The sequence below is a fragment of the Strigops habroptila genome, chromosome 6 (genome assembly GCF_004027225.2).
Source record: "Strigops habroptila isolate Jane chromosome 6, bStrHab1.2.pri, whole genome shotgun sequence".
Taxonomy (NCBI): domain Eukaryota; kingdom Metazoa; phylum Chordata; class Aves; order Psittaciformes; family Psittacidae; genus Strigops; species Strigops habroptila.
Window position 1 is genome coordinate 45,974,900 of NC_044282.2, and position 144,179 is coordinate 46,119,078.

A 144,179-nucleotide genomic window follows, 5' to 3' on the forward strand; every position below is an offset into this window, starting at 1 on the left:
TTGAGCCAGTAGATCATCTGCAGGAAAGTGAAGGAAAGGTGATGGGAATTTAAGAATAGCAAATGACAGCACTAATAAAGGAAACACTTTTTACTCACAAGCAGATTTTGTTTCCCATTAAAATTTGTGAACAGGATGAAGCTAGTTCTACTACCCCTTTTCCAAGGGAAAAAAAATAAATAAAGAAGTCAACATGAGGACAAGACTGTCGTGCTACATTAGCAGTTCTGCAGGCCAATGGAATTGAGTGAAGTTCCTCTTTAAGCCTTCCACAGCCAACATGCGGTTGGTAGATGTTGAAATTTGAGTATGACAGCAGTGGCAACACTAAACTGCCCATGAAAGAAAGAGGACAGACTGGCTGAAGGCAGCGTGAGGCCAAAAAGCTGTAGAGGACCTTTTGGTGAGTCTAGACCCACCAAAGGAATGCTGATACCAACTGGTGTTATGATGGAGGAGCTCCTTCTCTAGCAATGGCTGCCCTGCCACTGAGGAATTGAGGAATATGGGAATTGGCAGCTTAGTCCCGGTCTTTCCTGGTCTTACTATGAAGGGTGGCCATCTGCCCCACCAATGTGTCAGCTCATGGAGATGCAAATTTTCCTGCTTTTAAGGCTAACCCTATATTCAACTTGGTGCAGTAGCTTTGCTTGAGGTGCTTTAGGCAGTACTGGAGACCAAGAATTAAAGAATCTTCCTGTATTTTCTGTTCATGAATCTGAAGTCATAAGGCTCCCTAACCTGGAGTGCTCTGCAGTGCAAACCTTTTTAAACTTAGGAGAACTTCTGTCTGTCTCTGAGGAAGATGAAGCACAGTTACACAAGCTCAGCTTTCCCCGTTTCACGAGTCACACCGGTTTTGATCAGAAGAACTGAAGCCACTGAGCCGACACACATTAAAAGGGGTCGTTAGGTGCTAGATGTGCTCAAACCAGCTACCAGCCTGGGCTCCCGCCGGGTTGCGTAATGTCCCTGAGGAGAAGAGAAGCGGGTCTCAGGCAAAAAGGGTGTGGGGATCGGGGAATGCGGGGTGACGCGCCGGGAGAACGAAAACATCGATTCCGGACCAAGTTTCCCTTCTGCGAGAAAGGAAAACGAAACCGATTGCTTCCCCACGCGCCAGAACAGCGGGGTGGGGCAGGAGGGGAAGGGGCAGCCGCTTCTTAAGCGCAGAGCGACTGACGCTTCGCTGCAGCTTGCGAGCCGAGCCGAGCCGAGCCGAGCCAAAGCAAGCCTGGTCGAGTCAAGTCGAACCGAGCCCAGGCGCGTACAAGAGAAGCACAGCGAATCCCGCCGAGCGGAGCGGAGCGGAGCCGAGCCATGCAGCTGGGCGTGCTGTGCCGCCTGCCGCTGGCGGTGGCGCGGGCGGTGCTGGCGGCGCTGCGCGGACCGCTGTGCGCGCTGTGCTGGAACCTGGCACCCCTCTCTCGGCCCCTCTCCCTGCCCCTGGCCGGCTGGCGGCGGGTCTCGGCCATCAGCCCTGTCTCCTCGGCGGGACCCCGGCGGGAACGGGACGACCACGACGACGCGTCCCCGACGCCCACCAGCGTCAATTACCACTTCACCCGGCAGTGCAACTACAAGTGCGGCTTCTGCTTCCACACGGCCAAGACCTCCTTCGTGCTGCCTCTGGAGGAGGCCAAGCGGGGGCTGGCGATGCTCAAGGAGGCAGGTGAGTTCGGCAGGGTGATGCGCGGCAGGCCCAAATGGCGTCAAAAAAGTTATCCCGGGGTGTGTCCCCCTTCATATCGCTGCGGTCAGGCACAGACAGCGAGTAGAAGGAATGAGCAACAGGCAGGCTGAGGTCCACAGCATCTTTCTTTGGTCCTTTTCTAGGAATGGAGAAAATAAACTTCTCAGGAGGAGAACCGTTTCTTCAGGACAGAGGTGAATTTGTAGGCAAACTGGTCCAGTTTTGCAAACAGGACTTGAAGCTACCAAGCGTCAGCATTGTCAGCAACGGCAGCCTGATTAGGGAACGGTGGTTCAAGAAGTACGGTAAGGAAAAACTGCTGTGCAGAGAAGCACTGACAGGGTTTGGGAGCTCCTTGGGGCAGCCTCACCAAAAGATGGGTTTTGATGCAAGTGGGAGATGGTTTAGTAGTGGTTCATTTATCGTAAATGCAAACCAAACGTAAATACTGGTGAAATATTGTTAAAATATGCATTTTCAACACAGACAGTTTGTACTATTGCCTCTTTGGTGTAACAGTATAATAAAATAATAGCTCAGACTGTCTCCATAGCTGAGGACACGAACACATACACACACAAAATGTGTTTTGGTGCTGCTGCTGTGAGTTTTGTGGTTCATGTGGTGACTCCACATAATTGTATTTTCAGGCACTTTGTGACACATTGCAGGGAAGTGAAAGTGGGCAGAGTCCTGACAGCTTCTAACTGAGGGACTGAATATTAATCAATTTTTAAAACTTGTTTTCAGGTGACTATTTAGACATTCTGGCAATTTCATGTGATAGTTTTGACGAGAATGTCAATGTTTTAATTGGCCGTGGTCAAGGAAAGAAGAACCACGTCGAAAATCTGCATAAGCTGAGACAATGGTGCCGAGAATATGCTGTTGCTTTCAAAATAAATTCTGTGATCAACAGATTTAATGTTGAGGAAGATATGAATGAGCAGATCAAGGCACTCAACCCCGTGCGCTGGAAGGTAAGAAAGTAGCATATACCATGGGTTTCATGTTCAGAGAAAAGTAATTATGAAGTCCTGGAGTTGTCTGAACCTCTAATGACCTCAGGCAGATCTCCAGTTCCAGCTTGGTCTACTGTTAGCAGGCTTCTCTGTATTACATGATGTTGAGACAGGTTCTGTCTCTTTCTGCAGTTAAATGGAGCCCAGTATGTCAAGAATCTTTTTTGTTGTGATTTTATACTGGAAATTACTATTTCAGTCTATGTAGATCTAGGGGGTTTTATGATATTAAAAATAAGATAGAAGGATTTAACATTTGAAAATGTGTCATGGTGCAGAGAAAACGAGGAAAAGTGTACAATGATACATTAGAGTTAATATATCATTAGCAATATATAAGTGTACATTAGACATCAATGTTCTTTTATAGAGTGTTAGTGGTTAGCGTGCATATATTATTACTCGTCCATAACTGGGATGAGTGGCTGATACCCCAGAGTGCTGTGCAGTCATTTAGAAGGACCTAGACAGGCTGGAGAGATGGGCAGAGAAGAACTGTACATGAAATATTGTTCCTACTAAAGGAGTGTAAGGAAAATATGACAGACATCGTAATATTTTATCAAGCTTCATGGTCTACTTTCTTACTGGGGTTACAGGGCACATTGATGGCAAAGGCACCTTTTTTCCCCCCAAAGTCTATTCTGAATTCCTCTTTGAGGACTTGACCTTTAGAAGGAGGCTGTTAAGTAGACAAACTGTTATATTTTGTTTCTGGGGAGTCATCCCTATCTTTCCTATGACCATCTGAAGCTAGTTAAACTTACAGTCACCAATCAGGTTAAAATCTTTAAGAATACAGATTGACTCGATAGTCTGCACTGTACATAGTACTTACTGGCATTTATAGCCATACAATTTGAGGTTCAATCAGGAGTTTATTTGAGCTTTGATTATCTGTGCCCTTATTAAGGCCAGAGCACTTAATATTTCTGTGGAAACCTGATCAGGAACCATGACTGTATAATTACATTTGGAACCATGTAATGCCAATTTGTTACAAACAAATCTGCACTGTGCCCTTTGTGTAGCATTCACTTAGCACAGTTTCTGAGAGTGTGGCTCCACTGACAGAAAAATTAAAGACATTGCTACTGAGACAACTGAAGGTTTTTCTGATGATGACAGTCTCTTATCCTCAAGGCAAGTGGAAACAAAATCTTAACCAGGTGCCTTCTGTCTTCAGGTATTCCAGTGCCTGCTCATTGAAGGGGAGAACAGTGGTGAGGATGCCCTGAGAGAAGCAGAGAGATTTGTAATCAGTGATGAAGAATTTGAACAATTCCTGGATCGCCACAAAGATGTCTCTTGTTTGGTACCTGAATCTAATCAGAAGGTAAAATTGAAACTGTCCTTTTGTAACTTTATTTTCAAATAAAGTTGGAAAGATGGAAAGGAACTAGAAGCTTTCATGGCAGTTAACGCCTTCCCCATTAGTATTAGCTTCAAAGAGGCACAGTCCAACTTTGTCAGCAACTGGATTTGTTATGGTGGAAGCCAAGGTTTTTCATTTTCTTTAAGGATTTTTATTGAGTACAAAGTCATTAATAGAGGAGTAAAACCTCATTGATCTCAGTCCTGTGGAAATTAGTGGGAGTCCTCTCACAGTGTCATGCGGGCCTCTGCTCAGTGAGATAGATGTATGCACTGAAACTCGAGAAACTGAGTTTTCCACAGCTCAGAGGTGAACTCTAAACAGTACTTAAGCCCTTTGGAATTGAACAATTCTTCCCCACCAGGGTAGCGTAAATGCACTTTATATTTTAAGCATAGTTTCCTAATAGAGATTCACCATGATGTTATGCTATGACAGTGTCGCTGACCTGCACGAACTAAGATATCCCAGTCAGCATTATTATTGGGTACTGAGGAACAAGAGCTAGTATTTTTTCCTGGTACATCTTACCAGGTACTCCCTCTCACAATAAAGTCACATTTTAACATTGTCTGTATGAATGCCTTTGGACTACACTTTCAGGCTCTTTGTTCACAAGAAGGCTCCTGTTGCTACTATAGAGCCCAGCAGTTAATTTGATGAGCTGCCTTCCAGTTTACATTAGCTGCAGTAAAGGACTTCAATGCCTAAGGGTGGAACTCTTGACATTTTGTAAGATGACCCTATAGCATGAGAAGAGCTAAAGCGCACTGTTAAGAAAGTTTATGAGCTGAGTGAGGAATTACTAAGTTGAACCAAGCTCAGGAATTCTTATATCTCCCATTGAGAGGTGAGAGATGTTCCTTTTCCTCTCCAAGGATTAAGATTCTCCATTTACTGTTTACTTCTTAATGTATGGAGAGCTCAAGTGAGGAGACTGGGTAAGACATAGAGGTGGGACTGTGCAGTCTAGCACTTAAGGCATTTTGTGAGGTGGGAGATTACCTTTGTCTGGCTGGATAATAATTAAACACCCCAGCTTAGATGGTCATGTTATTTGTTTGGAAAATGACGTAATCATTCCAGTGTGCAAAACAGTGTAAGTTCTGCTGGTATAGAAGTTAGTAGAGAAGTTGGATATTATTTAAAACACTTTTATGCAGTTGGGCACCCATATTTCAATTAGACACTTGAGAGGTAATATTCCAAGAATTACTGGTTTATTCATGAATTAGATCATGCTAGTAATCCTGTAGTTTATTTCTATAAATTTGATCCAAGCTCAGTGAAATAGTGGTAAGACACTACCTGTTTTGAATGATTAGTTGTTTGTATTGTCCTTAATGTATCACGAGAATGGAATTTTGGTTTGTATATTAATTATTTTTTCCTTTTGGTCTATTACAGATGAGAGATTCATACCTCATTCTGGATGAATATGTAAGTTTTTGTTTGATACTTGGTATTTGTATGCTAATATAGAATCATAGAATCATAGAATAGTAAGGGTTGGAAAGGACCTTAAGATCATATAGTTCAAACCCCCCTGCCATGGGCAGGGACACATCGCACTAAACCATGTGGTCCAAGGCTCTGTCCAGCCTGGCCTTGAACACCGCCAGGGATGGAGCATCCACAACCTCCCTGGGCAACCCATTCCAGTGCTTCACCACCCTCACTGTAAAGAACTTCTTCCTTATATCTAATCCAAACTTCCCCTGTTTAAGTTTGAACCCATTACCCCTTGTCCTACCACTACAGTCCCTAAGGAAGAGTCCCTCCCCAGCATCCTTGTAGACCCCCTTCAGATACTGGAAGGCTGCTATGAGGTCTCCACGCAGCCTTCTCTTCTCCAGGCTGAACAGCCCCAGCTCTCTCAGCCTGTCTTCATACGGGAGGTGCTCCAGCCCTCTTATCATCCTCGTGGCCCTCCTCTGGACTCGCTCCAACAGCTCCATGTCCTTTTTATGTTGAGGACACCAGAACTGTATGCAGTACTCCAAGTGAGGTTTCATGAGAGCAGAGTAGAGGGGCAGGATCACCTCCTTTGACCTGCTGGTCACGCTTCTTTTGATGCAGCCCAGGATACGGTTGGCTTTCTGGGCTGCAAGCGCACACTGCCGGCTCATGTATATCTATATGACAGTGATAACCAAATCAATTTACTGTGCATTCTGTAACTTACCATGCAGTACAAGGAATAGATATAATTTCTTCCCATCGAACATATTAAGAACTTTAATATAAGTATGACCTAAGGAGAAATTGCCATCAGGTTTATATATAATCATTGCATCACAAACCTGAAAGTGTAGATGTCTATCTTTGCAGGACATCTTTGCTGTTTTTCTTTAATTTAAAAATACAGAACTTGTCCTGAAAGTTAAGTTTCAAAGAGCCTACTTAGTTTACGTATAACTGAAGAGGAAACTTTTAATCTTTAGGAATTATGCTATGGCTTTATTCCTGCTGAGATGTGTTGATGTGTCTAACCACAAGCTTCTGAGCTTTCTAAGGACTAAGTGAAACTGTTCATGCACTTATGTAGGCTTTTGTGGGATTAAAGAACAATTTGTTTAATTCTGTAGAAAAAATTAAGCTTTTATAAACTGACTTTCTAATGTCTTATCTACTGATGTTCCAGATGCGTTTTCTAAACTGTAGAAATGGACGGAAAGAGCCTTCCAAGTCTATTCTAGATGTTGGTGTAGAAGCAGCTATAAAATTCAGTGGATTTGATGAGAAGATGTTCCTAAAAAGAGGAGGAAAGTATGTGTGGAGTAAAACAGACATGAAACTGGACTGGTAATTCAATATACTGAATTAGGGCAGGTGCATTATGTAAAGAAAATGAGTGTGTGTATATATGTGCATATATGTATGTATCTAATGATTTTAGCTATGCTAGGTGTATTGCACATGTTGCATACACAGTATAGTTCTGTATGTGAATGTGCTAAATATTTTAGAATGTAGACTATGTTCTTATCTATTGTTTGAGCATTACCAAGTCCCTTCAGAGCTTTCATATAAACAGATCTCTGAAATCAACTTTCTAGTCCATTGTATGAAGGACTTAAGGGCAAACCATTAACATAATGTCACACAGGAAACAATTTTAACATAATACATAAGTATGCATGCCAGAAAACAAACTAAAACACACCTCAATGTCTAATTCATTACAAACAGCTTTAAGAATGAATAGGTGGAATTTATTAACAGGGAACGTATTCTACTTCCTTCATATGAAAAGATGAATTGGTGTTCCTCACTAGATCACAAGAGGGCCAGCTGGCAGGCCTTTGGAAATCGCCCTCGTTCTTGGTTTTCTGGCAATTGTTACGGCTTTATAATTACAGTTTTCCAAATTTAATTAGTTCCCCGTCCCCCAGCTCCGTATGAAGGGCATGGGGATAAGCATTGCACAGAGCAGAAGTGAGCTGACACTACTCATTCATTCTGTGCGTTGCACTCAACGCCTGGACTGTCTCATAAGTTCAAATGTTTGCAGCAGTTGGGAGCCAGCATGCATTAAATATACCACGTAGAGAAAAATACATCTTCTTTAATTTTTCTGATAGTGCTAATTCATTTTTTTCAGAGGTTTTTGAGAGAAATGTTTTGCATTCACCTAAATGTAGGGGAATGCGCTTAAGTAGGAGCTGCGACTTCTGAATGAAGGAAGGTGCATCTCTCAATACACTGTGAACATTTTTCCATTTATAATTCCTTCGGTTTCTATTTTTACTATCCTAACTAAATATACTGTCTCAGTGGTGCTCTTTTGTCTCTTTGTATTTTGCATTTTGCAATCACAACACTTCCTAAGCACTTACAGTTCAGTATTTTTTTTCTTGCATTAATACTAAGTGACATTTAAAATGTGGCCCACATACATTAACCCCACAGTCTTTTGGCAGCTATTTCACTGACCTCAGTTGGAGTTCTGCCTGAGTAGCAACTATGGGCAGCGCAAATTTATGTTACTGGGGTTTGACTTCCTCTGCGTTCCCATTGTTCAAATGTTAAATCCAGCCTCTTTCTCAGCATCTACACTGCATGATAGAAAAGCAGCATTTTCCTTTGCTACTGGCTTAGTCCCAGCATGGGGAAAGATTTCGTGCATCATTATACCAGTAAATCCACCAGCTTGCTACTTCTGCAAAAAATGCCAGCTGTATCACAGCACACAGATGCAAGGCACACAAACTCCCATTCAGATCCAGAAATCCTGCCATTCTTTGCTTTGCATTTTACTCTGTAAATGGCTATTCTTTTGGTGCAAGAGATCCTCTGTGCCTACAGAGGAAGCTGCAAGGTAAACAAACTGGAGCTGAAAATGTGATAATCCAGTAAATAATGTAAAGACATTGAAGATGGCTTTTATCAGGAGGTTCTAAGTCCTTATCTTCTTAAAATCTTAAGGATTTTACATTGCCTCTTGTTACCGTACATAATTAAGATAAAGTTGCTGCTCTGTGTGATACTCTTTTCCAAACGAAATGCCAGTCGTGTACATTGGAAATGAAGAACTTGACATAACACATTTTGACAGACAATCACGGTAGTTAATGAATAGCTATCGGTATTTTTTTTATATACAAAATTAATTTTTGTGTAACATCTCAAAAATGTTTTTGGCTACAGCTTGGTTAACCTAATTTATTTTTTTTTTTTTAAATCTATAAACACAGTTCACATTGGACCAAAAATGGACTTCAGGCTTTCAGTCTGCAGTTAGGCCTAACTTTCAGCATAGGTCTAGAAAAATAAAACTGAATTCAGTACGACTACTCCCAGGCTTAGAGATTACATGTACATTGTGACCCTGAAGAGTCAGGATTTGAATTTAAGTCCTGTAAACACAGATACGCTTAATTGTATTTTCATGTGTAATCTCATGGTACTGCAGCCAAGCACTTGCTAAAGATGCTGAAGTGGGAAGGAACTTTCACTGTATTTTACTAACATTATACAGCTGTTCATTTGTAAAATTTGTTAAGAATGACTGTTTGGGAGAATGACTTCAGTTACAATTATGAATGTACCTTAGGTAATGATTAAAACTGTCATTTAAGATGCATTTTAAGATGCCCTTGTTTTCAGTATGAAATATATTTCAATATGTCACAAATGATGGAATTTTTAAATGATGGTGTCACATAATTAGTGCTAAATATTTCACATGTTGCACATTTCAATAAATGTATCTATTTTCTTAAGTTTGTCCGTATTATTATTATTATAATATAACCCAGAACCATGCTAGCAGAATGTGTGACTGCATGTACAAGACAGCTGTAATTCTGGGTGCAGTCTGTAGTTAGCATAGGGGGCTGCTTGCACGGTGCCAAGGGCATGTAGGCCGAAAGGGAGAGCAATAGTGGTGATTCTCCTTGTGATGAGCAGCATTTGTTACAAGCTTGAGTGGACTGGGCTGTGCTGGGAGATGGTTAAAACACCTTGTGCTGTTCAGATGACAGGCGTTACAAAAGACACAACTATCCATAAATATCTGAAGAGAAAAATAGATGATCTTCTGCTATGGCAAATAAGAGAGAAAGGCTAGTCAGTTTAGCGGAGCAGACATTCAAGCTCATCAGTCTCCAGGCTGCAGTATCAACTCTAGTAGTAGGCAACTTGAAATTGAGCTTTTCACGGTAATTGGTTGTGTGTGATGGGAGGCTTAGCTTTTTATTCCTCCTTGCTTTGCCATCTTTTTCCCTGGGTCTTGTAGTGGAGCGGAGGTATGCAGGAGCAGAGCTGCAGTCAGATGTTCTATGCCTTCCGTGACCCCCCGACCTCCACAAGGTGCTCACGGGAGGCTGCTGTGTGCTGTCACCCCTGCGACAGGTCGGGCAAGGGCGTAAACCAACCAGACAGGTCCTTACTCATCTCCCCAGGCCGGGGTTCTTCCTTTTGTGTCACAGTGTGTTACAGAAGTAAGCCGGTCGTTACTCCATACATCAACCAACAACGGGAAAGCAGCTGGTTCTGCTGAGCACTGCTTGCAAAACAGCCATGCCCATCACGGTTTCCTTACGTTTCCCCCTTCCTTTCCCTACCAGTGAGGCAAACCCTTCTCCTCTCCTTTGTACAGTCAGTCTCTCATTGTTTCTCTCCCGCTGCTGAAAGACCTGCTGGGCCGGGGGGCGTCACACTAGGGCAACCCGAGATGCGAGTCCTTGGAATAAATCCAAACAACACGAGAAAACCGGCGGCGCGGCGCGGCTCGGCACGCCCAGGGAGACCGCTGCTGCTCGGAACACTCAGAGAACACGCCTGGCGCTGCCAAGCGGGAAATCCCGGGATCCCCGTGCCCGCCGGGCCGGGAAGCGCCGCCCGCCGCCGCCGCCGCCGCCGCCGCCGCCGCCGCCGCCAGGGGGTGCCGCAGTGCCTGGAGCGGCGGAGCGGGGCGGCCGCTTCAAAGCGGGCGGCGGCGGCGCGGCGGTTAATGGCGCCCGCCCAGCTGCGGGCGCGCCCGCCCCCGCCCGCCCTCACCACACCCCCTGCGCCCCCTCTGCAGAAAAGCCCGGGAGTGGCGCCCGCCGCGCACACTGCGGCCCCGCGGCGGGGGCACACCATGCGTGGGGCGGCGGGATAGCGCGGGGCGTCGCGCACCTTCCGCGGGCCGCCCCGCGCCGGCTGGGGCTGCAGCCGCAGGGTAAGGCGACCTGGGCAATGAGCGGGCGGTGAGGGGGAGCCGGGCGTGGCGGGAGGGCTGCGGCCGGGAGGTGGGGGCACCTCCGCCCGCCCCGCTGAGCCCCGGGGGGTGGCGGTGTCCCCGCAGCGGCAGTGGAGCAGCCGAATCCCCTTACGTAAAGGGCTCTGCCTGCCGCTTGCCGCACAGACGCCCGTCGGCGGGCTGCGGGCCTCCCCCGAGGGGTGCTGTGAGGGCAGAAACAGCGCGGTTCCCGCTCTGCCGTGCCCCTTTGCCGGCGAGGTGGCGCTTCCATGTGGGGCGGGGGTGCCGGTTTTGGTAGCGATACCTGGGCGGGAGCGGTGCTGCCGGCGGTGCGGCTTGCAGCGGGTGTTGCTGGGCACGCAGTGAAAGCGGTCGCTTGGGCTCGCGTGTTTTCTGCGCTGGGATTGCCATAAATGAGCTAAAGCCTCGTCAGACGGTCCAGTGCCTTGGAATGCAATAGCCGCGCTTGGAGGGGGTGAAGATAAAGGAGTGTGTGGATTGACATCTACAGTCGCTGTGCTCAGACACAAGTGAAGTGTGCAGTTTGAGGATAAACTGGTTCGCTTTGGTTGCAGGGGTGGAAAAAGTAGGAGTAGGACGCGTTTAGGGTTTTTTGTTGGTTTTTTTTTTTTTTTTATGCTTGTATTTTTTCTTCCTTCACTGCACTGAAGAGATGCTACCGTTTACTTTTTTGATGTGTTGGAAAAAAGCATATGTATGATAATAAGGTGGTTCCCCTACTCCCTGTATCTCCAGTGTCCTTTTAAACCAAGGGTATCTTGTCCCTGAAAAATCGAGCCCTAGGATCTCCTTGTTTTTGTTGCTTCTATAGAGCTGGAGTAGGGAATGTCAATGGGGCAGGCTGGTGGAATAAGACAGAAGCCATTTGAGTTTCCACTCTGTCCTTGGAAATACTGTCATTTCTGCCCTGGAACATTATTCTGTGTTCTACAATAAGCGTGAATAATGATTTATATAGAGATCCATTTGTTTATATTGTTCCCCGTGTAGCCAAAAAACTGTTTGCATTGTGAAATGGATTGCTTCATTTTACATCAGCTTATCGGTGCTGACCCAGGAGCAGCCACAGCTGAAGTCAGTGTTCTTGGGCAGAGTACTACTGGAGAGATTACGTTGGTACTGTAAACTCCTGGTTGCTGGCCTTTTGTTTGCTTGTGCGTGGTCCTCTTGCAGACATGAGATGTAGAGAAGGGATGGGGGGGTAGAAGGGGCTATGGATATGTGCTGTGCTGAGGGGCAGGTTTGTGCGTTTAAAGCAGCTGTTCAGTTTATGCTTAGATGGGACTTTTCAGTGTGGGAGAATTTAAATTGCTGCATCCTGGTAATGCCAGGGCAAAATTACCTGACTTGAAGTTCATTAAATACCTGACTGAAGCAAGATCAAGTGAGAAAAGAGTGATGGTCATGGTGAAATCTCAGTGTTTGCTTAGGAGCTACTTGAAAAAGACAGGATTTCCCCTGGTCCCAATGAAGTTTTATTCCTCTACCCCTCTTTTCATTGGCCATCGTGTCTCATTACCCTCTTGTGCCAGTCTGTCTATTATAAGGGGGAGAAACCATCTGTGACTGAAAGAGTAGTACAATGACGGATGTTTCAATCTGATAAAACTACTCTGAATGTGCCATGCTTTAGATAAAACAAAGGGTTGATTTCCCCTCCTTTCCAAATCGCCCTTGTTCCTATTCTGGGAGCTGCTAGATCAGATCACGTGTTTTTCATCTGCAAACAGTTATTGTGTATTTTTGCTCTTGAAGCACAGTTGTATAAATTACCTTCACTTAAAACCTGGACTTTGCATATTTCAGTATTTTAAGGCAATAATTTCTGTAATAATAATAAAAAAACAACCTATATATTTGCTTAACTGCTTTTGTTTCTAACTTTTTTCAGTACTACATTCCAAGTCTCTGTCATGCTTTCTGTGGTTTTTTTTTTTTTTTTTATAACTTCTTACAACTTTCCTTTCAGTTAAGCCAACAGACAAGGCTACTGTCTTAACCATGAGTTTTGGCTGCAGTGCCACACTGGTGGTATGAATGGCTTCAGTGTATCTGCTGTATTTACAAGAATGCTCTCATAGGCTGGCAGAAGACTGTTGTTTGCCCTCCTGGTTCTGATTCAGGGTAAAATAACAACTCTGATCGTCCCACAGCTTGGTCTGTGGACATAGACCCTTTCCCTCCTAGAGACCTGATGTAGCAGGGGAATTGGAACCTGTTATATTTACCACCATGTTTCCTGTGGAGTAGTATTAATAGTTGGGCAGTTGAGTTAGCAGTTTATGGTTTGATTAGGAGATTTGCTTTTCAGTGTATTCCTATTTGTATCTTGAGTTACAAAAAGGAAATGGAAAACAATAAAAAAACAGCCTACCACTCAGTTTGAATGGTTTGGCAGTTCTGCTGTGTCTAACTTAGATCAGCTGTTCTTTTTATAAGACAGGATCCTTTTCTATTTTGCTTTGCAGAAATGAGCTCGTAATATTAATTTTCCCATGACCTTTTGAAGGAGATCAGACAAAAAGATCATAATGATAATTTCTATTTTTCACTTCTCATAGCTGGGAGGAGCTGTTGAAAATACATTTGTTCCTTTGGCTGCCTGCTGCAAAGTGATGGGGTTGATTTTTCTATTTCATAATCAGATCAGAAGTGCTTACAGTTCTGTGTATGCAGGCAGTGAATACTGAAGCTGGCAGTGCTAGTACGAAATGGGTTTTCAAAGAGCTTGATTGTTTGCTGATGGTGCCATTTATGGTGGTGACACCAGCGGTGTCCCTTCTTAGAGGCTGAAGGAAAACGAGGAACAGAGAAAGTGAACCAATGTGTCTGGTAGTTTTATTTACTGTGAAGGAAGTATTCTCATCAGACGATTCTAGTCTTGGAAAGATGATGTTATTTCCCTCTTGTAGCATTGTTTTCATCTTTTTATTCAAAGAATAGCAAGTGAGTGGTGGCTATTGCATTACAGTACTTTGCTGTTATCCTCCAGGTATCACTACGGCAGTTCACAACTACATCCTGTTCGTTTAATAGAAATGACTTATGATCGAAGAAATGGACTTAAGTTTATTTAATATAAGCTTTTCTACTGTGTGATAGCCAAAGGATCATCTGAAATACTTGCAAGTAAAGGTGAGTCTTGCCAGGTTGTATGAAAAATAACAGATGCTAACTTTCTAAGTTAAACTAAGTTTCCAGCATAACTTATTTTTTACTACATACAAATGCTCAACTTGGTTTGCACTGGTCACTGCTTTGCTTGTGAACAGCAAGGTTCCAAAGCTTTGGAGTCTTTATACTCTTGCACTTGGAAATTTTACTGTCTGTTTTGTTTCTGGAGTATTGGGGTTATTTCCTGTTATCGTAAAACTCCACTCAGAACTACAGTCTGTGAAAACTATCACTGTCGTTCTTGGAAGAAGTTCTGGCTGACCTGCCTTCATCCCAGCTCCAGCCTCTAGTAAATAGATCATATGCAGCATAAGAATTGGGTAATAGCTGCAACTGTCGTACACATCCAGCCCTTGTGGAGGACTCCTATAGTAAGTTAGTGAGGAATATGAAGATGAACTTAGGAAAATATATTAAGGCAACAATCTATTATTGGCCCACCGTAATCTGTTACATGATCAGCTTCTGCCTATGCTTATTATTATGCTATTGCTGTTTACCAGACATTCTGATTCATTTTTATTGCCAGTTAGGATCCATACAGAGGAGACCATGTGTGGATTTCTTCATCTTGCAGATATTAATCTCCTTTATGTGTAGTTATATATATGTGTATATATATTAAACATATTTTATATATAATATTTTCTAGTTTATATATTTCATATATATATTAAAAATATCTTTTTACCCTCGAATTTCTCTGTAAGCAATGTCTGCTGGGGGCAGATGCAGCAGAATTGTCAAAAGTGATCACATGCTGTCCCACCCATACTGGCTTTCCTGAAGCACTTGTTATTATGACTTCTAGTGTCTGTCTTTTCTCAGCACATTGCCCTTGAGCATCCTTTCCAGGTTTGGGTATGTTGATAATGAAGCTTTAATTTTGTCAAGCAGTGCAGACTCTGAGGAGCCTCCTGCTGTTTCAGGTAGTTTGTATTCACAAGCTCTGGCAGACCTGTGCAGCCTGTTCCTGGTAAGGTGGCAGAAGTTTCGAGGAAGCCAGGTTATCACTGATCATAGAGTCGCAGAATGGTTTGGGTTGGGAAAGATCTTCAAAGATCATCTAGTCCAACCCCCCTGCCATGGACAAGGACATCTTTCAGTAGATCAGGTTTTTCTCAAAGCCCCATCCAACCTGACCTTGAGCACTTCCAGTAGCAGAGGGGTTGGAATAGATGATCTTTAAAGGTCCCCTTCCAAACCATTCTGGTGAATTCCCAACTGTTTTCAGTCAGGGCTGTCTGCCCACAGTGGCTATGCAGGGTAGCTGCGTAAGGGTGGTGTTGGTGAGCAGAACCTGCTTCCTGCCCAAATACCTCTTTGTTGGGGCTTTAGACAATGTTTGTGTCCTCTTAGGAGGAAAATGCGTGTTGTTTAACTCTGATTTTCTTTCTGTTGCTACTCTATACCTGTATTAAGAAATACATCCATCCAGATGGAATGAGGGCAATGCTCTGTGACTTGTGTGGTCAGGCTTATGTCTTCAGTGCAGTCTTGTAATAGTGCAAATTCAAGCTATCAGCAGTCAGTGTATATATATTTTTAGCTTGTTTTTCTGAGAAAATAGATTCTGTGCAGCTTGCTGTGAATGTCTGCCTTTTGCTCTTAGAAACTTTTAAAACTCTTGACCAATTCCAGTTGCATTTGTGAGTGGGGTAGAAGCTTATTCCAGTAAACCTACAAGTTTTCTGGCAGCAGGCAGCCTAGGCAGATGGAAAGATGCCTGCTGAAGGAGAGATTGCAGTCTGAAGTTTTCCTACAACTTTTACACACATTCCTAGGAAACTGGATTTTACTGGCTCTGTTGCTTATGAATCAGCTTATATTGTATTCTTATTTTTTGACCCTGTTTCAAATTCATAGAATCATAGAATCGTAAGGGTTGGAAAGGACCTTTAGATCATCTAGTTCCAACCCCCCTGCCATGGGCAGGGACACCTTGCCCTAAACCACGTGGCTCAAGGCTCTGTCCAACCTGGCCTTGAACACCGCCAGGGATGGAGCATCCACAACCTCCCTGGGCAACCCATTCCAGTGCTTCACCACCCTCACTGTAAAGAACTTCTTCCTTATATCTAGTCTAAACTTCCCCTGTTTAAGTTTGAAGCCATTACCCCTTGTCCTACCACTACAGTCCCTAAGGAAGAGTCCTTCCCCAGCATCCTTATAGACCCCCTTCAGATACTGGAAGGCTGCTGTGAGGTCTCCACGCAGCCTTCTCTTCTCCAGGCTGAACAGCCCCAGCTCTCTCAGCCTGTCTTCATATGGGAGGTGCTCCAGCCCTCTTATCCTCATGGCCCTCCTCTGGACTCGCTCCAACAGCTCCATGTCCTTTTTGTGTTGAGGACACCAGAACTGTATGCAGTACTCCAAGTGAGGTTTCACAAGAGCAGAGTAGAGAGGCAGGATCACCTCCTTCGACCTGCTGGTCACACTTCTTTTGATGCAGCCCAGGATACGGTTGGCTTTCTGGGCTGCAAGCGCACACTGAAGCCGGCTCATGTTAAGCTTCTCGTCAACCAGCACCCCCAAGTCCTTCTCTGCAGGGCTGCTCTGAATCTCTTCTCTGCCCAGCCTGTAGCAGTGCCTGGGATTGCCCCTACCCAGGTGTAGGACCTCACAAGTGTGTCAAGGTCCCTCTGGATGGCATCCCTTCCCTCCAGCGTATCAACCGAACCGCACAGCTTGGTGTCGTCTGCAAACTTGCTGAGGGCGCACTCAATCCCACTGTCCACGTCGCCGACAAAGATGTTGAACAGGACCGGTCCCAACACCGATCCCTGAGGGACACCACTCGTTACAGGTTTCCAACTGGACATCGAGCCATTTACCACAACTCTTTGCATGCGGCCGTCGAGCCAGTTTTTTATCCACCGAGTGGTCCATCTATCAAATTGATGTCTCTCCAATTTAGAGTCAAGGATGTTGTGCGGGACAGTGTCGAACGCTTTGCACAAGTCCAGGTAGATGACATCAACTGCTCTGCTGCTGTCCATCAGTTCCGTGGCTCCATCATAGAAGGCCACCAAACTGGTCAGGCAGGATTTCCCCTTAGTGAAGCCATGTTGGCTGTCACCAACCACCTCCTTGTTTTTCATGTGCCTTAGCATGTTTTCCAGGAGAAACTGTTCCAAGATTTTGCCAGGCACAGAGGTGAGGCTGACTGGTCTGTAGTTTCCCAGGTCTTCCACCTTCCCCTTCTTGAAAATGGGGGTTATATTGCCTTTCTTCCAGTCATCGGGAACTTCACCTGACTGCCAGGATTTTTCGAATATGATGGACAGTGGCTTAGCAACTTCATTCGCCAGCTCTTTCAGGACCCGTGGATGGATTTCATCAGGTCCCATGGACTTGTGCACATTCAGGTTCTTAAGATGGTCTCGAACCTGATCCTCTCCTACAGTGGGCCTAAGGTCTTCATTCTCACAGTCCCTGCATTTGCTTTCCAAGACTTGGGTTGTGTGGTCAGAGCATTTGCTGGTGAAGACTGAGGCAAAGAAGTCATTAAGAACCTCAGCCTTCTCCAAATCCATGGTAGCCAGTTCTCCTGATAGCTTGTGGAGAGGGCCTACATTGTCCCTAGTCTGTCTTTTATTTGCTACGTATCTATAGAATCCTTTCCTGTTATCTTTTACATCCCTTGCCAAACTTAATTCTAGCTGGGCCTTATCTTTCCTAACCTGGTCCCTAGCTTCTCGGGCAATGCTCCTATCTTCTTCCCAGGCCGCCTGTCCTTGCTTCCACCTTCTATAAGCTTCTTTTTTCCCTCTAAGTTTCCTCAGCAGCTCCTTGTCCATCCATGGAGGTCTCCTGGCCCTCCTGCTGCACTTTCTTCTAGTCGGGATGCAACACTCTTGAGCACGTAGCAGGTTATCCTTGAATACTGACCAGCAGTCTTGGGCCCCCCTGCCCTCTAGGACTGTATCCCATGAAACCTTACTAAGGAGGTTCCTGAAGAGGCCAAAGTCTGCTTTCTTGAAGTCCAGGGCAGTGAGCTTGCTGCACGCTCTTCTCACCGTCCTGAGGATCTCAAACTCAACCATCTCGTGATCACTAGAGCCAAGGCTGCCCTGGAGCATCACATTTCCAACCAGTCCGTCCCTGTTGGTGGGCACAAGGTCCAGCATGGCACCTCTCCTTGTCGGCTCCTCTACTGCTTGAAAGAGGAAGTTGTCTTCCACACAATCGAGGAACCTCCTGGATTGCTCGTGCCGGGCCGTACCATCCCTCCAACAGATGTCAGGATAGTTGAAGTCCCCCATGAGGACCAGGGCCTGCGAGCGTGAGGCTGCTCCTATCTGTCTATAGAGCACTTCATCCACAGAGTCCTCTTGATCAGGCGGCCTGTAACAGATCCCCACCGTAACGTCCCCCGTTGCTGTTTTCCCTTTGATCCTGACCCACAAACACTCTGTTACCTCATCACCTGTCCCCAGACAGAGTTCCATACTCTCTAGCCTATCACTGACATAGATAGCAACACCCCCTCCCCATCTGCCTGGCCTGTCTTTTGTAAACAGCCTGTAACCTTCCATTCCGACACTCCAGTCACAGGAGCCATCCCACCATGTTTCTGTGATACCAGTGACATCATATTCCCGTAGCCTTGCACACATCTCTAATTCCTCTTGCTTGCTCCCCATACTACGGGCGTTTGTATAGAGGCACTTTAGCCGAGCTCCAAATGCAGCCGACTCTATGGCTGGGGCAGCTGGAACATCTCTACATCACTCCAAGCACTTATTACAGGTGCTGGCAACTGACCAGGAATGTTGGGATGGATCAGTGCTCCCCTCCCCCAACACATCTAGTTTAAAGCTTTCCTGGCCAGCCTGGCAAGCCTCCTACCAAATTAGACTGTTACTTCCTCTTTGGCTATTTTTGTAAAAAAATTTGAATATGTAGGAAGAGCAAGTGTTTAATCTTCAGCTTTAAATAGCTTTGTAATACTGCAGAAAGTGCATGATGAGAAAGGAAGGGCTCATTGGATTTTTAAATGTTATATTCTGATACTATTCTTCATACAGCATTTGAATGAAAATAAGAATTTCCTTTTGTTAAAATTATTTTAACTTTTTTTTTCTCTATTTTGTTTTCTAATAGCAATTCTTTAGACTCCCAGAAACTTTTAGGGTTCTTTTAGTTGTCTTGTATAAAGGTTGTTCCCCAATGGAGTATATGACTTCATAGGGCTTAAACTGAAGCAATTCTGCCTTACTTTCATATTTTTCCTCTGTATTTGTTTTACATAAGCATACACTGTGACCCTTTCAGTTAGCTGATCACTTTTGCGCAGTGATATGTTGAATGCATCTTGCGGTGTTCTGTTTGTTTCTTCATGCTGATTTGATTAATATTGTTCTATCATCTTTCTTCATGCTTAATATATATCTTGTCATGTGTTTGGAGCCTAGAGGAAAAAATAACTACACCTACTTTAGATTAATTATGCATTACTTCTACCTTTGTGTACTGTCCATTCTTACTTTTGTGGAAAAAATGCTGACCATGTGTACACATTGAAGATATGTGTAAGATGTGTTAGATTTGTAGAGAGGTGGCCCATATTTAAATAAAAAAACAAAACAAAACAAATAAGCAACCCCCCCTATTTGAAGCTTTCGATATTTTTCCTGATGCTCTTTGTACTTCTGATATACATCGACATCTTGGATTTTTGAAAAGTTCACAGTTGACATTTCTCTCTACTTTAAATTACTAGGTTATGCTTGTGTCAATTATTGTTTGCTAGTTGTGTGTGTAGCAAAGATATAGTGACAACATCCACTAGGTTTCACTAACTGTAGCTGGAAAGCTGGAATAACCATGGTCATGGCTGTAGAAGGCATGTGCCAGCTCTCAGCAGCTATTGGTGCCTGTTGCATCTTGAGGTTTGGTTTCAGCTGATCCTCAGGACCAGCTGGGCTCTGGCTTGCTCTTAAGACTGAGCTGAGGTCATAGCCTTTGTGCCTTGGGTAAGCTGCAGTTAAACCAGTCCAGGCAACTCTTCCTGTTAGTCACTGAGAGATGAAATCTGTAAAGGCTGTGAAGCACAACATGGTGATGAACTTTGTAGTTGCCACATGTGTTGATGCCAACCAGTTCCTAAGGGTGCAGTGTGTGTTATCTCATTTGCAGCTCTGGAGGCAGTTAAAGCCTTAAGTTCATGGATTTTCATCCATTCATACACACCTGCAGAGTATAAGCTTTTTCTCAAGGCTCCAAGCTAGTTTGCCTTTCTTTATCTTGTGATGTGACAGTCCCCAGCCCTGGGAAAGGTTATGTTAGGAGCATTTGTACTATACGAGGCTTGTGCTAACCTCTCTTGCGGACCCTGGCACCTGTCCATGCTGTTGTTGGCTCAGTATGTCGGTTCAGCTGTGCCCTGTACTTTGCATCTGTGTGGCTCCGAGAGCACCATTCTCACTGTGAGTTAATCCTCCTCTCCGCTGCAGTTTCTTACCTCTGCTTGCCTGAGCAAACGCTGCTGGACCTTGGCTTGCATTGAATCGCTGCCCTCCTTGCGCATCAGCTGTGGTGGTGTTCAGAATAGGTAACCTTTCATATTTACCTCCTTTCTTCCATGATGTGATGTTCCACTGGAGCAGCAGCATCAGCCACATGCTTTGTGTGGATTTATGTCTGAAAATTCTCAAGTCTTTTACCAGTGACACTGAAGGTGAAATGTATAGTTCTTGCTTGTTTTACTGTCCCCTTTGCATCAGCAAAGAGACATTAGGAGGGTGATACCCCACTTCTCTCTTGTTCCAGGTTGACATTGCCTTTGAAAAAAAATCTCACTTTAGAGGGAGCAGCAATGTAGTTCTAACTTCAGTTCACATTAGATACTGAGCTTGAAATCAAGTTATGCAAATCCTTAAGCGACTCATAAATCCAGAGAGTGTGATAGTCTTTTTAGCAAACTGTCAGTTAGAGCTAAATATTTTCAGCAGTCACTTCACATTTCCATTAGCTCCTTAAACAGCTGAAGATCACAGATTTGAATGAAATATAATGTTTATGGCTGTATTCCCCACCTTTCAATGTAGACTACTGCTATGAAACTTTATTGTAGTGACATTATAGTAAATGTGTTTTCAAGGGCTGCTCTTCCTTGGGAAAATCACCCTTTTGTTTTCTCTTGTCTAAAAGGGCTGCATGGGTTTTTTTGGGTTTCTTTGCTATGGTTTTGTTTTTTCCTTCACAATTCTACTGTACTGGTCTCCAGGCCTCTGCTTGTTACTTTCATTAGTGAGAACTGTTGCTTTTGGATGGAATGATACAACATGGCTGCCAGTATAGAGAAGAGTCAAACCATCATGTCCCCTCATTGTGCTAATAATAGCAATGTACCATTTTTCTGGCAGGCAGCACTGCTGCTAGTAGTAACTTCAGGAGGGATCGCTGGAAGGGCAGTAGGGTCATTCAGGATCTTGGTTTTTAACTCTCACATTAGTATCTTTTCTCATACAGCCTAATTTCTCACCCCTTGAGGCTGAAATGTTCTTTTCATTGAAATAACTGTGTATTTCTCACTGTGATGTCAACTAATTTGGGTCTTGAGCTGTGGAAGAAAGATGAAGATGGTGCTATTTTTTGGAAGACAACAAAACCCCCTCACAATCCACCCCCACACCCCCCTTCAAAAAAAAACCCACCCCAAAACTAGTCTTTGTGCTACCTTGGACAGAGTGTTACTAAAATTACAACTTGGAGAGTGACAGGGTAAAACAATCCATGGAAAGGCACATCAGGATGTCCTATCAAAGTTACCTCAACTAACATGAAAATCCACTTGTCTTCTCAATACCAAGGGGGCTTTCATGTCACCCTGTTTCATGTTTCCCTGAACATGGGTGATATGGGAATTGGACAGCCCTTCTGGTTATTGCGGTTTTGAAGAATTCATAGTATCTGCAGTTTGATATGAAAGAGGAGAAATCATTTAAAAAAAAAAAGGGGGGGGGGAATCTTTACGGTTAAAGAAATTTAAGGGAAATAGTCTTAAATGAAAGACGGTAGAAATCTGTCAGGTTATGGTAAGGTCTATATCTTTTCTAGTTTAGAGACTTCTGATAAATGCTTTATGAACTTTGGCTTTTGTTTCTTTAATGTTTCTTTAAGCTGAGAAGTTGTTAATTGGGGGCGTGTGTGTCTAAAGCAAACAAAGAAAATGACCTTTAAGTCAAGTACAGCTTTATTGCTTTAGAAACAGCAACAGCAGCCCTAACTTTACCCTGTGTAACTGCCTGCATTACGGCAAGGCCTGTGTAAAACTGCTAGCAAGTCAGAAAGACCCATTCCTTCACCCAGGCTGCTCACCTTTTGGGAGGGGAAGGGGAAAACCAGCACAGAGTAAGGTGGGGGGAGTGTCACTGTTTGTCTGAGGGACCAGAGCAGCTTGAAGAACATACTGATAACTACATGAAGCTAAAAGTGAACAGCCTGCTTCTAAACAGGTATTTGGAGATAATGATTGGGAAGACAGGATTTGTCTGTGCTTTTGAAAGTTACTGAAAGGCTGTAGGAGGTATCTAACCATCAGCAAGTAGGTCTTTGAAGAAGCGTGTGGGAAATGCTCTTTATGGACGCTGTAGACCTGAGCTTAGGTGTTTCATGTTAGTCAGTCTTTGTGTCCACTGTCCAAATGTTCCAGTGCTTGAGTGGGAAAAAATCAGAGGTTCCTCACTGAGATCCCTCTCAGACATTCATCAGAGCTTTGATTATTTTCATTCAGTGAAAATATGTAGAACTTGGTACTCAAAAATGGTAAATGCTGTAACATGACAATAAGAAATAATTTGAAAGACTTGTGTTTGTATTTGGTATAGACATCTTATTTTTGAATACATACATCAGATATAAGCACATATTGCTTTGATGCATTTATAAAAGCTCAAGAGGGCTTCATGATAACAGTCTCTTGTGTCGCATCATTATATAGTTACAGAGTCTAAGTGCCAAATTGACTTTCTCTTTAATTGAGGTGGTTCCTGCCATTTAAAACTAATATATATCTACAATGATGGGAAATCTGCAGGGATCAGAAAAAAATTTCTGATTTGCCTGAGAACTTTTTTTCTGAATATACAATTCTCATTTCTCTAAAATAACTATTACTTTTCATAATAATAGAAAAAACCCTCCAGTTTCTTTTTTTTTTTTTTTTCTTCCTACTCAGCAGTGATTCAGTACACTGAAACAAGAAAATTATGATATTTTGAAATAGGGATACTTTGTATAAATCATTTCCAAAAATACATGCTGCTTTTGAATGTTGACATTTCTTATGATTTTAACAGTAGAGTAATATAATGAATCTGCAAAGAAAACAAGATGAGTTCCTCGGAAAAGGATAATATAAATATAGTGGTTTTCCTGTAATGCTGTATGCTTTGGAAGATGTCGTCTATTCTGGTGAAGTACCACATATAAAAAACATGCAAATGCAAAGAGAGTGACTTCAGGGCAATCTGTCCCAAAATGAACCAGAGCATTGGGCATCTGATGGTACATCTTAAAAGTGTATGAACTCTTAGTGTGTAAAGACTTGGTGTGTCTGTAGCTGACTGTAATTGAGTGAGCAGTACTGTATGGTGGGAAAGATGTGAGTTATTTCAGAACCTTATTAGAGGATTGTCTAGTGTTAGCCGTGGAGGCAGCCATGCTGAATGGGGGCCTTTGACTACTGTGGTGGTACGAATTACAGCATTGCATGCCATGATTTAAATAAATACACAGAGAAGGGGCTGCGTGCCCTCCATACAGAGCTGTATTTTTCCTCTAGACGGTTCTTGTTCAGATCATTCCCACCTTTTACATGTTATCCCTATATTCTGTGTGTGTTGGGGAGTGTTGGTTGGCTGGCTTGGTTTTGAAGCTACATTGGAAACTTGAGGCAGAAAACTGAAGATAACTCACATATTTTAATGCCCTTTTCTATCAAAGGACCATAGTCCACTCTTAACACATACAACACCTTTGGTAAATGTGCTGATACAACACAAGACACAGGAAGACCATTCACAGTCACTGTACAGCTCTTATCCAACAGGCATAGGGAGAGTACTCCCACAAAGACAGAGGAATATAGGGAGTGTATGCTTTGGGATAATGCCATTATATCAATTTCTTTTTGCCTCCTATTTTGCTTTTGTTTTGGCTGTGTAGCTGATCAAACCATTGCCAAATCTGTCTATCTGGCTGTAAACTACACAAAATGCAGTTGTAACTCGGCCATCCTGTGTACCTCTGTCTCATGTTCTGTGGACATCTTGTGGCCTGAAAGGAGTTGCCCTGTGTGTTTCTCTTTGCCTGGTGAGTCTCTTGTGTGCTCAAGTTTCAAAGGCAAATGGAGGCTCTTTGGGACTGCAGGAATGTGAATCTAGAGCATTTAAAATTAAAATTTCCTTAATAAAGAGAAAAAACTTGAATAAACCAAACAACAACAAAAAACCCCACCAAAACCACACCCAAAACAGACAAACACAACTGCACAAAAACCAACAACAAAATGAAATCTACTGCCTTTTCTCCAGTGAAATACTTTGTATGTTTCGAAGTATCTGAGATGAGCAGCAACTTCTCTGGTCCCTTTGTGATTGACTGTCAGAATGAGGTTGGGTTAAACCTGTGTGGAATTCTAGGTCGTGCTGAACCTGCCATTGGACTCCTGTTTAATTTCTCTAGTACCTCAAGTGAGCAGTAGCTTTAAATACTTGCAAATGGAGGAATGGGTTTATGTTCTCATACATGTCTGAGGAATGGGTAGAAATTTTCCAAAATTCAGACTTGCACCACTTGGCACTTCTATCCAAATCATAATCAAATTATTTTGATATTTCTCCTTAAACTAGACTAGCTAGCCATCGTTTTTCCCTATGCAGTATTAAGACTATTCAAAGTAGTGTGATGTGCCTACATCTCCCTTTTTATAAGAATCGTACAATATTGTGTCAACTTTACTGCATTTGAAGATCATCTGGAAGGATTACAAAACCTTCTCTAGTAAGATAAACATGAAATGCTGATTTCATTATGCTAACAGTAGATTTTAAATGTTTGTTCTTCATTGGAGGGAAAAATAAATATAGGGAAGACATTTTCCATTCCAACTTTTTAATGAGCAGTGTGTGTGTATGGGGAGCTTCCTTCTCATGAAAGCTTAATTGCGCATGCTTTTCTATTGCAGTATTATAGTAAACCTGGTAGTTAAACCCAAGTTAAGACCATCTCTTCTTACAAATCCAAAATGACAAGGCTTCTTCTGCAAGTGCATCCAGGATTTGATAGAGTAGTAATAGCTGTCAGGTTCAAAGCAAAGCTAGTAATTCAATCTTCTGGCCTATCATATATTTCCCTGTTTTCAGCACACAGTATCTCCTGTATTAGTATGAGTAGATCTATTAAAATATGTTTTAGCACTGTGCTTTGAGGCTTTCTGTTTTCATGAAATCATATAGCTGCTTTCTGTAAAAAGCCTTTAAAGAGCTTCCCATATCTAATGTGATATAAAGCAACTTATTGTCATGAACCAGCCAGATAAATAACTGTTCAGCTGTGGTAGCCTACATAACACTTGCCAAGAGAAAATGGTGTGGGATATGTAAATCATAGGGGAGGACTGTGGCAGGTGGGTAGCTTCAGACTCTCCTCCAGGGAGTCCATGGGAATTTCAGTTCCTGGCTTGAATGGCATCAGAGTTAGGCTGGCACTGAACAGCAAGGAACTTTGCCCAAAGCTCATATTGTGCCTCTCTCTTCACTAAATTGTACACTCAAGTTCTGCTTAAGCGTTTCAGGATGTAACCTCCCTGGTACAGGGATCACAGGACTTCTGTTTTTTGTGTGGCATGTAAATACCTTGCACAGCAGAATTTCCCTTTGAGTGTGTTGTGTCCTTGGCTGCTGTGAGAGTTGTCATTGCTGAGGGATTTAATCTTTCACCCTGCAGTTCTTCCCCTTTCTGTAGAGGTGATGGTGTAGGACTGTATGAAATGCAGCCCCCTGACAAGGGTAAGGAGGCTGGTGCAGACATGATGTTTTGCATAATCAGATGTTGTCACCACCATACATAAAGGTGAGAATCCAAAGCTGAAATTCCTTCTTGTGCATACAACCTGTCAAACTTCATCCTTGTTCTTATGTGTCCTTTAGCTTTTGTCGTTGGACCCTGTGGCTGTCTGGCTGTGAGCTGCATCATCAGCTCTGACAGGATGAAGCAGAGAGATGAGTTTCACGGCCGTTCATGCCTCCTAGCTACTCTTGGCTGACACAAAAAGCAGATGAGCCATGGGCTGTCACACAAATATAGAGCAGATCCCACAGCCTTTCTTTCAGCATCTGTCACTAGTGCTGTGCTAAGCCTGACACAGGTTTGCTAATTCTGCCTGTAAGCTTGTGGCTCTGTACGATAGAGCTTTATTGTTGGGAGAATGATTACAGCACATCAGCAAAAGCATGCCCGGTGAATGGAGCAGCAGCTGACTGTGACATACAAACAAGTAGATGCCAGTGAGAAATAAATTGGGAATCAAGATGCTTCAGGACTGGGCCTGGACAAAACATCATTTAGCAGGTTCATTTGTAAGACAGAAGCTTAAAACAAAAAAAGCCGATTATGCTGTTTACCAGTCTGTCATTCCCAGATTTTAATAAGTAAGCAGTCACAGAGAATTTATTTCTTTTTGATGAGTAAAACTGAAGGTAGGTGCACAGGGTGTGGCTGAATGCGGACAGATTTCTCAGTGGCAAGTTTTCTGGACATTCCTAGTATGGGAGATTTTCCATTCTGGAAAGCAGCAATCCTGCGTAAATATTAGGGATCAGGCTGGATGCAGAACTTTAAGTTACAAGTGCACTATTGCACAGAGAAGAGATAGGGCTAATTTAATCCTTTGCTGGTGGGATTTATAAAAGAAACGTCTTGCACAGCATTAGTGACAGTAATACTCAAATTCTAGTTTTCATGCCTTTTTTAAAAGGTCTTTTGAAAACCTGTAGGAGGTATAAAAAAAGAGACACAGGAGTTATTAGTGGTGAAAAATTCCTGGTAGTGATTTAATGTGGAAAGGGTGGGGGATGAGCAGATTTTTTTTTTTTTTTTGTTTGCATTTGTTTTATTTATTATTATTGAATCTCTGTCCAGATAATTTTAGGACAGACTCAATGTAATCCAAAGACTCATGTCTAAAATATGTTGGATAGATTGATCTATCAGGTACATCTCTGAGATAGATTTCTGTTGGTGATGGAGGACAAAGTCACAAGCTGATTGCAAGTCGGCAGCTGGCTCTCAAACACTGGTAAAAAATGGTCGAGAGAAAACAGGTTGAGAAGATGATTAAAATTATGGAGAAGGAATTTTTGGTTTTTTTGGTTTTTTTGGGGGGGTTTTTTTGTTTTTTTTTATGGCAGGGCAGCAGGAGAGATGACCGTTGCTTATGCCGCTTCAGAAATGCTTGTCAAACTTTCTTGGTTGAAGCCTGAGGAAAGGAGGAAGATCCTGAGTGCCTGGATACGCGTTTTAGTTGTCTGACAGATCAGAAGGAAAAGACTGCGTTTTATGTATATTATGTATGTTTGTTCTACAGGACTTAAATGTACAGGTTCTTGTTGAATATAATGGTCAGCCTGCAGGCTGGCAGGATGCTGGCTAATCAAGGAAGAGCCTCTGGGGAAAGCCTTGTGTGGGAGGAGAGATAAGAGGTTTGTCTGGCTCTGTGTAGAGCTTAACCTAGTAGCTGGGTATCTCCAAGGAAATGTCAGAGAAGAGGATTGAAATTTTCAGTTTGGGTAAGGAGAGAGAGGCCTGGAATAAGAGGTCAATCTGTGAGGTCCCTTTGTAGAGAGGATAACTGGGTTTTTGTGGCTTGAAGAGATTGCCCAGGAGTAAACAGGAGGAGAGACAAATGCTGCTGATAAAAAAGGCATTGTTTCCTCAGGATCCCTCCTGCCTTGAAAGATGGAAGTGGGAGAGAGGGCCTCACAAAGGCGGTGCTGGTGGAGCAGTTAGTGAAGTGCTCAGTGAACTGCTGGCAAAGGCAAGATTTTAAGAGGAAGAAAGAGGTCAGAAGACGCCTGAGTCGGGTGAAGCTGATGTAATAACCTAAAGTACTAGCCAGGACGAGTTTTGTGCTAAGGAAGAAGGGACAGCAGAAGAGCTGGGAAACATCTGTGGCAGAGCTGTAGGAAAGGACTTTGCAGGCAGCTTAAACACAAACCATACCCCAACAGTATGAGAAGGGACTGAGCATCTTAGCTGCCTTCAGAAGAAAGTATCTTGTACTAAACTCTCTTTTACTTTCCTTTTCATTTGTTTTATTTTCCTTCTCCTCCCATTTAGAGAGGCATAACTGGAGCCACTGGCTGAAGGTCTAAATGAAAAGGTGAATGGCTGCAGCTCTTCAAACCAGTGAATTGCCTTTCTCACCATTAGAGGAAGTGGTGGGTATCTTGGTGTCCAGCCGAATTCAGGCCATGTGCCCAGGCAGTATTTATTAGCCATGTGCAAGTCACTTGTCTTGCTTTCAGGGTACTTGGGAGATGGGTAGTAATGTGTGGTGTTCAGGTTAACAACCCATTGCATCCAGTGATCCTTCTGATCCTAAGCACCAGAAAGCTGTTTTCTTATTTTTCAAGCAGATAAACAATAATGAAAATAGATTTTGTTTGTTACTTTTTTTCCCCGCCTAAAATGTCAAGAGGATGTGGGAAGAGGGCAACAGCAACATTTTGTCAGATTTCCTGATTTTTTTTCAAGCGGGATTTGTGGCAAAGAAGCAAGTAGGAGGGTAAGGTTAAAGTGAGCAGGATGTGCAAGAGGGGAGGAGAGAACTTGTTTCTGGTGATAGAACTGTGGTTGAATAACTGATCAGTAGTTGAGAATGTTACATCATATATGTGTCTGAACTTGTTCAAGTAAAGGTTGCCTGAGTAACTACCATTTTCTGTTGTGTTTTTTTGTCTAAAAGCATGGTAGATATTTTTTCCTTATCACATGTCTCTTTAAATGGAGATCAGAGAGTGGAGGATAAGAATGCTTCAGGAATAAAATGCTAATTTTTAAAAAATTCTAAAGGTTAAGGCATGCTTCAATAATTATGAGTATTTTTTAAATAGTATGTAGTTTAAAACTTAAGATGAGTAAGGAAGACCAGAACCTTGTGTGTTTGGCTGGAAACTAATCTCAAGCAGTATTTTTTAGATTTGGTAATGAAGGACAAGTATTTGTTAAAAATCTACATACTCAGTTTGAGGATACAGGTTTTTTGAGTACTCACTAGAAAGGAACTGAGCTGATGATTTCTCTCTCAGAAATAACACTGTTGGATTAATCTGAAAATGGAAAATAGCTTGAAGTCAAAGTAGGACTCCTGCCAATTGCTGTATTCTGAATTCATAGAATCATAGAATTGTTGGAAAAGACCTTTAAGATCATAGACGCCAACCAATTAACACTGTAAACCATATTACACCACTAAACCATATCTCCAGGTTCCACGTCTACATCACCTCCAGGGATGGTGGTTCAATCATTTCCCTGGGCAGCCTGTTCCAATGACAACCAAAACGGTGAAGAATTTTTTCCTAATATCCAATCTAAACCTTTCCTGGTGCTACTTGAGATCACTTCATCTTGTCCTATTGCTTGTTACTTGGAAGAAGAGGCTAACACTCACCTCACTACAACCTCCTTTCAGGTAGTTGTAGAGAGTGATAAGGTCCCCCCGACCTTCCTTTTCTCCAGACTAAACAACCCCAGTTACCTTGGCTCATCAGTCCAGCCTGTCCAGATCCATCTGCAGAGCCTTCAAGCAGATCAGCGCTCCTGCTCGACTTGGTGCTGCCTGCAGAGTTACTGAGGGTGCAGTCAGTCCCCTCATCCAGATCAGTGGTAAAGATACTAAACAGAACTGGCCCCAGTACTGAGCCCTGAGGAGCACCACTTGTGACTGGCCACCAACTGGAGTTAACTCCATTCACCACCACTCTTTGAGCTCTGCCATCCAGCCATTTTTTTTACCCAGTGGAGAGTGCACCAGTCCAAGCTATAAGCAGCCAGTTTGTCCAGGAGAATGCTGTGGGAAACAGTGGCAAAAGCTTTACTGACATCTAGACAGGTAACATCTGCAGCCTTTCCCTCATCCACTAAGTGGGTCAATATCATAGAAGGAGATCAGGTTAATCAAGCAGGACCTGCCTTTCATAAATCTGTGATGACTGGGCCTGATCACCAGGTTGTCTTGTACATGCTGCGTTATGGCACTCAAAATAATCTGCGTCATAACCTTCCCTGGCACTGAGATCAGACTGATAGGTCTGTACTTAGCCCTTGCTAACCTCCAGTCAACTGAGATCTCCCTAGTTAGACAGGACTGTTGATAAATGATGGAAAGTGGCTCAGTGAGCACTTCTGCCAGCTCCCTCAGTATCCTTGGGTGGATCAGACCTGGACCCATGGACTTGCAGGCGTCTAAGTGGTGTTTCAGGTTGGTAACCACTTCCCCTTGGATTATGGGGGCTTCATTCTTCCCCCTTCCCCCCCATCTTCCAGCTCAGGGGGCTGGGTACCCAGAGAGCAACTGGTCTTATTAAAGACTGAGGCGAAGGTGGCTTTGAGCACCTCAGCCTTTTACTCATCTTTTGTCACTGTTTCCCCCCACATCCAGTAAAGGATAGAGATTGTTCTTAGCCGTCTCTTTGTTGTTAATGTATTTATAGAAATTTTTTTTTATTGTCTTTCATGGCAGTAGCCAGACTAATTTCTAGTTGGGCTTTGGGCCTTCTAATTTTCTCTCCTTTTTTTTTTTTTTTTTTTTTTTTTGAGGCTTGGAAATCAATTGCATTAAAAAGAAAAAAAGAAAAAATTAAAAAAAACCAAAACCAACCCAACACAAAACAACCAACCAAACAAAAACAACAACCAAAAAAGCCCCAAAACAAGCGAAAACCAAAAACCCCTAAACAACTCTTGTGTAATGGGATTAATTTTCCCAAGCAGATAAATTCAAACTGAGCTCGTAAATGCGGAGAGTAGAAAGGGTTAAGAGGTAAATTTTGTCTGTCTTAACTAAGACCAGTTGTCACACCACACAAATTTAAAAGCTCATTGGCAGAATGGAGCTGTTAGTTCCGGTTTTAAACAGTTAATCTAAATAAAGTCTGACCCTTATTTTTTGTCTTTCAGGCTTGTCTAACACTACTTTGAGCCAAATTCCTAGACTGGTTGGTGGTTTCTCATGGGATCCCTGTGACTGACAAAGGAGAGATTGTTGTGGTAGGAGTTTGCCTTGACTGTCTTAACACTTGGCCTGGGCACAGACAGATGTAGTTTCGAATGCAGGTGCTTTTTTATAGGGCTCTTATGCAAACAGGAGCTGTGGAGAAAAAAGAAAGTGCCTGAGAGATGGCTTTTATAGTCTGGAATTGCTGTTGTGTTCCCCCATAAAAATCTAAACCACATAGCCCAAACTACTATGGAGGAGAGAATTTGTCAGAGTTTGCTTTTAATTATGGAGCCCTGGAATGAAAATGATTGGTTCATTTACCAATTAAATGTAGGAAGAAACCCAGAATGTGCATTCTAGTTAACTTTCTAGTGAAGTCCAAGGCACAGAGAGAAAGACTTGTTTGGTTATGTGCAGTTCAATTACTGTCTTCAAAGCACAGTTTTATAGTACTACCTAAAATGGGTTCACAAGGCTCTTATTTTTATATCTCTATAAAATAAATATATAATATATGCCTTCATATCTTTATATAACATATCTTTATATCTCTATAACAGAGCCTGTTTTGCTTTCATATATGGTCCTTGGTTTAATAATATAATGTCCCACAATTTTCAATTTTAAAAAGCAGTAAATTCATACTTCAGATAAGGGAGATAATAAAGTGATTTCCTTTTTTGAGATGGCTACATATCTATATGCAGTCTATAGCAAATTGTTGATCTTTTCGATAGATGCACTTCCAGTCAATCAAAAACAAGTAGCACATATTTATCATCTTATTTTCTAGAGGGCAGTGAAAGTTCTATTATTTAAAATTAAATTCTAATAATAATTTCTAATTATTTAAAATTAAAATTTTATCAGTTTTTCTGTTTGTGGTTTGGAAAAGATCAGTCTGTAAATATCACTAGAGCTGGAAATGCTGCATTATGCTTACGCTAATACAGAAGTATGCTATATGCAGAAATAATGACATCTTTGGATTCTTCATTTGCTTCAGCTCATAGTTTCCTGTTGGTTGCTTTCCATTTTCCCAAGCAATGCCACTTTTGCATGCATGCTTCTTCTGGAAATAGTACTGAAAACACTTACAGACTGGCAGATTTTTTTTTTTTTTTTTTCTTCCCCCCCTTTTTTTTTTCCCTTTCTACTGAAGCTCGTGTTCTTGGCTTAATTATCAAAGTGTAATGATTTTGCTTGACTTTTTCTGGTGACAGGAAAAACCTCTTGTGAAGAAAACATAATCATGCCCTCATTGGCTTGGCATTGAATTTCAGTATTGAGTTTTTAATGTAAGAAGCTGTGTGCTCAGCTTGAGTAACGTGTCTTACTGTAAAGAAGTACTGTTTAATTGTAAAGCTTGTTGAAATATTTTTTCTCCTGGGATTTTTTTCTGCTCGTTTTTCTAGCACAAGTGAAAAAATCTTTCTTTTTTTGTCACATCTTTTTTTGCTAGCAGAAACACAAAATGGGGGGGGAAAGGAAGAGAGTAAATTTAATGCCAAAATATCTAATATTGTTTTCCATATCTCTTGCTTAAATAGCAAGCTTCAAAAAAATTTACAGTTTCATTGCTTTCTGTTAATTTTGACTAGTTGATTTAGCAAATGGAAAGTATTTCTTGGGTCCGTCACTCTTTGGACTCTAGGTAGTATAGTTCCTTTAACAAACTTTCAGCTTACAAGTAATCAGTATTTCTGCTCCCCCTACTTTTGGAAAGCTGTAATAGAAACACATACTGCATCTCTGACACTTAAGAACTTGAAGGAAGTTTCTATATAATAAATGGACAATGGCAAATTTATACATGTCTGTCCTTGTGGTCAGTGATGTCTTTTTAGCTTAAATAATTTCTCTTACATTGTGGGATGTACATTACCCTGTATCATGTGCTTTCAGGGAGTGACCGTATCTCTTACTGATCTCCATGCCCCTTGGCCTCCTTCCCTGAGATCAGCTCTCCATCCTTCTCCCTGGGAGTCCCAAGGCCTTCAGACCAGGTGGTCTACCTCTGCGCCCATTCCCCACCATGTTCTTATCAGCAGTGCAGCTTGTTCACACCTCCTTGTTTGTTTAGTTTTCTGCTGAGGTGTTTCTGAAGATCCTAAAGCTTCTGCAGGAACCATATCCATTTCCTGAAGCACAAGGGGAAAACTCTGCATAAAGTACTGAGGACCTGTGTCCAGTCTCTTAGAAAAGTATGTAGAGCTTTCTTCAAGGCCATTCTTTTTACCTTTTCTTAAAGTAGAAACCTCAGTTTAGTGTATTTGTTTTGGCAAATCTGAAACAACTGTGGACTTCTATGATCAATGTGAGAGCAGCTCTGACACACTGTGCACGTAAATAGCTGAAATATGCCTTTTTTAATTTGAATCTTTCTGCTGCCCACCAACCTTATTTCACTGAAATGTCTCTAAAGGATTACTGAAATGGAGCATATCCTGGCAGAAGTGTGTATTGGAAAATATTTGTGGCATACGGATGATCATGAGGTATTTGTGTAACAAACAAGAACATACCATGCGTAGTTCAGACTTAATACAAAGCAGAGGAGTGTTGCCCTCTGAATTTCCTCTTCTAGCAGACAAGAGCCTGCCACTTCTGTTAGTGTGATTGTGAATGTAGTGGCAGAACTCATTGATCTTTTCTAAGCATCTGGAGAAAAGCTTGTGTGTCTCGTCATCTTCAGAGATGCTTTCATAGACGTAGCTTGCTCCTGCTCATTAGTAGGAAGAGAAGGGAGCAGATGGGCAAAATCAGAGTTTGCCAGTAAAAGGCAAAATTCTTCTCTAATGATCTAGTGTGGGCTTGAAACTGTGGAGCTTTCTTATGGAGCTGTTCATTTCTGTCTTGTTTATAACATTAAAATAGTTAGAATGTTTCATTTCACTGTGGAAGGAAGCAATCAAAATATTTTGGCTTTGCTTCATACAAAGGTTATGTTTTGTAAATAGCTGTCCATAACCCTAATGACAGCTGAGACCTCTATAACTAAGTCAGTGTAACATAATTTGGTGACAAGTGTGCAGTGTGGATGATCTATGATGATGACACATTCATAAGTTGCATTATGATGATGATGTTATACCTTGTGGCAGTAGCCCAGCTTGGCCCAGTCCAACATAAAGATTTGGCTAGCTAAAATGAAATTCGGTAAAGATGTAAATGAAAACTGCCTGCAACAGTCAAGTAGTGTTTTTTCAGCCTGTGACAAGAAGGAAGAACTGCACTGCAGAGGTGACAAACTCATTCTGCGGTGACAGCCACAAGCCAAGTTTGGCTTGATTATAGCGCATGAAACAGGATGTGAAATTAAACCTATTTATTTGCTTAAGTCCACAAAAAAATCTCCCCCAATAGCAAAGAAAGGTTTGAAGTTAGGAAATGCCCTTTTGTTTTGGCTTTTTTTTTTTTGGGGGGGGGGGGGGTGTGTGTGTAAGCAAAATGTTAAAAAGTAAACTATGTTAGTTCATTCTAGAGCTCTCTGCATTCCTTTGTTTTCCTGGTGGTTAATATGTGCAGGGTCCGTGGCTTGATCAGAGCAACATGGAGTGGTTCTAACCAGGCAAAGGCTTCCCAGTCGTCAAGGTTTTTAATTCTTTGTTCTGAATGTCTCGATATTACTACAGAGGAACTTAGCATCCTGTTGCAATAAATAACGGTGGGTTGCATTTCTGAGGCTTTATTTCAAATACTGAAGGGGGGTTTATCTTTCTATTTGTTTGTTTTGTTGTTGTGAGTTTGTTTTTTAAAACACCAAAACCTGAATGGGAGTTATTTCTCCCCTTCTTTTGCAGTCTGTAGAATTGAAATCTGGCTGCAAATGTTTACTTTTTGATCAGGTTCTGTGTATATGTGATACTGGTTTTCTCAATAGTTTGTTCCAGCTTCTGTATGTCTCTTTCCTGTTAAAAGGGGATTGCAAGAGTCAGTAAAGTTAGTTTTATTTTTTTAGGGGTTGGTTTGTTTTAGTTTTTTAGGAGAGGGTGGGGTTTTTTTGTTGTGTTTTGGGTTTGGTGTTTTGTTTTTTGTGGCTGCATTAACCCCCCTCCGTTCAGTGAGTTCTTGGTAGAGGACACTGGCTACTGCAGACACACAAAGCAACAGGGAAAAGCAGTAGGATTCCAGTACTTAAATGTTCGGGAATGTCTTGGCAATGTACAAAGCAGGGAAAGAGGCACAAGTCAAGACACTTGTCTGCTGTTGTGTATTTTGACCTTCATAGAAGAGTTAGGCAAGCACTGCATACCAGTCTTTGTAGCAATCATGTCTTGTGCAAAAGGGTCTCGTTGCTGTTTAACAAAGGCAGTTCCTGAGCTTTCACAAGCAAAACTTCCACTTTTTCTGTTTCTTTTCAGTGCAGTTTACAGAAAATCATTATAGCAGTATTTGAGAAATTTTCTTGAGCCTTCCTAGTTTCAGACATTAGAGTGGGGCCTCGATTTTTATTTCTGATCAGTTTTCCATTTTCCTGTTAGTATATTGATTCCAATAGGGATCAATAGCTCTTTCTGTGTTTGCTGTCACCTCACTGTTACTGAATCTTCCTCCCATCCCCAGTAGCTAGAAATTCAGCTCTTCCTTCTTTTTTCTTCAATTCTGGCTTGCTTTCTCCTTGTCTGAATCAAGTTTCATTTTCCTATAAAATTTGCAGGTTGGCTTGAAATCATCCTGCAGGGTAAGAACTGCCAGTGAGAATGAAGCTGCCAAAGAGCTCTGCATCTCAAAGAGGGAACCTGTCAGCTTCATCCCTTTCCTTTCCCACCATTGTAAAAGGCTTATTAATCAGTAGTCCTTTTAACATAACTGCCATAATTTTGAGGTGCTGTTTCCCATTTCTGTAAAGACTAGAGCCCAGGGCTGAGGAGGAAGCAGGTTAGTGGCTGGTCTGTCACAGGCACAAGCTGAGCTGCACAAGCAAAGTAGCTTTCACAGAGATTTGTAAGGAACTTCTCCAGGAACTTGGAGCCCTCTCAAACCTCACTGCTTGCTGTTCCAAGCACAACACACACTTTTCAACCACACTTTTTTTAACCAAAATGCAAAGCCAGTCTCCCCGGAAGAAAACATTTCATTTCATATATTAGTAGAGAAGGCAGGAGTGAGTACAAACTGTCTGTGACACAGGATAATTGTATTGCCTTATACACTTTGATTTTTCCATCTGCCAAGTCTCTGACCACTGCTGGTGCTGCAGGAACCCTGGTGTTATTTCAGGTCACTAGAGGTATTGGTGCATCTTCGTCAACCAACTGAGGTGATTCAAACCTTTCGTTAGAAGTTAAGCCAGTTTGTCACTCAGTATGAAAGTGTTATGCCTGAGTGCAAGAGACACTATTGCGGACCAACTCCTCAGGAAAGAGGTCTCTGCCCAGCTGCCTGAATTATCTCTCTAGTGCCATTTTTCTGTGACATTGGCAGGCTCCTTTTATATTGTTTTGTGAATATTTTTTTCCTACTGTTTTTTTTTTTCTTGTCATCTTTATCAGGCATTTTTACAAATGGTGAGTTACTTTTGTTCATTTGCTAACAACCGCAGAGTTGGAAGCCCCATGTGGTCAGCTTATGCTTTATATGTTTTTAAACCTTGTATTTGGATGTTTCCTGGTCTGCACGTTGTTCTCATTTTCACTGTTTTCTGTAGACCTTCATTAGTGGGATTTTTGTTCTTTTAAAATATGATAGACTACAAACGTGTTGGTAGTTACTAACCTAGTTGCGTTGTCAGTTGTATTCCCAATCTCCCCATTAACCCAGCTGCATGACTGCCACTACTAGACTTCAGAGGCTTAAAGCTTATGTAGCATTGCCTTGGCTTACAGCTAGCACAGTATGTCTGATGCAGAAGCCTCCCTGATCTCCATTTAGAACAGATATGGTATGGATGAAAGAAACCACGAATTTCCCAATTTCTGTAGCATTGTGAGGTCTTCCTACACTACTCCTCTCTGGCCTTTCCAAGCTAAATGAGTTCTGAAGCACACCAAGCACTTTTGCTCCAGTTGCAATGCTCTTGCTCCCATTTGTGCTGACTGGTGTAAAGGAGATGTGCACTGCCCTTGTGTCTCCAATTTTAAACAAATGGATGTTCTAACTCTCTTGGGGAAGAGCACAGCAGTCAGCTACTGTGCTCTTCCTTCTTGTTTGTTTTTAAAGTAGCCCTGCTTTGCTCTTGAATCTATTTAATTGGTTTCCTGCTGGAAAGAAACTAAAGAGCTGCCGTTGCCAATTAACTAGGGCAAAATACTGCATTAGTAGACAATGTAGGTTAACCAAGGATTTCAGAAAAGAAATGTGGGATACCTTTGATGGTTAAACACTTGTTCTTTGGTGGGGGGTTCTTTCCATTAAATATGGAATAGGAATTAAGAAACTGCCAGGGTTCATTTCCTTCATTCAGAAAGGTTTCTTCCTGTCTAGTTTTAATATTGACAAACTATTTCATCCTAAAAGCATGTAAAGCTCTTAATTCCTAGCCAAGCACTTATTGTCCTATGGGGAAAAAAAAAAGTTTAGACAATGACTTCAGGCCTGTGACACAGCTTACTCATGTAACAGGCTATCTTTAGGAACATTAATAGCCATATTTTAAGTGAAATTTCTATTACTGGCTTCCTAGATTGCTAGGTGCAATAAAGTCAACCAAGAGAAAGCAATCAGATTGAGTTTGTTACTAGGAATATCTAAAAACAAACCACAAAGGCTAATTTTAAGCAGTGGGTTGCAATCCATGTTGTTTAGTTTAGAACCTCTGGAACAATTCCTTTCCAAACCATCTCTATTTTAAACTGGTATGTCAGACCACTGTGGCTGCTCTTTCACAGTCTCCTTAATATAAAACACTATGGTGACTATTAAAGTAAATAGGAAAAAAGTAACGTTTGCAGAACTTACAAAAAAAGAGTTAATTTCTTAGTACAGTGGATTCCCTTTAAATAGGGGTGTATGTCTTAAGAGCTGGGTGGGTGGTGTGTGTGTGTGTGTGTACCATGTTACTTGAGTGGGACCATAATGAACAACCACATCTGTGATCTTCCCAGAAGCTGAAAAGACAGCAGGCTTTTGTGGTTTATGTCTTGTTTGGTTTGGGAAAGCACAAGTTGAACTTGGGAAGATTCCTGCTATCTGAAATGTTCAACACGTGGCATCTGGAAAGTGCAGAATATACTTACCTACCATTTTTTAATTCAGCCTTTCTAATAATAACTGTTTCCAGTAAAAATTTCATTTACTAAGGCTTTTTCGCTTTCTTTTTTTAATACTGAAATAATGTTAAATGATTGATGTGATTGCTTCTGCTTTTTTAGGCTGCATATAAAAGGGAGAAAGCTACAGGAGTCAGAAATGCTCAGACAAATACTGTTTCAAGATACTTTCTGACACCCAAATGGGTCTAGGGAAAATGGTTGCCCACTAAATTCATCCATTTTCTGAGCAGAGAGGTTAGTACCAAAGCTAACTTTGTATTGATGTTAACTTCTGAAACCTGTGGTTCACTGCAGTGTGTGCACTGCACAAACATAAAAGAAAAACTGAAGTCTTTCCCTGACGAGTTTGTAGTCTGAGTGTGATACTGACCCTATTCTGGGTATGTTATAGTACTGAGTGAGACCTGACCTAGTTTTTAAGGCAGTTTGTTTGATTTCTGTTAATAAACTGGCTGTGACAGTGCAGAGCAACCATCTGAGTATCTGTCAAGCTCCTGAAAAGTTTTTTTCAGAAATAACTGATGTCCAAGAGGAGAGGCTTGGCGCAGATATTTTACAAAGGGAGAAGCAGCATGTCTTCAGAGAGCTGTTAGTTGTTTCCTGGGTATTATTTTTGTGGGGCAAACTTTAGTCACCTTTTAGATAATGGACTGATCACCTGGACTTGTGGAAGGAGTTCATTTTATGAAGTAGCTTAGGGAATATATTGTGTATATCAATGCTTTAAATGTAAGTGTTGCTGCTTTATTTTGTTTCTTTCTTTAGGAAGCAAAATGACTTAATTCTGGTAATGTTAACTTCCTTTAAAACCCATCAAGACTCACTGAAGGAAGTTTTTTCTTTTGACTGTTTTGGTTTTAAGATTCTTCTTTATATAAACCCTTAGAACGATGACCACAAACTTAAGCTGCCCTAGAAATGTTTTCCTCCTCACCAAAAAGTCTGTGCAAATTTGCCTCACTTTATGCTGCATGCCAGATTTCTCTGCTGGGAAACTGTGAAGAATAAGTAGGTGTTTGCTACCCCCGTATGCTCTCTGCTAGTAAGCAGGTTGGCACTGTGACTCACAAGAAGTGTGCAGCCAGGGCTGTGTTTCAGTGTCCTTCCTGCCCATGCTCACAAGTAGGTAGGAGCTACACATTGAGCACAGTGCAGATGACATGTACGAAGCCACAGACCAAAGCTGTCCCTGTCAATGTGGGATGTATCCAACATGCCAGAACTGAGTACCTGTTGCAGCGTATGTGTTAATTTGGGGAAGAGGTTAATATGGTCGAGGAGTGCTAAGAGGCAATGCAAAATGTTAGCAGGCAATTACTATCTTGTGAGTAGATTTTTACTACATATCAAATCTCCAGCAAAGTCAAGAACTCTGATAACACTGGGTGTTTTTTGCATTGTATCATTGTTACCTGAGGTGTTTCCCTCTTTAGCAGGATGAATTATAGAATCATAGAATCGTAAGGGTTGGAAAGGACCTTAAGATCATCTAGTTCCAACCCCCCTGCCATGGGCAGGGACACCTTGCCCTAAACCACGTGGTCCAAGGCTCTGTCCAACCTGGCCTTGAACACCGCCAGGGATGGAGCATCCACAACCTCCCTGGGCAACCCATTCCAGTGCTTCACCACCCTCACTGTAAAGAACTTCTTCCTTATATCTAGTCTAAACTTCCCCTGTTTAAGTTTGAACCCATTACCCCTTGTCCTACCACTACAGTCCCTAAGGAAGAGTCCTTCCCCAGCATCCTAATAGACCCCCTTCAGATACTGGAAGGCTGCTATGAGGTCTCCACGCAGCCTTCTCTTCTCCAGGCTGAACAGCCCCAACTCTCTCAGCCTGTCTTCATATGGGAGGTGCTCCAGCCCTCTTATCATCCTCGTGGCCCTCCTCTGGACTCACTCCAACAGCTCCATGTCCTTTTTATGTTGAGGACACCAGAACTGTACGCAGTACTCCAAGTGAGGTCTCACAAGAGCAGAGCAGAGAGGCAGGATCACCTCCTTTGACCTGCTGGTCACACTTCTTTTGATGCAGCTCAGGATACGGTTGGCTTTCTGGGCTGCAAGCGCACACTGAAGCCGGCTCATGTTAAGCTTCCCATCAACCAACACCCCCAGGTCCTTCTCTGCAGGGCTGCTCTGAATCTCTTCTCTGCCCAACCTGTAGCAGTGCCTGGGATTGCCCCAACCCAGGTGTAGGACCTTACACTTGGCTTGGTTAAACTTCATAAGGTTGGCATCAGCCCACCTCACAAGTGTGTCAAGGTCCCTCTGGATGGCATCCCCTCCCTCCAGCGTATCAACCGAACCACACAGCTTGGTGTCATCGGCAAACTTGATGAGGGCACACTCAATCCCACTGTCCATGTCGCCAACAAAGATGTTGAACAGGACCGGTCCCAACACTGATCCCTGACGGACACCACTCGTTACAGGTTTCCAACTGGACATCGAGCTGTTTACCACAACTCTTTGCGTGTGGCCATCGAGCCAATTCTTTATCCACCGAGTGGTCCATCTATCAAATTGATGTCTCTTCAATTTAGAGACAAGGATGTCATGCGGGACAGTGTCGTATGCTTTGCACAAGTCCAGGTAGATGACGTCAACTGCTCTGCTGCTGTCCATCAGTTCCGTGGGTCCATCACAGAAGGCCACCAAATTGGTCAGGCAGGATTTCCCCTTAGTGAAGCCATGTTGGCTGTCACCAACCACCTCCTTGTTTTTCATGTGCCTTAGCATGTTTTCCAGAGAAACTGTTCCAAGTTTTTGCCAGGCACAGAGGTGAGGCTGACTGGTCTGTAGTTTCCCAGGTCTTCCACCTTCCCCTTCTTGAAAATGGGGGTTATATTACCCTTCTTCCAGTCATCGGGAACTTCACCTGACTGCCAGGATTTTTCAAATATGATGGACAGTGGTTTAGCAACTTCATTCGCCATCTCCCTCAGGACCCGTGGATGGATTTCATCAGGTCCCATGGACTTGTGCATGTTCAGGTTCTTAAGATGGTCTCAAACCTGATCCTCTCCTACAGTGGGCCTGAGGTCTTAATTTTCACAGTCCCTGCATTTGCTTTCCAAGACTTTTGTGGTGTGGTCAGAGCATTTGCTGGTGAAGACTGAGGCAAAGAAGTCATTAAGAACCTCAGCCTTCTCCAAATCCATGGTAGCCAGTTCTCCTGATAGCTTGTGGAGAGGGCCCACGTTGTCCCTAGTCTGTCTTTTATTTGCTACGTATCTATAGAATCCTTTCCTGTTATCCTTTACATCCCTTGCCAAACTTAATTCTGTCTGGGCCTTATCTTTCCTAACCTGGTCCCTAGCTTCCCGGGCAATGCTCCTATCTTCTTCCCAGGCCGCCTGTCCTTGCTTCCACCTTCTATAAGCTTCTTTTTTCCCTCTAAGTTTCCTCAGCAGCTCCTAGTCCATCCATGGAGGTCTCCTGGCCCTCCTGCTGCACTTTCTTCTAGTCGGGATGCAACACTCCTGATCCTTGAATATCGACCAGCAGTCTTGGGCCCCCCTGCCCTCTAGGACTGTATCCCATGAAATGTTACTAAGGAGGTTCCTGAAGAGGCCAAAGTCTGCTTTCTTGAAGTCCAGGGCAGTGAGCTTGCTGCACGCTCTTCTCACCGTCCTGAGGATCTCAAACTCAACCATCTCGTGATCACTAGAGCCAAGGCTGCCCTGGAGCATCACATTTCCAACCAGTCCCTCCCTGTTGGTGAGCACAAGGTCCAGCATGGCACCTCTCCTTGTCGGCTCCTCTATTGCTTGAAAGAGGAAGTTGTCTTCCACACAATCGAGGAACCTCCTGGATTGCTTCTGCCGGGTCGTACCGTTCCTCCAACAGATGTCAGGATGGTTGAAGTCCTCCATGAGGACCAGGGCCTGCGAGCGTGAGGCTGCTCCTATCTGTCTGTTGAGCGCTTCATCCACAGAATCCATCCAGAATTATGTGGGTATGTAGAAGGTATAGGGCACTGACCTACCTACCTTCATTTGTCTTTTTCTAACAATGCAGTGATATGTAAGATAACAATCCTTTTTTATTTGTATTTTATTTACATTTTTATTGCAATTGAAATCAACTATGCTGATACCATGTTAGAAAAGCTTTATTTCATTTAAATTCTATATGAGTTCATATTTTCCTTTAACTTTTAACATATATTTTCTTTGGGTAACTGAAAAGCCAAGTCTCTCCCATGAAAGTAAAGGTTAAAACCCCAAAATTTCTTATCAGCTCCATACAGTACTTAGTAAATGAGTTAATTGGCCATTTACAAGTGTAGAACTGCCGTTAGCTTGTTCTTAAGGCTTTGTTATAAATGAGGAAAGAAAAACTGTATTTCAAGCTCCAAAACCATCTTAATTTAGTACAATTAATCAATCAATAAGAGGAGAAATCTAAATGGAAACTAGAAGTAATAAACCAAGGCCCAGCACCTGTTGATTTGTAAGAGCTGTGCTCAAGTGTACAAAGCAGTACAGAGAAAATCCCGATAGCATTCCTCTGCATGTGTTCCCAAAATCAAAGGTCTGTAACTTATCTGCACTTGTTATCTAGATAACTGTAGCATGGGGAGCCCTGAAGGGAGTGTTTCCACTGCGATCAACCTGTGCTCTTTCCTTTCTTTGCTTTATGCTTTCTGCTGTCTCTGCATGCCCTTAGCGCTTCAGCCTGTGGTTTCGATCTTTTTACCTTTGCTGTTGCAGAGGCGTTGTGCACGGTTTCTGCCACGTGCAGCTGGCGTGCTACACTGCTGCTGCTTTCTGCATTAAACAGCTGTGTGTGTTACAGATGCATGTTTACACTGCAAAGGTCAGATGTGGGGAGAGGGGGGGGAAAAACGGCAACGCAGGAAACATTACCGTGCAATAGTAGTATTACTATGAGGGATTAGAACTGGGGTTGATGTTGAGACTAGTACAGTACACCTCTGAAAATACTGCAAATGCTGAGTGTCACTCTGCAGAGGGGGAAGAGAAGGAAAACGTGTACTCGGGCAGCTAATACACTGCTCATTCACCCACCAGCCTATGTGATGTGGTAGGTACCAGCTGATGTATCTGTGACTAAGCCGTGTGAGCTGCTCAGTTATGCCATCAGTTTGAGGCAGAAGAGGTTATCAGTAGTTTCTTAGATGATGTTCTAATCATTAGATCACCCTTTTTTTTTGATGTATGCAGTCTTAGCAGTTCACGTAAGAACTTTGTCTTGATTGTGTTTGAAAGTCTTCCAAGGCCTTTGCTAAATGACCATCAATAAGAATGGAGGAAGAACCCAGACCAAATTAACCATCTGTCTCTCATCAGAGTGTTACTGCATATTTAAGAATCTGTCTGTAAGTTCCTTAGCTCATGTGAGTGTCAGGTCTGTGCCCAGGCATTGCTGGCTGCATGTCATATCAGGACATGAAGAAATGTAGTTGTACTGTGTAATTCCGTAAAGTGCAAAGGAAACTTGGGAACAAGCAACGCTTCATTCACTGAGCTAGCACGGCTGGAATATTAACATAGACCATAATATAATTAAACTTTGTGACATTGTGCTTAAAATGTCAAACTGCTCTTCTTACAGAGTGAAAAGGAAAACTTGTTCCAAGCCAGTTTCCTGGTAGGACACCCTGAGCTCTCCTGTTTGGCTGACCTAGGCTGTCCTCCCTTGGATACTGTGCAGTGGAGGTGAGACTCAAGTGCTGGATTGTGATGCAGAAGGTGTGATGGGAAGAGGTCAGGCTGCTTCAAGCAGGAAGAAAGCAGAGCAACAGTATTATATAGGAAAGGAGATAGAGATGAAGAAATAAAACTTTTAGGAGGATGCAGGGAAATAATGGTATTTGAACAGCGTGCATGGGGGGATTTGAATCCACAGTCATCAAGCTTGTCAGGCCAGAAGTTTGCTGTAAAATGTCCTAGATGATAGGTGTATCTTTTATCATGTGAAGCATCAGATGATATGAGGGGGTGACTATTTTGTGAGAGATGCAGGTAATCTCAAATCTATTGTTACCCATTTTTAAATTCAGTCCTACTGTTAAGAGAAACAGTGAATAGCTAGTATTGTTGATGGGCCTGGATCCTGTTTGCGGGATGTACTGTATTGGAGTTCTCTCAAAGTTTGAGGTAGGGGAAAATCATCTTACTGATCTATAATTCAGCCCATTGCACAGCTCAAGCCACTGGATTCATTCCCAGGAGATGGAATTCTTCCAGAAAGATGTGCTGGATTGTTTTGTGGGGTGGTTTTTTTATTGGTCGTCGGGGTTTTTTTATGTTGTTGTTTTTTGTTTGGGGGTGTGTGTTTGTTTGGCTGAGGTGCCTGGTATTAGACACAGAATGTCCTTCTGAAGGCCTTCCCTTCCTCTCACTGAGTAGGTAATGCAGACAGTTATCTTAAAAAAATCTGCTTCTTTAGGTGCCAGCAGTAGGGTGACTAGGTAATCTAAATCCCATCCTAAGTTATTCGTTATGCTTAGTCTGGTGCATCACACCAACATGGAGAATGAGTTTGTATACCATGGCGTCTAATTTAAATCCAATATACTTTTCCGTCCTTTGAAGTCTAGAAGGGTGGTTCTGCGTCATAGCTGATGCGCAATGTGATATGGTATAATATGAGCTGTTACTTCTGCAGAGAAACTGTCCAACTTCTAGCTAGAGTTGCTGGTTTTAGGCCTAGTTTTGGAAAAAGTAGAAGCAATTTTCCAGATGGCTGTAACTATTGTACAAAACACTTCTATGAAGTTTTACTCTTTCTTTGAAGAGTCTTTCTCTTGTACATCAGCAGTATTTTCTTGTCAGTCCTATTGGCTATATATGCTCTGTTGGTGGTTCTCCATCTTAAAATTATTAGTGGAAGGTAACTCTTCAGAAAAAGGGAAAATTCCATGCTAATCTCTGAGGGGCAGGTCTGGGATGTGAGATCAAGAACTTGCTGTTCACACGGAGTTGTGAAAAATGCTGTCTCTTTCAAATATCTACCTGGAATTTGGTGCTGGTTACTGAGTCACAGGAACAAAGGGAACTGTGGATAAGTTAATCAGATTTCACCCCATTCTAAATGTGTTTTTCAGCTACCAGCATATCTGATTTGCAGTTCAAGTGTAGCACATGAAGGGATGGTACTTTTGTACGTGTTGCCTTATAGCTAAGATGTGAGCTGTTGTTAAAACCTAAGCTCCATCATTAGTATACAGGTTATAGGCAGTAAGTGGGTTTGTGGTGGGGTTTTTTCAGTCCCATGTGCTTTGTTCCTTCATCTGAGACTTGTAAGAATCAGTGGAAGTACAGCACTGGGCAGTGCATCAAGCATGCATTTTTGCAAGGAAAAGGACAGGTTTTATTCCCTGTGGAGTGGTGGAAATGAAAGAATTGCTCAGCTAGTCTTAAGTGTCTGAGTCAGAACTAGGGTTCAACTCCTCTTGCTTATATTCACACAATTTTACATAGCATTAAATGTAATTTCTACCTTTAAGCTTCCAAGGCTTTTCTCTCCAGCTCCCCTTCTCCCCCAGCTAAAAACCCACAGAGCTAAACTTGGTGTTGTTTGGGCTTTGTGTAAACATAGCTCTTAGTTTTCTGAGAGAGTCGACTGTAGAGAAGGAAGAACCTTGTGGTATGTTGAAGTTTCAAACTTCTCCTTAGTGATTTATTGCTATTGTGGAGACAGCTCAGAGTGCACTATTTCATCAGTTCTTTGTAAGCAGAGAGGAGGGAAAGAATAGGAGGAAGCAAGGAAAGGGGTGGAGGGGGAAAGAGTTGGGGAAAAGAAAATAAAAACATAAGAAAATGTAAGGGGTGGGAGGAAAGGCTAGCAAAAGCAGTTGTTTTTGAATGGGTGGTTTACAATTTTCTGGAAAATAGTAAAATAAGTTGTAACCTAAGCAGTGGCATTGTCTGTGCCCTTGTTATTTCTGTGGCCTTCCTAAGCTAGAACATAATTTGGTCATGAGTGACTTCTCACTGCCAGATAGTCTTCAGAGGTTGTTGCAGCTGCGAGTTGTGTGGTCAGGTTACAACTGGCTTTGGTTAAAACCAGTCTCTTTTAGATTGGCTTCCTCTTACCTCGCTTTAAGACCTCTTACAAATGTTGAATGTGTCAGCTTCACCCTGGGCTGCTTTCATTGTGGGAGAGTTGGGACTAGCAAAAGAGGAAGATGTATGGGTGGAAATCAGCCTTAGGTTTAAGGTAGTTTAAAAGCAGGTGGCAACTGGGTTACCTAGTAGGTAAGTAAGCTAGTAGGAGAACTGTAGTTAGCATGGCCAGCAGAACTGCCAGAATAGTCAACAAACCCTAAAGCAGGCACTTCTAGCCCACAAGTATAATGGGAGCTCATAGCTGGAAAACATGAAAGTATCTCCTTTGCCATGTTAATTTGGAATAGGACTTCTCTGCATTCTGAGCTGCCTACCTTGGCCAATGAATGCTAGCTGTGTAGCCCTTGGTGTACCTATGGTTTTGAGCATGAATTCTGTTAACAAAGGTGGTGGCTGCAAGGTTCAGAATACTCAGTAGATCTGAAAACTTAGTAATCATCTGCCTTCTTGCAGTAAAAGCAAAATCTGAAAACATTCAGCCAAGAAAATGAGTTTGACCGTTCCTGATTTTATCTTCTAATAACCAAAGCAGCCGAGTCAACAGGATGTTGCTCTTTCACTCTGAAAGTCTCCTGGCTGTTACTGGCACCTGCTGAAATGATTGTTCATATCACAACTCTTTTCCAGAAAGGTTACGCTGCTTTTGATGTATTCAACTGTCAGTGGAGAGGGAAGGTTTGTGGTTTTTCTTTTTCCATGAACTCTTGTTCCTTTGGTCATGATGCCAATAGGTTGTTTTAGTCTGCTTGATCTCAGTTTCACTGCTATTTCAATCATGTAGTCTTGGTTCTGGTTTGTTGAAACTTGAGGAGAAGAGGAACAATAGAGTGCAGAGTGTCATTCTTCATATGGAGAAAGTCTTTCTTATTTCCTAGATTCTGCAGCTGACTTTTCTGTCTCTCAAATACTTAGTTTAAATATTTCAACTGTTAATGATTTAACCTGTGGTCTTCCACACTTTTTCACGGGCTTAGTGGTTGCCACAATAATTCATAGATGATACCTTGGTCTTGGTCCTAGTATTCAATAGCAGTGGTTCATTGTATTAAAGTTTATGGGAGGTTTTAATGAGGTTCTAATGGGTTCATGACTCTTAAAGCAAGCAAATTAGATGGGCAGGGTCATTTTCTCCAGGCCAAAATGTGTTGCATTCGTGCTGGTTTCAGATCCAAGTGATACAGTGTCTAGACTTTTCCCCAGTATGATGGGGGTTGAATTTTCCCACTCAGCATGGAGGAGGATGCTTTTAAAATGCTTTTCTTGGTCTAGCTGTTTCAAATTATCTTGAGGCCTTGTCTTTCTGGCTGCGGAGGGTGCCCAGAGGTGTGCAGAGAGTCTGGGGCTGCAGTGCTGGAAAATGGGATGGCACAAGCACTTCCCAGCTCTCTTGCCTGAGGTACTCTACTGCTGCAGGACTCATATAATCTTTTGGATAGCAATCGTTTTTAGACATGGAATTATAAGCAATATTCGTTAATATTACCACATCTCTGTCCTTTTGTTCATGTCGCCTTTTGAGGATATTAAATGTCTGGGGCATAATGCAATGGAATTCCACTTGAGTTATTGTATTCTGTACAAAAATATACTTCTGGAAAGAGCCAGGAAGATCTTTTCCCCCCTATTTTCTCCTCACTTCTCCCCTATCTTTCCTATGTCCTCCACTGTCTGTCTTCTCATCCCTTTTTTTGTTTTTATTAAATTACAGTGGGATTTTTTTATCTCCATACCTCTGGATCTTCCAGTTCTTTCCCTTCTGCCTGACTGCAGTTTCTGTCACATGGAGTAAAATAGGTGATTTTCCCCCCCCCTCCTCCCTTGAAATGTTTTCACCCCTGCCTGTGGGGTCTGAATAACAGTCACACCCAGTTTATTTCAGGTTGCTGCTGTTTGGCAGTGCATTGGGAAGCCACAGTGGCACCAGAGCTGGTGACAAACACAGGGAAGATGCAAGGTCAGAAAAGTCTTTGGCTCTCTCGCATTTTTTGGGCTGTATTTTTGGGAATACATAAAAGGATCTTGTCCTCTGAGGTACTGCTGCATGGACAGAAAATAAGCCTGTGGCATGTCTATTTTTGGTATTACTTAGATGTTGGAGCTTTAAAAATTGTTTGTTTTCTTTGTCTCAAATAGTATCTTCTCCTCCTGTGTATTTGATAAGCAGTATTGTCATATATATCCATAGATCTAGAAGCTGTCTATTACTTTTCTAATATTTAAAATCTTTTGTGGTCTGTTCTGTAATCAAACCAAGCTGTGTAAATTTTCAAATTTTCTTTTATTTTTTTTTGGCCTCTGAATATTTGAATATAATCTTTATATGTATTTTTATATTATACATACATATGCATATATATTAGATAAGTATATTTAAAATATGGTGTCTTTTTATTAGTCAGGAAGATAAAACAAAGAAATATAGTGGCTATTCATGGAGTGGACTGAAGTCCTTGGAAATAACTGTTCCAACTCGAAGAGCCTGTTTCCTACATGCTATATTGGCCAGGAGACGGAAGTTGCTGACAGTGCTCTAAGCTTTTACATGGTCTTTTATCTCTTCTGAGCTTGGGCCCTGGAATAGTCTTAAGATAAAAACAGAGATAGTGAGCTTGGGGTTGGTGGTTAGCCGTTGTAAGGACTTAAAGGCCAGGTCTGAAGAGTTCACGATAGACTGTGTGTTGACATGACTTTCTGCAGATTTCTGTACAAGCTGAAGTTTCCTATGTGTTGAAAGAGTTATGCTGAGAACAGCAGGCTGTTATACTGCTGGAAGACAGAACATGGCTTTACTGGTTAGGGTTGTCTGGAATTCAAAGGATGACTGATATCTGCTGGGCTCATGCAATTGATTGTGCATCAGATTTATGAGTGATCCTTAAGAGTTAGGCATTTGGCAGGATTTGAGAGCCGAAGGAAGGCAGGCACCAAACCTCTAAGTTAGTCATCTCTAAGTACCTAAACATTTATGGAAATCCAGTCTTACGTGTGTTAGTTTGCCTTACATCTAGTAGAGAGAATTAGTCTGTTTAACCTCCCAAGCAGCTCTGTGAGGATGAAGACTTGGAAACAATTAATGCAGTGACAGATTGCAGTGCCTAGCTGGGACTGATAAGTAAGAGATACTAAGCCTGCCTGCCAACTTCTGTAACCATAAAATCTATCTAGTGGGTGAATTTATTCATTAATTTCTTTTATAGAGGTACTTTAAATGACCTTATCAGTCTGTGGTACAGTTGCATAATGAAAACCTATAACACCGACAAAATATAGTTACTAACTGGACAATTATCTCATGCAGGCTTCTTTGATATTTCCCTAGCCATATAAACTTTCTAAGGATCCTTGGAAGAACATAGGAACAGAGAAAAATGGCATCCAGGTTCAAACTCTGACAGAGGATTAGCGAATAATCCCAAATTGCAGGACTGTTGCTGAACACCCTGAGCCACCAACCTTGATCATGTAAACTAGTCCCTGCTGACTTGGAGGTCTTGGAAATAGCTGTTGAATCACATGCAGTGAGCTACAGCTGTGGCTACATAACAAGGCTCAGAATCGTTTAGGCCAGTGTCAAAATATTCACTTAATATATGTGGCAGGCACTGCCAGTTCCAGTATGCAGTGTAGTGGCCTTTCTGCAGATGACTCCACTTCAGAAATGGGCATTTTTTTCCACATAAGTAAAATCTGGAGAAACTTTTATAGGTTCATATTTCCATATATTTATAAAAATGTATAAATAGAAGATACAAAAATACTTTATATATTAAATATATAAAATTGTATTGTGACAGATATGTTTGACTTCATGTAGGAAGAAGTGTGGCCTGGCTTACGTTATATACACACATGCATTTATTTATATGTATACATATATATACAAAACCAAAACTGTAGTATAGCAGATGTGTTTGATTTAATCTAGTAACCTGGATCATTTTAACTAGAGTTATTTTGATGAAGAGGCACAACAGGAATGAGAACCAATTTTAAATCCTATTTAAATCTCTGACTTCTAAAAGATCTGTTTTCCATCATGTAAGTAAATTCAGATTAAGATAACTGTGTAAGGCAGATGACTTAAGAGTAACTGATTCACTTGCTGTCTGCTGCGAAAGAGACTGAAGCCCTTAATTTAGAAATTAAACTCATCCCTGATCTAAAGGTGAAATTTAGATTCTGTTGAAAGCTCTATTTTGAGTCTTGCTGGATGAAAAAGACCCAGCATGCTGTGTATGACTGTTTTATTCAATCATATTTTCTAGTCACTTTATTCAATCATAGCTGGTCACATATCTGTGAAGTGCTGACAGTGTAACTGTAGCTTGATTATACAGTGCCATGAAATATTTGACTACAGTGCAGTAAGAAAAACAGTGCTGTTCTATGATTTCTTGAATGACTCGCGTAGAAGAAAGTTGCATTATTTCCTGTTTTCAGACTTTTTACAAAAGTTTTCACAGTATTTCTGTTTCACTGTTTTCTGCAACTTCTTGAAGCATGGAAAGAAATAATTGTTCTATTCTTGATTTAGCAGAGATCAAGTCAGCCATTTGTTCTCGCTTAAAAATGTAGTCTGTGTAGGTGGACCAAAAACTAAGGGATTACTGTTCAGAAATCCAGTTTGTATTCACTTTATGAATTATTGTTGTGCAGAAATAATGAAAGATTCCTTTCCCTTCTATACCCTGCTCCCTAAACACACAACAGTAATGTTTAAAATATATTAACATGTTCGCACAGCAGCAAAACTTCAGTCACTTCTCTGTATTCATGCAGTGGTTCTTTTTTTGTGTGGACATGCACACGGTTGCAGAATTAAGTAGTCATTAGTCAGTTGCTGATTATTTATGGAAAGCCTGCTCTGAAAAAACTATTACTAAAGCAATTTCCTATGCTTCATACTCCCAGCTTGCTTTGGGATGCTGCCCTAGAAAATGATGTGCTATATTTCTTACAAATTCAGTATTACCAGATATAGACAACAGTCTTCAAAAATATGTAAATGAGACTGATCTTGATTGCAGTAGAGTTTAGAGTCTGAACAGTCGGCCAACTTCTCTTCTGGTTTTCTGTGCCTCTAAGTCTGATTTGGCGCATCTGTTATGAGGGCCTGTGAAGTATTGATGTTTTTACTGAGTGTGGTAATCAACATTAAATCTCTAATGAACTAAATATTTATTGGGTTAAGACCTGTTTGGTAGATGGATTGGACTGTAGTTCTGTGTCTCTACTAGCTGTATGTCTTGGGGCCTCCTGACAGATAGCCGAAAGATGAGGCAAGATTTCCTACTGACTGGTGCTATAACTGGTGGTCTTCAGCATGAGGGCACACCAGTACATATTTTTCAATATTTTGTTCCTCTAGAGCTCCTTTCAGTTGCCTTCTCTACTTCTTGCTGTTACTTTACGCTGTCCCTAAATTATCACACATAGCTGGAAAGTGTGAGAATACAGTCCGAAGCCGTAAGAGACCACAGCTATGGAACAGTAGGAGTCTTAATCTGGTTTTGACAGAAGGTGGGTTTTTTGCTCTGCTCTTCTCTGGTTTGTTGTTTAGTTTTGGTTTGGTTTTAAAAAAAGCTTTCTTAAGCACCATACTGTGAACACAGAAGCTTATTATTTAGTTGCTGTACTGTGCCAGGTGATCATGAAGCAAGATCTAGTTTGTGCTTTGGAAACCTTTATTCTCTGTTCCTTCATAAGGATATCCAACAAAGATGTTCCACCGGGGTGTGGTAGCTTTTTGTACATGTTTTCCAAGTCTAGGTGGCAAATTTCTTGATCTTTGCTTTAATGCCACTAGTTACAATAGATATTTCACCCTCCTGCCCTGTTGTGAATGTAAGATTTCATTATAAAAAGAAGGTGTTTGGCAAGGAGGGCTGAGCAGGCATGGCTCTGTTGCCATTTGAGGCTGCATTTAGGTTTTACTTTCTGATATCACCATGGCTGAGTTCATCATGGATTACATGCCAACTGTATGGGGAAGCCAATTTCTACTGGCCTGCTGGATGCCAGCTTGAAAGAAATTTCACTTTGATTTCCCTTTTGTTTTGCAGGAGAAGACAAAGAGGAGAAATATTTCTAAGTGAGGTGTTTCTGAAATATAGTTATGCTGCAAAAGAGGAATTGCCATGTGATACCAGTAAGCCTCTGTTGAAAGTCCTAGGGAACAAGTGTAAACTGTGGAGCAGAGGGGTTATTTTTCCCCTTTATTTACATCTTCACCATAAAACCTGCTAGATTTTGGTCTGCCCGATGAGTGCAAGTGCATCCTTCAATTTATCCCTCTTCATTGTTCATCTGCTAGTTTCATCTGTTTGTTGCCGTAAGCAACAGATGTGCAATAAAGTGGGCAGAACAAGCAAAGGACACTCGAACTAATAGCAAACAGCTAGTTCAGGTGTGTTTGATCACTGCTTCTCAAATACTTCATGAGTGTATCTGTAAATAGATAAACCAAGAAAACTGGTTTTGCTGATATTTTGTGTTAAATGAAAAAGTAGTGGCAGATGACAGTAAAGCAGCAGTCTAATAGCCTTAAAAATCTTGGTTTCATTCATATCACCATGTCAGGCTCTCGTGTCTCAGGAAAGACTGCACAGCACAAATCCTATTTTGTGATGTGGAACCATTATTCATGTACTGTTCTGCAGGACGATTTCATCTTTTCCCTTTGAAACAGTTTGGAGTTTGCGGGTGGGCTTTCGGAGGAAGTGATCCAGAGCATCCCTGAAAATGGGATGTTTAATCTTTCTAACCTCCCCCTCTCCTCCCTGATGGCTGCACTAGAAATAAGTATGACTAGGCTCTGCTCTTTTGGTGTCCTTTAGGTACCTTGTAAAGGGCATCTTCTAATGAGTTAGACTGAATGGAGGGCTAACATAAAATCTTCACTTTGTTTCGGAGAATTTAGAGACCTTGCTGCAATCGTGTCCACGACTGATAGATTATCAAAGACTTAGACTTCACGAACATGTCTTTGAACTGTCCATGTGATTTTTCTAGAGGGCAAAAAGCACATTTTACTTAAACATATGTCTAGACCTAGTCTAATAAACATTAATTTGTTGTAGTTCCAGAGTTCATATCATTACAAGATGAGGTAATGTGACTTATATATAAGCAGTTCCTGCAAGTGCTAATGAAGGGGGAAATAAAGAAAAAGAAGGGAAAAGGAAGAACAACCCACCCACCAAAAAACCTGTGATCATGGTGGGAGTGGTGTATAACTGCTGGTGTGGGAAGGTAAGAAACTGGCTAATTTTGATAACGAGGGAGGTGAGGTCATGTGGACCACCCAGCAGCCTCAGGATGTGAATTTTCCCACACTTGGAAGGTCAATGTCACAAAGACAGCACAATACCAGTAAATATGGTGTTAAGGTAACATAAGCTACCCAAAATGTTTGGGGGAGTGCGTGATTTCTTGTTTTGTTTAGTTTTCCCCCCCCAAGGGTGTACCTTGTAAATCAGCTTTTCTCTTTGTGGGAATACATTTGTTATGTGTGAGATTATTTTCTTTCTGGTTAGTCAGCTGACAACTCTCCATCCGCGCCCTAAAGCCTAGGATAAAGATGCTCTGCATGGTCCTATCCTATTGCAGTCTTGAGGGTGATATATAGGCATTAAAGCCTCTTTCTGTAGCTCACTTTGTGTTCATATTTGCCCCAGTTGGTTGTTACTACAACAAAGTTGTGCTTTCGGCATTTTGCAAGGGCTGGAGGAAAAATGCAGGCTAAAACTCTGAGTGTACTCAGAATGTTCATCGTTGTTTCTAAAATTAGCTTAGCAAACTAATCGATCTGTCATGCTCTTGGGAACAAAAATATCTGGCTCTGTGAGTTGCAATATCATCAGGCTGGAAAAAGGGCATAGTAGATGCTTGGTTTGTGAAAGACCTTGTGAGTGTCGCCTGGGTAGCTGGAGTTGTGGGAGTTAAGGAATGCATTTTAAGTGATGGGTAATCAATGCTGTTGATTATAATGTAATTGTAACTACTAGTAAAACTGACAAATTGGGAATGAGTTTTTGGTATGTATCATGTCGGAGAAAACTCTGCAACCTAAGGATATTTCCTGGTTGCTGTCATGTTTTGTCAGTGTATTATTTGGGCTTTTTTCCCGTTCTGCTTTTGATATGCATGTTCTACCAGACAGGGGATGTATAGCCTACTGCAAGTGCTGACACTGCCAAATTAGCTATCACTGTTTATAGTTTTTTTTTTCCCCAAAGGCACCTGCTGACAGTGACATTTTCAGTGGCAGAAATGTACCGAGTATCAATATAAGGAAATTATGGAATATCTTTACTTTTGTGCTGTTTTTCAGACTCCTCTGCAATGACTACAGCAAGATATAGGCCTACCTGGGACTTGGTACTTGACCCATTAGTGTCCTGCAAGCTCTGCCTTGGTGAATATCCTGTGGAGCAGATGACAACAATAGCACAATGCCAATGCATCTTCTGTACCCTGGTGAGTTTGCTTTTGTTGGCATAAAAAACAACGCACAATTTTAACTGCAGGAGTCGTGTGTTTCTGCTGAGTGGGTTTCACCCTGAAGTACTGGTGCTGCAGTGGAAATAAATACTGTTGCTGCGTACTTGACACAAATGCTAGCAAGTAAACTTTTCTGTTTTCCTGTTTAAAAAGAAAAAAATAATTATTCAGTGCTTCAGTATACTGCTGTATACAGTTACCTCCTTAGCAAGGTTATTCATGCTTTCTTTTTTTATTTATCAGTGGCTTGGATTTTGTTTTGTTTTGAGTTTTTCTGCCTTTAAACTAGACTAGAATAGAATCTTTCATTTGGAGGGGATGCAAAACATTCATCTGGTCCAGCTGCCTGACCACCTCAGAGCTGACCAGAAGTTAAAGCATGTTGTTAAGGGCATTGTCCAAATGCCTCTTAAAGAGTGACAGGCTTGGGGCATTGACCACCTCTCTAGGAAGCCTGTTCCAGTGTTTGACCACTCTCTCTGCAACGAAATGCTTCCTAATGTCCAGTCTAAACCTCCCCTGCAGCAGCTTTGAACCATTCCTGTGTGTTCTGTCACTGGATACCAGGAAACAGATCAGCACCTCCCCTCTTCAGGAAGCTGTAGAGAGCAATGAGGTCACCCCTCAGCCTCCTTTTCTTCAAACCTGACAAACCCAGGGTCCATAGCCACTCCTCACAGGACCTACCTTCCAGCCCTTTCACCAGCATTGTGAAATTTTTTAAATAATAGATTATTTTTTTCTATGATTATTGAGAAGACATGGTGGGGGTTACAAAACAGCAGAAAAGAAGCAATGAAAACAGCTCAGTTTTTAATACATGTAATATTCTAAAAACTCCAAGTTGTCACAACCATCTTTAAAGTTGATGTTCCTTGGGAAAAGAGAAAGTGAGCATACAGGCAGGTAAACAGTCTGTTGCAAACACTGTGCCCGTCCAATTAAAAAGTAAGTATTGCTTCATTATGCACTTTGAAAGGAGTGTTTGCTCAAGCATGCAAAGTATATAAAATTAATAGGCTTCATGAAAAACAGAATAATAGGCTTCAAGAAAACTGTTCTCTACTGTTCGAGTATTTACAGCTGAGTTTTTCCTGTGTCTCTCCCTGTTGCCTGGCTGCATAGAAAATTTTAATTTCATTTTTCAGTAACATTTTAAGCGGCAGCAGAAAAGCTGGGTTACCAGATACGTCTTTTCCTCTCTACCTTGTTCCTCCTTATATTTGCTGCCATCACTGATCTTCCATTTCTTCTTGGTAGAATAGGGTTACTGACTCCTACCACTGTTTCAAAAGATATAGCCTGTTGTATAATCATAGAATAGTTAGGGTTGTAAAGGACCTTAAGATATATTATTTGCCAATAACATGTTCATAGGATGTGGCGTAAGTAAATTTACTGTGGTGATGTTTGTTGTATTGAATTCTATTCAGGTGGAATCATCAGTCCATTTTTATCACTTGTGTTTAATTGTCTCTAATGGTTCATTTAGCATTGACCTGCTTAAGCAAATCAGCGTACCTTGTCTACCTCTTGTCTACTATTTGTATGAGCTTCGCTACAGAGTGAAGTGCCCTGAAAAAATGATTTACCCTAAAGTTTTCCTGTGAATTGATAGGAAAGAGTATTACCCTTTCTTTCATTGTTGGTGATGGGGGAAGAAATAAGAATCAATCCCAATAACTGCAAGCGGCAATAGCTATAAACCTGTCACAGCCCAGGAATTCAGCATGACTGAAACCTATGGCCTCCATTTCTACCTTGTGGACAGCCTGCTAGTTAATAAATTGCCAAAGAAAATACTCCCATAAAGAATCAGGCAAGACATTGGTAATGTCATTGACAATGGTTAAGGAAGAGTGTGACAGCTATGCACTGATTCCTCCACTGGTGTTCCTCCAGTCATGATTTTCAGAAACTTGCTGTTTCTAGATAGCACTGTTGATATGAACTCAATATGAACTCTGTTTTGTAAACAGCCAAATAAAAGTTACTAAAAAGCAACAGGGGAGAAAAAAAATATCCTCTTGACTCAAGACTACGGATGGAGTCTATGTACAGTAGATCCAGTACCTTATACTAGGATAAGTGGAAATATAATTGGAGAAATATTTGACCATCTCTGTTTTGTTTTTAATTGACCAATATGCAATTTTCTTCCGGCTTCTTGCTTTTATGTGAGTGATCTGAGGTAACTAGTGGCCTCTGCAGTGACATGAGCAAATAAGAAAAAAGCATGAGATATGTCCATTACAAGTGTGAAAACTATTTTTAATGCAGCTCTTGCTCCTAGTTCTACCCCTTCTGCCTAAATCGCCGCAAGCTGAGAAAGCGTGAGTATGTATTACAAAGAGGTCTTTCAAGTACAGTGCTACTGGTATGTAGGCAGAATTTAGATCAACGTGCAGATTTCTCAATCCTATAATATTTCTGTCTGCAAGTCTTCACTCTTTATAACCATAGAAGTGCTGTGGTAAAGATCTCATGAAGGATTGTCTCTTCCTGACACACAGTAACACAACATTGCTATTCAGAAAGATAGAATGGGGACACTGTTTCCTCTTGCTTTCTGGCAGAGCTGTGCATGGATTGAATAGAGCAGACTGCCACTCCTCTGCTGATAAGGCATAGACGCTACAATTTCCCATCGTATTACTTAGCCAGTTGTGGCTATTAGCACAATACTCCATTATGGTTTTTATCGTTATGATCATTAATGTGCACACAATGCTGTGAGCTCTCAAGATTTGTATATCTCATCCATTAGGAATGTATCCGTTGTTGGATTGCTTGAGGTACCAGAGGAACAAAGTCTAGAGAGTAGAAAGGGAAGCAAGCTATCTGCTGCTGGCTTTTTGTTTGTTTTTCCGAGTATTGTCAAGGGGCAAGCTAGTATCTCTTTTCTTCTGGAATCCTGTTAGCAATAGGGTGAATCTTAAGTGTGCTCTGCAAATTTTAGACCAAAATGCTTAAAGGTCTTGCTTTTATTAATTCACTTTTCCTTACTTAAATAGCACACAATACATAGCTAGTAACCCTACATCTCAAGATCGTCACTTATCACTTGCTTGCCTTACCAGAAGTAGTTGATTTTGTGTGTTTTCTTCAGAAAGCTTTCCTTATGAAACTTTTATCTCCTCTAGAGGAAAAGGAGAGTGAAACAAACAGAGCATCACTTTTTCCTTTTTGATTAATTTGTTTTGTATTAACTAAAGCACCAAAATTTTTCAGTTATTTCAGTTATTATAACTTTTCAAGTTATTATGTCGTTGCTTTTTTTTTTGGGGGGGGTGAGGGGAGGAGATAGGGAGAGAGCAATTCTAGTCCAATTTCTGCCTGAAATTCTGACTACTTTGCATTCTATGATGAAATGCTCATGTGTCTTAAAGGACAGGATGTTTCCTTGATGTGTTACCAGTTTTGTATGTACTAAAGTTACAATAGGCTGTGTTCCAGTTGATGCTTTTGCATGGAAATCAACCAGATAGTTGCTTAAATCTGTTCTGATTCAGGATTAGATGTATATGTGTACATATATATTACATAATTTATGTATGTATAAATAGACACATAGAAGTGTTAAATAATGTGTTGCAAGTACAGTAATGCCACATTCACTCAAGACAGGCTAAGCTCCTCTTCACATTAGGTTGTTCAGTTCCTTTCAGGATGTTATGTGGTGCTGATCATTCTGGTACTGGATGATCTGTTGCTTACCTTTCTCAAATTTAAAATCAGTCAAGTAGGCAGTCCAGGCAAGCAAATATCTAGAAGAAATATGAAGCCTGAGAGAGAACTTGTCTTTAATGGAAAAATTTATTTTGATTACTCATCTGCAATCCCCCTTGTTACCAATGGAAGACTGCTATTTAGATATGAGTGAGAGAGAGGCTCTAAAATCAGAAATAAAATAACAAAACTCACCTACCTTCTCCTGCTTGTTTGTGATTTCTTGTTGGCCAGCTGTGGACATGTAGATCAACTTTGTGGTGTTTGAAACTAATACTGCTATGCCAATTCTGTATCTGTTTAGTAGATAGTTGTACTCTGATTCTTACCCCCAGGCTCTACGTTAAGCTCTTGAGACAGCTGGTTAATCTTCCCTGGACATCTAGGTATCCCTCTGAGTTTGGTAGAACTGTGGTTTAATTCTCTATCTAAGTGTATTCTCTCTCAAGTAGCATGACAGTGAGATAGTGATAGACTCTCCTGCTATCACTAGCCCTCTTTAGGCAAATGCAGCAATCCTAGTTAATCATGACTGTTCATACATGTCTACTTAATTCTAGTCATTCCCCTAATTAAGCTTCTTTGTAGGCTGGAGACCTGAAAGGAAGACCCTATGATCAGCAAAGAAAATATCCTCTAACTGGCAGCAGGCTTCCCCCCAACCCTCCTCTGTTGTCATGCTTGACTGGAAACACAGAGCTTTGCTGGCCTCTGAGCTGAATGACAGGAAAAAGCATGATTTACTTAGTGATACCCCTCTCTTCAAATAAGGCAGAGACAGTGGCAGTGTCTCCTTCCCCTGGGGCAAAGCAGATGCCAAAAGCAGTATGGATTGGAGCAGGTGGGCTTGGCTGCCTTCTCTATCCCACTTGGTTTGTGCCTGCTTGCCAGGGGGAACCTGCCTCAGCTGGAGAGCATTAGGCTGAGGTGAGGCTGTCCCCCATCTCTACTAAGAGGAGATGCTCTGCTTGCTTTGAAACAGGAGGGAGGGGGAAATCTAATGGCTTGTGGGATTTTATAGAGCTCTGGGTACTTCTTAGTAGCTGTAATGTTTTCCTGTTTCCCACCAGCTGCTGGCAAAGCTTACCACTTGCTGCTTGTGCTCACTTCCCCCAAACCTTAGCAGAGAACTGATGCTAATCGTGACATGTGATGTGCCGTAGAGGCTTCATGGTTAGAGGTTACTGTGTTTGCATAGCAATTCATATGGCTGACAGGGCTCTGACTTGTCTTGTAGGTGCTGTGATGACAAAACTCCCTGCTTAAATCATAAACTCGCCTATTTACAGAGTAAAGTACAGTTGGGAACTGCAGAACCCTAAGTGAAATCTAAATTTGATCCAGAGCCTTCAGCTCTTCTCTCTCCTGTGATGTTACTAAATGAGATTAATGTTACCTGTCTTCATCTGGGTGTTGGGAAAGCCAGTTCATTTTTGTTTGCATAACGTTTTGCATGTGAAAACGAAAGGTTCTTTGTGTGCAGGTGCATGGTCCTCCCACTCAGAAATATTAATTCTGTTCTGAAAATAGAATAAATGTTTCTCAAACAACCATATAAGGGAAGACTGAAATTTTTTGTTGTTGTTTTTTTCCCTCCTGAATATTTGAGTTTCATCCTGCATATGTTGGCATTTGAAAACAAATTTCTTTCTGTAAAGTTTATTCTGTGTGTTTCTACCAGTTGCAGCCCTGAATAAGTGAGAACAAGCAGCTTATGCAAGCTAATGGAGGGGAAAAAATCCAACATGAAAACATGTTTACATGTGCATCCACTTGTAATATCTATTCTAAGATGAAGATATGCACGAACTGCAAGATATCTTTGTCTCATTTGTCCATTTCCTGCTATCTGAGGATGTGAAAGATTTTTCTGAAGAAAAATTGTTCATCTTCTATATATTTTACAGTACACACTCATATAAATGTGCCTAAAAATTCCCTCAAAAAAAAAAAAAACCAACAACCCACCATTTTAAAGGATACGCATAAAGTTTTCATTGCTTTTACCTTCTCTATTAAGACATTCAGCTGGAAACACGCACTTGTTCAGGTTCATTTAGTTCCTTTCGCTTGGTCCTGCTTGGATTTCCACAGCCATTGATTGCTGTGTCTCAGAGGGTATTCACCATATTCTAATATTTCTCAAACTGAAGAAGTCAGCAGGGCTCCTCTTTCTGCATCCTTGCTGATACATACGTTTCTTCTTCCCCACACCTTCATCATTTGTTGACTGATGGCCTGATGCTGACACTTCCCTATACTCAAATTAGCACAGTTACTCCAACGCAGACCGCTTGGAGGCTGCATTCAAACGGAGCAGTGCGGCATCTCGTCCCGAATGTGAATGTCATGTCAGAGAATCATATCATAGAATGGTTTGAGTTGGAAAGGACCTTAAGATCACTTAGTCTGTGAGTTGTTAGCGTCGGTTAAGAAGTGTGTACCAGAGATTGCTGTGCTATTTGTCAAAAGCAGCAAAACCTGCACAGCTATCCACAGGATAAATCAACAGCTATCTTTGCACTAACCACAGTGGCATTTGCAAAGAGTGAATCCCTGCTCCTGGCAGGCTGCTGGCCATTTCCCATCCTGAAATTCCACCAGCTGATGGGAGCACAAGGGCTTCTGGACAAGACCAATATTTAGGATGTTCAGATGGTTTATTCTGAGACATGGAAGTGTATGCGTTGTGTTTATCTTTCCCAGCTAAGACACTGGTTATCATCTAACAGCAAGGTGATGTGACTAGATTTAGGCTGACAATAGAGGCTGTAGAAGGGCTGTAGAACAGCTGGTTCAGTCTTTAAAAACTGTTAGCATGGGGGGAGGAAAAGGCATTTACCCTTGGCATTTTTGTTCAAAAATGCCATCTTTAAAAAGAGGTTAAGTGCTAGGCAGGTAGAGGTAGGAAGCCTGTCAAATGACTTGCCACTTTGGGGAAAATGTTTATCACATGCAATGTTATTTATCTCTGATCCTGTCCCAGCTCCCTTTCTTGGTGTGTACCTTCTTCACAGCACAGGAGGTCAAATTTGATCACTAGATAGATATATCCCTGTTGCAGAGCTCTGGGGAGAGCCTTGCAGGTGCTTGCCTTAGAGTCAAGGTTTTGTATGCTTGTGTAGTATGATTTTTGCCTCTGCAACAAAACAAAGGATACAAGAGGCAAATGTTCCTGTTATTTCTTTCACATTTGTAGATTCGAAGTACTACATGTCAAGATAAGTGACTGTTCTTCCTGTGATTTATTCTTAAGAATGATGAATCAGCTGTAGGATTAATAAAAATTGGAATGGTGGTAGTGAAGATTTCTCTGAAAGTAGATTATTGTCTCTGAGAAGATGTCTGTAAAAGTGAAAATGATCTATTAAAGTTCAAAGTAGTATCACAAACCTTAAACATCTAATGTACATTTGTCTCCGAGCTCTGGGTTGTTTGTGAGGTTTAATATAGCTTGTCCTCTTGGATTTGGTCAGTATAGTTGACGGTATATCTAAATAAAAATCATGTCATGTGTATGCTTCAGACTGATCTCTGTGACTAAGTGCATAGATATTTCCCAATAAATCACTTGTTAACCAAGTAGGATTAAGATGATACTAAGAAGCCAGATTGTAGATCTGATGTGGAGAATTGTGCATGCAGTTGAGCCTGTGATTAAATAAGAATAGATTTGAGGCAGGATTATAACTACTACTTTACACAAAAAGGCCCTGTAGTAAGTTTGAAAGAAGCTTAAAAGGTCTCCAAGGAATCTACCAGGTATTTTCTTTTCTTTCACACGTTTTCTTGCATGTTCTAAGTGTACCACAAAGTTGGATGAAAGTAGTTTTATTTTTCTATGAAACACATTAAATTGGGGGATGGCTCCTATGACTGGAGTGTTGGAGTGGAAGGAAACAGACTCTACAGGAAGGACAGGCAGGGGAGAGGAGGAGGGCGTGTCACCCTCTATGTCAATAACCAACTCAATTGCGTGGCGCTCTGCCTGGGGCTGAATGAGGAGCTGGCTATGTGAGATTATGGGTCAGGATTAAAGGAAGAGCAGGGACAGGTGACCTTATAGTAGGGGTTTGGTACAGGCCACCCAACCAGGAACACGGAGTGGATGAGGCCCTCTATAGACAGAAGCAACCTCATGTTCACCAGCCCAGATCTTCATGGGGGACTTCGACCACACTGATACTGTTGGAGGGGCAACACAGCAGGGCACCCTACCTTGATTATTGTATTCAGCTCTGAGGCCTCCAACATAAAAAGGATGTGGACCTGTTGGAGCAAGTCCAGAGGAGATCTGTGAAGGTGATCGGAGGGCTGGAGCACCTCTCCTATGAAGATAAGCTGAGAGAGCTGAGGTTGTTCAGCCTGAAGAAGAGAAGGGTTTGGGGAAATCTTAGAACAGCCGTCTGGTGCCTGAATGGGGCTTACAAGAAGGCTGGAGAAGAGACTTTTTAAAAGGCCATGTAGGGATAAGACAAGAGATAAAGGCTTTAAACTGAGAGTAGATTTAGATTAGATATTAGAAAAAAGTTTTTTTCTGTGAGGGTGGTGAGGCACTGGAACCTGTTGCGCGGAGAAGCTGTGGCTGCCCCATCCCTGGCAGTGTTCAAGGCCAGGTCGGATGGGGCTTGGAGCAACCTCATCTAGTGGGAGGTATCCCTGCCCATGGGAGGGGGGTTCAAACTGGGTCATCTTTAAGGTCACTTCCAATCCAAACCATTCTGTGATTACTACGTGAGTATCCCTGCTGCTTTTACAAGTATCCACCAAAATATTCAAAGAAAGATAGCATATGACAGTTATATATGTCTGCAGGAATCTGTGCTTTTCAGGAATAGAGGAGGCTCAGGCTCAGATTTTACTGTCATTCTTCCCTCCTCTTCAGAGAATGCTCCAGCTGTAGGCTGCTTATTTTAGGGGAGTTTTTCCTCTTGTTCAGGTTTGCCTAAATGGAAAGTCTTTCCACAAAGTGTTGTGGTGTTTTCTTCAGGGGAGAGCTCTCTAGTCCAGAGTGAATTTGCTGTTTGCACAAAAGGAGGGGGAGCTGTAAGTCCCAGAGTATTAACCTCCACCTGGGACATCAACACCCAAATTCATCTCTCCAAATTTTTGCAGTGGAGACATTCAGTCACTCTCACGCACACTCTCTCCCTAGTGAGTATTGCACGCTACATCACTATGTACTTTTCTAATCTGAAGCTAAAAATGAGCGTTACATCACATTACCTGAAAGACTTGCAGACAATGTACCTGTTAGTATCATAGAATCATAGAATAGTAAGGGTTGGAAAGGACCTTAAGATCATCTAGTTCCAACCCCCCTGCCATGGGCAGGGACACCTTGCCCTAAGCCATGTGGTCCAAGGCTCTGTCCAACCTGGCCGTGAACACTGCCAGGGATGGAGCATCCACAACCTCCCTGGGCAACCCATTCCAGTGCTTCACCACCCTCACTGTAAAGAACTTCTTCCTTATATCTAATCTAAACTTCCCCTGTTTAAGTTTGAACCCATTACCCCTTGTCCTACCGCTACAGTCCCTAAGGAAGAGTCCTTCCCCAGCATCCTTATAGACCCCCTTCAGATACTGGAAGGCTGCTATGAGGTCTCCACGCAGCCTTCTCTTCTCCAGGCTGAACAGCCCCAACTCTCTCAGCCTGTCTTCATATGGGAGGTGCTCCAGCCCTCTTATCATCCTCATGGCCCTCCTCTGGACTCGCTCCAACAGCTCCATGTCCTTTTTATGCTGAGGACACCAGAACTGTATGCAGTACTCCAAGTGAGGTCTCACAAGAGCAGAGTAGAGAGGCAGGATCACCTCCTTTGACCTGCTGGTCACGCTTCTTTTGATGCAGCCCAGGATACGGTTGGCTTTCTGGGCTGCAAGCGCACACTGAAGCCGGCTCATGTTAAGCTTCTCGTCAACCAACACCCCCAGGTCCTTCTCTGCAGGGCTGCTCTGAATCTCTTCTCTGCCCAACCTGTAGCAGTGCCTGGGATTGCCCCAACCCAGGTGTAGGACCTTACACTTGGCTTGGTTAAACTTCACAAGGTTGGCATCAGCCCACCTCACAAGCGTGTCAAGGTCCCTCTGGATGGCATCCCTTCCCTCCAGCATATCAACTGAACCACACAGCTTGGTGTCATCGGCAAACTTGCTGAGGGTGCACTCAATCCCACTGTCCACGTCGCCGACAAAGATGTTGAACAGGACCGGTCCCAACACCGATCCCTGAGGGACACCACTCGTTACAGGTTTCCAACTGGACATCGAGCCATTTACCACAACTCTTTGCATGCGGCCGTCGAGCCAGTTTTTTATCCACCGAGTGGTCCATCTATCAAATTGATGTCTCTCCAATTTAGAGACAAGGATGTCATGCGGGACAGTGTCGAACGCTTTGCACAAGTCCAGGTAGATGATGTCAACTGCTCTGCTGCTGTCCATCAGTTCCGTGGCTCCATCATAGAAGGCCACCAAATTGGTCAGGCAGGATTTCCCCTTAGTGAAGCCATGTTGGCTGTTACCAACCACCTCCTTGTTTTTCATGTGCCTTAGCCTGTTTTCCAGGAGAAACTGTTCCAAGATTTTGCCAGGCAGAGAGGTGAGGCTGACTGGTCTGTAGTTTCCCAGGTCTTCCACCTTCCCCTTCTTGAAAATGGGGGTTATATTACCCTTCTTCCAGTCATCGGGAACTTCACCTGACTGCCAGGATTTTTCAAATATGATGGACAGTGGTTTAGCAACTTCATTTGCCATCTCCCTCAGGACCCGTGGATGGATTTCATCAGGTCCCATGGACTTGTGCATGTTCAGGTTCTTAAGATGGTCTCAAACCTGATCCTCTCCTACAGTGGGCCTAAGGTCTTAATTTTCATAGTGCCTGCATTTGCTTTCCAAGACTTTTGTGGTGTGGTCAGAGCATTTGCTGGTGAAGACTGAGGCAAAGAAGTCATTAAGAACCTCAGCCTTCTCCAAATCCATGGTAGCCAGTTCTCCTGATAGCTTGTGGAGAGGGCCCACGTTGTCCCTAGTCTGTCTTTTATTTGCTACGTATCTATAGAATCCTTTCCTGTTATCTTTTACATCCCTTGCCAAACTTAATTCTGTCTGGGCCTTATCTTTCCTAACCTGGTCCCTAGCTTCCCGGGCAATGCTCCTATCTTCTTCCCAGGCCGCCTGTCCTTGCTTCCACCTTCTATAAGCTTCTTTTTTCCCTCTAAGTTTCCTCAGCAGCTCCTAGTCCATCCATGGAGGTCTCCTGGCCCTCCTGCTGCACTTTCTTCTAGTCGGGATGCAACACTCCTGAGCACGTAGCAGGTGATCCTTGAATACCAACCAGCAGTCTTGGGCCCCCCTGCCCTCTAGGACTGTATCCCATGAAATGTTACTAAGGAGGTTCCTGAAGAGGCCAAAGTCTGCTTTCTTGAAGTCCAGGGCAGTGAGCTTGCTGCACGCTCTTCTCACTGTCCTGAGGATCTCAAACTCAACCATCTCGTGATCACTAGAGCCAAGGCTGCCCTGGAGTGTCACATTTCCAACCAGTCCCTCCCTGTTGGTGAGGACAAGGTCAAGCATGGCGCCTCTCCTTGTCAGCTCCTCTATTGCTTGAAAGAGGAAGTTGTCTTCCACACAATCGAGGAACCCTCCTGTGCTGGGCCGTATCGTCCCTCCAACAGTATAATTACCTATTCACCAGACTGCCTGCAGAATTAGCGTAGTGGAATTAGCACAGAGCAGTAGAATAACCTTGGTATTTCACTGTCTTAGGGCAAGAAAAGATACTACCTTCTCAGTATTCATTTTTAAGTCCTGTAATGAAAAATACCTGCAGAACATGAAAATACTGCAAAATTCTATTAAAAGTAGTTGTTCTCATCTAGGTAGCATCATCACATGAATTTTGAGCTTTAACTTACCATCCTTTTAGCACAAAACCTACAAATAGACCAAACTGTAGATGTGTAGCCACAAAATGCTGTTAAATAAGTGCTTCTCACTCAATAGCCTTTCATATTTTTCCTATTATTTCTTACAATATAAGGCCAAAAGGGATCTTTAAATTCATCTACCCTGATGTCATTTGTAATATGAATCATAAAATAACAGCCAATGTTTCCTAACTCTTCATGTGGTTGAATTCAAGTTTATATAAATACATGTGTGTGTATATGTATGTATATATTTTTAGAAGTTCATCTAATCCTGGTTTGCAGATGACGGAGAATTTTTGAGACCAGCAATTTAGTCTACATGTTAATAATCATCATACTTGGAAACATCTTGTTCAGTTTGAGCTTTCTTCCCAGTATTATTTTCCATTTTCCCTCTGTGCATTGAAACTGAGGCTCACTAATCTTAGAATCAGATTTTGGGGTTCAAAAAAATTAAAAAAAAATCTCCCTTATTGAAAAAGTATGTCAGCCTTTCCTTGTGTTCCTGAAGTGCAGTGCAAAGCTCTTAGTGATTGTCAGGCCAAGGTGAAGGGTTATTTACCTGGTCAATATTTGTTGCGATAGCAACTGTCTTCATCTACATATAATATTCACCTTTACCAAATGCATTGTAAAAAATGAATTCCCTTTCTGTTTCAGAATTTGGTAAATGTTAGATTTCTTTCTTTTTATTTCTTTTTTCCTTTTCGATTTTATCAGTAGGTGTTTGCTTTTTTTAAATGTTTCACCAATACCAGCATGTGATGATTTTGCTTGTAGTGCACATTCTGTTTTGGGATGGCTGTGGCCTAGTGCCAGCACTAAAATACATTTAAAGTTTTAAGAAATAAATCAAATGATATCTTGATGATATTCTTGGCTCTGCAATCCTGTCATGCTTTTCCGGCCTTTCCAAACCCATTGACTTATTTATAAAATTTCCCATATGACTTGGCACTTGCATCTGCAGCACTAGTGCAGTCAGAAGTCTGCTTTTTGACAAAGTCCACCTAGAAGCAGTTAAGAAAATAATACAGGATTATTTTTTTGCATTCCTAACTCGTCCACAGAAAATTACAAGCTGTATGGCAGTTTTCATGGGATTCCCTGTATAACATTCATATACGGTGGTATATTGCTATAGCCTTTTAATTTAAAAATACGTGAAGTTGTAAAACGGATGTTAATGTATAGATCTGGGGGCGGGGCCAAGGTGCGCTTTCCCGCGGCGCCGGCGGGCTCTGCCGAACACTTGGGCGCGGCGGCACCGCGGGTCTCTTGGTGGGGGCTCCGGGATTGAGCTGCTGCGGGAGTGGTGCCCGGCCCTGTGCCGTGGAGGGTCCCTCGCAGCAGCGCGGACGGTGCTTCATTGAGCCAAACCCTGTGTGGGGTTGGTGAGGGTGACACGTACGTGTGGCGGGTGGGGGGGAAGGAGGACGACTCTACGGGGGAAAAGCAGGATGGTCACCGTGAGCTACCACGCAGCCTCCGGGCACGGCCGCGGGGCAGGGCTGGGTCCCAGGTAGCAGCCTGTGTTTGGGCTTGTGCTGCCCGCTGGGGCTGGCACGCAGAAAATTGCCTGGAGGATGCGAGGGATGGGAGGAAAAGCTTGGTTCATTTGCTTCATCCCTGGCAGCGTTCAAGGCCAGGTTGGACGGGGCTTTGAGCAACCTGGTCTAGTGGAAGGTGTCCCTGCCCATGGCAGCGGGTTGGAACTAGATGATCTTTAAGGTCCCTTCCAATCCAAACCATTCTGTGATCTGTATAGTTAAGGAACCAAACAATCTTAGTAGTGTTCTAGGGTTCCATCATATGATAATTGTTATTTTGCTACCCTGAGGCATTTGGTATGCTGAAAATATGCATGCTGAACAGAAACCTAAACTACTACCATTACCTGTTCACTTATTGCAACTGCAATATAAACTAGAGTAACTTGCCTAACTATTCGTATAAACTGACATCTTTCTTATAGGCCCCTTTTAAGAACTGAAAGGCCACAATAAGGTCTCCCCAGACCTTTCTCTTCTCCAGGCTGAACAACCCACTCTCTTAGCCTTTCCTCATAGGAGAGGTCCTCCATCCCTCTAGGCATGTCTTCATTGTTCCAGGTGAAGATTGTTAGAGTGCAGAAATGAAGTACAAAACTGAGTGCAAAGGAAGTGCTTCCTCGTACGAACTAAATTCAGCAAAGAGTTATTTTTTTGTGCAATGCTAAGTCTTACCCTCGTTTCATTATATCAGATTAAGCATGTAAGCGGAAATGTACAGAATAACAACCATCAATTTTTGACAGGTTTAGAGTATATCCAAGTGTGACTTACTTTAAATATCATTTACTTATTTTATTACTGAAATACAGTGAGTTTTTGGAGTTTTTTTAAGAAAGGAAGAAGTGGAATTTAGCAAAAGTATTGCTTCAAATAAAAGCAACTTTCCATTGACACAGGTCCTTCAAAGGAAGACTAAAGATGCTCCCCAGCATAATGGTTTTATAAGGGTCAGTGTACAAGAAGGGTATCTTGTGACCTTATTCTTACTTCAGACCTTAGGTACCTAATTTCAGCTCCTGTTTTCTGTGAAAAAAACTATATCATACAGTTCATTTTGAAAGTTGTTTGCGTTGAGTTACACTCCCACATTTTTTGTTCATCCTGTATAGTGCTTTATTGCCTTAATGGAAGGAGTATAAAGATATTTTCTTCCAGGATGGGTTCAACTATAAGCTGCATAGAAAATGAGCAACAATTCATTTGTCATCTTTTTTACCTGTTTTGTAATGAATTTTTCATAGTATGTAACTGAGTACCTAATCCTCCTGGAATTTTGCTTGCATGCTGGTGCGTTTCCAGTACTGTAGCCAGTTTAAAATTTACAGGCACAAGTGGCACGTCTTGTGTCTGCTCCCAAGAGAAGCCACAGGTACCCTGTGCTTCAAATTCCCCTGCAACCACTTTGAGTTGCTCCTTCTCCACCCAAGAAATCCCTGGAGTGAAAGTCTTACGTGAACAGGGTGTTTTATCCTCTGCCTAATTTAGAGTGATAATTCTTGGCCTTGAGATAACATCTGTGTTCCCAGAAGGTGTAGCATAAGAAGTGCACTTTGGCCATGCTGGTTTTGAGGAAGTAAGGGCCAGTGCCACATATGGGGAAGGGGAAGGCCTTGGACACTGCTCATAGCAGGGATGAACCATGACATTCCTTGGAAGATGTGCGGAAGGGGAAACAAATCGAATAGGCTTTGGAAATAGTCCCAAACAGGTTGAAGAGGAGAATTAACCACATTAATGATTAATGATGACAAAGCTCATTCAGCTTGAAAAGTACTTTCTATAAGTGCTAAGTGCTGGCATTAAAAATGTATGCATTTTCATTTTAATCCACACTTGGCATCTGCAAATGGAGGGGAAAAGGGAAAGCCAACACTGTCATTATAGCAACTCTAATACCTCTCTACAGCTGAAATCACAGTTTGCCAAGGCACACGACCTAGGATCTGGTTCTTGCAGAGCTCAGCCTGCTGTGATTGCTGCTGCTAGTGGTTCTCTTGAATTGCTCCACTACCTGCCCTGCAGAACTATAAATGAGCCTTAGAAACCTTCTGTAAGTCAAACATCTACTAAGTGAAGAGTTCTCTTCTTTAAATCCCTACTGATAAAAAGGAAGAGTAATTTGTCACGTGGATTTTTTGCACATGCAACACTTTTCAAGATACCTATTATTGGATATCTGTTTTCCTAAAAAAAAAATAAATAAATAAAAAATAGACCTGTTGTCTCAGTTGAATAGGAGACACAGGGAAGGGGACTCTGACAGACATGATTTGTTGTGTGTCGTGGTTTGAGCCCAGCCGGTAACTCAGAACCACACAGCCGCTCGCTCACTCCCCCCACCCCCCTTCTTCCTCCCCCCGCTCCCGGAGGGATGGGGAGGAGAATGGGAAGAATGTAACTCCCACGGGTTGAGATAAGAGCAGTCCCGCAACTAAGGTATAACACAAAACCACTACTGCTACCACCAATGATAATAACGATTAGTGAAATAACAAGGGGAGAGGATACAATTGCTCACCACCCGCCGACCGATACCCAGCCCGACCCGAGCAGTGATCTGGGCCTTCCGGGTAACTCCCCCCGGTTTATATACTGGGCATGACGTGCTGTGGTATGGAATACCCCTTTGGCTAGTTTGGGTCAGGTGTCCTGTCTCTGCTCCCTCCCGGCTTCCCCTCCTCCCTGGCAAAGCATGAGACTGAGAAAGTCCTTGGTTGGAATAAACATTACTTAGCAACAACTAAAAACATCGGTGTTATCAGCGTTGTTCCCAGGCTGAAAGTTAAAAAACACAGCACTGCACCAGCTACTAAGCAGGAGAAAAATGACTGCTATAGCTGAACCCAGGACAGTATCCACCCCTTATTCCATACCATTCACGTCATGCTCAGATCCCACATCTCTCAGCACACCATCACCCCTGTCCCATATATACACATATATATACACCCACACCCACACACAGAGAAAGATATCGTTCCCTAGTCCATGGACCAATCCCTGTAAAATTGCTGAACTCATCCAGTCCATGATGTCAGGCTCCATCTCTTGTAATAGTCTTTCAGGGCAGGAGGGACGGTACGTAGTGTTGGGTTGTTGCCTGCTGATGATACCGCCAAACTCATCTGGTCACTGCTGAGCTCGCCTGGTTTCCTCAAAATTCATTCTTTGTTGAGGTGATGATCGGAGGGAAGTCAGGGTCAATGGCTGGTGACCTGAAGATATCTAGCTGGTGGGCTATAAAAGTGTTATAGAGCAGGCAACAGCGTACAATTGAGTTCATTGGCTGTTTTCCCCCAAAATCAAATCCCCTTGAGGTACACATCGGACTTCCCCATCTTCCCGCATTACCCACCAAGTATATCCAGGTCCCTGAGCAAAAGCAACCCCACGAGTGGGTTTGCCTTTACCTGAAGCAGGAATAACCCAGACTGTCTTCCCCAACAAATTCTTTATGTGCACCACAGGAACTTTATCCCCCTCTACAGTACGTAAAAGTTCTGATTGGGCTGGGCCAGCCCTGTTGGCAGATCCCCTACTGTTGACCAACCAGGTGGCTTTTGGTAAATGTGTATCCCAGTGTTTGAAAGTCCCACCACCCATTGCTCTCAGTGTAGTTTTTAACAGCCCATTGTGCCGTTCGATTTTCCCAGAGGCTGGTGCATGGTAGGGGATGTGGTATACCCACTCAATGCCATGCTCTTTGGCCCAAGTGTCTATGAGGTTGTTCCGGAAATGAGTCCCATTGTCTGACTCAATTCTCTCTGGGGTGCCGTGTCGCCACAAGACTTGTTTCTCAAGGCCCAGGATAGTGTTCCGGGCAGTGGCATGGGACACAGCGTATGTTTCCAGCCAGCCGGTGGTTGCTTCCACCATGGTAAGCACATAGCGCTTGCCTTGACGGGTTGGTGGGAGTGTGATATAGTCAATCTGCCAGGCCTCCCCATATTTGTACTTCAGCCATCGTCCTCCATACCAGAGAGGCTTTAACCGCTTGGCTTGCTTAATTGCAGCACATGTTTCACATTCGTGAATAACCTGGGCAATAGTGTCCATCGTTAAGTCCACCCCTCGATCACGAGCCCATCTATATGTTGCATCTCTGCCTTGATGGCCTGAGGTGTCATGGGCCCACCGGGCTAAAAATAATTCACCCTTATGTTGCCAATCCAAGTCCATCTGAGCCACTTTAATCTTAGCAGCTTTATCCACTTGCTGGTTATTCTGGTGTTCCTCAGTGGCCCGACTCTTGGGTACATGAGCATCTACGTGGCGTACCTTCACCACCAGGTTCTGCACCCGAGCAGCGATATCTTGCCACAATGCAGCAGCCCAGATGGGTTTACTTCTGCGTTGCCAGTTGCTCTGCTTCCATTGCTGCAACCACCCCCACAGGGCATTTGCCACCATCCATGAGTCAGTATAGAGATAAAGTACTGGCCATTTTTCTCGTTCAGCAATGTCCAAGGCCAGCTGGATGGCTTTCACCTCTGCAAATTGACTCGATTCACCCTCTCCCTCAGCAGTTTCTGCAACTTGTCGCAGGGGACTCCACACAGCTGCCTTCCATCTCCGATGCTTTCCCACAATACGGCAGGACCCATCAGTAAACAAGGCATATTGCTTTTCACTCTCTGACAGTTCATTATATGGTGGGGCCTCTTCAGCACGCGTCGCCTCCTCTTCTGGTGACATCCCAAAATCTTTGCCTTCTGGCCAGTCCATGATGACTTCTAGAATTCCTGGACGACTGGGATTTCCTATTCGAGCTCGTTGTGTAATTAGTGCGGCCCACTTACTCCATGTAGCATCAGTTGCATGATGTGTAGAGGAGACCCTGCCTTTGAACATCCAGCCCAGCACAGGCAACCGGGGTGCCAGGAGGAGCTGCGCTTCAGTTCCAATCACTTCTGAGGCAGCTCGAACCCCTTCATAGGCTGCCAGTATCTCTTTTTCAGTGGGAGTGTAGCTGGCCTCGGATCCTTTATATCCCCGACTCCAAAAGCCAAGGGGTCGACCTCGAGTCTCCCCTGGAGCTTTCTGCCAGAGGCTCCAGGTAGGACCATTCTCCCCAGCTGCGGTATAGAGCACATTTTTCACATCTGGCCCGGCCCGGACTGGTCCAAGGGCTACTGCATGAACTATTTCTCGTTTAATTTGTTCAAAGGCTTGTTGTTGCTCAGGGCCCCATTTGAAATCATTCTTCTTCCGGGTCACGTGGTAGAGAGGGCTTACAATCAGACTGTAATTTGGGATGTGCATTCTCCAGAACCCCACAACACCTAAGCAAGCTTGTGTTTCTTTCTTGTTAGTTGGTGGAGACATTGCTGTTATCTTGTTGATCACGTCTGTGGGGATCTGGCGGCGTCCATCTTGCCATTTTATTCCCAAAAATTGAATCTCCTGTGCAGGTCCCTTGACCTTATTCCGTTTTATGGCAAAACCGGCCTTCAGCAGGATTTGGATTATTTTCCTCCCTTTCTCAAAAACTTCTTCCGCTGTATCACCCCACACGATGATGTCATCAATGTATTGCAGGTGTTCTGGAGCTTGCCCCTGTTCCAGTGCAGTCTGGATCAATCCATGGCAGATGGTAGGGCTGTGTTTCCACCCCTGGGGCAGTCGGTTCCAAGTGTACTGGACGCCCCTCCAAGTGAAAGCAAACTGTGGCCTGCATTCTGCTGCCAAAGGGATCGAGAAAAATGCATTGGCAATGTCAATTGTGGCATACCACTTGGCTGCCTTTGACTCCAGTTCATACTGAAGTTCTAACATGTCCGGTACGGCAGCACTCAATGGTGGTGTGACTTCGTTCAGGCCACGATAGTCTACTGTTAATCTCCACTCTCCATTAGACTTTTGCACTGGCCATATGGGGCTATTAAAGGGTGAGCGGGTCCTGCTGATCACTCCTTGGCTCTCCAGTTGGCGGATCAGCTTATGGATGGGAATCAAGGAGTCTCGGTTGGTGCGATATTGCCGCCGGTGCACTGTTGTGGTCGCAATTGGCACTTGTTGTTCTTCGACCTTCAGCAACCCCACAACAGAAGGATCCTCTGAGAGACCGGGTAAGGTGGACAGCTGCTTAATTTCCTCTGTCTCCAAGGCAGCGATACCAAAAGCCCATCTATACCCTTTTGGGTCTTTGAAGTACCCTCTCCTGAGATAGTCTATGCCAAGGATGCATGGAGCCCCTGGACCAGTTACAATGGGGTGCTTTTGCCACTTCCTCCCAGTCAGGCTGATTTCAGCTTCCAGCATAGTTAACGCTTGGGATCCTCCTGTCACTCCAGAAATAGAAATGGGTTTCACCCCTTGATACCTTGATGGCATCAGAGTACACTGTGCACCGGTATCTACTAGAGCCTTATACTTCTGTGGGACTGATGTGCCAGGCCATCTGATCCACACAGTCCAGTAAACCCGATTATCCCTCTCCTCCACCTGGCTGGAGGCAGGGCCCCTCTAATAGTGATCACAAAATTCTCCACTTCTGTCTTGTAGAAAGGGATTAGTATTCCTTATCACAGGAGCTGGAGTAAAATCAGCTCTTTCGCTCCATCTGGGAAACTGCTCGCCAGAGACTGGAGCAGCAGCTTTCCTGGGAGGATCATCCTTGACCATTGTTCTCCTCTTCAGTTCACGCACCCGTTGCTCCAGAGCTGAAGTAGGTTCTCCATCCCACTTTCTCATGTCTTCTCCGTGATCCCACAGGTAAAACCATAGGGTGGCCCGTGGCGTGTACCTCCTATATTTTCTTTCTCGAGCAGTAGGGCGCCTTCTGTTGATAGCTGAGACATGGGTTGGTACGCGTGGAGAGCTGGATAGATCGGATAAATCGTCTCTCAATTGTTTGAACTCCTGGGACAGTTTTTCCACAGCTGAAATGATGGAAGGGGTGAGATTGTCTTCGAACTCTCGGAGTTGACGAATCAGGAAATCCACTGTTGGTGATACTCCGTCATTCCAGGTCATTGATGCCAACGTGTGGGCATATGAGGATGGCGCACTCCGTGTAAGTTTCCGCCACATGGGTCGTGTACATTCGACTTCATCTGGGTCTACGGATGTGTTCCTGGAATCCGGCCTACGATAGATCATCTCTATAATGGCTGATTCCCTCAGGGACTGGATGCCTTTCTCTATCGTGGTCCAGTTGGCTGAGCGATTCGTAATATCGTCTTTGTAGGGAAACCTTTCCTTCACAGCTGCCAGGAGCCGCCTCCAAAGACTGAGGGCTCGCTTCTCTCTTGCAATCGCTTTGTCAATTCCTCCTTCCTTAGCAAGTGATCCCAGCTGCTTGGCTTCCCTACCTTCTAGTTCGTGACCGTCGGCCCCATTGTCCCAGCACCGGAGCAACCAGGTGACAATGTGCTCCCCTGGAAGACGGGTGAAATCTTTTCGCATATTCCACAGTTCGGTTGAGGTCCGGGGTCGAGAAGTGACCTCTTCTTCTTCTTCCTCTTCCTCTGACCCACGTAGTAGTAACTCTTGTTCAGGTGCTGTTGCATGTAGTAATGGCACTGGGTCTTCATCTTTCTTCGCTTCGCGGGTTGCTCTTTGTGCCTTTCGTCTGCTTTTGCTTACAGGGGCAACAGACATTGTCACAAACTGGACATTTGGTTTAGCTGCAGTGTTTGTCACTGTGGTTGGAGTGGCTGCAGTGTCTGCCACTAGGATTGGAGTGGTTGCAATGTCTATTGCTGGGGTTGGTGCAGCTGTTGTGCTTGGGAGTTGAGTAACACCAACAGCTGCATTATCTGTTGCTGTCGGGGTTTGAGTAGCTACTGTGCTTGTCACTGGGGTTGGTGTAGCTGCGGTGCTTGGAGTAGCCATATTGTCTGTTGCTGTCGGGGTTTGAATAGCTACTGTGCATGTCACTGGGGTTGGTGTAGCTGCGGTGCTTGGAGTAGCTATATTGTCTGTTGCTGTCGGGGTTTGAGTAGCTACTGTGCTTGTCACTGGGGTTGGTGTGGCTGCGGTGCTTGGAGTAGCCACATTGTCTGTTGCTGTCGGGGTTTGAGTAGCTGTTGTGCTTGTCACTGGGGTTGGTGTAACTGCTGTATTTGAAGTTGGAGTAGTTGCATTGTCTGTTGTGGTCAGGGTTTGAGTAGCTGTTGTGCTTGTCACTGGGGTTGATGTAGCTGCTGTACTTGGAGTAGCTGTGTTGACTGTTGTGGTCAGGGTCTGAGTAGCTGCTGTGCTTGTAGTTGGCATAGCTGCGTTGTCTGTTGCTTTGCCATCAGATCCAGAGACATTTTTTTCCCTTTGAAGGTGCTGGATAGTGTTGAGCAGGGCTCTATAGGCATAGGCCAAGCCCCAGCACGTTGCCAAGATTTGTCCCTCTCTGGTATAACCAGGACGACAGCACACCTCGTTTAAGTGTTTTACTAGTTTTTCCGGATGTTGCACTTGTTCAGTGGTGAAGTTCCAAAGCACTGGAGGGGCCCACTGGCCTAGGTACTTGCCCATACTATCCCACACACCCTGCCACTCATAACTGTCCAGCCTCAGGGAAAATCTCTTGGTGGTCCTCCTATATCGTCGTCTAACCCTAGACCAGATTCGAACCTGATACTGCTGAATTTTTGACATTAAACGAAATAGGATGTTCCTACGACGGGATGGCCGTGGGTAAAACACACTCCATATGTTTGCCAACATGCTGATCCCCAGCACAATCAGCAGGCAGGTTTCAAGGGTACTCAAAGGCCACCTAAAACCTTCAGAACTCTCAACTGCTGTTGCAAATAGGCTGGTGGGGGAACGGGGGGTGAAAGAGAATGCTTCCTTCGTAAGTTTACCCCCCGAGGAGGAAAAAAAAGATATGCAATTGCTAAAATATTTCATTATATACCTCCCAATGTATAGAGGTGATGGCCATGCTGGAAGCACAAACCAGACCAGTTTCATGATCAATGAGTCTATTGTATTACAAGTCATTACCATGAAGTACAGTGAAACAAGAACCTTAGCCCAGGCCCCCCAGCCGATAAACACTAAAACAGCAAATAGTGGCTGTAAGTAAGGTACAACATGCTGAAACTCTGAGATCAAGCGCAACAAGTCTGAGCGCCAAATAATCACCATTGTGACGAGTAGTAACAATGAATGCTTATCACAAATATGATTAAACACACTCTGGTCAGATCTGTCGTTATCTCAACCTTTCGTGCCCCACGTTGGGCGCCAAAAAGAACTGTCGTGGTTTGAGCCCAGCCGGTAACTCAGAACCACACAGCCGCTCGCTCACTCCGCCCCTCCCCCCTTCTTCCTCCCCCCGCTCCCGGAGGGATGGGGAGGAGAATGGGAAGAATGTAACTCCCACGGGTTGAGATAAGAGCAGTCCCGCAACTAAGGTATAATACAAAACCACTACTGCTACCACCAATGATAATAACGATTAGTGAAATAACAAAGGGAGAGGATACAATTGCTCACCACCCGCCGACCGATACCCAGCCCGACCCGAGCAGTGATCAGGCCTTCCGGGTAACTCCCCCCGGTTTATATACTGGGCATGACGTGCTGTGGTATGGAATACCCCTTTGGCTAGTTTGGGTCAGGTGTCCTGTCTCTGCTTCCGCCCGGCTTCCCCTCCTCCCTGGCAACGCATGAGACTGAGAAAGTCCTTGGTTGGAATAAACATTACTTAGCAACAACTAAAAACATCAGTGTTATCAGCGTTGTTCCCAGGCTGAAAGTTAAAAAACACAGCACTGCACCAGCTACTAAGAAGGAGAAAAATGACTGCTATAGCTGAACCCAGGACATCTATTTAAAGGCATAACTGTGGCAAAAGCTGTGAGCATGGCCCATGGCTGTGAAAGGGGACAGTAGTATTTGTATTTTCAAAGAATTCTCATTTCAAAGGAAAGCTGTTAAAATAGCGACTGGTTTATTCTTGGTAGGATTGTTAACTCAGTCTTTGGCTTTCTTACAGTGCCTAAAACAGTATGTGGAGCTTTTGATCAAAGAAGGTCTAGAAACAGCAATCAGTTGCCCTGATGCTGCCTGCCCAAAGCGAGGTCATCTGCAAGAAAATGAGGTACGCTTTTACTGCAAGTCTTACAGCTGCCATTGTTGCCAACATACATTTTTAATACCCTCTAAATGTCACGTATTTTGTCTCCATTTGTTGAAAATACCTTAGATTATTGCTGTTCCTAATTGGAAATTTGTCTTTTCCTTTGTTCAACAGATTGAGTGCATGGTTGCGTCAGAAATCATGCAAAGGTATAAGAAGCTACAGTTTGAAAGAGGTAACACATGTAACGCTACCCATTGCAAGGCTGTGAGAATGGTATATCACTCCAGAACGATCCCATAGATCAGAGTCTGGCTCTGCACATGCTCATGCAGTAGCATTATGCATTAATCATTTGGTCATCGCAAAACAAAGCAACAACAACAAAACACTGAAAAACCCACAAACAACCCCAACAAAAGAACCCTAAAATTGATTCTGTTCTTGACTGCATGATTCCCAGAACTGCAACATTCTGAGATTGAATTAAGGAAGGAAAATTGCTGTGTATTATATTGCTCTGTAAGGGAGGGAGTGACTTCTATTTTGAGTTTTGCTGTTTAAGTTGATGACCAGTACTCCAGGGGCTGGGGGGGTAGACTGACCCCTTTTATGGAGCCGCGGTTATCCCCTGTGATGCCATCTGGTGCAGAATTACTAGGCACTTCTTTGTGAAATAACATGAACCTTGTTAATTTTTATGAGGGTATAAGCTGACTGTGTGCCTATGGGGATATGGAACTGTATGGCTGATGAGAACTTACAGTAAGGTTTGCTGAGGGCAGGACCCAGCCTAGAAGCCACTGAAGTCATTGGTAGGTTTTTATTGACATCAGTGGGCTTTGAAACATGTAATGACTTGCCAGTATGCAGCCTCCAAGAAAGGGCTGCAATTTTAATAGTCTTATGCTGTTGTTAATCACATGGTTACATTAGGGCAGAAGCCAACTTGAAATAGAGTCCTAATGGGCAAGGCACTGTAAAAACACTTTCTGATGGGTTATACCTGCATAGTATATGCTCTGTTTAACTTGAGATACAACTGAAGAAAAATGCAACATCTTATTCTCAGAGCAAGTTTAGTTCAGTGAACGAAAGTGGGCAATTCAAACTCGGGAAACTCAGTTCAGTTTGGTGCCTGTTTGCAAAGCCGGCCAGATTTATGTCTTCAGCGGGTAGCATAAATTAAAGGGTTTCTTTTGAAAATGTGTGTCTTCAAATGCCCTGCCAGTCAACCTTAGCTGGATTATATTGTTATAGAAGGCTGGTCTTGTAACCACCGCTGAATTTTGTTCTTTTATGTCCCTTTGCAGAAGTGCTTTTGGATCCATGTCGGACTTGGTGTCCGTCCTCTACTTGCCAGGCAGTTTGCCAGCTCCAGGAATCAAGCCCACAGGACCCCCAGCTGGTCCAGTGCAAAGCCTGCGACATTGAGTTCTGCTCTGCTTGCAAATCTAATTGGCATCCAGGTCAAGGCTGTCAAGAGAACATGCCAATCTCTTTTCTTCCAGGAGAAACAAGGTAAAGTATTGCAAAAGATCAGTCATTTAGAAACAGAACACTCCATCTTTGAACAAACTGGAATATGAATAGTAAAGAGGCATTTCCCTGATACTTTGTTTTAAAGCCACTTCCTTCACTTAGTCATTCCTGTTCTTTTAATGCTGTATTCCAAAATTGGATAGCTCTTGGCAGCCTCACTCCTTGCCACCATTCCCAGCAAAACACTTAAGGAGCTGCTTCAGCCTTTGCCCTTTTGCCCCAGTGGGAAAAATACAACATCCAGGCAGCTCATGAGCTTCCCTTCAGAGAAGATCTTGCTGCTGCTATTCTGGACAGCATGAAGGTTGGTAACATCATGCCAGACAGTGATTTTTTTTAGGATACCCTGTCAATCGTCCTAACTGCTGCGTATTTGGCCAATGATCTTAAGTTCCATTTCAAGCCGTTTCCAGTGGCATACTGAAGCCAGTGAGTAAGAAAGGTCATTGTGCATGTGGACCACATAATATCTGGGCTTGGCCAGCCTTGGACTTAGCTATTCATAACTTGCCTTCTTTCAAGCTTTGCTGTAACAGATGACTAACTATGATGATGTCATGATGTGTTCTTGGTCAAATGTAGTAACTTTTGCACATGCTTTTTGTGTGTGCTTGACCAGAACTGCAGCTCACTAAACTTCGTGGCAAGGTAAAAATCTGTTTTCCTTAGTGTTTTGGTTGCTTTCAGGTTTTATTTCACACTTCATTTTTTACTCCATGAAGTTTATTTTTCCATTATTTTAGAGCATAATGTGCCATTAGCATTTTGTGCTACTGTGTGTTTGGAGTTTCATATACAGTTTATGGCTTCAAAGCATTTTTCTGTAATACAGTTGCCTGTAGTGTGATCAACAAGTGTGTGTCCTTTTATCCTGCCACTGGGCAAAGCAATCAATCAAGGGTCATTCCTGTTTTCCAGCAAATTATTGCTTCCTCATCAGTCGTTCTTGTATCTCCCACTGGCAGTAGCTGCTGGAAGTGTCATTTGTTAAGGTACATTTTGGTTGTTAGTGTGCAAAAATCTGCATATGGTAGAAAGATACTCAAGGGAAATAAATGTTCTTCCAGTGTTTCCACATTCCTCTGTGTTGTGCCCACTGTATGAGAGAACGTCCTATGGTTTTGCACAGTCATGCAAGATGAGGAGAAGCGGTGCTGACCCTAACTCATGAACAGTGGCTGGTTAGGATAGTGCTAGAGACAAAGAGATCAACTCTGAAAGAACAGCATGCTCTCCAAACCTCATGATTCCCCATATGGAGGGAAATTCCTAGGGAGGATCCTCAAGGAGACAGGCAATCTATCTCTGGCGCCCCAGTCTGAAGGAATGTGGTCTGGGCTTGCTTTGTCATTCAGGGACTACTTCCTCTTCTGAGGAACAAAGGAGGAAAACGATCTAGACATACAAAGCATTTAGGTGTGAACAGGAGAAAGCTGTCTTAATATCTATTACTATCAATAGATAACAAAAACAGTTGGTAAACTATGCGGTAAAGAAAATGTCCTGAATGTTACATAGGCACTGTAGTTACTAAACATTTTTTTCTTGAGATATGTTTGAAAAATGGAGTATAGCCAAAATAGCTAATTAGTAAAAGTGAGTTCAATACCTGGATCTCTAGTAATTTCTCTTTTTTTTTTTTTTTTTTAAATGAAAAAGTAGGCTCACCTTCTTAGTACAGTTCTTACATGTTCTTCTCTAAACTGGCACAGCCACACATCTTACTAATTTCTCATTCTGTCCCACAGTTCAGTTTTTAAAATGGAAGAAGATGATGCCCCAATCAAACGCTGTCCAAAGTGTAAAGTTTACATTGAACGAGATGAAGGCTGTGCCCAAATGATGTGTAAGAACTGCAAACATGCTTTTTGCTGGTACTGCCTGGAATCTCTTGATGTGAGTACATGCCATGCACTCTGGTTCTCAGAATCTTAGAAGTTCATTGCTTTGCCATCCAGCTGTCTTGTTAATCAGTTAAACAGTAGTTCACTAGCTTCTGCCCAACTTGGTGGACTGCAACCTACCAAAGCTGATTCTGGTAATTTGATAGGATTTCTATGGTCTGTTTTACTTGTCTGACCTGTGTGATCTTAGCATTTTGCCTATGTGAGTCAGTAAATAGTTATGAAAAAATAAAATTTTATGAAAATATTCTGTTTGCAATCTTTGCGTGGAAACTAACATGGAGGAGAGGTATTGCCTTTTTTTTTTCTTTCTTTTTTTTGCTTTATATTACTTCACTTAGTAATGACTTTCCAGTGTTCCTCTTCGTGAAGGAGTTACCGGGTAAGCATAGCAATGTTCTTAGTCTGTGGAAGTTTAACAGACAAACTCTAGATTTGGTGCGTCACAATGCAGGAGACTAGCAGTCAGATTTGTTTACTGTTCATTGTATTCTGTGGGACAAGAAATAGATCTGACATATGAAAAAGAATACAGTGTTCTAGCATCAGGAATTTGTCAGTCTATAAGCTGCTGCTGTCATATGTTTACGTTATTTTAAAAATCAGCCTGTTATCATGCCCAAGGATCAGCGTATATACAACATACAGCATCTGTTTCCATGCCATCTGTTTTATATTACAACATTGTTAACAATAGCAAAGGAAATGTTTTAGGCTCCTGAAAGCTATTCAGATCCTGTGGTTGTCCCATTTGAATGCTTTACTAACGGTCCTTAAGTCTCAGGCTTCTTACATGCTCAGTTAAAAAACGGCGTTCCATTGGTACTAGGCCTGCTATCTTGGCTGGTTTGTAAAAGGTCAGATAGGGACATAATTTATCAAAATTCTGTATTACCCTTTTCTTCTTCCAACTTTGGAAAGTCTGCGGTACAAGTATTCCTTTTCTTTTGCCCTTTCTGTGTGTGTGCAAGATATATGCAGTGGTCGGTTTATCTTCTTGGATCCTCTTGCTAAACTCCATGCTAGCATTTAAATATGCAGCTTGAGAGCCTTTGGGAGAAGAATTCATTGTAGATCTATAACACTTGCTAAGCAAACCTGTTTGTGAAGACACTTTAACTGTAAACAAAGCACTTTGGAAAGGTTGGACCTGGCCATATCCACTTTACTAAGCTTGTATCTTCCTATGCAATTCCTGGTTATAAGTTCTTAGGAAATAATGCTTTATAACTTGAAGAAGAGTTTGTACTTCTATTTATTGTCTACTTTTTCATTTAATATTTTGTAGGATGATTTTCTTCTTATACATTACGACAAAGGACCTTGTCGAAACAAGCTGGGCCACTCCAGGGCATCAGTTATTTGGCACAGAACACAGGTAAAGCTCAGATCTTCAAAAGCTCTTTACAGGTCTACTACTGTCATAGTGCCTTCCTTTGCCATACTCATTTTAATGCCTTTGGATAAATTTCTTGTGCCAAATGGTAACTGATTTTCATAGCAGCTCTGAAGAGGGCAATAGCTTAGAGAGGTTAGCTATCCCAGAGAGGACAGTCCTTGGCAGAAAGCGACTGAGAACTAGAAAGGGTATGTTTGCAGAGCCAGTTAAGTGCCAATCCAGATATGTTGTCAGTAAACCTGGAGGATGAACTAGGTTGCCACCATCCATATTATTAACAGGAAGCTCATCATGCAAGGGATCTTTAGCTCCAGATCCAGAACTGGAAATGAATTAGCCCAAGTATGCTAGGTATCTTGTTATGGACTCCACTTGACTCATTCAATTAAGTTGGATAGAAGGTAACCCCCTGAGTTATCAGTAGTTGCAAACACAGATTCAAACTGACAGAGTGTGGGGATACTTCTTGTAGTCTAGATCCAGTTTTGCTGGACCCAGCATGAATGCTGGTAATGAAAGAGCTCTCTGCACTGCTTTCTATGCATAAAATGTAAATGCCAGTGTGTGACTTGGTCCAATCTACTGCCTTCATAGTCACTTCAGAGATACAGGGACATCTGGATATCTGAGTCATCTCTTCCTAAATTAACTGTGTGCTAGTAAAAAGCTACCTTAGCTTGAGATGAAGTGCTTTGCTTGAAGGACAGATTTCTTTCCATTTGAGTGTACATGCCAAGTCCAGAGAATAAACTCCCAAGTCTGGACAAACAGCTAGACCGAAATAAAAGGTGAAGGATTGCACTCCTCTCCCTCTACGTATGCCCCTGAGTGCTGAGCAATGGACTGGGTTTTGCTTGGTTTACCCAATGGTATCTTAGGAAGTGTGTGGCTACATAAGCTTTTTTAATATATCTGTAATATGAGGTGATTAATCTGGTATTTGGAGTCTGTTCTTAGCCACAGCAGTTAGTGCATATATGTTTGATAGGCAGTATATTTGATGTTTTGGTCATTGTTAAGAAAGGGATAATTCTTTACCAATCAGGATATAATTCTGCTAAACCGACTAAAGCTAAATCAACATTGCAATTGTTTCCTTATGTTAAGTTTCTTTGAGTATTTATCCAAGGCAAACTGAAGTGAGCCTTTGGTTTGTTGTTTGTGGATAAAAAAAATATTTGTTTTGGCCAGAGGGAATGGCTTGATGCTGAGTAGGGCAGCAACTTCTTCAGAAGCAACAAAACTGAGTAGAAAATAAGTAATACTCAGCAAGCAGTTTTATTTAAAAAAGAAACAAATAAAAACCCCACCAAAAACCCCCAAATAAACAAAACCAACACCCCGCAACAAATAAAATGAAAGTTAATGAATTCTTAGATGATATATTGAGGCTGAAAGGAAGGTGTAAATAGGTATCTCATAAAAATTACCAGTAGTCAGTCTGGTCCACTGGATTGCTAACTTCCAGCTTGGCTCTGTCTGACCAGTGCACTCTTAGCCCAGGCTGCAAAGAGCTAGATAAGAGCATGCTGTCTCCAAAAAGCAGTATAGCAATAGTTGCAGCTCACAGCTTGTAAAGGAGATGAGAATTTAGCTCTGGTTTATGTCTGTAGTAAATAAATGCAGAGATTAGTAAATGGAAGTTGCATCAGATTGTCAGCACCTCCAAAAGAAAGAATGAGTAATGAAACGTGCACACCTCTGAAGCTGAAAAAGAAATTGCTTTTGGCAAGAAAAAAACATTCTAGGAAGAGGAAGTTTGAGCTCCTTATCCCTGGACAGGAAAAAGCCAAAATTGAAAGAATTTGGCTAGTAGGAGGCAGCAGTGACTGCTGTCCCACAGCGCCATCTCTCGCAGCCGGCCTTTCCTCTCAGCCCTTGTCCAAAAATCCCTGGATAGCGGAATTGAAAAAAGAAATACATAGTAATCAGAACGAGAAATTGTCCGTGGCCGGCAAAAATACTAGTAAATCATTCCATCTATACCATGGCTAATCAAATATTTGCCAGTTAATTGAAGTGGCATATCTAGCCCTGGCTAGAAGAATTCTTAATGAGTACTGCATTCTAATTTCATTTTGCCTTCTGTTGGGAGGTTTTGCAGGCAGATTAGCATTCCACTCCTGACTTCATTATTCAAAATTATTCACAGACACTCTCGTGAATAAATCTAAATTATTTTCTTAAATAATTTGGGGGCATATTGTTGCGGCATTACTCTTACAGTTGCCTGTGACATATGGGAAACTTCCTCAGGCAATGAACCTCAACTTCAATTTTTTTAAGTCGTTTTCCAAATTTAAACACTGTGGAAACTAATAGAGTTTGGCACTGACAGGGTGGGTGGGTCTGTGGTCCTCTGCCTATGCTGGGAAGAGAGTGATCAATAAATGTCAGTGAAAGAAAAATGCTTTTAGATGGAGTTAGGTCATGTCCTCTGAAGCAGCAGGATGAGCTCAGGTCTGACTGCAAAAAGCCATTGCATATGCAGAGTCCTCCTATAGTGTTTGTAATCGGTGGTTGAGATTCCCAAGTTTGTGTTCCTGCTGGTGGGAAACTTGTGGGAGTATTCCCATATCTCTGTGATACGGGAACACAAAAACCTTTGGAGCTTTCACCAGCAAAAAAGGGAGCACTCTGAAGTGAGAGCCTCTAATTCTCTTGTAGTCTTGATCCTGACATTTAGTATTTAAGTTTGATCAAGAAGAAAGTATCTAGTTGGTTGCTTCATTAGTTGTTTGAGATATAGCAAAACTCAAAAAGGCAAATAACCATCTGCATCACTTTGTGTGATGGAACTGAGTTGTGTGGCATGGTTCTGGCTGGAAGAAAGAAACATAAACATTCGCTCTGATTTCACTCGTGGTTACTGATCACAGGAGCTGATTGTAGCATACACCTGGGGGGAAGTCCTGGCTTTGGTAAGGTCAATGGCATTTGCTGAGATCTTTTTGAAGGACACTGATGATGCGCTGGTGTCAGCAGAATTTAGACAACTGCTATCGCTAACACAATGCTATTCCTTTCTCTTGCAGGTGGTAGGAATTTTTGCAGGATTTGGTCTTCTACTTTTGGTGGCCTCCCCTTTCCTTCTTCTTGCTACACCATTTGTTCTGTGCTGCAAGTGCAAATGTAATAAAGGGGATGATGACCCTCTACCTACCTAGACTGAGAAGATTGGCTTCATCACAACATGTATTTTGATTTTGTTATTGCTGTTGATGTTTCCGTCTTGCCCTTACATTGCTGTAGCCTTACTTTCCCCATTCTGCTTTTCATTGACACACAGTCTTGGTTCCAGAAACTGTTGTTACTACTGTTGCATAGATCGATCAATAATAGACAAGGAGGGTAATGGAAGGCAAGATTGGTGCTAAAGGGAGTCCATGGGTAGCTATCTGAAATTAAGAGGTGATAATGCTAAAAATAATGCAAAAAGTTTCTGCTGCCCTGCTGGTGGACTGGGAAGTGTACAAATGATATCAGCAAAACAAGCTGAAAATGCATACAAATCTAACCTTCTGCATATCTGTTCATTTCCAAATTTGGTGTCTTATTCCTGTATATATTTAAGTTGCCGATTATTTAAATCAGTTAACTTAGTGTGACTTTTACTGTGTTTACTACGCATCTGTTTTTGTTAAAGCCATCAGAATATCCTTTTTAGTACCTATTTTTTCAAGTATAAGAAAATTAATAAGGTGCATATAGGCCATCCTATGCCTTTCTCCAAATTTGGGGAGGGTTAGAGGGACAAGGTTGGTCCTGTTGCCTTCCAGAAATTTTATGAAGTCTTATAAGAAATTTGTTAGATTGAAAGCTACATTTTAAAAATTAATTGATGAAGCTGAAAGGTTGAGTGGTGACACAAACCTACTGTCTAATCACAGTTCTTTTAAAAATGCATTGATGGTATTGATTACCACTGGACCACTAGTGTTTTTCTGAATTGTTATTTTTTGCTGTCGTTTATGGTTCTGCTACACTTACAGGGCTACATAACTTCTAATGCAGGTATCTTAATCTTTTTATATAGAGAGAGATATATATAATCCTATTTAAACCAAATGTGTAAATAGATGTCCTATTGAAGTATTTTGGAAGTTCAAGATTGCTTCTGTCTTTAGGGTAATTATTAAAAAATACAGGACTAACTTTACTATTTAGACTCTTGCGTTATCAATGAACCTTTCCTTTTAAGTATAAAAATGTAGCAGGGTTATCCCTGTAGTTAATAATAAAAATGCCTGGGATATTTGTGGAAGTAGTACTTTACATTTAAACTATTTAGCCCGTTTTCAGAGTTAATATTGTATGATGTATGGTGTGTGCTGTTAATAACAATACTGTGATGAAACAGTTTTTATTTGAAAAGTAATCACTTAATTTGATAGTTTTGCGGCATTCACAGTGCTGTGTTTCCAGGGTAGTAAAGCGTGCTAGTGAACATCCTATTAATCATTGTAGTTTCTCTTTAAGAATGTTTTGTTGAAAACCATTTTCCTCTGATTTCAAAAGCCTACAAGGATTTGACTAATAACTTCTTGCCATGAAATATGAAGCACCTGAATGTGTATGTCTGTGTGTATTACTGAAGGAAAATATGCTTCTGAATGGCTCATGGACTGAAGTTTGACTGTGTATTTTTCATCATTATTTATTTCTGTGCATTATTAATGTACTGAGATGGATAAATAGCCAGGATAAATTTGCACTGAAAATGTATTAAGACCCTTAAATGCAACTGCTTCTGGCTGCTGCCACAGGCTGGGAATATGTTTTCACAGCTCAAGCATAAGGAAATGACTCCTTTCTTTGTTATCTTTTTTTTATACTGTCTATCTGTTAAATAAAAAGACTGCAGGGTACAATTTTGAAAAGGGCCACTGTCTTTTTATAAAGCTACTCTTGAATTCCTTCTCCTCCCCCTTCTGGCAAGTTTAATAATATCCAAATTCAAACCGTGTCTAACCACAGATTTTATTTTCGGGAGCTGAAGGTTATCTTCAGTTTGCTTCTTTGGCTTGGTTTTAATGAGCGAAGAAAAAGGATAGCTGGTTTACAGCAAGTCTTACCTCCTTGTGATATCTTCAGATTGTTTATGGCAGTGCACAGTTCAGACCTTTTGTTATCAGAGTGTTTTTAGTATTTTAGCTATCTTTGTTATTAAAAATTGCTCAGTTGTTCAAAATATCTGTAGGAAGTCTGGGTAGTGCATTCGATCACTGATTGGCAGCCCCCAAGGAGTGTGTGAAGCACTGCTGAGGTCAGTGGGCAGTGAAGTGGTTATCTCACTCTGAATCTGGCAGCAGCTCAGTCCATCTCCCCAGAGGTACCCTAAGCCGAGCACCTGGGTTGTCCTGAGTTATAGCTTCAATGTGCAGAAGTAATGGAAACCCTTCTGCGAAAGACAGCTTCCTGCAGGTAAGCTACAACTATGGCCTTTCATCCTTGGCCCCGTAATTCTGTTTAACTGGAGAAAAACAAAATGGACAACAGGACATAAAAATTTCATGGGTTGTTGGTTTTCTAATTGGGAGCACTGAGGGATTTGGCTGTATGTGGCAGTGGTTCTAATGGCTGCTTCTAGAACTGGGATGATAATAAACCGCAGAGGTGCAGTGGCCTGTTAGCAGTACTGGAGTGTCCTAGTATGAGGTTTATTTTCTCTGTGCCTTTCTTAGAGACAGCCTTTATGTGGCAATACAGCAAAACTTGAGTTTTCTATGGTACTGTGTGGCCAGTTAATAATCAATGTCAAAATTAGTGCATTTCTAGATTTAAAAAAGGAAAAAAAAAAAAAAAAGTCCTTTACAAGTACGTACATTTTTAAATAATAGTTTATAAGCAATGCTCACAGGTAACATATATAATCAGAAAACTATGTAATTCTGTCAGTATATCTCTGTCTCTGATCTCAACATACTTGAATTGCTACTGGAGATTTTTATGACATATCTCTTATTTCAAACCCTGGCTGTTGGGATAGACTATATGCCTACATATATTTACCAAATACCTAATAATTTCAGGTTTGCTAAATGTTATTCCATCTGTATTCTTCTCGGGGATTTTGTTTTGTTTTATTATTTGCTTTTTTAATGCTGATTTGTTTCCAAAGTAGCAACTGGCAGTGATGTATTGAGTTCAGGGTGTTTTTATGTTGCAGCTTATGTTGATAGTGTGACATTTAATACCCTGAAACTGAATTGTAAATACATTGTTTTAAACTCTGACATTTAAACCCCTGCCATGGAAAAGTGAATGTTTGTCTCTGCTGCTTTTCAGATGAAATTCTGTTACATCGGCTTTGGCTTTTTAGATTTTCACCAGAAAAATAAGATTCACTGCATGATTCTGTTGCGGTTTTATGGTTAAACTGTTATTTAGGTTTTTTGCATTTCTTAAATGTTGTTTTTAATGGAGTTTGTAACAGTACATCGTTTGCATGTTCTGTTGCGGTGAAGCAGTGTCATGTCTAGTGCGCGAGTGTGGAGTCCAGACTCCAGAGTTGCCTTTCATTAGCTGGGCTGAAGTCAGACCTGAGGGAGATCAGTAGCACAGCCTGCAAAGACTTCAATGGCCGTAGCATTGGGTTTTCCCCATCAAATATTGGACAAGTCACTTATCTCCTTTTATCTCAGTTTAACCATCTTTTAAATGGATGGGCCAATGTTTACCTACCTCACAGGAAGGCTGTGAGGGCAAATTCATTGGTTTTGAGTCTCTTCAAGATTCTGTGATGAAAGATTATATATAAATTGTTACTGCAGTTTTATGTTAGTATTTCAATTTTATTCATGTTGGCATTCATCCTGAAACCTCCTACTACTGACTTCAGCATGCCAAGAGTTTGGGATGCTTTCCCCCGCATACCAAGCAGCATGATCTTTCCTCAAATACTCTGGCTTATGAATTAGGCAAAATCCCAAATAAGAGCTGACTGAATCAACTTTCAGAATACAGTTGATATTCTGACATGCAGGAAACACAATCAAAAGTAGTGAAAAGCTCTCTTGTTTACAGAGCTAACAGGATAAAATATTCATAGATCAGATAAAGATAAAGTGCTTTTGATTTAAAATTGTTATGGGCAGGAAAAATGAAGTTTTGTGCATTTCATCTGTAGGCCTTTTACTCTGTAGGAATAAATATATTTAATACAGGCCATGTTCATCCCAGTGAGGTACAGCATGCAAAAAGCTTTGTGAAGGGTTGCTTTTTTTAAAAACCAAAGTTTGTACATTTCACATACATAATCTAAAATCCTGAGGAAAACAGTTAGAATACAGTTGTTGATGACAGTGACATTAAAGACATCAAAGAAGCCTGCATCAGCGCTTAATTGCTAATGCACTTATACTAAGTAAGGCATGCTGTTTGTGTTTAGAGCCCTGTGGTCTTCATTATTGCTTTGATTTGTGTATCTCTTATAAGAATTCCAGGAACATTAGGTACAGGTGTGTGGTACATAACTGAACCTTTCTCGATCATTTTATCATGGATGTATTTTAAACTTGTATAGGGATAAGCATGAAGGAGTCATGCATATGTATAGATAGTGTATTTGACCAGTGTAAAAATAGTTCTGTTGATGTATTTGAAATGTAAGTAAATTTTGTGCCACTAACACTGTGATGTATAAAAGAGCTGTTGAATGCCTTTTAATGTTGTTTTGTACTTTGAATCATATTGAAGAGTTTAATTTGTAATTTCAATAGATATTTTAAATGAATGTGTCTCCTGTGATTCTTCATAGTGACATTTCAGTGCTATACGTTCACTAAAGAAAAGTGCTTTTGTTATGATAGGACTCCCTATGCTTGTCTGCCCCTCGGTCCTTCAGAGCAAGCACAGCCTGCCAACTGGAGACCTCCTGCCTCCCTTCTGAGCATCACTGCAGTTTCCGATTCATCATCTCCCAGCTTAGCCGAAAGAGTGAATCTGGGTATCTCCGGAGCTAATTTGACCCACAGCTGGGGCTTTGGTCCAGCTCCTGTTACAGTCCACTGATACATACTCTAGCTGGGTGGGTGTGCTGCTCTGAGGATCACTGAGATGGGTGTATATTCTTGCATCACAGGTTGAAGTCTGGTGGAAGTGACTGCGAGCAGCTTGTATTCCCTTTGGTTTGGTGGTGTGGAAGTACAGCTTTTAAAAACAAAGCCCAGTCTCCTGACCAAGAGAGCATACATAACTCTCTTTGACAGCAGGAATTGGCTCTAAAGTTCTTGACTCCATCAATCGGTTCTTTGAATTTTGCCTGAACTGCATCTGAGGATGCAGTCTTTCCTTCAGTCCCCAGAGTTTCTCACTTGTTAGGATAATACAATTTGTCTGTACCCATACAAAAAGTGCAGGAACAATTTCTTCAAAAAATGGTATTATGCCTCTATGTGCTTTATACTTGGCAATTTAAGAAAAATCAAGGCCACTTAATAGCTGCTACTCAGTCATTCCTTCTTTCATTTTCATGGAGCGTAATGTTTTTTTCTCCGTAAGGGAAAGATCAGTTTAGACATTTTGTTCAATTAATTGGGCAGAAAATAGTTTATAAATGCTACAAGGGGGTTTGACCTATTCTAGGAAAAGATATTAACAAAGCAATCTCTCTGCTTTCTTCCTCTGCTCTCATAGTCTATTGCTTCCAATTAGGTATGTTTTGCTTTGCAGTTTTCTTTTAGAGAGAAGGATCATTTCTGAGTCAATTGCAATTATTAGTTTAGTAATGTTTAGCTCCTGGACATTTCCACCAGGTTCAGAGTACCTTGCCATAGAAGGATTTTCTTACCAGTGCCTTCAGCTGTGTGACTGGGTTTCTGCAGCACCAGTCTGTAATCAGAAAATCAAGCACTGCAGAAACTCTCAGTAATAGACTTCAGGGCCTCAACTGTTTAAAATTAGAGCGTTTAAGTTGAATTCTTACATGGCAAACTTCAAACTTAAATGGCAAATGTTCTGGTAAATAGTGTCCAGGATCATCTAGTCACCAGAGGTGACCCGCATCCATAGTAATAAGTTCTGCTAGGAGGGACCCCAGCCCCAGAATAACTCCTGAACTATACGTGGGCACTGAATGAGAGAGTTCAGGTCAAAATCATGCCAGTAACTGTCCTGTAAGAACAGATCCATTGAGACAATTGAATCCCACAGCACAAAACCACTGTGCTAGTTCTAGCATTCTGCTAGTTAAAATGGTACTAATAGAGATGTGGCTGTAGAAATTGAATTACATACACACACGTATATGGGCGTAGTGGTAGAGATTGCCACTGCCAACCTGAAAGCACAATGCATCCACTGCATTTTTGGTGTCTATTGGAGATCATCTAGGATGTTTCTCAGATTTTGTGCTGTGGGTACTTGCCCATTAAGCAGTGCATCTATAACAAGAGTCTTAATTTATGCAGGATATAAAGACACTGATGAAACTTTTGTTGATTTTGAAAATGAAAAGGCTATTTTGTACAAGGAAGCATTTGCAACCCAGACTCCGCACTCTAGGAACCGAGATTCAGCCTTGAATCTGACGCCATGTCACTATGAGGTTTGTCATAACATTCAGGTGTCTGGCTGACTGGTAGTCACATGTAGACACATGTCCTGGGTCTTTGGGACATTTCCCTTAATATACTATGCTGCTTACTAAGATAGTTGTCTAGGCAGCTTATCTTTCTTAGTCTCTCAAGATGCTTCTCAGGTGTGTTTCTTTTCCCCACCCACTTTGATGACTGAAGAAATCTATGGAGCTGTCTTTGTCCAGGCATATAACTTTTACATGGCTAAAAACAAATGAAAGAGTCATAGAGTGCCTACCACAAGTACTGCTTTCAGATACTAGGGCAGAACCTGGTGCAAATTAGAACCACGTTACTCTGCTCCCATACAGTGTTTCCAGATGAATGTGTGTATGTGTGTATGATGACTATAACTGAACGCATATGTGGCACATACACAAAATGTTTAGATGCTTTAAATCATACAAACCAACTCACACATGCAAGCAATGGAAATGCACTTCAGTTCTTTTGTGGTGTGTGTGCACAGGAGAGAACGATGTCAAGCTGTATGTGCTAACTGGTAATTTATTCCTGGTGTTCCTTGGTCACTTTTTTTTTTTGGGGGGGGGGGGAAAGCCCAAAATAAAATGAATACCACAATCAGTATATAAACTCTAAATTTAAACCTAGATCTGAAAGAAGAGAGCCCCTGGGAGTAAATTCTAGTGTCCGCAATGCCATTTTCTAAAATCTGAATGTAAATATGTGTGTCTTGCTGATGTGTAGTACTTCATTTTTATGCACAGCATGTCCTTAAAGGTCAGATGTGGCTTCTAGTCAGTGTAGCTTATATATGTCTAGAGGAAGAAGAAATTCTACTATGTAATTTTGTAGAGCAAGAAATCTGATCCTGGAGCAATGCAGATTGCCCATATTAAATAGATGGATAAAGGTTCCTGGATATTTTTTGTAGCTTTACATGGGAGAAAGTGTATTAGGAGAAGAGCTAAATCACGTCCTCATTCAAAACACTGCCTTTTTTTCCCCAAGTAGCTGGAGCTGGAAAAGCAAAAACAAATGCCTATAAATTGATTAAGTGGGACTCCATGTATGCTATGAATTCTGTGCTCAAAGCCCATTAAAATCGATTAGTCTTTCCATTACTTTCTGATGATTTACATTTCTGTAAATCAGATTTGCAATTTAGGTGAGCGATGAGCTCATCTTGCTGCGTAAGAGAGCGCTGTGACAGAGAACTCTGGTTTTCTGAGAGGGTTTTCTCTGCCAGTGGTTCGCTTCAATTGTCATGATCTGTTTTGTGTGACAGAATATAACAGACTGATTTTGGTGTGGACTATAATAGAAGAAAGTTCTATATGACTAAAGCAGAGTAAACATAGCACACTAATATAGCAGGTTCTATAGGTCTGACCTGCTGATACCAGTCTAAATTAAAGTCTGCGGGCTCAGCCATTCTTGAGATCTACACTGCTGTGTTTTATTCTTGAGAATGATTACAAACAAGCACAGTTTATTTTTTTCTCTTTGCTCCCTTGGGATGATGTTTTGGATTTTGGTGGGTGGCAGAAATGCTTGAGCTGCCTCAAAATCCTGAGGTTTCATTATATTTTGAGAATGGCACTGTCATCTTGTGGGAATAGCCACAGGAGAAATGCATGAGATATTGTGTGAGATTTCATTTTAAAACTGCCTTGGCAGATGAGCAAAATGCAGCATTTCTCTTTATTTTCATGCCCCAGTAATTAATAGTGTACTCATTTTGTTGAAGCCGCATGTAACTTCTATGATGGGTATAGGTCAAGCGAGGGATGCCCAAGATGTAATATGGATAACTTTTCTTGATGCATTAGAAAAGAACATGGAGAGGGTATTTTAAGCCCTTGCAGGGAGCGGTGGTGCTGTGAACCAGCAGGGTGCAGCCTCGGAACGCCATCGCAGGCAGCAAGTGCTGGCTTGCTTGGAGAAATCCCTTTTAACAAGGTTTCTATCTCAAGCTTTTAAAGTCTGTGCTTCCAAACCTCCACAGAGTTAATTGTAGTGATATCATGGCTAAAAATAACGATGTTATGATGGGCCTGCACACTCTGCTTGGGCTGTTCTTGTCTCTGAAAATTAACGTATTATTGCTTCTGTTCTCTAAGAGTATATAAATCTTTTCTGAAAGTGAAAAAGCCAAAGTATTTGAACCTCCAGAAAACTGATATACGCGTAGAGAAGCCTCAATCTGCAAATGTAAAATGAGAGGTGCAAACCAGAGGTTTCTTTCAAAATGCCATGTTCAGAGAGCGCTGACTAACCACACTGAGAGAAGGGGAACACTGCAAATCAGTTGGTTCAAAACAGATTAAGTATTGGCTAATAACATTGCATCTTCTCTATATTTTATAACTGACGGATGTTGTAACTGAGCCAAATTATTCTCTTCTCCCTTCCTACCCACGCCTGCTGTCGTATCTGTGTTCCTCAATACAGATGTTCAGCAGAAACAATGCAACTGTCCAAACAATAACTTTAACCATCCGTTTAGCAGTCAAGATGTTTGGCAGGGGAGACAAGCTGACAGGTGGTTGCTGTGAGTCCTTCTGCCTTTACCTCACTCTATTTATATATGTTCCAATGTTCATGTGTCTGCCTTTCCCCCCTCCAAGTGTATCTGACTAAAGCAAAGTGAAAAGTTAGTTTCTTATGTTTTTTTGTGGCCTACAGTTATGTTTCAAGATCCTGCCAACACTAACACAAACTCTTAACTTTTAAAGAAAGTATAATGTGCTGTCCTGGCTGCCACCATCTCCTGGCCAAACTTCCAGGGACTCCTGGGAAACTTCTGGTTCATGCCAGTTACAGCCTGTTAGGGATGTATTTGGAGCGTGTTTTTCAGCTGGATCCATTTTTCCTTTTCAGGACTTTGCAATTATGCAAAATGGTGCACTCAGGGGATTGGGGTAGTACAGCGTATCTTACCAGGCTGCTAATACTTTGCTCCAACCATATCACTGCATTTTGTTCAGCATATTGCCCCAGCCTTCAGCATTGGTCAGGCGGCTACAGACTGAGGAACTTCTCAGTGCAGGATGCCTCCAGCCTTTCAGCACTGCTTGCAACTCTTCTGTCTTCCCAGGAGCAGGGTATGGTTCTGGGTGCAGAGCAGCATTGTGTGTTGAAGAATGGCCCTTGGAAGATGCAAGTCTACAGGGGCTACTTCCCTGCTTCCCAGAGTAAGAAACTCAGAGCAGAGAAATCCAGAGCAGCAGAAGGGAGAAGCACTGAGAAAGAGCAGCTCTACCTATGCAATGAGACAGAAATGTAAATCTGGTGCTTAGTGCCATCACCTTTACCAGCACTTTTTATCCTTTCACTTGTGATCGTACGAAGTGCATCATTGCAGGTTCTGCAGCCAATTACTGGCATCTCCTTACAACTAAGACTTGGTAACAGAGGCAGAGGGGGTGTTGTAACTGGGTTAAAATGTGAAAGCCTTATGTGAAAGCTGAGTCAGGTTCTCCTTTGCTCTAAAACTGAGGCAACTAACCCAGACATTTTCTCTGCCATTTGTATGAGGAAACAAGCTGAACATGAAAAGCTACAGTACCTGCAAGCAGTATCCTTGGCCCTTTTAGAGACATCCCAGGGCTCCCTTGAGACTCCAAGTTCTGTGGGGTACAACCATCTCCTTTTGATTGCTTTTGCTGTTGTGCCTGAGAAAACCCCTTCTGACCCACAGGGTCTGGCCAGAGGCTGTGGCTGTGAGGAAAAGGAAACTGAGAAATGCCTGAGGTTCCAGCAACATCTGCTTTAAATCACAGGATACCTTAATGACCCTTCAGGACAGTCAGTACTTAAGGTCTTTAAACTTCTTGATTGCAACCTCAGACATATAGCCTGTCAACACAGCTCAAAAAGGTTATAACACTTCTTTTGGCTGGATGGACTATGACTTTCCTTATTCCAACTTGAATATAAAATTCACAGAGAAGCTCTAGCTGGCTATCCAGTGCCAGCAATGCAGCTGGGAGATGCCTGCCTGCCTGCCCTTTTGCTGCAGCTCGCAGCACTGTGGAGCACTCAGTGGAAATGTTCATGATTGTCTCTGCTCATAGATAATCATCTCCAAATATCAGTGATCATCTCCAGCAGCCCTGCAGAGACTACTGTGGTGTTCCCGGTGTCTTGCTTCAAGCAACAGTTATAGGTCTCAGTTGGGAGGCTGCATCGGGTGGGATTTGCCAATAAAACAACTAATGATGCCCCAGCAGAGGGGTTTTATGGCGCTTTATTTTTCTGAGTATTCAACAGGCACGTGTGAAACACTGTGAACTGTAAAAGCTCCTGGATACAGGGAGCACTCCACATGTTGGTAGGGGAAGGAAAACCTTTTCTGTTTACAGGAAAATATTACAATCTCTTTAAAACCATAAAAGCAGTCAGAACACAAGGTCCAAGAAGATTTCCATTATGCTCTAGAATATCTTGTATGTCCTTAGTGTAAAATAGGTATTTCCACCCCAAAGAACTTACCCGCTCCTAGCATCTCTGAAGAGCTACTGAAGACTCAACATAAGATTTGTGTGATGGATGTATGGGTTGTGTGCTGTGCCCTGGCTAATTGCTGCCCCTGAAGCAGCTGGGAGGGGGTGGCCATGGAGGAATATTAAATGAGGGTAGTCCACAAAGATTAGAAAAGGTGATAATCACTAGATTTGCCAGGAGTAGAATCAGGCGATTTAAGCAAACATCTCTGATTCATTGTTATTATAATTTCCTTCAACAAGCGAGACTTCAAAAGATACCTGGCATCCACCTCTCTTCCACTCTACAGAGGGGAAGACCTCTCTGGAATTACTACTGACTTTTGTTTCACTAAAATGGAGTTTTCTTGTTATTTTAAACATAAGAAACAAACCTCAAAATTCCAACAAGCTCTTGCGTGCTGCACAATGCCTGTCTTATTTCTTTTCATGTGTGGTGTCATGGCAACAGGAAGAATTCAAAATTAATTATAATCCAGGCAAGATGGCCTCTACTTTTTATGTTGGGTTTAGCCTGGCCTTGTGACTTGCTTTTTGCCAAAATATCCAGAGTGCTCTTTGCTACTTAGGATTTTTCTTTCTTTGATAAATAAATCTTGTGGTGACTAATTTGAATGTGTAGCAAGCTACCACTAAGAATTATGATTTAGGACTAACATAAGATATGAGACAAACAAGATTCAAAAGAAAAAGCAGAAAAAAGCTAGTAAGAGATTGACAGAAACAGATCTTGTTAAACTTTAGTAAACCCTGTGAGTAAAACATTCTTTTTAATGGGAACAGTTCAACGAACATTGCTGTTAACGATGTCTCTAAAAGATTTGATTTATGGGCTTAGTAATCAGGTAAGAGAATGTGTTTCATCTGAGAAGTATTCAGTACCTGCCTTGATGTGGTGATGCTTTAAGGTTAAAGACACTTTGATGGTACACAGAGAGAACTCAGTGAAAATTCAATTAGGCTTTCCAGCCTAATTTCACGTGCTCATTCAAATACAAAGTCTCAAATTCTTCATTTTTCTCTTCTGCTTTGCGTTGCTAAAGAGTGGTGTATTTCATGCATTTTCCAGTATAAAGGAATAAATTCAAGTTTTTAACCATTAGATAGCATTCTTACACCTGGAAAAACATCTCTGCAAATCTGTACCAGCAAGGCTATTTTGCAGTTCCACCTGCACATGAGCTGTGCATCCTGTGAAGAGACCGCAGCTGGCAGGAGGGCTTGCAAAGGCTGAGATTTCCCTGCAGCAGATTCTTGCAGCCTCTATTCTGTGCAACAAAGAAAAAACACCCATATGATGAATAAGAAACCCATTTATGAGGCAGCTTCCCAAAAATTGTGAGAGGTGTAAAGGCCTAAATCATAAAGAGAAAGGAAGTTCTGGATTCTTTATGTCCATCTATTGGCTTTTGAACTGTAAGCGTCCATATCTGCATGTTTTCATTCATTTAAAAAAGAAAACCAAGCCAAACAAACCAAAACCAAAACTGAGATTCAGCACGAGCTCCAAAAGTAGAGTTTCTGAATAAATAATAAATCCAACAAAGTGTTTCTTTTTTATTCTTTCATTTGTATGATGTTTTACATGCAGCTTATTTCCTTTGTGCCAAGTCAGTCCTGAAATACATGTTCCAGGTACCAGGTAGCCACAAAGAACCTACCATTGACTAAACAGGATATTCTATTTCTTTTTAAACAGAAGGAGAAATGCTAATTTTAATTATAATGGAAAGCTATATCCATCTGGGGGGGGGAGGGGGGGAAAGCTATGTTCAGGTGTTACTATGCATTTAGTTCTTGACTGAATGAAGAATGAAAGAGAAGACCTTGAGCTAAACTGATAATCCTTCAGCATTGAGGCACTAGGCAGCCCTGGAGGCTTGTGAACATCACTGTCATTCAAGTCTTTGCAAGCAGTCAGAGCCACTCGAAGGGCAATTTGACTGTAAATTTCTCTACCCTTATTTGCCTCTGTGGTCTCAACACAATTTCTACGAGTTTTTGCACAAGATGTACTGACGAAAGTGGAAGTTCCAGAAGATAATGCCAGTCCACACTTTGGCATCAGGGATTGGTGTTATTGCATAACTGATCTTTCAATATTGTGACTAATTTCTATGTCAGAACAACAGCTACTCATTGCAACAACTGAGGAAGAACATGTGGGAAAAGTAGCAACAAGCACTGAACAACACACTGACACATGTCCTGCAGGCAGAGTGTTGGAGAATTGATCCACCTACCAGATGTATGAGAGAAGCCCAGGCACCTTTCCCGTTTCCTCTTGTCTCCACATATGGAGCATCAAAGAGATGAACAAAGGCTGTTAACTGCATTTTTGAGGAAGGAAAGTTACTCAGTTCAACAGAAATATCTTCTCCAAGATTCAGGATGGAGATATTCTGGTGTGTGATAACACTTTAGGATTAGCTTTCTGAAGAAACCTAGGAGGCTGAAAGAGAGTAAGAGACAAGGAAGCAACCAGATTTACAAGTCTGCAATTACTCGGAGCAGTAGTGCTTTAGTTGTGGCTCTCTTTCCATGTTTTGTATCTGTACTGCCTGTAACCAGAACTGTTTATAGCCACAGATGATACAAGAGGATTTATAGCATCTGAATTGCTCTAGCATGTTTTCAGATAGTTCACCAATGACCACTGCCATTTACTTTGGTTATGATTTTAAGTGACTTCTTTGTTTCTTTTATGCACAGAGATAATGAGACCCAGGTTTTTTCCATATGGACTGACAAGCAAACAGTGATCAAGAGCATTGACATGTACCAGTAACCCCTCTCTCCCAGAAGCATGCTCCTAAATTGTCACTTCTGAAAAATGTGGTCCTAGTTAGAAAAACAGTGAGACTTTGGAAGCAGCTGAAGAGAGCCTGTGTGTTTAATCCATAGTTAACCAGGAGCGGGAAAGCAGTAGCATCCCAGTAACTTCCTGGATACGAGCAACGTTATGTCAGCTGAAAACTTGGCAGAGCAAATTCATAGTGGGGCAAGGAGAAAAGCTCAAAGAGTTAGGGAAGAGGCATCCAGTAGAGTACAAGAGGACACTGTATTTAATAAAAAAGGGAAACACACAGCAGTGTAAATAAAAAAACAACACCACCCTGCAAATACAAGTGAAATGAGAAAAAAACATCACCAAATGCAAATTAAGCAAGTGTAAAATGCTTGTGTGAAAAACTATACATACTTTATTTCATAGAATATCTGTGTAAAAGACTACTTTTACTGTGTTTGACAACTGTCTGTGTAGAAAAGTGCATGTTGGGGTTACTTTGCACCCTCTTTACAAATCTACTCAAGCTAGAATTGCTGGCAGAACTCTTGCCCTCAGTGGCAGCAGCTTTCCCACCTGGCTGAGCACAAACGGAGTTGCCTTCATTCAGCACTCCAGCCCAGGCCAGCAAAAAGGAAGCACTTTGCGTCTTCATACAGAGCAAGTTCAAGAACGAAACCTTGTGACACTGTAATTTTAGCATCTCATAGCTTAACATTTATGAAAAGTTGAAGAATGATGAAGCAGTTCCAAAGGTGTCCATGGGAAACTCTTCTCAACCATAGGGGGTAAAACTGGATGAAGTGAGTTTGGAAACTGAGAATTCGGCCTTGGCAGAAGGTGGACTAAAATCAGTGACTGGCACCCTTTCAAGGGTATTGTGCCAATCAGTATTTTTTCTGCCCAAATTAGAGGTTAAGCATGCTGGTAGGAAGCTGACGGGAGCCAGATGCACTGCTTTTCAGCCAGACAACATGCCATTGATGAGGGGTTCAAACCCCTCAGGAGAACTGCTGCGTCTCGTAAGAGCCGGACTTACAGATCCCAGACTGTGCTGGCCCTGCTGGCAGAGCCTGATGTCTTTCCAATAAATATGTCTGCGTATCACCTTTGCCACTTCAGTCTGGGGACTAGGATAGAGGTAGCAACAGTGCATATGTGTCTAAAAGAAATGGAAATTTGCAAGGCAGCCCTATTTCTTCAAAATCTTTCTCCCTCTCTTCCTTTTACATACATATATACAGATTCCCAGTATGTACATTTGGTGTGCTTCGTTTCTATTGCTCTGCAAAGTTATTCATTCATTCCTTTCACAGAGGTGTAGTTAGGAGCCCAAAACTGAGTTTCTCACCCTGATTCTTGCAGATTTTTATCTCACCCAAACTGGATGTCTACAAATTATATAGCTAGATAGCAGTCTCACATGTAATGAAAAGGAACGGTTACCTCCAGAGGGGGCTTATCTCACAAGTTACGTGAGATTTAGATTTGTCTCTAGGTTTGGTGTCTAAGAAGGTTGAGATGAACTGCTCACTGTATCAGTCCATTAGTGTTGAAGAAGCATGCAGTTGGTTTCCTATAACCCAAGACAGCTTGTCTGAAGGCTGGTATGGGCCTCTCCTCCAAAAGTCATTTAGGTCTTTCCTTCCCAAGAACCAACACTGGAGCTTGTGGAATACTTTTCCACAGGCTCAGTTAGCAGGCTATCAGAAGTTGCAGTCTGACATTAATAACTGTTAGCTGCTTAAAGTTCTTGGATAATTTTATTTCTGTTTTCTTTTGTGTGTTTGCTTTTGTGGGAATGGTTAGAGGGTTATGTTCCTGACTGTTTACTACAGAGGTTGGTTCCCATTCTGGTTTCTGAGCTGACCTCATATACTCGTTGTTTTCAAGTGTTATTTCTGTGGAGAAAGAAAGAAAGGAAAGAAAAAGAAAAAATAAAAAAAGAAGAAAAGTCTAGAAACCTTTTTGGGAAATGAAAACAGAGCGTTGCACACTCTGTGTTCTAGCAGTTGAAATCCTGAGGGAAGCACCTGATACTGGAGCAAGTGGAAACAGTGAACTTGATACAGCCATACATGCAAATGCAATGTGAATTTGACTAAGAGTAAAAATGGCAAATAGTTGAACTTTTGTGTCTTCTGTTCTGAACTCTGATTAGAAACAGTCAGCTGAGCTCTCTGTGCAGCAGACGTGCCTAAACTCACCTAAAACACATGGAGCCAGCTTTGCCACTCTTCCGTTTATTATTGTTTATACCCATCAGGTATGAAGGTGTGTTTTTTACAGCTAACAGTTCACAATTTCATATATAGGCCATATATAAAAAGGTCCATATCAGGACATTCTCAGTTTAAATTTGTATCATTTTAGGTAATATTCCTTCTTGCCATTCTCTTCTAGTTCCTGTGTCTCTCTTCCAGCATAACCACAGAATGCTGATGCCAGAAGCCATATGTCTTCACTTTGAATATTTATAAGTAGTCTATAGTCCCCTTTGGTTTATTGCTTCTGACTGATCTTTGTCTTTAGAGCAATTCATCAGTTTAAAAATAGATGGGTGTGTTACATTCAAAAATCCCAATGAAGGATGAGTGCTTTGATCTTTTCTTATTCAAAAATGTGCTAAATAATCTATGATAATAATTTTTCATACGGTGTAACTCTCTAAGACTTGCTTAATGTAAGTATTTGTCCATTTCTGAGCAGTTTGATATTCCAAAATGTTATTTAATTAATGAAAATGAAGTTCAAAAAATACAGGTCAAACTAAAACCTCTTGCTGTTGCCATTAACATATTTTTGGCAAGTTTTACTTTGCTAATGTAGTTTGGCTAAATTCAAGGCTCACACCTACGTTTTAGATTCACTTTTTTTTTAAAGATAATCTCCTGAATCTGAAGGCCGTCACCAATAATATTATTTCTGGAGTAGTAAGACCTAAGATAAAACATCTATTCTTTTTTTATTTTGTACTTTAAGTCCCTTTCTAACTCAAAGTGAAAAGGTACTGGGGAAGAGAATGAAAATATAAGTAGTTTATTTTCCAGTCACTTGAGTGTTTTGGGGATTCTGCAATTAGTGGTCTACAAGGCTGCAGAAGTATATATGGCATTTAGGAAGGTTATTGCAACTGTCCTTACCAGAAGCTGCTTTAAGGAAATAAGAAGATGTCTCAAGAGGATGTCCCAGCTCATGGCTGTTGGGTGAGCTGTAGCCTGTAATCCCAGCTGCACAGGAAGGAGGGCTATGTTTGCTGTATGACAAAAGCAAGGGATTTCTTCAGCTTTCTTCAGTTTGGACAGTACTTCTAACATCCTGGCAGGTACTGAGTTTCCACCTGAAAACTGGTCACTCCACCAGCCAATTGCTTGCATCTGCATTTGGAAACCTAAATTGTAATCTACTGAGTGATGAACCAGGACTTATAGAATCATTTGAAAATAGGTACTTTATATGGCTAAATCAAAGATTATCTCAAAATTCACCTGACAGGGCTTTGTGGTCTTTTACTATCACTTTTTCCGACTATAGCATGGTATCCTGCAATGCTTGAGCTGGTTTGTTTTCCTCAGAGCAAGATGTTGGATGGTTGAGGCATGTTCTGTCTGTAGTGGATGGGTAAACAGTGGCTTTAGCCTGAAAAAAAGGAAAATGAAGCTGGAAACAAAGATTTACTAATGGCTAAGTTAGTGAAGCCCCAGAACAAGGTAAGGAGTTTGGGGTTTCCCCGTATTAGAGATTTTAGTAATAGATTGGACAAATATTTCATAGGAAGGGTGTTCTGGTGTTGGTTTGGGACCTCCAGAAACATCTCCAAGCTCTGCTGTCAAAGAACTCTAAATCTATGCTGAGACCTTGCGTTATCAATAACCATTCAAGTAGCACGTATGCCAAGCCTTCAGAAAAGTTCAGGTGTGCTTGGACACTTGGGCAAGCCATTATGGACCCTAGGGTATTTATAATACAGGAAGGTTACTAAAACCTCATTCCCTGGTAGCAAATACTCAATACAGCATATGCAGGAAACAGTCTGAGTCTGCCCAGCAGCTGCTTCACATGATTACGGGGGTGCAGGTATTTCATAGAATCATAGAATAGTAAGGGTTGGAAAGGACCTTAAGATCATCTAGTTCCAACCCCCTGCCATGGGCAGGGACACCTCGCACTAAACCATGTGGCCCCAGGCTCTGTCCAACCTGGCCTTGAACACCGCCAGGGATGGAGCATCCACAACCTCCCTGGGCAACCCATTCCAGTGCTTCACCACCCTCACTGTAAAGAACTTCCTCCTTATATCTAATCTAAACTTCCCCTGTTTAAGTTTGAAGCCATTCCCCCTTGTCCTACCACTACAGTCCCTAAGGAAGAGTCCCTCCCCAGCATCAGTACTCCAAGTGAGGTCTCACAAGAGCAGAGTAGAGAGGCAGGATCACCTCCTTTGACCTGCTGGTCACGCTTCTTTTGATGCAGCCCAGGATACGGTTGGCTTTCTGGGCTGCAAGCGCACACTGAAGCCGGCTCATGTTAAGCTTCTCGTCAATCAACACCCCCAAGTCCTTCTCTGCAGGGCTGCTCCGAATCTCTTCTCTGCCCAACCTGTAGCAGTGCCTGGGATTGCCCCGACCCAAGTGTAGGACGTTATACTTGGCTTGGTTAAACTTCATAAGGTTGGCATCGGCCCACCTCACAAGCGTGTCAAGGTCCCTCTGGATGGCATCCCTTCCCTCCAGCGTATCAACTGAACCACACAGCTTGGTGTCGTCAGCAAACTTGCTGAGGGTGCACTCAATCCCACTGTCCATGTTGCCGACAAAGATGTTGAACAGGACCGGTCCCAACACCGATCCCTGAGGGACACCACTCGTTGCAGGTTTCCAACTGGACATCGAGCCATTTACCACAACTCTTTGCGTGTGGCCATCGAGCCAGTTCTTTATCCACCGAGTGGTCCATCTATCAAATTGATGTCTCTCCAATTTAAAGTCAACGATATCGTGTGGGACAGTGTCGAACGCTTTGCACAAGTCCAGGTAGATGACGTCAACTGCTCTGCCCCTGTCCATCAGTTCCGTGGCTCCATCACAGAAGGCCACCAAACTGGTCAGGCAGGATTTCCCCTTAGTGAAGCCATGTTGGCTGTCACCAACCACCTCCTTGTTTTTCATGTGCCTTAGCCTGTTTTCCAGGAGAAACTGTTCCAAGATTTTGCCAGGCAGAGAGGTGAGACTGACTGGTCTGTAGTTGCCTAGGTCTTCCACCTTCCCCTTCTTGAAAATGGGGGTTATATTACCCTTCTTCCAGTCATCGGGAACTTCACCTGACTGCCAGGATTTTTCAAATATGATGAACAGTGGTTTAGGAACTTCATTCAGCAGCTCCTTCAGGACCCGTGGATGGATTTCATCAGGTCCCATGGACTTCTGCATGTTCAGGTTCTTAAGATGGTCTCGAACCTGATCCTCTCCTACAGTGGGCCTAAGGTCTTCATTTTCACAGTCCCTGCATCTGCTTTCCAAGACTTTCATGGTGTGGTCAGAGCATTTGCTAGTGAAGACTGAGGCAAAGAAATTTGTATCATTATTAAGTAGCTGTTTGTGAACAAAAGAGGTAAAGTCTTGCTTAGTAAATGGAAGAGACCTTTCCTTGCCCTTCTAACAGGCCACAATAAAGGCACCAAAAATGAAAGGACAGACTCTGTGCAATGGGCTCAGTTTTACAGTGGCTTTGAGAAAAGATAGTAAGAGGAAAAATATTTAGTGTTGAAATAGTTACAACAAAATCTTGGGAGTGAAGAGAGCTCAAGAAACCAAACAACACTGAAAAAAGGATATTTAGGTGAAAACACTGGTAAGGGAAGGCCTTGTTTCAAAGATCTATGCCAAACCTGCAAGAGAAGCCAAGTTTACTTGTCCAGAAAGTAAGAGCTGATGTAGACACACTCAATAACCTTTTTCTCTTTCTGATAACCAAACAGTGGGATGGTTTGGCACACCAGCTGTGCCCAGCCAAACCTTTTGGCTAGGTTTAAAATGGAACAAAATTCTTCTCTGGTTGGAGGCAAGACTTGCTCTCTTTGCAGATATCAGCTGCAGTGATTAAAGAAAGCTTTTCATGAAGGTAAAGAGATAGCAAGCAGTGCTGTTTGCCAAGCTAGGCTTACTTGGGAAGTCAATAGACTAAATTTCTACTCTCTTTGTCTTCTTATTGATTTAGTGGAGTGAAATCACCTCTCAAAAGCCTACCGTACCATGGTGTTTCCGGAATCTAGAGACCCTTTCTAAACCTACACATCCACACTGCTCTTCCATTGCATAGATGAAAATGAGGATAATGTTCCCAGGGACATATTGGCAGCTTACTGTTTTCCAGATGTGTACTACATTCTTCCTTAGTCCCTTTGGGCTAGCTATGAGCTGGACAATTATATTGCAGAACAATATGTGCACTGAGGACCAGTAGTCAGGCTCAGTAATACTCATGCAAGCTTTACGCAGATTGATTTTACACAATATTGCATGTGTTTGGTAGACCCCAGCTGGACCTAAACTCTCCCTTACTCCCAAAGCAATGGAAGAAAATCCTATTAAAGTGTTTTCCTATGAGGTGAAAAGCAAGGAGACAACTGCACTTTCATTTTTCATGCATATTTCTAATGTAAGATAGCTGCAGAATTTACATATGGAGGAGTGGCAGGAAAAGATGTGATTCATAATTTAATCTTGCATGGGAAAGGAGAGAGGGTGTTATTCTTCAGGTTGTCACAAATGCAATACTGTATTTAATTTCCACCCTTCTTACCTGTATTGTATTGTACAGAATGAAAGAGACAATCTCAATAGTTGCAAAGAAACAAAACACTACAGAGTATACCAGTATAAAGTCTGACTGGTCATATTCCAAATAATGTTTTACATCTGATTGTATATGTTATTACTTTATCTTGTGAAAAAATAAAAAAGAAAAAAGAAGTAGAGAGAAATAAATCAAAGTAGGAAACAGAAAAGAGTCATGGGAAACAGATGAATGATGACATTCAAAGAATGGCATGAAAAGCTGAAGAAATGCTACACAAAGCCAGGAAATTGTCATTTTGCAGCAATGGCATTTATCTGTGATCGTCTCCAGTGCTGTTTCACCGCATCCATCAATGAAGGACACACAGATGTCACCATGAGAAATTCATATTTTGAATCAAGTTCCACAGCAAGCAACGGAAAGACTTTGATTGACTCCAGAGTGCGTTGGATCAGGCTCTTTCCATATCCTGGCTCGTTTTGGCTCAGAACCTGACATCACTGTTTTTCTTTTTAATAACACTTTCCACTTCTGTAGTAAATTACATCCACAGAGCTCAGTGAAAGCTCAGAATATTTCCTCTTATGAGTTCTATTAATACCAAGCAAGATAAAGACCTTTCATCTTGAAATACGGGCCTTCAAATACAGGTGTTGGCTTGAAACACAGGTCTTGAAATATACGTCTACAGAGGGTGGAACCAAGAATGTATAGCTGGAGAGGAATACAGATAAATTATCGCAGCAGACAGGGATCAAGTTAGGAAACCTAAAGGCCTGACAGAATTAAATATGGTCAGGGATGTCAAGGACAACAAAAAAAAGCCTACAAGAAAAATAGAGGGACTTTTTACAAGGGTGTATAGGGATAAGACAAGGGATAATAGCTTTAAACTAAAACAGGGTAGATGTAGATTAGATATTAGGAAGATGTTCTTTCCTGAGAGGCTGGTGATACATCGGCACAGGTTGCCCAGACAAGTTGTGGCTGCCCCATCCCTGGTAGTGTTCAAGGCCAGGTTGGATGGGGCTTTGAGCAACCTGGTCTAGCGGAAAGTGTCCCTGCCAATGGTGGCGGATTGGAACTGGATGAGCTTTAAGGTCCCTTCCAACCCAAACCATTCTATTATTCTATGATACTATGATTCTTACCTTACCACTCAGAGCCAGCTGAAAATTGTAATTAGTTTTGAATAAGAAATCGTAACATGTTGAAATGAGCTCTCATTCTGACTTAGAACAATGCATTTTTTATGAAACAAATGTTATAAAACACAATAACCTAAAAGGTTATTCAGATTTTGAAATATGAAGTCAGAGATTATTCTTCAATTTCACATTTTACTTATGAAATGGGATTTTCTTCTTTTATACATATGACAGTCAACATCTATCCTTAATTACTGTCTGAAATACAGACTATCACTGCCTGTAACACATTATAATGGGATAGAAATATGACTGAAAAATTCACTTTGTGTGTTGGTTGTTTTTTGGGGTTTTTTTTCCAGGTTGGGGGAGAGCTGTTCTGTAGTCACATAGTAACAAATAAAATACTTCTCTTTTCCCCCTCTTTTTTCTTTTTTTAAATCAGTATGTCTGTTTATGTTACAATGAAATTGTTTGAGCCTTTAAGACAGGACATCACACTATGAAAACTAAAGGCAATCAAGTCAAAAAATCTCCCTTAAGCCCAAAAAGTAGTATGAAAGTTGTTCTGCTCTATGTTTAAGGAATGGAAAAATTATTGTGCAGAACAATATGATAGTGGATTCTTCTGGGAAATATGTCCTGGATTATAAATAAGTAAAAAAATTATTTTTAATAGACAAGCAGTGACTTATAGACAATGAAGATAAAATATGTCTGCAGAAATACAGACAGCAATGAGCATGCAAGGCAGGTGTGTGTGTGCACATGTGCAGGTCACCCTCTGCTCCCTGAGAAGGGACTTCCAAACCCCCAAAGATGAGACCAATAAAATAAAACGATAGTACTGCTATTTTAGCAACAAGAAACAAGAAAAATGCAACTCCAGCTTGATGCATGAAAAGAGCTTTTATCTCTTCTTCCATCCTGATATCATAGCCAAGCATCATGATGAGACTTTCAGCTCCAGTGCAACAGTACACTCCATTTTTAAAGGCCAAAACGGATTCCGATGAGGTTGTCTTGTTTCATTAAAAATAGCCATGTGCTGAAGTGGAAGAGGGCTTGTTCCAAAGCCTGCTGAAGTCAATAGGAGTTGACTTCAATTGCCTTTGGATCTAGGCCACAGTTATGACAGAGGCACCATGAGGTCACAGTTTAAAGACTTTGTTGTAAAGGACAAAGCCTAAAATGTTCCAACCCTTGTGAGTTCCTTACTTAGCTGGGCAGGGACAGTTTGCATCATGAATTGAATTCGCTGTCCTTTCAGTTGAGAGGATGTTATTGAGTCCTCAAGTTACAAAAGCTCATGGTTGCAGTGGTTAGGGCTGCCTCTAGAATAGTGAGGGCTCTCAGGGAGCTCTGAAGCTTTCTCCATAAATTATGACAGTGCATCTCAACTCCCTTCTTCAGCTGCCACCACAGGTGGCCTGGACAGGTTCAGTAACTGCATGTCACTGTATCTGTGAGTGCAGAGACCATCTTAAGGGCTTACATTAGTAGTTCAGCATTCGGCCCTTTGTAGCAGCTACTTTGTAAAAGTTTTTTCTTTTTTAGATTTGCAATAAAGAAGTAAACATCGTAGATCACATATTGCTGGTGTCCTGCCTTTGCAAATCAGCCTTTAGCCATGCAAGTGGAGCTTGTACTAGTTTGCTGGATAATCCCAGGCTTGTAAGGTGTTACTTTTGCTTTTGTCCCACAGCCATGTTGTAGGTTATGTGTACTTCAAGTTTGCCCACAAGAAAATGCTTTTCTGAGCCCAAGGATGGAGTTTGTCATTATATTGTGCAGTAATGCCACTGAGCAAGGGGCAGTGCGGCGTGCAAGTTGCTCTCTAGTGACTCCCCCAGAAGGGCAGCTCAGATGTGTGGGAGATTGGTGACAGATTCAGGATGAAGTAGGTGAAGCATGTCAGTGGGATCTCGCTTGAAATTAAGTCTGATTTTGACCCAGTCTGAACCAACATACAGCCTCACATACAAGCCATGTAAAACCTATATCTTTTCCCTGAGCTTTCGCATGAAGGTTTGGTTAGTTTAAGTTAAGACCCTCAAAATGTTCAAAATATTAACATGGTTAAATGTTTAAAATGTCAAATGGTTAATTTAAGAGCCTCAAAATACTCAAATGTTAGAAAAATCTGTGAAGAATCATTACAAATGAAGCCATGACCAGAAAATGGGTCCCCGTTGCCCCTCTAAAAAGAAATACTATTGTGGGTTTCTTTTTATTCTGCTACAGTTGCAAAATCTAAAGAAATAAAATAGAAAGGAAGAAAATGTTGTGGTCTAGATTTGTCTGTTTAGAAGTCCCATACAATTAATGGTCTAGTCTTGTGGGACTGTGACTTACGTGATTTGGCCGAAATATCATCATCATAATTAGAAATATCTTTAAAAAGTGTTTCTAACAGCATCAGTTTTTGAGAAATATTTAGCATCTTATAAAAAGAGATGTAAAATCAAGACAGGTTTATTCCTGGCAAAAGGTAACATGAACCTTAGGTATGATCAGAAACTTATTAATTCAATATCTCAACACCAACAGACCCCTCTATCTATCTTAGGCTTATACATTTCCCAGCAGAATTATTTGCTTTCTGTTAAACTCAATAGATACAGTCCTCTGTCTGGTTCCAGTAGTCTGAGCTCTGGCATTTCTGATGAGTTCTGCTGCTAAGGATGCTTGCCGGTTCTTTTCCTGGATCGAAGCTTATGTCAGGAAGTATTTTACACCAGTACTATTAAAAAGGTAGCTTGAATTAATTAATATTAGCTAAATAAGTAACACAATTTTTATTTTCTGTACATGAAGTGAATCTTTCATGGACAGTAAAGTTTTTGTCTATTCTCACTGAATAAACAGTATTTTTAGTCTATTATCTCCCATCATTATTGTAATGTTACTCAATAAAACTAAATGCTTTATTTGTTCAGCAGGGTGACAGTGTATTTCCTTAACAACACAACATCATTGTGTGCTTTAGGAAACAGCTGCACAAGCCAGTAAAGTGATGACACATACTTGGAATTTTCTCCATCTCTCAACCACATTTTGATGAATATCCCATGAAATGAATAAAAGCTATCTGCTGTAAATGTTAGGCAGGTGCTATGCAGCTGCACACCAAACACGGAAAGACTATTTCATGAGAATCTATCTGCTCTATCTCTTCATGTCTCCATCTCTGCACTGTGTCTACCCATCTACATCTTTTCTGTCCATTCTGCCTAAATCTCATCTCTAAATCTATTTCAGTTTTATCATCCACTTGCTTCTATATAAACCCAGGTTTTACTTCCTGCTGTGGCTATGTTGTTCTAACCCTTTTACTAAGGACATTAAATACAGCTATTTTTTTACTTTTGGTGTTGGTTGGAATGTCCTATTAAGGGATATTCAAGAATGTCAGCTCACCATTAAGTACCATTCAACTAAAATGCTCATCAAAGTGGGACTGACTTCTGACTTTTGAATTTCTGACCCTAACAGATTATACAGCTCTTGCAGCACAGAGAATTTTTAAAAGGAGTTTTGCCTTCACATTGCACTGGGTAAAGGCAAAGAGGCATTTTAATACCATCTTCTCAATGGTTTCCTGTCAAGGTAGGTATATTTGGCTCAGCTGGCTGACAGACAGCATGTGTTTGCTTCAGTGAACTTTGATACTATGTACAGCCATCTCCAGGCTTCCAAAAGAGCCGATAAGACTAGGAGCGTGTTGGTGTGTGTTGTCCCTGTGGCTCTGCTTGGCATATGCTGATGATCAGATGGGGGGAGGGGGCTCACTGTCTGCAAGCATGCTTCTCTCCATTGTATCTGGAATATGAATGGGGCTGACACTTTCTAAAATGTGCTTAAAATGAGATTCATCTACCCAAAATCTATTCACATATCATGAACTTGTCTACTGCACCTAAGATATCTATGTGGATATCAGTGTGTGTATTTATGTAGATATACACCCACACCCAACCATGTTTGTGTATTAGAATAGAACAGAACAGAACAGAATAGAATAGAACATGAACAGAATGGACTAGAGCATGAACATGAATATGAACATGAACATGAGTATGAATATGATATTTCAGTTAGTAGGGATCTACTATGTTCATCTATCTAACTGCCTATGTACCTGTTCTATATATTCTAGTGCACAATATGTACGTTCTTGTGTATGTATGTCTGTGTATAAAACAGAACCACCAATGCTGCATGTAAATCCATAGTGTCAGCTTGTATCTGTGTGATTGCAAAATTGAGAGGAGTGGCTAACATACCAGCTTGTGACACAATTCAGAGGGTTCTTGACTGGCTGGAGAAATGGTCCAACAAGAATTTATGAAGTTCAATGAAGGGAAATGCCAAATTCTGCAGCTGAGGAGGAATGACCCCATGTGCCAGTACACACTGGGTGCCAGCCAGCTGGAAAGCATCTTTGCAAAGAAAGCCCGGGGTGTTAGTTGACCACAAGCCAGCAATGTGTTCTCATGGCAAAGGTCAACAACATTCTAGCCTGCATTAGGGCTGCATTACCAGCAGGTCAAGGGAAATGATCCTTCCTCTCTATTCAGCCCCTAATATCACATCTGAAGTGCTTGGTTCAGTTATGAGCTCTCCAGTACAAGAGAGGCATAAACATACTGGAACAGACCCACTGAAGGACCACAAAGATGACGGAGTGGAGCATCCAGTATCTGAGCAAAGGTTGATTCAGCCTGGAGAAGAGAAGACTTAGGGGGAATCTTGTCTATTTATATAAATACCTGTTCAGAAGATGTAGCCAGACTCTTCTCAGTGGTACCTAGTGAGAGGAAAGAGACAATGGTCACAAATAGAAATATTGAAAATTCTCTTTAAACATCAGAAAAATCCTTTTTTAATGTGACTCTGTTTGAACACCAGAAGAGGATGCTCAGAGAAGTTGTGATGTCTCCGTTCTTGGCGGTATTTAAAACCTGACAGGACACAGCCCTGGGAAACCTTCTCTAGCTGATCTTGCTTTTAGCAGGGGGTAGGACTAAGTGATCTCCAGACGTTTCTTCCAGTTTCAACAGTTCTGTAATTCTGTGAATGTGTGATTCTGTGGATGGAGGTGTCCAGAATTTATTTGCTCAGCATTTTGCCTTTATTTTGTGTCAGTCACATTAGAAGCCTGAAAGAAGAAATCTACCTCAAATGCACTCAGCAGGCTTCTAGAACCACTGACATTGTCAATTCGGTGCCCGAGAGATGCAGATACATGGACTGACTTCCCTGTTGCTCCACGCTGTCTCTGAAGTGCCCTACTAGAACTTATCTTTCTCATCTTTTTGCACAGAGGATTTTATCCAGCAGTTATATTATGGAGATTATTATCCTCACGCTTTCCTGTCAATGCCACTGAGCTAACGCAAAAATAATGCAAAATAATTGGTCTCCAATCTAGACTTCAAAGTGAACAAAGTTTATTCAGCAGACTAATCCATGATCTTTACTATTATGATGGTCCTATGAGTAAGAAAAATTCAAAGTCAACTTTAAGCTTAGTTAGCTCTCTTACTTTGGTTTTACTGGCATTGATGATTTGTACTGAAAAACCTTGCCAGGGAGAAGAGTAGCTGAGGTCTATTTTTCTGTCTTTCCAAAGGAAGAAACAACATTTAGGTGAACCAATGTTCAGTTCTAGTACATACCACTCTTGAAGAGCAAGCCATTCTCATGTGAAAAGAAAAATAAAGGTATGGGCCACTTTTCCTCTGACAGGGTAAAAGCTGGATGAATATAGTCATTGCCTGACTTAACCTACACTAAGCCTCATGTATGTTCATAGTAGAGACATATGAGAATCTTTGCCCCCTAGATAGATTTCTAAAATCAATTTCTTTAAATTTCTAATGTACATAATGAAATAAGTACGTAAAAAAATCCTCTGTTTTAATCAATCAGATTTTCTTTCTTATTAGTTCCTGAATGTTAGATTTGCATTGGTTAGAATTGATATAAAGGATAGGATTAAGATATGTTTTAAAAAAAGTAGAGAACTAAGACAGTTCTACGGTAAGTAGAACTGAAATATAATTTCTATTTATTTGTTATCATACAGGATATTACCTGTGTTTATTTGCTTCTCACATAAAACAAGAAATTAGTCTCATTAAATCAAGGAAACAGCATGATTTCTTTTAGTCTGTATCACATAATTTGTAGGTAAATGTTATGTTCTTCATTAGAGTTTATGAGACAAAATTCACTAAACTAAGAGCTGAAATGAAATGTTTTCCTGTTATGTCTGGTTTTCCTTTTCTTTTTGATTTTATTTTGTATATATTGAAAACTGAGTGTAGCTGTCTACTTTTATTCTCTTAATGAAAAGGGGTTTTGATTTACTTGCAAAGATTTCAAGCAGAAGTGTTTGGTAAAACTTTCAGTCATATTCTGCTGACAAAAGAGTACTCTATCTGACAGATAAAGAAAAGGAGCAGTTATTTATGCCTTTTTCACTCCCCAAACAGACTAATTTCATACCATACTCCAGAATATGAATCTGTCAACAACACAACTTGTCTTCCAAGCTGTATGCTGGTTTCAAAGCCTTCAAGATATAGAATCACAGAATAATACGCTACAGTCTAAACCAAGGATGTCTAAAAATAGCTCTGTAAATCTAGGCTTATAGATAGCTCTTTTCCTTTGGAATGACTGCATGCTTTACAGGGAGTCTCATCTGCAAGTGAGATGAGAGTTTCTCAAAGGAGCAGTAGTTATGTCCATCACAGATTTTGCACCCTTCCAGAGCAGATTGTAATCCCAATGTCATGACTATTCTATTCTCCACATTTATCTTTCTCAAAATGGATAACATTTCCAGTAACTGACAACAGCATTGAAGCAACCAAAAGAAATTAAAGTTGCTCTGAATCATTTTTATTTCCTAAAAAGGAAAGAATAGTATTCAGTAAAGATTATGGAATCAAAGAGAGTATGTAGGAAAGAGTTTAAAAGAGGTAATCCAAATTACCTAAATTTGAGGCAAAATTCTACCTACCTACTCTCTATATATAATATCTGCTTGCCTCACCTGTCTACAAACTTTTAGGATTTTATAATCAAAATTGGCAAACGAATCTGGTATTTCCCTCTCCTTACAATCAGAAAACTTCACACAATTTTTTAGTGCTGCAATTTAAACCCACAGTACTGGTTCTATCTTTGGTGTCACCAAAAAAAAAAAAAGAAAATTAAAACCAACCAGCACCAGACATTTCTTTCCCTTTTTCAGTAAGCTGCTGATTGTTGCTGATATAGTTGAAAACTACTTTTAAGTCTTCCTCTCACTTTTTAATTTGCATTTAAAAAGAATAAAAGACCTTGCTATGTCTTTATCTTCAAATTCCTGATCAGAGATGTCACTGACTTCTGAACCTTCTCCAGAAGTGTCCTGTTTTTCAGGAATACATGTAGAACTAAGCTCTGGCTGAAGTCACATTTTATTTGAAGTGGAAAGGATTCCATCATGTCTTCCATACAGTACACCTGCTTATTATTACCAGTGTGATGTTAGCCCTGTTGTAATGTATGTCACTGTCACCTTAAGTTTAGTGTGTGATCCACTGTAGCTTCAAGAGCTTCTTCTGTAACCAGTTTATTTCCTGATGTATTTGTACTTCACCTTTGTTTATTTCTTATAGTGCCATGTTTTGTTCACAACCTTGCTGAATTGTGTCCCATTTATTGGATGCCATTATTCAGTTTCTCAATGTCGTTCTTGACATCAAGAATGTGTTCAATTTATCAAAGTAATTTTGAGTTCTAATCCTGCTGTATACTGTATTTGCAATTCCAGGTTGTATTTACATTGATTTCTTTCTTAAGAGTAAAGTACTGAAGAGGTAACCAAAGTTTAGCCTCTTGCTGTTAAGTTCGTATATTTGTTATTAAGGAGAATTTGAGGTAGAACTTATAACTAAGATTATTCTTCATTACAACTAAAGGGAAATTAAGAGGCAAGGGAGAAAGAAACTTGTGAGGGAGTAAAAAGAGTCTCTTCTGGTTTGCAAGGCTGCTGAATACATTATTGGATCCCTTAAATTAGAAGGTTAAATCAGTATCCAAGATGGCCACTCTTCCTTATACTTACTTCATCTTTCTTGTGCCTAAAGACTAAAATTAAATTAAACATACCCCGCTTTTCATTCTCTGTGTCCTGATGTATTTCTTTCCCAAGGATGCCCTTTCCTCCTTATTACCCTGGAGACTTTCAACAGGTCTGTCTCCCATCAGATTCCAGATCTCAGAGTGAACATGTGCATCCTGCATCATATAAGGCAAAATACTTTACACATATCTACAACTCATTCAGTCATTTCCTTCTTGTCCCTCTTATGACCCTATTATGAATACTTCCTCCCCCTTCAGGAAACCCAAGTCCTCTAAGCTACACCATCTGTATAGCCATATATTTATCTTCAGGATGTGTCTGTCCTAGCTCAGGCTTTTACCCTCTCCGATGGGATTGATAAGAACACCAGCTGAGGTGCCGATTCTCTCATCATCACTTCAGGAGCCTTGCTGTTTCTTAAGGCTTTCTCTAGCTTGTTCCTAGAGTGGTAGCATTAGCTCCCAAGTGAATGAGCCACATGGAGGAGGTGTCAGATGGCTGAACGAGACTTGGCAAACTTGTGCAGCAGCTCTGGTTTGGGCAGAATCTCTCCATAAGCATTAGGTCATACACACAAATGAATGTTTCTGTTACTGAGAGAAGTGAGTCACCAACCACTACCACCTTTCATTTTCTTTTGTGAGCAGGGGTCATGAACCAGTTAGTTGTCAGAGCATGTGGTTTTTCTTCCTTCAGCACTGCAGTTGGTTTCCCACTCATCGCCAAGCCAGTTTACTACTTTTTTTAAAGCTTGATAGATTGCCAGCTGAGGCTGAAGCTCCATCTGCCAGCAATAGTAGATCACAGCCAGCTTTCTCCCTGTGGAGAAATGTGTTCCTTTTCCTTCGCTGGGGCTTCTGCAGACCTCAGCTTCTTTGTTCTTGGAGTGTCCACATCTAGTATGTCTATGAAGTCTTTGCGTTCCCTCATGCTTCTCAGCTCACCCTCCCTTCCTGTAATTCTTCTGTTTGATTTCTAGGAAATTACACTTCCTGGCTCTCTGGATTCTGCTATAAACCACATTCACTGAAAATCCAGACTGTAATCCAAATAAAAGCATCTACAGTTGAGATCCTAGTCTGGACATAACTACCCTAAGGGCAGGTAGAGGAAGATCTGGCTGCTGAGTCAGCTCTAGCAAGGAGAAATTGCTCATCCTCATTACCCTCTTTTCCATAGCCCTGTAAACTCCCTGAATCTTGGTTTATTCCAAATTCCTTATGAAGTATTCTCTTGTTGCCATCTGTTGCTAGTTAAGTGATCCCAACCTTTCTACGGGAAAGGGGGTTTCTAAGTAAGTCCTTGATTTAATACTTCAAAGCTGAAACTGAATTTTAAATCAAAACGTGATGCCCTGTCAGCTGATGACCTGAAGAGGTTTTTAGTCACATTTTACTAATCAGCATTTCTCAAGTAGTAGCTAACCCTCACAAAGGCTGCCTCTGAGCCACCACAGTTAAGATAACATGAACAGCGTGGACTAAATCTCTGTGCTTAAGCACAACGGGCTGTCCAGCTCCTCACTAATTTCTGAGAAGGACTTCTCCATTGAGCTCATCAGCAGCCTCTCTGCATATCTTCAGGGCTGCACCTAAACTCCCTGCCTGTTGTCCTGCAACTCCTAGGTTGGCAGCTTTTAAGAGGTAAATAAAGAAAAACAAGGTTAATATTTTTTGGCAGGGGATGTAAAGAGGAATATAAAGGAAAGAGGCAGTTGATTCTGACTTAAGCTATTGGGTTAGTGGTACCGGGATTTTTTATACTGATTTTGGTAGTCTTCAGAACAGGCTGATCACTAGTCAACTACTATTATAATCGTATTTTAAAATAAAAGTCCTTTCAAAGATATACCTGTGAGCCAGGTGTTACTAATTTTTTGGTAGAAAAAAATAAATAAATTAAATAGACTTATTGTAGAAAATCTTCTGAGAGTTACTGCTAAAGAGAGTGGCATATGACTAGGGCTACTATTATTTCAGTTGGAAACCTCAACCAAGTACTTTGAAAGGTTCTTAAAATCTCAAATTCTTAAAAATCCACCCAGGTCTTTCACCCATCATTTAAACGCTGGAGATGTGATGACAGAGGAAGGTGCAGAGAGACTGCAAGAAAAAGTACGAAAATGGCAAAGCTTATTTTCCAGCTTGCTGTGTGGCTATTTCTCTGCATGAAAGCAGAGTTATGTCTATGGTATAATAGATTTTCCAGAACAAGATGCAGTAGACAGTCTCCTGCTTTTTCCTGCTGTCATATTTTTCTTTTTGATGAGCATTGTATATTTTCATCTGCTTAGGTCCGACAGAGGTTTTTAAGTGCTTTGGTTACCACAAGCTGTCAGTGGTCTCAGTATATATTTGGGTAAAAGACCAGAATAACTGTTGCTAAATGTTATTCATCATAGGCAGGAGGCAGAAAAAACCCCCAATATGCTATTTTAATTCCAGAAAAAAATAACCATTTTGTTATATTTTTAACTTTAAATTATTGTTGTACCCTCAAGCTAATTCCTCTCATTCCTCCTTTTATCTTTTATGTTTGTAGTCTAAATGCAATTTCTGATATGATCTCACTTTTCTTGCACCTGTCTTATCAGATTCCTGATTTTCAAATCAGGAGGAGAAAGGGAACAGGAGTTTTCCTGGATTTTCCCAAATCTGATAAAACAGCATATTATTTCAGCTTTTAAAAGAAACTACTGTATCTGCTGTCTGTCTTGTTTTAGCGACTGGTTTTTTTCAAATTTTTTCTCTTAAACTTATTCCAAATGTTTAATATGTTTTTAATTTAATATGATCTGTCCTCCTTGTGTTATTGACACTCCTCAGCTTCTCCGCAGTCCTAACAAAATGCTGGTTTTAGTACAGATGCACTGTCTTTTTTCGGAATTTTACTATTTTGTAAAATATATCCTGGTTTCCTTTCAGTCACTTTGACCCTTAATTTGCAATTTCCTTTATCAAGTCCTTTTTTTATCCCCACTTTTCCTGTCACCTGATTATATACAGTTTTCACCTCCACCTTTCCTTGTTTTACTTTCTGTTCCTAAGTGATCAAGTCTGTTCCCCCCCATTTCCAGGGCCAATGACTGAAAACTGATTTTTCAGTTCCCGCAGATTCAGATTCCCGCTCATTCAGCCTGGATTGAGTGCTTATATAAATGGAAACTCCTCCTTCTTACCATTACCTTCAGCACAATGGGACTAAAAGCCTTTATCCTCCTCCTCAATCAAATTCTGCTGCTTCATTTTTCTAGGGACAGATCTAATACAGTTCCTGCTCACACTGGTTTGTTTAACTGGCCAGGAGGGGATCGAGAAGGGAAGAGCCAGTGTGGGGTATCTGCTCCAGGAGGGTGTTTTTTGTAAGTTTTGCCAGCATCTCTGCTCCCTTTGGGTCTTGGTGGAAGATTAGATACTTAGGCTTTTCCCAAACTCCAGCACTTCATCCTGTATAACATTTCCTTTCAGTTCTCTCACCAATGATTTTCATCACCTTTCTTTTCATTAGTTGCAGTGTCCTTTTTTCAGCATTCTTTTTCCTTTCCTCCCATCTCCTGATCCCTTAGCTCCATAAGACAGACTACCCCACTGAGGAGGAATACCTGCCTCTGCTGTGTATAGAGGTGATCTGCAGCACCACATCTGTACACAGAAGTAAACCAGGGCCAACATCTCCCCATGACACTCAGATGATGTAGAGGTGGTCTGTATGTGGCAACTGGGGTTTTGGACCTGTTAGTCCACTATATAGTTATATATGTTACTGAGAGTTTATTGAAAATGCTGTAGCTAAGTGCCATGCATCCCTAAATTTGAAGGAGCAATGCTACCTTCTCTTTCTTACACACTAGTCTCCTGCACATTTATAATTGATTGATGACCTTCATGAAGGGTATTAGAGAGATTTATGCAATGTTATTTCAGTTGTCATGATGTAATGTCAGTAGTTGAAGCAACATCTTTCCAGGTGCTTTTGATATGTAAAATGTGCAGTGTTTCAACATTCTTTCTCCTGGAATTTCACAAAAATCATAAAGATATGTAATCTACAGCTGATGCCAGCATGACTCTTTAGCTTAGAAATCATTTGAACCACGTATGAGGGATACAAATCCAGGCCAACTGCATATTGCCATTGTTCTAAATGGAACGAAAGTCTCAGCCCATTTGGTTTTTAGCTTTTTGTTAGACTCTAACATTCATCAAGCAGTCAATCTTTAATATATTCGACATGCATCGAATTTCTGTTTCAAGGACAAGAGTGATTCAACTTTGAAAAGCACACATGTAAAAATGAAGACTGGATTTCCATCTGGTGGGTATGCTTTTATCCATTTTGGAATTTTGAATAATTATAATAAAATACATTGTATATTTGATGACAGAATAACAGAAAAACATATAAGGAAGCAGATATCTACATATCTAAAAAAAAAAATAAAATCAGTCAAGACAGAAGAATTGCTAACAAATGTTTTTTTTCTTTGCTTGTAAGGCCAACAGCATCCTGGCCTGTATCAGAAATAGTGTGGCCAGCAGGGACCAGGCAGTGATCATCTCCCTGGACTCGGCACTGGGGAGGCTGCAGCTTGAATAATGTGCTAGTTCTGGGCCCCTCACTAAAAAAGTGATGTTGAGGTGTTGGAGCCGGTCCAGAGAAGGGCAATGAAGCTAGTGAAGGGTCTGGAGCACAAGACTTATGAGGAGCTGCTGAGGGAACTGGGGTTGTTTAGCCTGGAGAAGAGAAGGTTCAGGGGGGACCTTATCACTCTCTACAACTACCTGAAAGGAGGTTGTGGCAAAGTGGGGGTCATTCTCTTCTCCCAAGTAACAAGTGATAGGACAAGAGGAAATGGCCTCAAGTGGTGCCAGGGAGGTTTAGATTGGATGTTTTCTATCTATCTATCTATCTAGATGGTTTTATGATTCTATTCTATGATTCTGTTAAATACTGACATAAATAGTGAAAGAGAAGGGGGGTGCAATCTAAAGAAGAGAAACCTGAAGAAAGGCAAAATAACAGGCTTCAAATATGTAGAGAGCTGGTACAGAGATGAAAGGGAAAATCTGTTTTCACATTCAGTAAGGATTTACTGAAAAACAAGGGAATTGAAGAAAAATAGGAGATGATCATGTGAGACGCTGGGAAAGCTTACTAAAAGAAAGTTAGTGAACCAGTGGAAGAGGTTACTTAGAGCTTAGGAAGTATACGTATGGTATAGCTGTAATTAAAAGGTATAGTTAGGGTATAATTAGAGCTGCTGTATGATGAGATCATACAGTAGGTTTTTGAGGTGTTTTCTAATCCTATTTTTCTATGGTTCTATTTTTTTAAAGGAAACAGGACTTTGGTGTTTGGCCATGATTCACTCACTATTGGAATAATTTTGGAAAAGCCCGGTGTTAAATTCTATCTATGAATGTGATTTTTTTCATAATTTGTCTAGATAGAAATGCACTATTATATTAACCATCTGTGTGCTCAGTTTGAGTTCCTCTCTTCATGGAACTAGCTGGGATCAAAAACATTCAGAGGAGTAAAATTTGAAGCCCCTGCCTCCTCTGAGGTGTCTAGCTCATGTCATTCACAGGACTGTTCTCTGGCCATAAGGGGATGCACCCAGATGATTTTCCAAGTTGGCACATTAAAGTGAGCCATATCAGCAAGGCATGTGCTACAAAAGACATGCTGCAGAAGGAACGTGCAACATGTACAGACAGGGTGCCAATGGCATTAAAGAACACACGGCGTTGTTCACAGATTTTGAAGACAGTGTGGATTTTTGCAGCAGTGTGCTGCCACGTGTTATGCCCGGGTGCTGGGGTCTGGCTTGCTGAAGCCCACCCGGGGGGGAGCCTGGAAGCGCTGCTGCAAGTAGCAGTGCTGCCACAGGATGGAGTGATCTGCCTGAAACTGCGAAACTTGGCTGATATATTTCACACTGTAAATTTAAAACAGAAATCTGAATACGGCAAAAACATAAGCTGTTTCTGGATGTGTCTCAACAAGACATGGCTTCTTGCAGAGAGCAGGTGGGAAAGGGAAGAATTCAGCATAAAAAAACCCAAAATATGCTGCAGCAGTGGTACATGAGGGCCAGTTGTTGTAAAGCCTATTGAGATCTGCTGAGTGCCTGTTATGCTCATCGATACTGCTGAACTGAGGTGTAGCAAAAGGAAACCCTTTCCAAGGCTCTCTAAGTTATTATTTCACGCAGAACAACACCTAAATTCTACTTCTTAAACGCAGTATTTTCCACTCTATTTTCAAAATGGGGTCCACCCATTTGCAAATAAAATGAATCTAGAACAAAAATATAGTAATAAAAGGTCTTGTCCCAACACAAAATATTTGAAGTGGAAAACAGAGCTGAACTACCAAATCCTGTTTGTGAATTGCCTCACTCAGGTCTCTTTAGACTGCAGCTTGTGCTCTGCACCATCCTATATGTGGTGAGAGTCAACATTATTTCAAATAGATACTCCAACAGTAGCTGGGAGAAGTTATGGGGAATTCACACTGGGGACGGGGTCCAAGCTAGAATGGGAGATAAACAGGACACGTTTAGTTGTCATGTTCTCAAGAGGAGTGGGAACTGCTCTCTTAACATGGAGGAAAGCCTTCGATGTCAGGATAAAACTTGCATAGACTGATAGCATGATCAGCTAAAAAGTTTTCGTAGGTATTGGGGAGGAAATCATCAGGAACCCTTATGGCAGAAAAATATAACACTTGTATTTTGTTTTTAAAAGACATGTTTGGATGTTAACTGACACATTCTTTTAAAAGGCTAATTTATACTTTCAGGTTATAAAGATGATTCTATAATAGCAGAACTTGATAATTTTAATTTACTGGAAGCCTCAGGACTACTTTTAATGCTTTTTGCAGAATTAGCTAGATATCATTATTTATCTCATCACTGATAATGAAAAACTAACCAAATTCTTTTATTGAAAGACACTTTCTAACCAACTTTACTGTCAAATTCTATGACTTCCCATTTTCTCATGATCTAGCATCAAATGCTTGAATCACGGAATCAGCTAGGTTGGAAAAGACCTTTAAGATCATCAAGTCCAACCATTACACACGGACTGCCAAGACCATCACTAAACCATGTCACTGAAGGCCTCATCTACACGGTTTCTGAACACTTCCAAGGATGGTGATTCCACCACTTCCCTGGGCAGCCTGTTCCAAGGCCGATCACCTTCTCTGTGAAGAAATTTTTCCTAATATCCAATCTAAATCTCCCCTGGCACAGCTTGAGACCATTTCCTCTTGTCCTATCACTTGTTACTTGGGAGAAGATTCCGACCCCCACCTTGCTCCATCCTCCTTTCAGGTAGTTGTAGAGAGCGAGAAGGTCCCCCCTGAGCTTTCTCTTCTCCAGACTAAACAACCCCAGTTCTCTCAGCTGCTCCTCGTAAGACTTATTCTCCAGATCCTTCATCACCTTTGTTGCCCTTCTCTGGACCCGCTCCAGCACCTCAATGTGTTTCTTGTGGGGAGGGGCCCAGAACTGAACACAGTACTCGAGGTGTGATATCATCAGTGCCGAGTCCAGGGAGATGATCACTGTCCTGGCCTGCTGGCTACACTATTTCTGATTTAAAGAGTAAGTACCACCCAGTGACAATAATCTCCTATATGGAAAACAATATTGGTAAAGATTGTGAGTCATGGAAATCCTTTTTATTAGCTTCATATTTTGTCAAAGCATTTTTGTAAAGAGAAATGTATTAAATCACCCCAAGTTTTGACCATTAAATATCATCTGTCTGTATGGCTGTGTATTAAATTGTTTTTAGAAATTCAGAAATGTCCAACTTCCAGGAGATGGTGCTGTAGCACTTCAGCTGCCTTCTGCCTTCCTACTGGGATATATGTTCAGGTTTCAACTCTGGTACATATTTTCTTTTTCACTGTGATTCCTCAGAAATGCATAAGCCTCCCATGAAACCTTTGAATTTTTCTGAGGCCAGAAAAATTTAAAATCAAAAGGGAGCACAAAAACTGCCTTTCCATTAATGTGAGGGTCAATAATGGTGAGTATCAAGTAATGAGATGTAAGATCAAGCTGCTTATTTTGGAGCTTGCTCAAACCACATTTGAATTCAGTTCTGCTGTTTTGGTTGAGCTGCTTCTAAAGGTTCTGGTCTGTATTTGAAGTTTTTGCCTGAGCTGGTCACAATTCAACAATATTTAAATCCATATTTTCATTCTTGCCTGTCTTTGCTACTAGAGTATCATCAGTTGTTGTTTAGAAGAGTCAGCTCTGAAGGCATGCTAGTCTTTTCCCACCAGTGCCTGTTCCAGCAGCTCCCATGGAGTGGAGCTGCTGCTTGCTTCACAAAAATAGAGGGGAGAAAACCCCCAAAAAACCAACCAAAACATCAGAAATATTAAAAAGTTGATTGGAATAATACTTTTTAAAGCTATAGCCTTGGTTTCTCTTCCCTCAGATCTGCCAATGACTTGAGCAGGCTGATGTGTATCAAATGGGGTGCAGAGCCCTCCAAGTGAGCTGGGAGGGAGGAAATGGGTTGAGGTGAGAGATTCATGTGGGGCTGAGGCCGGGAATGCCCAGCTTTCCCCTCTTCATCTCCAGGGGATAGCCCTGATTTATGGCCTTGCAAACCCAGGCATTACAGTCTGCAGTAGAGATAGTTTGGGTCTGACAGCTAATTCTATAGCTGTGGCAATGCAGGTGTGGAAAGTCTCTCTGTATTGGAAAGGCTTCATATCTTTTTGAAGCATGCTGCCCTAACTTTTGTCTTGTAAGTGTCGGGAATCCTGGACACAATCCAGTGTCTACATTTCTGTTTGCTTTATGTAGATAATTTGGAGCTGTGTTTTGGGAGTTTTCTTTTCTCCTTTTTTTTTTTTTTCTTTTTTAAATGTAATATTTCTGAAATATCGTAACATAAATGAAATACTTACGTGCACAAGTCTGGAAATCAGTACTTCCAGATTCCACTACTGGCTCTGACTACAGTTAAAAAGGAAGTAGTAGTGTCCACACAAAACACTGGAAAGACATAAAAAATGCAGGACCTTAAAAAATCACAATTAAAAATCAAACATTTATTCACGCTTTTTATGGAAAAAAATGGGAAAAAAGGAAAGTATTCTCTGATAAATTTGCACTTTGAAAAGAAAACGAGACTCCCTTTTTGTGAGAGGCTTTCAATGTAATTTTTTATCACTGAGTTTAGCAATGACTTTGACAGACTCTGCTTGACCTTGGGCAAACCCTTCATCTGCTGGTTACCTCAGTGACTCCCACCTGTGTTAGAAAAGTGCCTATAGAAAGATAATGAAGCTTACCTCAAGTGTTTTTCTGCAGACATGTTTAGTGAAAAGAGGATAGCTTTATCCCCTACAGCTACATTTGCAATGTTTATCCTTCTGTTTCCTTTCGTGCCTCTTCTAATGCAGAAGTGCCTTGAATTTCACGTTTTTCCTCCTTTTGCAAGGGCAATACTAGATAAAATGTGCAATCAGGAGGCATCGGAATGTTTTTCTACAGCATGGCAATGAATGTCTTGCAAGTCATGCTTCCTTTCCTGCAGACCATCCAGAACATCTATCAGAGGCTGTTTGGTAACCAATTAGGTGTGTCTATCAACCTCATGAATACCCACAGAAAGACATGTTGCCTGAGAAGAAATACCACGTAGTGTTCTGGTGCTTTATAGAGTATTTGTAAAAGCTGTAAAATGACAATGAAAAAGCTAGGTGTGTGCATGTCAATGCATGTACACAGCTATTTATGTAAGTATTTTATAGGGTGCGACTCATCACTACTGTAAATCTCTTCCTAACCTTGTTGAAAGGAAGGGCAGTTCCATTTCGGAGACAACCACTGGACTCACAGACAAATAAAATAATGCAAGATATCTGCAGAAGTCTGGGGCAGAGAAAGGGGTTGGGCCAGGACTTTCCTCTATTTTGCTGATGCTTGCACTTGTGTGGTCTCATCTTAAAAGCAGGCAAGACTGTAGAACAAACTGTAGAAGAATGAGTTAAGCATAGAAAGGTACAAATAGAAACTGAACAAAAAGCAGCTTTCAGGCAGATTATATGTACTCTCTTGTTCACTTCTTTTGAGAAGATATCTGATTTTTGAGACAAGGAAAATCCAGAAGATCTAATCTACCTGGCCTTCCGTAAAGCCTCCGTTTCAATGGAAGTATGTGATACCGGAATACAGATATGAAATTTTTCATTAGACTGAGAAAATTGAGTGAAGACAGTAATTATAAGTGACATATATGTAATAGTGAAAATCAGTTGTACTATCTGCCTGGAAATATATTAAATCTATTATTCTTGAAGAACTGGGTCTTTTTAACAGGTTAAAAAGATATTTTCAGTATACAAAAACATCTTATAAAGTTCTTTTGTAACCTTTTTTTTTTTTCCGTTTATCTATGTATCATTTCTTCTTTATCTTTGATAATTCTTGTGACTGGAAGTCACATCATTCTGTGGCTTTCCTCATCTGACCTTGCATTTTTGTAAACTCATTGCAGCATGGAGAACTATGGAAACTGACATAAGGGTACAAACTGTATTCTCCACTTTAGACAATGGCATGGATACAGGAGACATTTTGCTGTAAACATCATTAAGAAATTAATATTTTTGTCACTGGGTGTACAGAAGGCAGGCTTAATCAAAACCTTATATAAATGCTTCCTTATCACAAAGAAAAACTTGTCCCTAGCCACACCCTTTCAAAAATTTGACCTGGGTGGCTACATTTTGGCTTGGGTTTTGATGTGCTAGGTAATGCAAAAACAATAAAGCTGTATGTGCTGTAGCTGTTAAGTGGTTCAACCAGGGGATTAATCTTGCAGATTACAAAAATTGATGAACAAAGGAGAAACTGTCATTGGATATGAGTTTGTGAAATTTGTCATTTTTAGTTCAGCAAAGACAACATGTTTTAGCAGAGCTACTATCCATATTGAAATGCACAGGAGAGTAATTGTCATAGCCATAGTAAGCTCTCTTCCCAGCATGGATACTGAATGGTAGAGAAAAGTGACAATTTAGCTCCTTTCTCTTATAGCTATATCAACACAAGCAAGTCTGTTTCTTCCACCTGTCAGCAAAGGTAAATTTGTTCCAAGCTGTATTCATACATGCTGCTTAAGCAGAAGAGAACATTGATTCTTCAATGATTTTTCCACCTTGGTTCAGCTTCACTGAAAGCTCACTTGCCTCACCAGTAATAGGATGGAGAGAGAAAACTATTCCAATCTCCATTACGTGGAGAAAAAAATTAGTAGCTTTTTCAAAGTATACTTCTTTTTAATTATCTCTTCTTGTTGGTGAGTTAGAGGAATTGCCTACTACTCTGTGGAGTTACCCATGTGATTTCCAGGGCTGAAAGTGGTGTAGCAGTCTGCCTTGCTGCTAGGAACTGTGGTACTGCTAGTATCTGCTAGGAACTGCTGTACAGCTCTAGGTAGTATCTTTGTACTGCTCTGCTCTGATCTGCACCATATACACACACTAGCTATTCAGATCTGCTTTCAGTGTGGAATTCAGCTGGAGCTGAGGAAATAGAACCATTCGAAGGCTTGGCCTTGGTCGTTTCTTTGAAATAATATCAGTATTAAACTTATCAAACTAACAAAATCCTGAAACCTTTTAAAGTTAAGTAAAACATCTACTCAGGACTGAATTCCATGTACAAATACTTCATTCCCCGCTTTTCACAGTCAGCAGCATTTTCTCTGAAACGTTTAACTGAGCCAAAAAATTAAATGTTAAATATGATATCCTCGATGCTAGCTAGCACCACACTTGACTTTATACAATATAAGCAGTAATGTGCTCAGGATCTGAGAACTGTGGCATGCAATCCAAAAACTGACTTTCTCCGGTAATGACCCTTAGATACTTCAGTCTTTAGCTTCTTGAATGATAAATTATGATTTTTTTTTTTGTCACCCTCCTCTCCTCCAAAAGAAAATGTTGAAGGCAAATTCACAAAAGACAGAGCCTGGTGTCCTGATGTAGCTAAAGCCACTATTTGGTGACAAAGGCAGATTTCAGAGTTCTGGGGAATGATTTTCCTTTCTGTCATAATTTCAGACCATTCTGTTTGATTCTCAGGTAGTAGCACACAGGTAGTGTAATCGGACATGCAAATGGATAACAATTTATTCTTATGTTACAGTTTGAAGTCTCTTTATATTGCTAGTCTTGGTAAACGAGCTGTAGGGTGAAGGAGAATGTAGTCCATTATGCCAGGGAGATTACAGCAATGCCATGAGCATGAAAACACATGGGTTCCCTATATCACTTTGCTGGTTCATTCTTCAATGTGGGGAAACTACAAACTACTTATCCAGTGAGCATTTCTTTAACTTTATATAAACACTCTAGTGCTGAAAACAAGTTGTTCATAACATTCACATTTTTGTGTTCACCCACCCCAGCAGCTAAAGGATATGCAGTTATTCCCTCATTTCTCCTTTTTATTTTGGCCAGAAAAGCTACCTTGACTTGAGAAACATCTTGATAAAGATTTGTCAAGACTGGAATGTTCTTGGAAAAATACTAATTTTCTACAAACTGACATTTTCAATAATAAATACTTTGGTGAAATATTCTTGACCAGCTTGACTAAGGATCTGAGACACGATACTGGTAACTCCCCATCTTTATTAAAAGTGAGGCTAGACCTGGACTCTTCATCTAGAAAACAGCAACTGAAAGGGAATATGACAAGATGTATAAAACTATGGATTGTTTGAGTAAATCATACAAGGTAGATTAATTATTATATCTCAGAATGGAAGAACTAGAAAGCAGCCAATGGTAGGAAGGGAGACTCTATATTTTAACTAAATTAACTGATACAGCTGGAAAATTTTCACGGTTGTATCTGTGGACCATGGTAAGACAAAGTACAATGAGGGAAAATAGTGAAATTCGCTGGCAACAGATTAAAAATAAGTAAGCAAAGAAAAATCTGAAAAAGCTTTGAATCAAAACAAAATGAAGTTGTATATTTCATTCAAAAAGATGCAGTACCTCTAGATTACCGGAAACTGGAAGTGCATAACAGGGAAAGGAACACTTTACATGTGACCTACTCTTATTCTTTCTTAAGTATACATTGCTTCTCACTGTAAGAGTCAAGTTACTGAGCTGGATGAACCTTTGATCTGATTCAATCCAAGGAGGGCCAAAATCATGTAGGATAGACTTCCCTTGAGAGGAAAAGTGTTGGTTTCCTATAGGACAATAAGGAATAGGGTGGAGCTGTGTTTTTTCAATATAGTTTTAATAGCAATGTCACTAATTTTAGCATATCTATATGACTTTGCTACTCAACACTAGAAATGATAGCAACAGATCAAGTCCCTCATGAAATACAGCACTTCTGCACTAGTGTAACTTACCATCTTCAGTACTGAAGAAAGATTATGGCAGCTGCTATTCCTACTGCTATTCTTGCCTGTTCGGTATGGTACCCTTCCTCTCCACTGATGACTGGGTCACAGACAGAGAATGATGACACTACTGAAGCCTTGATTGCCATAAGAGAATCAGTTCATTCACACTATAAAATCTCTTGTCTTGAGAGGAAAATCGCCTGGGTTAATCACCCGAGTTATACCAGTAAAATGGCCTTCAATACCTTCAAGGATATCCTAGCAGCTTGCTTTAGTACCATGACAATGCTATCTCTATGGTGACTTGCTCCCTCTGAAAACAGAAGTTTTAGCTTATGCTGCCCATTTATGCAGTAATCATCCCACCATTTCACATTTACTGTTAGTGCTATGGGTTAAGTACTTGTTCCATTCAGCCATGAAGAGCTGCCATTCACTCTGGATGTGTCAGAAACTGCTTCTATCTGGAAAATTGTTTTAATGGTGGCTTTTTTGTTTCTACAACAGAATGAAATAATTGAAGTGTATCAGTGATGGGGTTATATTTATGGCTTTTCACATTGCTGTGAAATTTTGAAGCAAGGGCAATGTTCTGGCTTCTTGTTGAGTGTAAAATTTTTCATATGCCTTTGGGGGACAACTGAGCATATGAGCAGTTGCATTCTGGGATCTGCAGCACTCAGGTGTCCTGCTTTCATTTGCACAGAGGTTATGCTCACTGGCACTTTTGCCAAGGGCTGTTGTTTTGCTTTTCCAAATGTATTCTGGGTAATTCTATAAACTGCGTTCAAGTACGTGGATTATGTGATAAATACCCTTGTCTGGTACATAAAGTCTAAACCCAAAAAAAGGTCAGAAAATATGGTATGAGGATGCATAAGCCTTTTTCATTACACACAGAAAACTACATCTGTTTTTCCTTGCTTCAGTTTTACTTTAACAGGTATTGGTCCGTTAATGATTAGACAGTGATTTACCATTATTAAGCAGGTGAGCCACCATAGCACAGAAAGGAATTTTTTGGAGCCAATGGAAAATGATGTTGTACCATGAAAAATGCAGTGCACACACTGCTCAAGAGCTGCAGAAAGGCAGGTTCAGAAATGCCACAATACTAATAAGCTACTCTGGAGACATTTGCCATTCAAATGACTCTAAAATAAACTCAAGTCCAAAAGTGCTTCACAGAAAGTGATGCTGAGGAGCTAATAGACCACATTTTGGTCCTTAGAGCATCCCATCTGGCAGCACAAAAAAGTCCAGAGAAAAAGTCACAGCGTTTGAGTTAACACTTCAAAAACCAAACAAACAGAAGTATGTTGTGTTTGTGGGCAGATGTGTGTTGCTCTGCTTGAGAAAAGAGAGACCATGGAGAAGCAAACTCTGAATTTTTGATCATATTTTAGATTTCATTCATATCTCAAGATTAGAAGCGGATGTTAGAACTGTATTTTTTGCCCAGCAACTGTTCTTGTTGAAAACAAAATCAAATTTCCCAGCTAGCAAGGAAGGTTTTCTGTATCTATGTGGTTTACAAACCTATACAACTACATTGAGTTACCAGTGGTACTTCACTGATATCAAAGAATGTATTTTACGTAAGTGCTTAAAAACACCAGTCCCTTCCAGCTGTTACTTCCTCTAAAACAAACTCACTTTTTCTTTAACATGTTGTGAGGAGGACAGGTTGGAGAATGGAATCACCTTACGAATTAGCTGTCTTCTGCCTAGATATGGATAGCCCAGGCTGGGCCAGTTTTAAACCCCTTATGTTTTGCATGTTACTGCACTGGATAGACCTCATTGCGATAAAGTGTTAATGGAACGAGCAAGGTCAATGAATTCTGTGGGAGTAGGCAAAGATCAAAGAAGGACTTCACTCCAGGCTCCTCTAGGGTAGTGCATATTCTCACTTCCTACATGATGATATGTTGGCACCTGGGAAGGTCACAGTTTGGACTTTTGTCCCAAATTCCCTTCGGTCTCTATGTATACAAGGCCCTGCTGTCAAGCACTGCTTAACTAATCAGTCTATATATGACCATGATTAATTTCTTGTGGGATTACATTCATATAAGAGCTCTCCAAAAAGAGGACAAAGTCAATGAGGAGAACCGCTGAATAGAGAAGAGAAAATTTTTGTCCAGGGAAAAAAGAAAAAAACAACAACCAAACAATCAGATTATCTCCTTAAAATCTGAGAGTTCCTCAGTCTAGATTTCATTATTTCCATTATCTTGGCTTTCTGTAAATACATTAGCCTTGTTAAAGAATTCAAACTCCTGTTGGCATTGATAGGATCTTACAAGTTAGAGATGGAAGAAGCCTATCAGATAATGCAGCCACATCCCTGCTGATGCAAGACAAGTCATTGAATTACTTATGCTCATTGAAGAAAAGAGACGTAAAGGGTTGAACCTGCCCTTCCCAGGGTAATTCACATCAAATAAAATCAGCGACTGTTAGTGTAATATTTTTAAGATGTAAGATTGGTGACTCATTTTCCAAGAGAAATTCATAGTAAAACCATAAATAATACAGGTTGATATTGCACCTGCAGTAACAAACAAAGAGTATACAGCTGTAATTATAATTCTTATGAGCACTGAATAGTACTAAGCAAAGTCAAATAATATTAAGTTTCTGAAAGGCACAGCAAGGTAGACAAATGTTATATCAATCTTTATGCAAGACATGTTTTAAAACTTTAACTCTTAGGCTCCTTTTTCTAGTCTTTGTCCAATATGTGGCATGCTGTTATTTTCCTACAGATTCACTGCAACTAGGCAGCAGATCAAACTAGATAGACAACTGTAGGTCTTGACTTTTGGAGACTATGTTCACTGATGAAAGCAAGCTGCATCTTTCTAGTTGCTGGAGTGCACCAAAGTGCACCTCTGAGAACTGGAATGTCCAGATTGAGCTGCTGCTCTAATTATCCACTGGGGTTTTTCTGTTTTGTTCTTTGTTTTTACATGGAAACTTTAACACAGCGGCTTACAACATGATGCCTTAATGCAGTAGAATACAGCTGAGAGATACATTACTCAGGAACTTGAAAACACCCCAGTTTTTGTAGCTGCAGTAACAAGTTTCTTTAAATGGACAGTTTAAAACTGGAAGGAAAATACCAAAAGGAAAATAATTTTGGAAGAATAAGTGTTCTCCATGCCCTCCTTACCAAAAATGCCATCATCTTAAACTGTGGATTGGACAGGTCTATTTTGCACACATACCGTGAAAAGGGACTATTTCCAAACACCCTGCAAGAAAATCCTGCCTCCCTTCTGGAAAGAGTATTTCTATTTCGCCATTGATTCTTGGTGGTCCCCTATACCCAGGCCAGTAAAAATAATGTTCATTGCCTTAGAGTCAGGATTTTGCATCCTCACACGTTAAAGGATGTCTATTTTCCCTTCACAGTGTCTTGGCATTTACTACAGACTTCATATCTTATCTCACACCATTCTTCATTCTTCCTATTTGTTTCTCTTATAGCTGCAGTCAGGATAAGCTGGCATGTTTACACAATAATTATTGAATAACCAGGTAACATGAAATATTCATAAATCATTGCAAAACAGCCCCATAAACCATCACATTGATGTAAAAAAAAAGTATCCTGAAAAATAAGTGCCAATTTTTATGTTGCTGTCTCCCTACATAGGCATATTTCCTTCTTTCTTTGCTCTACTGTATATGCTTCCCATTTAGCAAGTTATGTAAAAAAGTTCTAGCAATTCACCTGATGGCTGAGCTGCCGTTATTTATAATTATGGAATATTCTTGGGTGTTTGTTTTAAGTGTGCTGGAGAGCTGCTGGTTTTGTTTTTTTCTGGTAGGCTGCTCATTACTTCATAAATCTGTGACTGAATGGGAATTGTGGCTGAGGAGCAACTGTGCTGCTTCATGCATTATGACCAAGTGTGTGTGGGAGTCAGGAACAGCACCTCTCTGGACCAGCTGCTCCATCCATCTGCAGCTGGGTCTAGGTACAGTGATCTACGGTCAAGATCTGTACTGGGAGTATTTTTATCACTGTTTTATAGCAGCTGGTGTGAATGGCAGTAGAAAAATGAGCGATCAACTTCCTAACCATCAGGAATAAACTAAGAAAGAAAAATAAGCGTAAAAATTAGCACATTTTTGTTAGTATTAAAGACACTCTTTGAAGTTCAGTTTCTCAGAAGAGCTACTGTAAGCCTACATATTTATTGGTTTGTCACTCAGCTGAAAATTTGCTTTATACCAAAATTTGGCACAAAAATATATTTGAGTGGCAAATGATGTTTGTAATTTCAGATGCTCTTATGTTTTCTTAAAACTGAAAAAGAACTATTTAAAAAGTATTACTTGAAGCTACTCTGGTTTTGCCACTTATGGAGAAAAACTAGGGTAAATGATCAAAATGAGTTATTTTTAAAATCCAGGTAGAGTGGGATTGCTTGTCAAATATTGAATTTATACTTTCAGTCCATGTGGAATCCAGCCTGTGTTAGCAACAGCTAAAGTTGTATTAATAAAAGGGCCAAATTCAGCTTGCTATACATTTAGTAGAGTGATTGATTTTTCTTTATTGCCCTAGTTTCAGCAAAATACAGGGAGAAATGTTTTCGTACAGCACTGTGGTTTTTTGGTTTGGTTTTTTTTTTTTGTTTTTTTTTTTTTTAATTTTGGATTTAAATAATCATGAGGGATCTCTGCACATTTTAGATTATATCTGCAGCTTTCCTGGAGGAAGCTCTGTATGATGTGGCTCTGCAGCTCCTGCCAGAGGAAATATTGTCATCACATATGAGTCTTCCTCGTAATACATCCACAATGGCATAGTGCAACATTACACAGAAAGCGAGATTGGCAGCTTTTTGTCAAAGTTCTCTTGAAAATTAGCTCCTTTTATATAGACTTCTGTTACAGAAAACAGTGGACAAAGATGTGAAAGGGTGGTGCTTCCACAGGTGATGCCTGTGAAGAGGATTCTTGGCGTCTTCTGGGTAGAATTTCCTTCCATGGAGGAAAGGAAGAAGCATTTTTATATGTTTCAGAGTCTACCTCCTCTTTAGAAAAGCTCATAAAAATTCCTCAGAAAAATAATGATGTCTTGAATACAGCAACTTGGACCCAATTCTAAAGATCTATTTGTCAAGAAGGTAATACCTGCAAAGCAAAATCTCTTCAGTGTGTGATGTTTTTCTTGAAATGGCGTACTCTGAACAGAGTATTTCAGAGCATTACTGCTGTGCTCAGCCTGTCTTTCAGGAAAGAATTCCCTGCCCATGAACAGTAGGCATGTAATTGCCAAGTCCTGATGTGTCCATTCTCAGTTGTGCATTGTGGCAAAGGAGAATTAAAATTCTCACAGCACTGGCAAGCTCCATGCTGTCACAGTGTGCTTCTTACCATGCTGGATTTAGCACAGGTCATTTCATAGAATGACCTTCTTAAAATATTGACAACTTATTACTGCTTCTGAACCTCCCACATAGACATGCTTACTCCCTTACTCACTCCTTTGCTCTGGTTTAGAGAAACAAAGAAATATTATGTTGGCTGGTCAAGCATCAGAGACACTATTTCGTTCACATAAAAAATAAATTCAAAAGTCCCATTCACTTTTTGGACAGATTTTTTTCTGCATGTGACTCCAGAAACATAATGGACACAATTTGATCAGAAACAGGATCAAGATGGAGATACCAAAGTAAGAAATGTCCTGGGTAAGTCTCCCTGTTAGAATCTGAGTTACTTGAACCTTTTGCAAGATGCTGGTTTATGTCTGTTTTCAGTTTATAAATTTCAGTTTATAATTTTGATGTCTTTTAAGATGATATACATTTTTCTAACATTTATACAATTTGTGTCTGCCCTATTTCTTCAGGAAAAGCTTCATTCAAAGTATAACTTGTCTTCTCTCCTTCAGGAAAATATCCCACAATTGTTCAAATTGCCTTTGTATAATTTAGAAATAAACTATTAGTTACATATCATATTGAGTATTTTGCATTAGTCTAATGAAACAATGCTGTTTCACCAAAATGGAACAGCATAAAACATTCAGAAAAGCTCATTAAAGGCTCATTGTGTTAATACCGAATATAGGGAATGAACATAGTATATAGTACCTGGGAAAGACGGTTATTCTGGGAATATTCATAGGTTGGCTTTGATAATTCATGCCAGACCGCGAACTGCTCTGGGCAGAGCCGAATCCTTCTGCACCAGCTGAGCTTCTTGCCCTTTCCGTTCAGAGTGTTTTATTCCCTGGGTGATGGTGATGTGGCTGCTAAAATTACCAAGAAGGTGCAGGGAAGGTGGGGGGAAAGTCACTCCTTAATCACAGCCCCTCTCAAAGGGGCTTATATTTCAAAATTCAGAACAGTTATTTCAACATAAGATAAGAACATGCATGAGATATGAAAGAGTCTAATCTGAAAAAATCAGCTGCTCTTTCATGGCCATGCACAGCTCAGAGCTAAAGAATTAGAAAATGCTACTGTATATTCGGTGGGAAAACAGGTCTCTTTAGTGTTTTCCACTCAGCAGTGACAGTCTGTCTTCCCTGAGCTTGGTGCAGAGGGTCAATTTGAATCCTCTGAAGTGCCAAGAGCTCCATCTGCTCTTCCATCTGAAATAGGAATATTTTTGCTCTTTTTTTTTAATCTTGATTTGGTCTTTCGGTGTTTGTGTTAGAACACACAGCCCAGATGCCAATAATGAGGAAAATATATTAAGTGATAAGGGAGAAAACAGAGAAATTAAAATGAACGAGGTAGGAAATTTGTAAATGGAAAATGGGAGCTGATTGCAATATCCAGCCCAGGTGTGGCTGTGAATTAAAGTGCTTTCCTGAGAGATTCCAGCAGATATATCCCATAATCCTATACATCTGGGAAAGTGTTGGTCAAGACAGTCCTGGAAGTTGTGCCAAAAACACCTTAAAGATATTCCACACAAAGATCCAGCTTGCTATATACTCCAGCTGCTGTTTGTTAGAGATGCTCATATTTTATGTATGCTAGCACACAGGAATTCTGTTACAGACAAAACTGTATATACAGATTTAAATCCATTGATTGTATATACAGATTTAAATCCATTGATTGTATATTCCACTTAGGCTTTATTGAAGCATTTTTCTGTATGTAACCACAGAGCTAGTTTCTTAGTTGAAACAGAAACATATGTAAATACCTACACGGACATATACATACAAAGGAATGCTTTAATTTTCCTTAAAACAAATTAAAAAATGTCAGTGCTTCTCCTCATGAAAAAAAAAACCCACAAACCACAGGAATCTTTCACTCCTCTACTTGTTTTGTTTTCACAGGCACCTTGAGGTTTTATAAATCCAGTGAATTTGAAAAGTCACTATTCTGCTGTTGAGAAATTAACCGTAATAATTTACTAATGCATGAACCAATCTTCAGTGCAGAAAAATTATCTGACTCTTTTCACTCTGTATAAGAAGACCATGGCCAAAGGACATCAGAAAACATGCTCATATTAAACCAAGTTCTTTCAGGAAGGGGGTAGGGGGAATAGGAACTGTTAGCCATGCAGCAACTGACAAGCATTGGTTATTACTTCTGAAAATGTTACTTCTCTCTCTCTCTCTTCCCTCCTTTTTCTCCTTTCCTTTCCTTTCCTTTCCTTTCCTTTCCTTTCCTTTCCTTTCCTTTCCTTTCCTTTCCTTTCCTTTCCTTTCCTTTCCTCACCTTGCCTTCCTTTTTCCTTTTCCTTTTCCTTTTCCTTTTCCTTTTCCTTTTCCTTTTCCTTTTCCTTTTCCTTTTCCTTTTCTTTCTGCTTTTCCTTTTCATTTTCCCTTTTCCTTTTCCCCTTTTCCTTCTCTTTTTCCTTTTCCTTTTCCTTTTCCTTTTCCTTTTCCTTTTCCTTTTCCTTTTCCTTTTCCTTTTCCTTTTCCTTTTCCTTCCAGTTTAGCAGGTGGCAAAAAGTCCAACATGCTGGTGGTTTAAAGACAATCCATACTATGAAAATAATTCTCTTATACCTTTGCACTATTAACAACTTTGCTTTCAACACCAGGTGTCACTGCGGTGATAGAAAATCTTAAAATATTTGTAGAATGGATGAACAAAGCAAATTTGCAACTGAATATAAGAAAATAATTCCAGACATAGGGTGGCAATATAAAAAAAAAAAAAAAAAAAAAGGAACTCCATAAAATAAAGAAGCTGGCATAAGCATATAACTTTGAAAGCAAAGCTGGTGATAATATGGAGATAATATAACTTTAACCATAATATACCATTGGCACGATACTCTGGAACTAAATTAACCTATTTCTATACTTAATAGTTGCCAATAGCATTACAAGGCTGCTTTGAACAGCGTCATTTATCAAGTGATAGAAAACTTAGATAGTTAAGTTCATCAAACCAAAAAATGGCAATGCTTCACTGAAACTGAACTTGCTGTGAAACAGAACAATTCCACTGAATTTATCAGTGTTTTGGGGGTAGAAATTAAATTCATCAGTAGATATCAAATACATTCTGAATAGCTTTGGAAGCAGCATTTCACTGCAGTGTTTCACAGAGATTACTTCGGCATGTCAGAGAGGTTTCAGTGCATTTTAACAACACTAAACTGTTACACTTCACACTGAATTTATTTGCTATTTTTACCACTTTCATGGTGTTTTGAAAAAGGTTTGGAATCTTTAAAACCAAGAATAATATTCATAAATATTTTTCACAGAAAAATATTTCTATTTTTAGATCAGCATTATAAATAACAACAAAAAGATTCAGAGAAAAAATAATTGTCTGTTTTCTCTGTTCTGGTAATTCTGATACCTGAAGGGAAATAAGGGTATTATAAAATAATTTTGTCTAAAAATTTTGTCTACCTTGCTGAAGTAAAGGTATGCTGCTGACTATTTAAAAATATACTAAGTGTTTCAAGATAACAAGTAAGAAATAAAAACATGACTACTAATAATTAAGCAGAAGAAAGATAAAAATATAGAAAAAATGATATTAGAGGGAAATGAAACATGACTGAAGGAGTAAAGCTGAGCCTGGAAAAGCAGGGAGGAAATGTGTTGTTGTAAAGTTTATCTTTTTCTTTCTCACTACTTGAATCCATTATAGGTGGTTGTTGTGGTTTAAACTCATTTTCTCCTAGAAGAGTTTGTTTTGTCCACCACAGTAATGGGTAAGTGATCTCCCTGACTTTAACTCAACCCACAAGCTTTCTCAGCCTATTTTGGCTCCCATTCTGTTAAGGAAGGTGAGTGAGGGAGCAGCTGGGTGGGTGTTTGGCCCTTAGCCAATGCTAATCCAATGCATATCTGAAGATGCACTAATATCAGTGGTGTACTGCTTTTGCTAAAGTGTTAACATGCTTTGATGTTTCCTTCCTCAAAACACTTTTAATCATACTTACAGACAGAAAACTGTCTTCAATAAAAGGATCTACCTTCATCCAATTTCGTTGGCATTTCATTGACATGGTACTGAAAGTGGCAATACGCTTAACATGTTTTGGTTAGCTGTTCTTTGGTTTTGTTTTCATGAGGGGAAAACCTTAGGTTGTTAACATCACAATAAATACAATATATTAAAATGTTAACATTAGTTGAATGACATATCCATTAAAGCAACCTGAAAACTTTTGAAATCACTCTGCTAATTGTCCTGAAGGTCATCTAATGAAACATAGTTCAGGCAATATAACATGACAGTTTATACAGAATCTTACAGAAATATAACGTGACCAGGGTCTTGAGTAAATCTGTTGTCTTCAATCACCTTCTTTACTCTTCCATTTTCACAGAAGGGCTGTGAAGTTGAATTCATCTTTGATTCTCCAGATGTGAAACCCTGTGATTTTTTTTAATATCTCTCAGCACAAAAGAGGGACACCTTGTGCTTCTATAAGGCACCAACTGTAAAATAAATTGATGGAAATACCTTTTGTGCATTTAAAAAATGAAAGAACTTCTAGCCATAGGTTGTTAAGAGGCCAAAGATGTGAATGGGTTCCTAAAGATACTAGGTAAATTCATGAAGGAGAAATCTGGTCATGATCAGGAAATAAAAGGTCTGAAATATAAACTCTGGTTTGAGAAGTTTATATTCTGAAGATTATGCAAATATTCACATATAGTTCAATCCACACTTGGTGTCTTATCCTTGTAGCTGTCCATGAACAGCTACTGATAGAAACAGAACTATTCCACTGTACTTCGGCTCTTTTTTTATATTCCAGTGTCATTAACTCTCGATCCACAGTAAACAGAAGTGTTTCTACATACGAATATATAGATTGCCTGGTAGAAATTTTATGAAAGTAGAAACTGTAAAAGCAGAAATAAAGTATGAGTCCATGAGCAAATGAGTGTCTTACCAAGTTACCCTTAATAAGCTCAGTAATCCTAAATCTTACCCCATATACCTTTTAGCTGAGTTGATTGCATACATAGGTTATTTATCTTAAACCAAGATAAGCAATCATATTTTGCCTTATAAATCAGTCAGAGTAAGAATACACATTGCAACAGTTTGATATCTCAACTGATGGGCCATAGCTACTGTAGCTGTCTGAAGTTGAGTGTAAATGACTAGGTACCCGCACTACAGCGGGCAAGGTGTTCATTGGTTAGTTGATGTGATACTATCAAGATGTAATCTAATTAGCATTTTTACTTTAAAACACAAGTAAAGCAGGACTCAGAGAAATACTTAAGTGATCAGCTACACTCACCCTCTGGGGTTTGTTCTGTACCCCTTATCTTTCAGTTGTATAGCCCAGGTAAGCCAGGAACATAATGATGCTTCTGTCTGGGCAGTCACCTGAAAAACAGGACTTGCCAGAGGGGTGGCAAATAAGTATCTCAAAATTTCTGGTGTTTTCCATAGGCAAGACCAAGTCCTGATTTACTGTTTCTGCTGTCTTATTTTAGGGTCCAAACACACTGTTCTTTAATGTGATATGCTTCTCAATTATGTCTTCCTAATATTAAAACAAGTTTTTCAGATAAATTACAGAAACTTTTCTAACTCTTGTATGTGTACTTTCTTCTATTAATATTTAGTCAGGCTGTAGTTAGCAAGGAATGGAATTTCAGATGTTCACAGAGATGGTAGCTAAATCAAGCTAACATTGTGTTCTCATTTAATACTTTGAATATTTATGCAAGTTTGGGACAGATTTTTCATTTCAACATTGCATATAATAATAAGGAAAAATTATATATCATCTTGACATGTCAGATTCCTGAATCCACCTTCCTCTCCATGTCTGAAAATACTTGGAAATTTGGAAACCTTTGAGTAAAAAAATCTTGTCAAAAAATGCATTTTCCCATAGAACTTGAACACAAAAAAGTGTTTCTGTGTCCAGGAAAAGTTCTGTGAGTTTAAGGTACCTGAGAAGCTCAAATTTTTCAATAAACATATATATGCAACACTCCAGTCAAGTAGGAAAATACTATAATCCACACTTCACAGATAATATATGAAGGTGAAAGGAGGTGGAAAGTCAACTTTTCAAAGAAATGTTGACCTAATGAATTTTCCTGACTATGGAAAAATTACACAAACCAAATATTGGAGACATGCTCATTTTCTAATGAAAATGTTTACAAATTAAGGAAAGATCTGCCTTTGGAAAGCTTCCTAGTATCCCATGTGATATATGTTCTCAGAATGGATGTGGAGCCATATATTTTAGACTGGCAAAACTATGATTTTGCTGGCTGAATTTGTGCCCTCTTCCCTGAACTAAAGACATTATCTGGGCACATGCAAAGTCTTCCTAGAAAATCTTGTTTATGCTAGCAGTCTGTCTTGCCATAGTTCTGACAATCTCACTTTGTCACAACACCTAACCAACTATGGCAAGCCAGAATTTATAGTGCAGACCTGTCCTCTATGTCAGTGTCTAGACCTGAGGTACCACAGTATGGCCAGGGAAATGTCTGACTGAATTCCTGATCCAGAGTAATATCTGCAGCAGGCTAAGAGCGTATCAAATGGTGAACACTGTGTATGTAGTATGTAGCTATGTACCCCTGTTGGAATATTGGCTTTGTGGATGCATTAATTTAAACACATGGAGGATCCATTAGGCTGTAGTCCAGGCAAACGTTTTTTTCTTTTTTTCTGGGGAAATAGCTTGGCAACTCTTTGAAAGACCAAAAGTTACCTAGGCTTTCAGCATGGGTCAATAAATGTTTGATTCTTAACCATTCACCCATCCTTAAAGAAGATAAGCTCTTCCATATGGGAATCCATAATGGATAGATAAGTTTTAACAATGGATATATAACTTCATCATCTAAGTATTATGTGTAAAGGTAGAAGTCCCATTTAAAGCTGTTTAGGGCTTTCTCTTGTACCTGGATATTTACCTACACAGCTGTCTAGAGGATGAAATAGCATGAGAATTTTGGCCAACACAGAAATGTCCACGAATGTTGGGCTAAGCCTCAATGATGAGATGTAGTTTTGAAATAACCTGAAGGTCTTTTGTTATTTCAATGGCCAGGACTGTTGTATGGTACTATCTCATCACTGGAGAGAGTATAACAGAAAAAAGCAGATCTAGAAACATGCAATAAAACTCTTAGAAAATCTGGTTAGACACTATCAGAATCAGTTGGCTTGAAATCATGTCAAACTTAACAAGAACCACTGGTATAATTTGTAACAATAGCTTTAAGTTTTATAAGGTTTTATTGCTTCAGACTTTCTGAAAAATATCACTTCTGGAGAGGCACTTAACTGTGTTGCATTTTTGAATTATGCTATCACTAAGATCATTTTTTCATCACTCCTCTCTCCTCAAGGCTCACCAGCCTAAAAAGCTAAAAGGGACAAGGATTTTCTCTGGAAATCACAGTGCGATCTGCCAAGAAGTGTGCAGCACTTAGTCTTTTTTGGGTATGTTTACTGCAAGGTAACAGTACTCATTACTAAGGAAATAACCACAGCTATTTAAAATGTTAATGCTATTGTTCGCTTTCAGTTGGTGAGTTTTGTTTGTTATCGTTCATTCAAATATTGGTGCTTTTGTTTCCTATCTTAGCTGACTTTCGGCGTAGGAAAACAAGGCAGTTACGTAGGATGACAGACTGCAAAATACTGGAGCCCTCATGCTTGTTTCCTTGGGAAAGCAAGGTTAGCAGCACCTCCAGAAGTTGCACCATTTCACACAATTACCTCTGCCAGCCAACCCAAGAATTTCAGAATTAATTCCCCTTCCCAATTCTTTCATACATTTTATATTTCCCATAGCAGGATGGGGTAGCTAAATCCCCTTTCACCCTTTTGGTAGCAAATTTAATTTTTACTATATTTCTAGATTTCTAACCTAAATATAAATGCCATCTATTAGATCTCAGCTCAAATTCAGGTAACTGAGTCTACAGTTCTTAGTGTAGACTCAGTTCTTAGTTTCCTACTTATTTTGTTATCCTTTGCTTTGTTCTGAGGATCACTGCAAAAGTACATTGATACACAGGTAAAAAAAAAACAAACAAAAAAAGTAATGCTCATATACTGCATAGGAGTATTGAGACCTTCCACTCCAGAGAGAAATATCTCAGATATGGAAGGAAGTGATACGTGGCCAGCAGTATTTCACACTCTTTGCTCATCTAAGCTGCCCAGAGAATCATGTTTTATAGGAGCAATAAAACAAATAGAATGGTGAAAGATGAGGCAAATGATCTGGTTAATGTATATTGTTTAGCTTTTTATAAATGCTGTAAATATCAAGAGACATTCCATCAGCCATAAAAGAAACATCCTATTTAAAATATTTGGAATATAATAGTCCTTTATTTTAGTGCAGACAGAACATATTCTGTAGCTTATTATTTTGTTTTCATATTATTTAAATGTCCAATATGTTAGCAAGAATCACATATGTAAGACTCAGGTACAGGTCATCTTTTCCCATTATTTGCACTTCAAACTCACTGCTAATACTGATGAAACAGGAAATGAAAGTGCATAAAACTGGGGATAATGTGTTCCCTACAACTTTTTCCTATAATTCTGTTATCTGCATACTGGTTGTTATCTTCAGTCATCAGAAGTTTACAGTTATTGAGGAGATGGTTTTAGTCCATTTTACCTGAAGTGGGGAAAACTGCTCCTGGTCCTAAAAGCTCAGGCAGATGAGTTTTCAATATCCCTAGGAGCACAGTGCCTAGAGGTAGTGGCTGAGGGAGTTACTATCTTTCCTATCACTCTTGCAATTCACCTTTGATCTGTCATCCCCTTACTATGTACCATGCACATTTCTCACCTTCACATAGATGGATTCCTTTGCAGTGGAGGCTCCCTTGGCTCCAAATGCAGCTGCCATCCACCAGGACAAGAGGATTTCATTTCTGAAAAACTGGAGAAGCAACAGTCCTTTAAATCTGAATATTAATTACTTCTGGAGACTGTAACAGCATATACAATGATCATTAAATAAATCCAGATACCAAATGGGTGTTTCTGTTTGTACTATGGATGTTTCACAGAAATTAGCACTTCCATAACTCAGATATCATTATTCAGGATTTCCTAAGTACCTGATGTTTCATAATAGAACTGGTCAGAAATTTTCTGCTGAAGCAAAGTTTGCTGAGAAATGCCAGTTGGTTAAGTGTGAAGTATTTCATTCAAAACAGCTTGGGTTTGATAAAGTTTTGCTGAATCCAAGGCAAGATTCCAAGAGAAACTGTGTTTCTG

General features: G+C 41.1%; 2 protein-coding genes and 1 long non-coding RNA gene across 8 annotated transcripts; all 3 read left to right on the forward strand.

Moving 5' to 3' along the window:
* Positions 1-1,320: 1,320 nt before the first annotated feature.
* RSAD2 (radical S-adenosyl methionine domain containing 2) lies at positions 1,321-9,315 on the forward strand. Its single transcript, XM_030489883.1, has 6 exons — positions 1,321-1,672; positions 1,837-1,998; positions 2,444-2,673; positions 3,902-4,051; positions 5,498-5,530; positions 6,735-9,315. Exons 1-6 carry the CDS (start codon positions 1,321-1,323, stop codon positions 6,897-6,899), a joined length of 1,092 nt encoding a protein of 363 aa, XP_030345743.1. The 3' UTR covers positions 6,900-9,315.
* Positions 9,316-10,604: 1,289 nt separating this feature from the next.
* RNF144A (ring finger protein 144A) lies at positions 10,605-90,846 on the forward strand. Of its 6 annotated transcripts, XM_030489886.1 has the most exons (10): positions 13,794-13,934; positions 28,320-28,420; positions 31,164-31,253; positions 54,854-54,999; positions 78,183-78,287; positions 78,441-78,501; positions 79,580-79,787; positions 81,557-81,704; positions 83,001-83,090; positions 86,147-90,846. In XM_030489886.1, the coding sequence occupies exons 4-10, from the start codon at positions 54,865-54,867 to the stop codon at positions 86,276-86,278; spliced, it is 879 nt and encodes a 292-aa protein (XP_030345746.1). In that variant the 5' UTR covers positions 13,794-13,934; positions 28,320-28,420; positions 31,164-31,253; positions 54,854-54,864; the 3' UTR covers positions 86,279-90,846. The 6 variants fall into 6 exon arrangements, with proteins under 6 accessions (XP_030345744.1, XP_030345747.1, XP_030345746.1 ...); XM_030489887.1 differs by lacking the exons at positions 13,794-13,934; positions 28,320-28,420 and adding an exon at positions 10,640-10,757; XM_030489885.1 differs by lacking the exon at positions 31,164-31,253.
* A 51,437-nt stretch (positions 90,847-142,283) lies between these two features.
* On the forward strand, positions 142,284-143,820 carry LOC115609869. Its single transcript, XR_003992023.1, has 3 exons — positions 142,284-142,373; positions 142,519-142,610; positions 143,756-143,820. It is a non-coding gene; the product is annotated as an uncharacterized LOC115609869 (long non-coding RNA).
* The last annotated feature ends 359 nt before the right edge of the window (positions 143,821-144,179 follow it).

Coding starts and splice junctions, on each gene's coding strand:
- RNF144A (XM_030489884.1), top strand. CDS start 54,865: ATGACTACAGCAAGATATAGGCCTACCTGGGACTTGGTACTTGACCCA. Junction 78,288..78,440: donor GTCATCTGCAAGAAAATGAG/GTACGCTTTTAC, acceptor TTTGTTCAACAG/ATTGAGTGCATGGTTGCGTC. Junction 78,502..79,579: donor GAAGCTACAGTTTGAAAGAG/GTAACACATGTA, acceptor GTCCCTTTGCAG/AAGTGCTTTTGGATCCATGT.
- RSAD2 (XM_030489883.1), top strand. CDS start 1,321: ATGCAGCTGGGCGTGCTGTGCCGCCTGCCGCTGGCGGTGGCGCGGGCG. Junction 2,674..3,901: donor TCAACCCCGTGCGCTGGAAG/GTAAGAAAGTAG, acceptor TTCTGTCTTCAG/GTATTCCAGTGCCTGCTCAT. Junction 5,531..6,734: donor ACCTCATTCTGGATGAATAT/GTAAGTTTTTGT, acceptor CTGATGTTCCAG/ATGCGTTTTCTAAACTGTAG.